This window comes from Histomonas meleagridis, assembly GCF_020186115.1.
Source record: "Histomonas meleagridis strain 2922-C6/04-10x chromosome Unknown contig_44, whole genome shotgun sequence".
NCBI lineage: Eukaryota > Parabasalia > Tritrichomonadida > Dientamoebidae > Histomonas > Histomonas meleagridis.
Genome location: NW_027150887.1, coordinates 194,713 through 338,891, shown reverse-complemented (window position 1 = coordinate 338,891; position 144,179 = coordinate 194,713). Strand labels below are relative to the sequence as shown.

The window sequence follows — 144,179 nt, the reverse complement described above, 5'->3', positions numbered from 1 at the left end:
GATTTTTAACGAATTTAGTTTTTTCATTATAGTAAACCATTGAAATTCATTTTTTTTTTTGTGCATAATCAGCAGCAGGATTATTTTCAACTATTTCCCCATTTTGTTGCTCAATAATCTAATAAAAATATGCAATAGGATTCCGATATCGTTCATCGGTTAGGATATGTGGTTTTCATCCACGGGAGCGGGGTTCGACTCCCCGTATCGGAATGATTTTTTTATTAGTCATTAAAATGCAATTTTTTTCTCCGAGATTCACATTGTAAACGAATCTACCAAATCATTATTTTATAAATTATCTACGTGAAGGTGAAGTTTGGTCACAAAAACCATTATTACCTAATGTATTTCAAGACATGATAGATACATTAGGTAATGGTCAAGACATCCCCCCGATTATACTAATATTATAGAATTCGAGGAGTCAGATGAAGATAACGCATGGATACCTTATTGGATCCATTTAGAGGGGTTTGGTATAGAAAGAGCACAGAATGTAACATAAAATGGGGCACAATTCTTCCTTATTTAGTTTCAGAAAATATTCCGCATGTAATTAAACAATATTTACAAAGATTACAGATCTTCGATTCACTATTAAATAGTGAAAATAAGCAAAGGGAAGAATTGAATGACTGTTGCTTCATTTATGCTTTGAAACAGTCAGGTATCCCAGAAAAAGTGCTCGATAAAATCCGTTGTAGGATTTTAGTCAAATATCGAGTTGCTTCTAAACTTGATTTAGTTTGTAAAGATAATTCAATTTATGCTCAAATTCACAAAGTTTATAAATCCATCGATGAAGATGGTAAAATTAGAATTAAATATATTGTTTATCAAAAAAAGAGTCAAAAATTTAATTATGTTGGGTGTAAACGAGAGAATGTCCTTTACAAAATTCATTTATATTTATTCGAAGAACATTATTTTATCAAAGATATTACACCTTTTACTATCAATTTTATTCAGAATTCCGATCAACCGAATTTAATTACATTAAGAGAAAAAAAAATTGTGATTCTTTACAATTAATTTTATTATTATTCAGAAAAAATCAACCTTATTTATGTATAGTCCAAAAATATGATGCCAGTGATGAACAAATATTCAAACACCCTGATTGTGGATTTAAATTATTGAATTACTCACCAAATAACTCAACTTGTTATTTCCATAAATTAGCTTATGATTCTAAATTTATTGATAAATTTGGAATAATAAAATCCACAATTAAGGGCACAAAAGTATTATCAATGGACGTTCAATTCAATAAAAAATTAATTTTCTTCAGAGACACATTAATACCGAAAATTGAGAAATCCGTTAACAACAAAACTTTTTAAAGATAAAACATATGCATCACATGCATTTCGAAATAAAGTAAAATAATAAGTCACTGTGTTTCTGCTCACTCCTACTTCTTATGCAGTATCTTTACATGAATATTTATATACCCAACAATATAATAAATGAAAAATTTTTGAAAGTGGTATTTTTGCTGAATATAAAATATATTCATATAAAATACTTTTTGATTTATGACATTATGGGCATATCCATTTATATCCAAACCTATTTAAAGAATCTCTGTGAATCTGCATATCGAATTCACAATTTTCACATGTCATTTGATTGTAAATAACCCCATTCTGTAATGCAAATTGAATTGCAGCGTTCTCATTAGTAAAAAGCCAAAAATAAGCAATAGTATTATCGATAAATTGATATGAAGATTGTTGATATTGATTGTAATTACATAATAACATATAAATATTAAACGCACAATATGTAAAATATTGAATCATATTGCATATAAATGAAAAATAATAGTATATACATGAAAGGAATATTTATTTATTAGTTCGAGTTAGTAGTAAGTAATGATTTTAATTAATATAATTAGGAATCTGAGCTTGAGAGTGAGTTTTCTTCTCAGTCTGAGTCTGAGGAACCTCCTAGACCCAAAAACTGGAAGTATGAGTTCCCATGATTATTTTGATGAGGGTAACGATGATTCTTCTAGTCAAGCATTATCGCAAGAGATGAAAGGGTACTATGAAGTTGAATCAATAGTGAACATCAAGGAGGAGAAAGACTCAGAAGGAGTCAACATTGCACTTTGGTGTGTTTGTTGGAAGAGGGTGAAGGGTCAACCAACATACTTGAACGATTGGGAACCAACAAAACACCTTAGTCATTGTAAGAACGCGGTAGACTTCTTTATAGCTATGCTTAAAGATGGCAGATCCGAGGAGTTTTCTCCACCTTCTTCCCGTTTGACTCCTGCACTGAGAGCCGCTGAAGCCGGTAACTTGTTTACTGTGCGACAGTTCCTGAGGTACTTCCATACCAATATGTCGGCTCTTCTGGGTATGAGACGAAAGTATCTGGACATTCAGTGGAAAGAAGACGAATTGGTGTACTTCCTTAAGGGAATTGATACAACTCCGCGTACTAAACGTGCTGAACAGCATACCCTAAGGGAAGTCATCAAAAGGCGCTCGAAGAATCTAAGCCACGATTCTCGAGAAAATGTTTACTCGAGAATGGATGAACTAAGGTTCGAATATCCAGTGGCACATAGATTCATCACCCAGCTCTACTCTCGCGAGCGTCAAATAGAAAGGTTTCCTGCAGTTGGCTCTAAGCCACTACATGATAGTGTTCATCCGAATAAGGATGACACTGAAGAAGAGGATAAATATCCTCCAAAGAAGCAGTACTTAGAGGACATCCATCTTGATACTGAGGAAATCTTTCTAAATGACCCTGTCTTAAAGCCGCCTGCCATAATGGCACCACGTCCTCTAGAGGACAACGAAAATGATGTCCCAAAAACCAGATTTCCCGATGAGATTGTGTTTGCCCAAATGCATCTACAAAAGGGAGTGTGCTAACTGTACCTTTTTTGTACCCACTTTTTGGCGGTTATTGTCACAATTCTCCACTTTTTGAATGCGATGTTATGACAACCTCCGAAAAAACAAAATTTTTATAATTCCGAAAAACCCAAAAATTTAAAGTTAATTATAAATTTATTATTTTTATATCAAACTGTAATAAATTATGCAAGGAAAGACATAAATGCACTAGTAATTTCATATAATTCCTAATTTTGACGAAATTATTGAGCATTCGAAATTTTATTTCTTTTTTTGAAATTTATACATATGGCTAAATTCACCATCTATTAAAACATATGAACTTTGAATCATATTAAAAAAAATTGATTCTATGTTTACAAATATAATAATAACTTATTCTTAATTTTTTCCATGTTTCGACTTTTTGTATGATGTAAAATATTTCAAATAAGTATTTTGACTTCAAAAGTGGCATCTTTGTGATTTCAATTGAAAAACGTTTACATGAAAATAGTTGACCAAGTATGCATTCAAACACAAATATTTGTCAAAATATGTAGATTGTATTATTTATATTGAAAGTGATATGGACATTGATTCATATTATTTTCACAACAAATTGTTTTTTTTTTTTTTTTTTTAATTATATATTAAAGGCATTATTTAATGAAGTTGATTATGAGACTGTGGAATGCATACGCACTTTTATATGCGCTTTTATTAATTTAATTAAATTAAATATTTAAATCTCAATTAGATTGCATACAAAATTTAGTGGATGATTATTAAAACATTATATGCTAATTTATGCATTTATTCATCATTAATTATTCTATTCATTCATTATTATTTATCATAATGTATTTTAAATATTTATCATTCATCATTTTTTTCTTTAACATTATATTTATCATTATTTATTATTGATCATTTATTGTTATATTTATTTTTGAATAACTATATGCATTACATTAATGAATAACAATATGCATTAAATTATACATTACATTAATGAATAACAATATGCATTAAATTAATGAATAACATTATACATTAAATAATTAATTTCACATCTAATCTAGATATTTTGTCATTTTTATTGATTATTCATTAGTGTAATGTATATTGTTATTTATATTGTTATTCATTAGTGTAATGCATATAGTTATAAATTAATATAATGTATAATGTATTTTATAATGTGATTCATTAATGTAATGTATAATGTAATGTATATTGTTATTCATATTGTTATTCATTTATGTAATGAATAATGTTATTCATTAATGTAATGTATAATTTTATTCATATTGTTATTCATTAATGTAATGCATATTGTTATTCATATTGTTCATATTGTTATTCATTAATGTAATGTATAATTTTATTCATAAATAAATATAACAATAAATGGTCAATAATAAATAATGATAAATTTAATGTTTAATAATAGGAAAATAATTTAAATTTGGTTTTATTTTACCTAAATCTAAATAATCAACATGATAAGGAATATTTAAACTATTAAATAAATATTTATTTTTAGCTAATAATTTAAAACCTGTATTACTCATAGAATCTTCGTATAGATTATATTCTATATTTTTACGTGCATGTTTAAAATTATTAAAATAATGAAATAGATATAACAAATTCATTTAATCTAAACTAATGGATTTGATATAATCTTCAATATTAACTCCTTTTTCAGCTAATTTTTTGAATTAAAGATCTTGTATTTCTTCAATTTGTTTTGGTTTTTTATTATTATTAAATTCATTATTAGCCTGTGTTTTAATTATTTCATTTATTTGTTCTTTTATATTTGTATCTCCAGTTAGAATAGAATATAATATTCAAATATTGGATTCAAACCTACATAATTTTTTACTTATTCTATTTTATATCTTTTTATCATTGAAATAAATTCATCTTTAAAATTTTTATAATCAAATTTCTTATTTTTTTTAACTAATGTTTGTATTCTGTATTTAATGACTAAATCTATAAAAAATTGATACCATTCTATTAAGGTTTTATTACCAATTTTATCCTTTGCTATTCTATATTTTTCATTTATTATTTAAATAAAATTACTAATTGTTAGTTCATTATTTATTTCTTTTGTCAACAATGTAAAATTTTGGTTGAATAATGCTATAGTATTAGCTTAAATTAATATTAAGGTGTATGTATACAGTTTTTTAACCCGCCTACAGGTCTATATTTGTCTCATTTAATATTTTTTTAACAAAAATCGCAGAAGTTCAATCGTACTTAAAATTGTTTTTAAAAATTTGAAGTGGTTGGATTGTTTGTTATTAACATATGTCTGAAATAATAATCAAATAATCAAAAATCCACTTTTTTTCTAATTGTGATGAACGTTTTTTACAATAAAATTTTATCAATCAAGGATGTGATTTTTATAATTTTTATCAATAAATAAAGTCATCATTTCCTTATCAGAACAATTTATTATTTAAGAAGATATTTCCATTTTAATTTGCAAAAAATACATGGATAATTTTTTGTCTTTCAAAGGTAAGGCTGAACTGGTAAAAATTTTCCATTAACTACCAATTTTCAACCGTTTATTTTTTTGAAAAGTGGCGGTATTTATGGCATTTTTTAATTTAAATGGAAAGGATTAAAGTTGTTTTAATCGGCAATACATCTGTTGGGAAATCAGTACTTGCAAATCGCTTTGAAACTGGTAATTATGAAATTTTAGGAACTGGGACGGATCATTTGGTAAAACAAATTAATATCAACGGAAAAGTAATTAGTATGGATATTTGGACTGTTTCAGGGTGTGAAGATTATAGATCCTTGTATCCATTTTATTATCGCGATGCTCATGCAATTATTATTGTTTTTGCTGTTGGAAATTACTTGCCAAATATTATATTTTCTCGTGATTCATTCGACTCTATTGAGGTATTGTATAAACAAATCAAGGAAAACAATAAGGAAGCTTTGATTATATTATGTGGGAATATGATTGATCTTCCAAATCGCGAAATTTCATTTGGTGAAGCAGTTCAAAAATCTCGGACACTTCCAGGCATTGCTGAATATTTTGAGACAAGTTCAGTGACAGGTCAAGGGATTGAAGAAATGTTTAATTTTATAGCAGAGAATGTTCTTGCAAGAAATCAACATAAAAAATGATAAAAGTGAAGAAGAAAAGGAAAGGAAATATTTCTTTTTATAATTTATGTAAATTTTTTTAAAATAAAATATGATAAAAATGGAAATACACAAAGATATTTCACTTTGTTAATGAAATATTTTTTTTTATGATTGTCCAAAATTCCAAACAATGATTACATAATCCTTTATTAAATTTTATATACATAATTAGTTAATTCACACTTAAACCTAAAATATTCTTTAGGCTAATAACAGAAGCCTGCTTTTTAAACTTTGCTGAATAACAAGCTAAAATTCCATCACAAAGTTTTGTAACTTGGTCAAATTCTGCATCGAATAATAACTCAAATTTAATTGACGCGTTTTTCGGCCATTCTTTTTTCTTTGTTAAAAATGCAATGCATTGTTTCACATTCCATTTCTTTTCAACTTCTGTTTTTGGGCTTGGAAAGATTGATGAATCGGTGTTAAAGAAATATGGATCTATTGAAGTAAGAAGTTTAGGAAGTGTTGTGCCATTATTTATTTTGTTTATAGGTAAATAAATACGTTCTCCTTTAACATTATAATTTCGTTCAATTGGATTTTGATTTGAATTTATGAAAAGCATTGATAAAAGTTGTTGATACGAAAAAATATCACCGCTTGCAAGAAGAGGAACAATCGAAATGTAACTATCATCAATAAGCTCCTTAGATATTAACTTTTGTATTATGGTTTGGATGTTCTCATTTGCTTGTTGCTGATTCGTGGCAAATGGAAGAAAAAGATCTTCTTTGGTGAGAACATGATATAAAATACGAAGAAATTCGCCATTTTTAAATTGATTTTTAAGTGATTTTGGTGGCTTCTCTGGAAGTTCTGGTAAATCTAATGAAACTAAAATTTGGGAAATTAATGGCCTTGTTAAAATAATAGCATTGCGATTAGATGGATGATTTGGAACAACTTTCTTGATTTTGCTTAGAGAATATTCATAAATGTCATTTAAAATTGCCCAAACAAGTTCTGGTGGAGGTGCATTTTCACATGAATTTTTCAAATAATTAATGGTTTGATCTTTTATACATTTGTTTGATATTAATAATTTTAAAGAATCAGATAAATCCAATTCTTTTTTTCCAGTATCGATATGTAGGATTTTTGGAAAATATGGAGAGGCTTCCAAAAACCATGATGTAATTGATTCTGTTGTAATTTTTGGTATTTCTGGTGAAGAATTTTGAATCCATTCCAAAATACATTTTTCTTTTGCCTTTGAGATTCCATAATATAAATTCATATTTTCACCATCAAATAAATCATCTTCATGTTGAGTGTAATTACTGTTTGAAAAGTTTGTGTTCTCGTATTTTGAAACGTAAAAAGATGTTCTCGTTTTATTTAGTTCTTTTCACCATTTTTTTGAGAGCAAAACGATCATATGCATGTAAATTATTGAATGTAAAACATTTTTAGAAACCAAAAATTCATTATAATACATCCATATCTATTTTTATTAAAAACAAAACCACTGTTATTCTAATCGCAACATTTGAAAGATTTCAATTCTTGTGTTACAATGTATCCAAGTGATTGATGAGTCAGATTTCCTTCTTGAAGAAGCCCCAAGGATTCCCACATTAGGTCCTTGATTGCAGTTATATGCCTTTCTAAATTACAACTTGCAAATTTTTTGTCGCATTTATCATTCTCAATTTTTCCAATTATTTTGTGGAATGGAAGTTTTGCTAAAAGCCTCCAAGCGTAATAAATTGCAGAATATTTTCGTGTGGATCGCATTTTAAAAGGACCTTCATAAATTGCAGAAACAAGGGGATCATCTGAAATGTATGAGGGATATCTGGTATGATAAACATAAGAACATGATACTAGCTCTGCCAAATAATGTACTGGTTTTTTTAACGGCAAAAATGATAGGGGTGCACCAATATGTCCAGACATGTCAGCAGTCATGTGTAAAATGAATCCAAGTATAAACCAATACTCTGATGATTCATGTTCATATGATTGAATTATTCTTACTAAATTTGTAATATCATGTGATTCAGCTTTTGGAAGTCCATCAACATAAATTGCTCCTTTTATAAAATACTCTTTTTGTTTAGGGGTTACGTTTGGAAGATATTGAGTAAGGAATTCTTCAGCAACAACCTGATGGAATATTGGGCCCCATGAGCTTGAACAGCTTAGAAGAGCCCAAAAAATCATTGTATTGAATGTGGGGATTTAAATTCAATTTCCATGGCCGATACTTTATCGTCATTATGCAGAAAGTAAACGTACAGAAATCAAAAACCTTCGAGACAAAACTTAAGCTTAAGTTATTTTCAACTTGAAATGAGAAAGAATTTATAGATTTGAATTGTTAAATTAAAAAGATGATAAAATTCTATGAGCTTTTAGAGAAAAAAAAACAATCGAAATTTAATCACTAAAAAATAGTTAGTTGTATGGTTTAAGTTGCTCTAAAAAAAAACGTGTTAGATTGGTTTTACAATATTTATAACACATTGTAGCCATTCAGGAAAGAACAAGCCATGTGTTTCTTTATTTGGTCACATTAGTCGTCACTTTTTAAGGGTGTACCAAATCGTCCTAAATGTCTTATTCACCATCTTCACCATCTCCTTATATTTATGGTTGTCAGTATGTCAAAAAAATTCTCATAACTGAGTTTAGTAGTTTAAACCCAACATTATTATCTGAACAAATTATTTCAGTTATTCAAAATACAGATAACGATGTTTTTTGTTATACATTAAGTACACTATTTGAAATGATTGAAGGAAATCAGGGAACTCAAAAAACGCAAACCATAAATCAATGTTTAAAAATAATTATTCACAAATTTCAAGATCATCCACAATTCAAACAACTGATGATTAATTTTTTCGACAGATTTTCTGTTTATCCAAGTAACATCATTTCTCAACTAATAGATGAAACAGCATTTACATTTTCGGTTTATGGTTGTTTTTCAATGCATTCTGAAGCAGCGATCACATTTTTTGAAGATACTATTTTACCAAAATATCTTGAAAACCAAAATTTCTTCTTAAGTGATGATTTAATATTTAATACTTGTAACATTTCAAAAAAGTTTTCACTCACACAAATAAACAAAGAAGCCTTAGCTTCACGTTCATTTCTTCCATATCTCTCTATTTATGCACCACGTGCTTCAATTCAAACAGAAACATTTACACCGCCCCAAATAAACGTTCCCCTCCATATCATCATGAAAGAAATTGATGTAATTTCATTAAAATCAGCCAATAAAATCCGACAGTTATTTGATTTTTATCCTGATTTTAATGAAAAGTATGCGGCAGTTTTTGTATTATCGCTCTCCTCACCAGATAATGACATTAAACAATATTTAAACAAACTTGAAACTCATCAACGAAACAATTTATTTTCGATGTATAAAGATATTTTATTAGAGAAGAAAGTCAATTTCACTAAATTAGTTGAATGTTTTGATGTTCCTGAATTTGGTGAATTACCAATTGATTCCATACATTTGATATTCCAATGTTTATGTAATTTCTTTGATCGTCAATTAATACCATCAGAAGTATTTACACGTAAATGGCAAAATGAGAAACTTCAATTTTCATTTTTATCAGCGTTTACACAAATTAACATTTCTAATTTAGATTTTTCGAAAGGTACAAATCTTATTAATGTTCATCAATTTGAACTTCAATCGAATATCTTTTCACAGATTAATAATTGTTGGTTATCATATGATTTTTCGGAACGAATTATCACTTTAATGCGGAATGACATTAAATTATTAAAAACATATTTAGAATTATTAGAAACTAAATATCCATCGCTATTATTATTTTTATTAAGTCAACCAAACATTGAAAAAACGGAAGAAATTAAATCAATTTCAATAAATCCATTTCTAAAAGTATTACAAGGCTCACAAAACATTATCAATATATTATGGAAAAGTTCGCAAACATTTATAGAAACTTTAATATTAATTTTATATGAACGTAATCAATCGAAACTTGAATTAATATTTAATACATTTAATGATAAGTTATCATCTTTATTAATTTCGAAAAACACAAACTTTGCTACAGATTTAGCATTTATAGCAGATTATAAAAACAAATATAAAATTAAAGATTTCATTATTAATTATACAAATAAATATTCGATTTCTTCATTAATTAAAATTATGGATTTCATCAAAAATCGAATTAATGAAACTATACCTTCTGAACCAATATTACAAACATCTGTTTTAAATTCGATGTTTGAATATTTATCACAAAACTTTGATAATTATCCAACAGAAGTAAAGATTTTTATACAAAGAACTTATAAAACTTGTGAAACTATTCGAACAGACATAAAACAATTTAAATTCGAATTAACAATATCAAATGAGAAAATTCTTGAAATGAAAAATGAGTCATCAATAATGTTCATGAAATTATTTTCGGAAGAAATATCAATAAAAGAATTTTCAAACATAATGCAAAAATATCGAACTTCTGATCCATATTTATTTTCATGTATGATACATTATTTATTAGAAGAGTTTAATTTCATTGATAAACATACCAATAATAATAATATCCAAAAGTTATCACGTTTAATAAGTATATTAATCATAAATCAAATTTTTTCTACAAAACAAATTACAAAAATATTTAATTACATAAAATATTCAATTAATAATTCAACTAATTCACAAGTTATTTTATTTGTAACAAATATTATTCAAGAATTGTTATCGAAACTTCATCAATATCCACATTTTGTTATAGATTTAATACATGAAACTAAATTACGTCAAATTGATATTAAATTATATGATAAAATCCAACGGATATATCAAATGTTAAATAAATCAATCAAAACAAATAAAGCAAATGTTATTAAACTTAATCCATTATTAAAACGATTTCAATCATTAAATACGCCACCAACGAAAATCTTAAATTCGATTCAAGAACTTAAAAATGATTTTACACAATTAACAAATATATTAAATACATTTCCGACATATCATGATTATATTTCATATTATATCATTACATTAATACAAGATTCACCACAAACATTAAAATATATAATTCGTCCATTATTAACATCTGGTCATTTCTTAAATATAATATTTCAAGCATGTTCATATCAAGTATATCAATATATTCAATCAACGGAATTCGATAAATTTGAAGGAAGTTTCTTACATCGAAGATTATTAATATTAGGACAAATTATAGGTAATATAACATTAGCTATTAATTGTCCAATATTATCCAAATTTTTAGACTTGAAACAAATTCTTTTGCATGGATTTCTTCAAGGTAAATTATATGGAATTGTACCATTTATATGTACAATCTTTAATTTAAGTTCTTCTTATTTCTTACCACCAAATCCATATACATCTTCAATATTACATATATTAGCAATGATATATAAAACAGATGGAATTAAAATGTTAATTAAAAATCATATCTCAAGTTTATTCGATCGAATGCATGTAACTATAAATGATTTTTCATCAACACCATTAATATATCCTGATAAAATAATTAATAACTTCGATTATATTTTACCATATTTCACATTACAAAGTTTCGTATCTAATAATGATATTGATCGAATAATTAATTTCGATGAAAACTTTTTAGGTCAATTTATTAATCAACATATACTTATACCAGAATTAAACAATAAAGAAGCGAAAGAAAAACTAAAATCGATATTAATACAAAAAGTCATAAATTTAATACGTTCGGAAGGTACCAAGTTATCAAACATTGCATCATCTACAGCTACTACATTAATCTTAAAAGATTTTATGTTATATCCTGACACAGATATTCCATCGATCATTGACATGGCGCAAACTTTAACTAATCAATTGTCATCAGGTTTAACTATATTTACTTCTCCAATCGAAATCACACGACAATTCATTAGCTCATTAAAATCGGATATAACGGAAGTAATAAATCAAAAAGTAATCGAACAATCAATCGAATTAAATTACGCATGGATAGAACAATTCTTAAGAGATGTAGTTAAGTTACGTTCATGGAGAAGTGTCCAAAAATCAATCGAACAACCTGATGAATCACGTCAAAAGATGAATATACATCCGACAATTGTAAATCATTATAATTATACATTAAAACAAGAGTTCTATTATCAAATGTTACAAATATATTCCGATATGAATGGCATCGCATTGACTGTTCAACCTTATCCGAAAACTGATCCAAATAAAGATAAACAAATTAATGTCGATCAAGAATTCGAACATTATATTCAACAATTTTTCATGTTATTTACGAATGATAAAATTGATTTACCAAATGAATCATTAATTGAATCATTTTTGGGTCAAATGCCGGAAATTTCAATGAAAAATATTACTTATGATCGGTTCTTAAGTATATTAAAAGTGATTTATAAAACTTTTACAAAAGGTTTAACTTTAACGTTCGAAGAAATCATTTGTAAACTTTTGTGTAAAGTTGTCAAATCGGTGCCAAATTCTTATGTTATAAAATCACAAAATTATACAATTTCTTGGATTAAAAACGTTATTAGATCAACTTACGTCATTAACAAATTGTTGGTTTTAGGTTTAATTAATGTTAATAAACTTGATCTATTATTCTCGGAATTATTAGATGCTGATCCTTTTAATCCGAAAAATGTATATTTCATTACAAATGCAATTAGAATTTTATTGGATAAAAATGATAAAGTTCAGCCAAATAATCTAATTGCAACACTTGCAGGTTTAAATTCTTGTAAACAAAGATTTTTAAAGGAATATATATATCCAAATCAAATACAACAAATGAATCAAATCTATGAGGCCTTTAAAGAATTATCCGACTTATATAACTTTATGGAAACAGCTTCAAACCAATTATTAACATCAACCAAATTACAAAATGTTTCAACTTTCGAGCCGATCGAAAGCATTGAAAATTTGAGTGAGATTGAAAGCTGTTTACAAAACTGGAAGAATTCAATGCAAACCGACGATTTGTTAACCTCGACGATCAGCTGCATTCAAAAAGGCAAAAATTTCTATGTTTATTTATTTTACACTCAAACCGAAAAATTGATATATCAATTCATTGAATATTTGAATCAAACCGAAAAACTTTCAACGTCGATTAAAGACATTATTGAGTCAATACTTTTTATCATTAAAGGGAATTCTAATGTTATTAATTATGATATGCGTAAGTATTACTTTATTCTTCGCTTAATATTCACATTTATTTCAAGTGATTATGAATTATTACAAATCTATACAAATGCACTTCATCAACTTCGACCATTAAACGTACCAAGTTTCACATATTCATGGATAGAACTTATCACTGATAAACATTATGTGTATTCTATGTTATATCAATATCAGAATTGGGTTTCATATACGATATTATTCATAGATTATTTCATTATATTAACGAAAGTTGATCATATTTCATCGAACGAAATATTCCAACAATGTTATAAATCATTTCTACGCTTTCTTTTGATACTTTCACATGATTTTCGAGATTATTTATATTCTTCATCACAAATATTATTATCAGTTATTCCATATCAATTTATCCAATTACGAAACATAATTTTAAGTATTTCATCAACGACAAATGATGTACAATATATTAATTCTTTTGAAGATATAACAGAATTCATTCCACAAGATTTCATTAATAACGTTAATAACATATTAAATGTTATACCATTTAATAAAAACGAATTAAAAATTGTTATCAACAAAATGGAAAAATCGTCCGATAATTATATTAAACAATATTTCGTTAATAAAATTACGAACGAAATTCCATCACTAAAACAAAGTAATTCCGTTGAAGAAACGCGAACATTTTTAATATTAACTTCGTTGTTCGAAATGGCTTCAACGGAATTAATATCGATTATCATCAACATGTTAATGGATAAGTTGAGAAATGATTGTAGAGAAACAAACGCATTCATTAGATTAATGTTGGCGTTGTTTAAAAACGATTTCGTTGTGAAAAGTAAAATAGGAATATGTGAAATAATTGCAAAAGTTTTGTGCGAAAGAGTTTCCACGCCGCCGCCGCACCCATTCGGCGTTGTGACTCTTGTGAAACAAATGATAACGGATAGTGATAGACAGAATAGCATTTGGGCATTGCCATTCTCGAAGAATAGCGATGTGGTAAATAACTTTATAAGCGCACTAAGGGCTGTGTTTGTAAATAAGAAATGACAAATAAAAAATAAATAAATTATATATTCGCATAAAAATGTTGTTTTATTATAATTATATTTTGTTATACATTATAATTTAAAAAAATTTGAAATATTGTTTTTGTTAGTTGCATAAAATATTTTATTGTAATATTTAATTATTCTTTTTTTGTTATTAATTTTCATATATTTTGAGATCACAATTTATGAATAATATTAAAGCTTACATATTAATTTTTGATGAATTTTTTTTTTGTATGAATGAATGTTATTATCATTCTGAATGAAAGAAAATGAAATTAATGTTTATACATATTTTATACATATTCATCCTATGGTGAGAATTTTGCTTTATTATTAATCAATAAAAATCTAAAGTTCTATTTTTATACAATCCAGTATAAAAAATAATGTAGAACAAAACTACTGTAATTCATATTTATATCATATTTTATTAGAGAGTTTTTGTAATTTCTATATTGTGCCAACTTTCTGCAACGATATATATCATAATCGTAAAAACAGTTTTTCAGTCGTTCAATTTTTAACTGTCAAAAAATGGCGCCATTTTCAAAAAACGAACACTTTCCATCAGCGGCCTTAAGTAATTTGATGGGAAAAAATATGTTTATTTCAAACAACATAAAGTAAAAAACTATTAGAAAAATATTTATTTATATAAACATAATTTAAAAAGAGAAACATGAGATATTTATGTTTTTGTTATCAATTCGTTACAATAATACAGAGGTATAAAAGGGTAAAAATACCCCTTATGATATAATTTTTTGAAAAAGTGGAAACAGTTAACATTCTCATTTCATGTCTGCAAAATACGACACAGCACTCGAATCTCGTGTGAAAGCATGGATAGAAGGCAACCTTGGACGCACATTGGAAGGTGCAACATTCCGTGACCAAATTGTTGATGGTGTCGCATTATGTGAATTGGCCAATAAATTTTTGCCAAAGAAGATACCAAAAATCCACAGGTCAAAGATAATGATGTTCCAACGTGAGAACTATGGCTCATTCCAAAAGGCTTGCATATCACTTGGAGTTCAAACTAATGAAACATGCACATTTGAAGATGTTTACAATAACACCAACATGGGACAAGTGTTAATTTGTCTTATTTCTTTAGCTCGTAAGGTTCAATTCGAGCCCGGTTATACTGGTCCAATTCTTGAAGATGCTCGTCCAGTTGCACAAGCAGTCAAGCAAGAATTTACAGCAGAACAGCTTGCAAGGACAGCTTGCGCACCAACAGCCGCACAAGCAGCACTTGATGAAATCGGAAAGACTATGGATGAAAACCGCTACGTTGAACATGGAATTATTGCAAATCCGGATGAGCATATCTTCCATGGCACTAAAGAGTAAAGACTAATTCAGTTAAATTCTCTTTTTTTTGGGTGAATTGGAACTCGAAGCGGTTAAAAATTTTATCATTTGAAATTAACACAAAAAGTAAAAACTTTTTCACTGCTTAAATTATGCTTTTGTACGGCGCTTCCAGAAAGTTTAAACGGTAAAAACCGTAATTTTATCACAAAATATAAAATGAGAAATTTGCTTTTTTACGCCAATAGTTCATCCTTGGGTTTCGTTTTCAATGTACTTCCTGAGGTATTCTTTTTCTTTATTAGTTTCTTCTTGAAGTGATCGAAGTTCAAGAATTAAAGATTCTTTATTTTCCTTTAAATCAGTGTTTTTGACTTTGATCTCATCAAGTTGTCTTTTCAAGTTTGGGTCTTCAGATTCATGATTTTTTTTCGTTTGTTGATATTTAGAACTTAATCCAAGGATTTGCATTGTACAATAAGATGCAAGCCAATTCCCTGTTATAGTTGATAAATTTATGTTAATGTTTTCATGGTCAACATTTTTCATAATTGCTTCTAACATTGTTGAATTTGCTTGTCTTAATTCATCAAGTTCTATTTGTAATCTTCTTATATCTTTCATAATATTTGCATTTTCTACTCCCAACACTTTCATTTGTGCCTTTTCAAGATCGGAAATCATTTTCTAGTTTCAACATCAAAAAATTGATGCTTTTTTCATATCACAAGTCTTAGCAGATGGAAATTGACTAAGTCTGTTCAAACGAAAGTTGGTCAGCAGAAAATTTGAGAGGTCTGTTCGCACAAATAAGCAAAAAAAAACATAAAAAATAATGGGAGAAGAAAACATATCGAAACGTTTAATTTCTCTTGTTGAAGAACTTAACGGAAATAATGTGCATCAAACAATATGTAGTTTCTATGATCTTCATACACAATTTAATTCAGAAATAATTAATGCATTTGTTGAACATTTTGATCAAACATATCCACTTAAAGAAGACCTTGGAAAACTCAGTCCTCAACAATATTTAGCATTGTCTTTACCACTAATTATGTATCAATTTGATAATAATCTCCTAGCAGAAAATCGTGAATTAATTCCTAAAGTCATTCAAATCATGGAAGCTCACGAAATGTTACGACAATATGATCGACTTTATTCTAAAATATATTTCTTTTATTCAATAACTTCAGAAAACCCACTCGAACTCCTTCTTTCAGCATACCGTCGATCATGCGATTCACATTTACATCAAACGCAATCCACAATAGTTAATTGTTTACTTAAATATTACATATCAACTGGAGGATATAGTCTTGCATTATCATTTCTTAAGCATTGTAGTTTTCCAAACGATGCCTCGCCATCCCAACTTGGCCGATATCATTATTTTGTTGGCCATCTTAAAGCAGTTGCACTTGAATATGCTGAATCGCAACATCATCTTCAACTTTCATTACGAAGGTTACCACAAAATCGGTACTCAGATCCATTTCGTTCATTAGTGGTCAGACATTTAGTTGTTGTCATGATGTTACAAGGCCAAGTTCCCACACGGTCAATGTTATTAGATCATCCGATATATTTAGACTTAGCACGTTCTATCTTAAAGGGCGATGTCATATCCTTCCAAGAAGTTGTTAAGAATCCGCAGTTTGAAATTGATGGCCTTGAACCATTAGTTCAAAGATTACGCAGTTCGGTAATCCTAGCAGGATTAACAATGATATCACATTGTTACTCAAGAATTACATTCAGCGACATTGCGGATATGTTACACATCGGTAGCGCTGAGGACGCGTGCGGATTTTGCGCGAAAGCCGCCGCTGACGGTATAATTGATGCGGTTATTGACTTAAAAAGTGGCTGTTTGATTTCAATGAATTCAAAGGACGATATAAACGTCGGCTTTAGCGATAGAATTAATAAGGATATACAGGACTGCTTCAGTATTAGAGAGGACGCACAAAGAATTATGCACGAGGAAGTAGTACAGGAATAAAATGGTTTGTCAAATTAACTTGAAAATGTTTTGTTGACTGTGAAAATATTTTTCGGATTTTATTTGTACGCAAGTAAAGTAAATAATAAGTAAATAAAGTTATTATTTGTACGCAAGTAAATTCATAAGCGTACAAATAATAACTTTACTTTACTTATCATTTGTACGCAAGGAAAGGAAATTCATAAATAATAATTTGTTTTAAATTTTCTTATTTTGTTATTGAAGAAATATTTTGAAATTAAATGTAAGTTTCAATATTTGAATTTTTAAGATGTTTTTATCTATGTAGAATATGTATTTTTTATATGAAAATAAGATTATTAAAGAACTAAATAAAAATTGCATTTTTAAAGGATACTATATAAGATAAAATGATTATGATAAGATTATGGAAATTATGTTCATTATAAAAGTAAATTATTTTGGAAAAGTATAATTGAGAATGAAAATATTTGGTTTCTATTTTATTAATTACTAGTATATTTTTAATAATAATATAAATGTCTGATATTGGTTTGAAGGAAGAGCCTTACGCTATTTTATATTCATGGGGTTTTTCATTGGCTTTTGCCAATCGTAAGTTAAAGTATCCATTTTTTGCAAATCTCCTATGAATAATTTATTTCAAATATAAAAATTCATTTTATAATTATTACGTGCATAAAACAATATAAATATTAATAAAAAACATTAAATGAAATTTTTATATTCGATGATAATATCATTCAAAAGCAATACCTGACATTGAATTACAGACTTTAAACTAATTGAATTTTTTAAAATTCTCGAATGAAGTATTGGATTTTATCTCTAACGCAGATCATAACAGTAACATAATTTTACAAAAGCATACTAACAATTAAAAATAAAGAAACGTAAAAATCAAATCAATATAATTGTTAAATACTTTCTACTTTACCTGTTAAGACTTTTGAGTGTTTATATTCTCCCTTAAAAAGTTTATGCTTTTGAACCAATAGAAAATTTTATTTCACTTTGCTTAACTTCATTTTTTTTGATTTCAATGAAAAAAAGAGTTCGTGCAAAATTTCTTCCACATGAAGATTGTCAATTAAAAGCACTTGTAGCTGAATATGGGGAAGATCAATGGAGAAAAGTTGCATCACGCATGCCTAATAGAAATGTTCGGCAATGCAGAGAAAGATGGAAGCATTACATATGTAGTGACTCAGCAAAAGCACCATGGAATCCCCAAGAAGATGAAATACTTCATCAAATGGTAAATGAACTTGGTTTCAAATGGACAAAAATTGCTAAATGTTTACCTGGAAGAACAGATATTCAAGTTAAAGCAAGATGGTTCAAAGTATTCCAAGGAGATGGAAACTCAACATCTTCAACATTTAAACCAATAAGAGGAATTTATGGCGAAGAAAATAGGAAGAAAAACATAAATGCTGGTGAAAACTTTAATGAAGTAACATTATCCGAATCTGTTGAATCCGATATTTCACGTTTTTGCGATCAAATTGATTTCCAATTTGGTGAGTTTAAAAACACAAGTGGTTTTGATTTCTTCCACATCTAAAAATGAATAAATTCCTCATCAAGCTTGATTTTGTTTTATGTTTTACGAAATAACGAGATAAATAATAAAAAGATAAATCAAAGATTAAAATGTAAATATCTAAGTAAAATAAAATTACTTCCAAAAAAAAAAAATTGATAGATATCTATTGTAAATATTTCAAATTTAAACAAACTTACAATGAAACAGAAGCTCGGGCTTCTATAAAACATTATGTTTGATAAATAAGCTCTTTGTATGTAATGTTAAAGTATAAACAACTATCTTCAGAAATTCAGATAAGCATCATAAATAGAATACAAAAATTGTTATTTTAATATAACAGATATGTTATTTATAGAATCATCTATAAAAAAATATTTTTTGCAGCTTATATTTTTTTAATATGAGAACCAGACATAGTTTTGCAAAAAATAAAAAACACATGTTATATCTAATTTATAATATCAATTCATATATTTTAAAAGAAAGTATTTGATTCTAATTAAATGATACTTCATTTATTTGTTGAAAAAGCTGACGTGCGATCCGATTACTATTCGAACAGAAGAAATGATGTTGATTGTTATATATATATGATTTACATTTTCTTTTGATATTTTAATAAATATTGGTTTAATTATTACCATAAGGTAACATTTATTAAAGAGGATTTCTTATTAATATTTAAAATAAAAATCAAAATTATTTTGTGACAAAAATATTGCATTTCTTAGAAAAAATTATATAATCCATCATATGATGATGAATCTTCATCAGAAATTTTTTCATATTTCATTTTGTTCTTTGACCTTTTAATTTTCTTTCCTTTCTTTGTTTTTCTTCTATTTTTAGTTTTATTAACATTTTTATTTTTTCGACTATGACTGATAAAATTGTCACTTTTCGTATGATCGTCACTTTTTGGGCTGGCGTTGAATTCAATGTGTTGGCTTTCTTCAGTTGTTTGAGATGAATCAGATGAACAACAACAATTATAAAAACAAGAAAAAAAGATGGTTACAGTTGGTGATACATAGAATATAATAGCATATAATCTCAATTGATAACGATTACATTGTTCGCAATTAGATTTGATCATTTGAACAAGAAATTCACCAATAACGCTTTCATTAGCTTCTTTGTCAGAGAGGCCCAATTGATCAAAAAACCATTGATTGGCTTTTGGCTTTTTGTAATAATTTTTGATGACTTCCATCGCGTTCTTGTAATAACTGTCATGCTTAGATGGGGAAACATATGAAAATCCAATACAAAGAAAAACAAAAGAGATGATGAATAAAAAAAATGCAATTGCCATCAAATCAGGTATCATTGCTATGAAACACCTTTCACATATGGATTGGGGTTTGTAATAAACGATAATAACCCAAATTGCAACTACATTAATTAAAAAAATCAAACTGGAGATTGTCCAAATTAAAAAAATTGCATCTTCACGTTCCTCTGAGCCGATCATAGTAAGAAACATATCATCTACTTTTTTGATGAAACAAATATTCGAAATTAAGATAAGTATGGCACTGATATAAAAAAAAAATAATCCAATGCTTGCTGCTACAATAAAACATTTGCATTCGCTATTGCTATCTGAGTTATCTGGGTGATCATCCAACAGCTCTGTTTCAAGGTCTGACATCCTTAAAACACCCAAATTTTGGGACACCCCATTTAAGCTCTCAATTATCGTTCAATAAATCATAGAATAAATAATTTATTTAAAAGAAATCTATAAAGCATTAGAAACAGTACTTATTTCCAATTGATTCTAATTATGTCTCCTTCACTAAACTCAGTACCACATGCCGGACAAACAAATAATCTCTCATCATAAATCTTATCAATACAACTGTTGCAAAACGAATGACCACACCGAGATATCACAAACTTTCGACATTTCTCGCATTCGTTGCATATAATTTCTGGCGTTTTGCGTTTTTTCCTTAATGATTTGGCAACCATTTTAATTCGATCAGTTTCTGCTCTACATTGGTATATTTGTTCTAAAATTTCACTGTTTATTTGTTCCTTTTCTTCTATTTTTTTCTTCATCGATTCGGATAATAATTCGAAATAATTTAATGACGAATGATAAACTGTGCTAAGTAACGTAAGGTCCTTATAATTAAGGGCTCCAAATTGTTTAGAAAAGATTGATGATGCTGTTTCAATGGTTTGTATTGAGTTAATACATTCAATGGATACATCTGTAATTTGGCGAAATGCATTAATCATGTCTCTAAAATGATTAATTGCATTTTGCTGTGATCGTGATGTGTTCATATTTGCGTTTTGGATAGGAGAAGCTATGAGTCTTTGATTAAGTTCATTAAGTTTTTCTTGACATATTGCAATGTCACTTTTAATTGAATCTCGAATTTGTATCGTCTCTGTCAAAACCGCCTGTTTTTCGGTTAGATTTGAGTTTTGAAGTTGCAATGAAAGATCGCTAAGCCTTTTCGAATAGTCACGTGGCGTGAACTTAAAAGGGTCAAAGTGCGTTGAAAGTATTTTAACAAATTTATTGTGTCTAATGAATAAATCAAAGCTGACAAGTGCATCAAGATATTGAAGCATTCCTTCTCTGTTGTTGGTAAAGTCAACTTGGATAAGTTGTATTAACGTGCTTCTGTCTGATGAAATTTGTTCGCATAATTTTGATATATTTTGAAAATCATTATGAATATGATTGGAAAGATAGGCGGTATGCTTAAGAAGTTCATTTTGAAGTCGAACATGTTTTTGGAATTCTGGAAATTGCTGGATGATCTTTGGTGATGGTGAACTATTTTGGATTTCGAATAATTCAATTTGACTTTGTAAAGTGGCTTTTGAAAAAACAAGATGCCGTTGTATATCTATTATGTTACAAAGAGCTTGAGAATATGCAATAACATGGTGTGGAAAAGATGACGGAAATATATTAAGAGACATTAAATCTGCTGGCTCTAAGTTCGTGTCATCAGAAAGTTGAGAAAGCATTTTTGAGTATTTATTTTTTATGGCTTTTTGTAATGTTTCTGCTGTTGGATTAAATGGAATCTCAGGTAATTTTGTACATAATGCTTTATAACATTTGGAAACATCAATGAATTTGTAAAATAACGTGCGAATTTCCCTGATTTGAGATGTAACATAATCATCATTAATTAATAAAGTCATTGTTTTCCCCAATATCTCAGAGAGTTTGGCTTCTACCTCAGTAAGCTCTTGATTTTCTTTTGGATTTAACTTGATGCTGGGCGAAATTTTATCGAAAATCGATAACAATGTTGGAAACCATTTTTTTGATTGATCTGTTAATGCCATAATTTCATCACTTTCTTTGCAAAGGCTGTTGTTGAATGATTCCAGTTTGCTTAAATAGCTCTCATTTTTGGAATCATCCATTTTGAGATTGGAAGGAAACCTGCATGACATGTCACGTGAAAAACATATCTCCATAATCGGCTATTCCGGTTTTCCCAAAAGTATGGGAAAATAATTATAGAATATTCAAGATGGATTTTAGTCAACATCGATTTGTTTTTTCGACTCTTCTTCCTCATCCTAAAATTGTCTTCAAATGCAGTAATACTACAAATGCAAGTCTACCTCCAGTAGTCAAAGAACAACCAAAAATTATCCCAAAGCCAACATCCCAATTTAATCAATTTCAAATAAACATAGATATACCAAGAGGTGTACTTACTCTTCAATACTGTGAAATGCTGTTAAAAGAACTAATTAAAAACAAGGATTTAAGTTCTTTTAAAAAAAGTGTTAATCCAAATGACGCTAGCAATTACTATAATGTGATTAAAAATCCAATGGATTTTGAAACACTCCTTGAGCAACTTTTAAATGGAACCATTGTCTCCATTAATCATTTCAAGGATAATTTAGATTTGATATGGGAAAATTGCAGACATTATAATGGCCCCAATGATCCTTTAACTCGCATTGCTAATGAAGCTAAAAATGCTATTGACAGAATCTGGAAAGAATGTACTTTGCCAAGGAAATCTGATGTTGTCAATGATTTAAGAGAACTTGATACTTATTTAAACAATATCCAAAATGATTTCATAAAGGTGGTTAACCCAAATATAATACGTAATAGGCCTATAATTCCAGCACCTAAAATTACAAATCCAACAAAAGAACAAACAAATAAAAAGCCAAAAGAAACGCCGCCCACATATGTCCAACTTAAAGAGATGGCAGTTAAAATTGCAAATACACCACCTAGTAAGTGTAAAGAGGCATGGAATATATTAATTCCATTTTTGAAAGACAAGGAATTAACTGTAAACATGCCTTTTTCATTAAAAGATCTTCCTAAAGAAGCACAAATAGAACTTAAGAAGGTCTTAATAGCTTGTTAGATGTAATAAATGTTTTCTATCGTACTTTTGATGTAAAGCATCTGACTAATGTAAACTCAGTGAGTTTTTGTTAAGTTTATTGAAATCATGTTTGTAAAGTTTACAGAAATAAAAAACCGACAATTTTATAACTTTACATTTACTGTAACGAGCGATAAATTGACTGAAAAATGTCATAACAGGTCGAATAAATGCAAAAAAAAGGCTACTACGCTTATTTCGACGAAAAAAAGCAAAAGTATTATTACTTAGACGCAACACTAGGAACAACAACGTGGAATTATCCTGTAAATGGAATTGTTCTTGATCCAAAAACTCGAAAAAGATTTCCAAATCCAAACGAAAATTTTCCTGACCAAATAGAAAGTAAAGCTAGACTCGACCGAACATCTTCGTTTGAAAGAAAGCAAAGCGGTTTATCATTTAGACAAGATCCATCTAGCAAAAGAGAACCATTAGTCACATTCGAACAACATCAAAGAAAGAACTCTGTAATGAGACTTCCTACTAACAACCTTATTATTCATGTTGATCCAGCTGTTCAAAGTTTTGTTCCACCGACCACAAAGAAACGATCCCAAACATTTAGTCCTAAACAGAAAAATTTATTCACAGCACGTGATACAGATGAACCTCGCTACTTACCTAAATCTATATCAGATGGAATTCATCAATTTATATTTAGAGATTTTGCACAAAAATATTTTGCTAAACAAAAAGAACGAAGAGTATTTCGGCGCACCACAGTTTCTATTGAATCCTTAATCTCATTTCAATCAAAACCATTATCAGCTCCACTCCTTGAAAGCTTACCAAAACCCTACAAAAACGATGCCATCAAATGCTTTAACTATATTCTTAGTTTTACTGGCGCTAACAACAAACCCAATCCAAATGCTGCAGACGAATTAGTCCAACTTTTATATACAAAAGAACCTTTAATTGACGAAGTTTACTTTCAAATGATGAAGCAGTTGCAGCAAAATCCAAAATATGATTGTTTAGTGCTTACATATAAATTATTCTTAATTATCGCAACAATATTTCCATCAACTTTGAATAGCGAAACTTGGATAAAATCGTTTTTACTGCAAAAGATAAACGATTTCGATCCAACAATTTCTGAAATTGCACAATTTATTTTCATTCGTTTCCATGGAAGATGTTGTGTAGGCAAACCTCTTGTTGGAATGCTTCTACCTCAGATCCTCGCTGTTCCAGAGCAAATGAATAGTTGCAATAAGGTATTTGATGTATCATTATATGAAATAATGTGGGACCAAAGAAAGAAGTATCCAAAATTACCAATACCATTGGTGTTATACCAAATGGTTGATCTTCTTATAAAGAAAGGTTGTGATAATCATCTTGGTATATTTAGAATATCTGGAAACGCAAAAAGAATTGACACTCTCGTTGAGATAATAAATAATGGGGGCTCAATCCCAGAGAACGAGAGGATGGATGACCTTGCTTCGCTCATGAAGCAGTGGGTAAGGAATCTGTCGGATCCTATCGTTCCATTTTCAATGTTCGATAAGTTGGCGACCGTTAATAACGACGGTTATATGGATTTTGCGAATTCGTTGCCTGAATGTCATCGAGCAACATTAGCGTATATAATTGGTTTTCTTCAATGGCTATCACAATTTGAAGAGAACACAAAGATGACTTCTGCAAATTTGGCAATTGTATTTGCACCAAGTATTACGCAAACAAAAGATTTGCTAATGTATGGCGGAAAGTTAAAGGAAATTGGACAAAACTTCTTGACTTATTTGATGAATAATTGGGATGTATCGAATATATACCCACTTAAAAAACAATTGTACGATCTACAGTAAAATAATATAAAATGATATTTTTACTAAACTTTAATATTATATTAAACAAACAAATGAGTTATCATTGTGTGGAATTCTAAATGAAATCTTTTAATTTTCATACTTAACAAGAAAGAATTGATATTAATGCTGAAGATATTTATTTGTTTTATTTGATATTTATTTTAATAATTTGATATTTAAAAATAATATTTGGAAATTATTTATTTTATTTAATACAGTATTTATGATTGCATCTGAAAGAGGTCATACAGAAATAGTTAAATTACTATTTGAACAAGAAGGAATTGATATTAATGATAAAGATATTTATTTGTTTTATTTGATATTTATTTTAATAATTTAGAATTTCAAAATAATATTTGGAAATTATTTAAAACATTTGAAACAGCACTTATGATTGCATGTTTATATGGTAACACAGAAATAGTTAAATTACTTCTTAAACAAAAAGGAATTAATGTTAATACTAAAGATATTTATACGTTTAGTGATGTAGAAAATGAAAGTGAAGAAGATGATTTCAAAGAAGAAAAATTCATAAATCAAATGTATTTATAAATATTATTTAATAAGAACATATAATATTAAATACTCTTTAAATTTATTAATTAGATACAAATTCCATTTTGGAATAACATTATTGCAATATCAAAAACAATGAACTTCAAAAGTTGTTTATATGAAAATTAATTTTTTTTTTTTTTTTGATATTCCATTTAAATTAAATAATTGCTTCATTTGTTTTCGTCTTTTTCTGCTCAATAAATGTTTTAAATTCATAGAAAATATAATATATAAAACAAGTTCTTTACTCTATTTCATACAATTGTCTAATGTATTCGTTCGCATTCAGATATTCCATTTCGTGATATTCTTCCGCTTGAATTCCATCTGATTTGAAAACGGTATCAAACCATTGATTGGTTTGATTTGAATCTGATATATCGAAAAGTGGCCCAATGACACTGCCCAAGTATTGTTGCGCACTGGAAAGCATCGGATCCTCTTCTGGAGGTTTTGGTTGGATATTCTGCATATTCTGTCTTTGGACAAATTTCAAATGATTTAAATTGATTTCGGCTCCGCACATTGGGCATGTACAGGCACCACTATTGAAGAATTCCAATATGATATTCTTGACCAAGAACAAGCAATTTTTGCATTTTTCAGTTTTAGCAAATAAAGTATGTTCATTAAATTTTGTTCCTTGCTTGGACTTTGGTGTAATTTCGCGGATTATCAATGATATCTGTTTCTTTTCTACGAGTTGAATCACAAACCATGTCAAATAGTTGATTGCATTAATTGAAGGTTGAAAGTTCATTCGAATATTTGTATTTTTGCTTAAATCTGTTATAAGAACAAAATATTTTTCATTTGATCCGAAATTAGTAGAAAAGATTTCCTTTCCGTTTAAAATTATGGAATTGACTGGGGTCTGTTTGTTTATATATGGACAAATGAAACTTCCAATGCACATCAGATTTGGGTTGTAGAAAGGAGGATGATAATCAATACCACCAACACTAAATGGAACTAAGTGGTATGAAATGCTTCCTGCAAGCACTTTTAAGCTATTAAATAATATGGGAACACTTGGTTCTCTCAGTTTTTTAATTTCACTGGGCTTGGAATGAGCAAACAGGTAAAAAAGCTTTTGAATTTGGGGAGGTGGAGTGCTAGGAAGAATCGTGGTGATAAAATATTTTTCTTTTTCAATTCGTGTTGGAGCAGTACAGCCAATAATTTGAAACAAAAAATCCGCAGTTTCATCATTTAAAGTGCTCAACAATTGAATAGCTTGAGCTTCATGATTTACTGGTGGATTTTGTGGAAAATCAATAATATTTGGTTGAGGCGGAGGTTGTGGAATATTAGGTGAAACAGTTGGAGTTTTTGGCATAGTATGATTATATCCCCTCTTTTTCCCTGTTGCTTGTTGTGAATACATTTGTAAAATTTGGTTTTGTTGGGATTTTGGTATTTTAGCAGTTCTTGTTCTTTGGTTTTGCACATACTTCATTTGCATAGGATGTTGTGGAGGAATCATTTGCTGTGGAAATTGAAGTGGATATCCTTGATTAATTGGATATGTTTGATTGTACATCATTTGTCTGTTTTGCATAAATCCAGGTTGCTGGCCTTGAGGGATTTGATATTGGTACGGAGGATCTGGAGGAATTTGCTTTTGCATCTAAAATTTTAGCTCCAAATTTATTCATAACCGTTTATTGAAATGTGATGTGACGTGAATACAAACAGACCCGTTCAAATCTGATATAAGTTAAGTTTCGAAAATATCAAATTTCAGATATCTGATTTTTTTAATGTATTTTAATTTTAAACAGAATTACATTTTATGTTTTCAATATATTTTTATCCCATTCACACTAAAAAATATTTTTGTCAATTTCATCCAAAAACTCAGCATTTATTTAAAAGGCCATTATCGATCATTTTCACTGCCTCATCTATTAAATCCAGCTTAGACAAATCAATTTGTTCATCCGTTACGAATTCTTGTTCCAAATTTGGAGAATTACATTCACCGCAAATTGGGCAAAACATTTCATTATTACTACCTCTACCCACACAACCTTCTCTAGTATGAAACATATGACCGCACATGAATCCAACATAAGGTGGACCAGTGATATCATTTTTACATCTGTCACATTTCATTGGCTTGAACTCGATATCTATTTCTTCAAGACGTTCTATTTCATTATCAACTTCTTCCAGTTCCTTTAATAATATTTTGTTCTTTGTCTCATTTACTTCTAGTTCACCCACCAGCTGTGTAAACATCCCAAAAAGTTCACTCCGAACAACATCAATGGAAATTAACGGATTCTTCGTTAACGTTTCAACGATAGCCGCAAGCGGCATCGCTTTTGATGCGTTTTCGATGAGCTTTTTAAGGAAGGGTTGCGGCGGGGAAGATTTCCATCCGGCTTCGCTTACGACAAACTTAAAGATTTCAAGCCAGTCTTCATTGTTGAGATCGGGGTTAGTCTCGCAGAATTTGAAGAGTTGGTTTGTTGAGCTTTCGCTGATTAGTAAATTGACCAAATCATGTGGACGATTAAGTTGTGTAAGAAGTTTAACGAGGCCAGTAGTAAAGTGATTTTGACAGCAAAGGCTAAGAACAAGATCAGGATCATATTTCAATTTTTGGAAATTATCTATCAAATCTAGAACTTCTTGACTGGAGTTATTAGTGTCATTGGATATAAGAAGAGCAATAAGGTTGTTTGCAAAACTAGGTGTAGACTTTTGATGAATTACAGATTGAAGGAAATTTATGCAACTTAACGGATGCGAGGCAAAAAGCTTTAAAAATTGTTTATCTGAGGAAAGTGGGGTTTGCGAGGAAAGCCATGAGATTTTGGCAATGTTTTCGATCTTTTTGACCACAGATGATGAAGACAATAATAATATTGGTCCAAATTTCATTAAAAGATCACGACTTTCCGCAGAAGGAAGACGAAGAGCAATTTGGTTGGCAGCTTCCTCATAGTCTTGTTTGAATGAGATTAAAAGGAAAATGTAAAATGAATTACGATTAAGAACTTGAGCAATGTGAAGAGCTTCGGCTTCCATTTCGTTGTCAATGAGCGTTTGAATGGCAGCATCAGCATTAAAGTTATTGAGGAAATTTTCATAATCTGTATCAAATTCATTTGAAGATGTTTCAGATGGGGAAGAACCTGACTGTTCTTTAGCCGCAATTTTTTCTTTTTTGATTTGTTGTTCATGAGCTGTTTCAATGTATTGAAGGAAATCATTAAGCATTTCTTTTGCATCAAGATGTCTAAATAAGTTGAAAAGTAGTTGCGTATGCTGCGCGTTGGCGCAACCTCGTTTATGTAATTCGATTAAATAATTGGTTAAATGAATTGACAAATGGGGTGCGATGAATTTGCATAAAACAATTGATGGTTCGACAAACCCAATTACCTTGATGTAATCATCAATTGATTGTTTGTATTCTTTCTTACTATAGTGAACATCTGCAGAATTCATCAAATTTTGTACCTTAGTTTCTAAATATTCTGCATCAATATGATTTTTAATACATTCTTTTCTTGCTTCAATTAGCCTATTGTCTTTAATTAAATTTTGAATGTATTCTGGGATTTTTAAAGCATTCATGTGAATGCGAATTGATTTTTCATATCAAATGTCTTTCGCATTGAATTATTTGAACGATCATTTGATTCTAAAAAAGTTGTTTAACTGATTATTATAATCAATTTTTAGCTTAGTAAAATATATGATGAAAAAGAATAATTATTTAAAGGATAATTTTGCATAAGAACTTGAGAATTATAAAAAAGATATTAAGGTAAATTACAGATTTATTATGTATGTATCATTTTATACAAAACATTAGCTCCCATGAAAACATTTTCATTTTCACTTTCTGAGGCTAGCCTTTCAATAGCCTCACTAACATCAAATGTATAATAGTTTTGGAACAGCACTGCCAAAACATTCAAAGTAAACAATAAGAGTTGATCATCATCACTTTCGATGCATGTGGAGACTGCCAATTCTACGATTGGCTTTGAATTCATTGGAAGAATCTTGTATTCCATTGCAGCGCGCGTGATTTGAAGCATAGCAACATTAACTTTAAATGAATCCATAGGCATTACACCTTCTTGGAATATTCCCAATTCTATGAAATTACGACAACATTCAATGGAATGGTCGCAAATTGAGACCATGCTTTCCAATATAGCATTCAAGGCAACATTTGATCCCCTTGCAAATCGAATTTTTTGAAGGAGAATTTGGGGAACGTTAAGAGATGATACAGCATTTAACGGCTGCTCGTTTTCAAAAATGGGTTTCAGAATTTTACAAATATATTTGATAGTTTTATATGATTCTGTCCGTTTAAATTTATCCAACAATATTGGAAGACTTTCAGCAACATGCAAATATAATTGAGGAAAAATTAACACAATTTTGTTAAGGAGCTTCAATGATTTATCTATTGAGCCATCATTTTCATAGTTAATCAAGAATTTAATCAAGAATTTAATCAATGAAATGATTATCCTTTCATCCTGAGGTAACAATTCAATAAGATTGTATAAATTACTAAATATCATTGTGCAAACAATTGGCGTTCCTGAGCACTTCTGCGAATCTAGACAAACAAACAATTTTTGCTGGTAAATGGGAAGAGCAAAAACTTCAATATTTTGTGGTGTTGGATTTGACCTAATCTGTTTCAAAAGTACATCAAATATTTCAGTAATTAAAAGTATAGAACGTAATTCCAATTCTGGAGATAAACATTGAACAATTTTTTGGAATAAAATAAGTTCAGATTCTGAAAAAACAAATGGAATGCAATCATCAATGCAATAAAAGACAACATCCAAGAGAGAGAATAAAAATTGTTCATTAGAAAAAGCTAATGAGAACGAATCATTTGCAGCTTGAAGAAGAATTCTAGCACTATTCTCTGGTAGTGGGTCTGACAAAGAATTGATTGAAATTCTAACAGAATCCCATGAATTTGCTGATGGAGATATAATAACAGATTGTAAAATTTTTTCAAGAAGCAAATAATCGATAGGATTTTGAGATTCCATAATTACATTTCCCTCTTTTTTTGGTTGTGAATTTTCAATAAGTTCAAGCAATGTTGAAGGAAGGGAACTTTTCTTGAAATCCATTGCTTTCTTATTAACGGCCACGAAATGGGCCGATACAAAAGTATTCAATTTCTTGTTGCCAATTAAAAAAACGTTATTTCCTGATGGAAAACACATAGAAAATATTTTCTATTATATTCTCATCAAATCAAACGAAAAACAAATATCAAATATATTTTCATATTTTTTATTTTCTTTTTTGTTCATTCGCCACAAATTTTCGATGAAAACACATTAACATTAACTATTACTAATGCAAGTGAATTTACACAACAATACAAAAGCAAAACATATCATCATTTCAGATGGATAACTACAATTCCAAGTAAAGCTTTTAGTGAATGGAAATCATTGCTGACTGTTATAATTAATAATTCAGTAACTTCTATTGGAGGAAATGCATTTGATTCATGTATTTTACTGAAAAATATTTTATTTGGGGATGGGATTAAAGATATTGGGACATGTGCATTTGTGGATTGCATTGTATAAACAAATTTAACAATTAAATGTCCCCTTACAACAATTGGACATGGTGTATTTATGAAGTGTATAAAATTGAAAGCTGTTTTTTGATGAGGGCGTTCAAACAATTGGACCTTCAATGTTTAGAAATTGTTTTGAACTTCAAAACGTTACAATTTCAAGCACAGTTTCAACAATATCATCAACTTCTTTTATTGTCTGTTTCGAACTTAAATTTATAAATGTTTCCAAGGAAAATACCAATTATGCTGATTCTGATGGAATTTTATATGATAAAAATATTACAAAACGAATATGTTATCCAAGTGCACACGTATTCAAAACATTTAAAATACCAGATTCAGTCATTTCAATTTGGGAATATGCGTTTGATACATGTTATGTTTCCTGGAAAATGTTTTATTTGGAAAAAACATAACAACTATCGAATCATATGCATTTCAAGAATGCACGTTATTCAAAAATATAACACTTAATTGTCCTCTTATAAAAATTGGGTCGTATGTATTTTCTGGTTGTTCTAATATTCAAACTGTCCTTTTCGATGAAAGTGTCCAAACAATTGGATCTTTTATGTTTTACTATTGTTTTTCCTTAAAAATGTTACAATTTCAAGTACAGTTTCATCAATATCAACAAATCCATTTTGTCGTTGAGAAAAACTTCGATATATAAAGGTTTCCAAAAAAAATCTCAATTATTCTGATTATGATGACATTTTGTTTGATAAGAAAATTACAAATCTCATTAGTTATCCGGTCGGAAATACAAATACAACATTAAAAAATCCAGATTCAGTCAATTCGATTGGAGAAAATGCATTTGAATTGTGCATTAATCTATCATCAATAACATTTGGAAAAAGTATAAATGTTATAAAGAGTTCTGCATTCCATGGGTGTATGTTTACAAGTTTAATAATACCAAATTCTGTTACAGATATTCAATCAAAATCTTTTTCTTCTTTTAAGAAATTAGAAATTATTATCATTGGAGAAAATATGAAAAATATTGAAGATTAAGCATTTGATGATTGCACTTCACTAAAATGTATTTATTTTTATGGGAAAACTTCTCCAACTTTTGGAGTTAATTGTTTTCGTGGTGTTTTAGCAAAATCTGTTATGGTATACAAAACTTATCAAAACACTTTTGGAGATTTAAATATAACCAAAGAAACAATTACTGGATGCAATCCAATGCCAACACAAATTTTCACATCAACTGAAACAAATACATTTTCTTTATCACATTCATTTGTTACTTCATATGTTTTGTCATATACACAATCATTAAGCATTTGCACTTCATATACAAATTCATTTATTTTGACAGAAATTAATTCAACATTTATTTATATCCCAATATCAATTATATCTTATGATTATACTGCTACAATTTATTCTAATTATTTCACATCTTATACCGATTTTTATAAAAATCGCATTTTACATTGGCGTTGGAGTTGCTGCTGGTGTAGTTGCCATCGTTTCATTAATCACTATGTCATTAATTTGTATTAAAAAAAAAAAAAGTGAAGAAGAATCAAATTTTAAAGGAGTTGAAACAAATAGCCAAATGAATATTTAAAGAATAGTCATGAAGAAAATTTATTTAAAAAACAATATATAATAATTTTGTTGTTCTAACATATCATAATATTTTTTTTTTTGAATAAAACATCAAAATTATTTTATTAAACTTTTAGTTCTTTGTTTTCGTTTTCTTTTACTTTTAATTCTTCAATTTCGAAGATTTTCAATTTCTTGTTCTTTTGAATTTCTTGTTCAAACCTACCGAGCCCCCCGGCACCTCCCCCCAACCCTTCATCAAGTGCTTTGGTTTCTTCTTCCAATTCTAATATTTTAATCGAATGTTCTTTATCACGATCCTTTTCTTGGGTCAACTTTTGTAATTCTTTTATTTCTGCTTCTGTTTGCTCGACTTGATCCTTGACTTTTGAAGTTTCTTCTTCTATTGCAGATAATTTGTAGTTTTCAGTTTTAAGATCTCCAATTTCTTAAGCTTGTGTTTGATTTCGTTGTCTAATTCATTTAATTCGTTTTGCGTTTGTATTAATTTTTCTTTGAAGTTTTCGTTTGCTTCTTCTATTTCAGATAATTTGTCGTACTTCAATTAAGTTTCTTGTAAAAAGATAAATAATATGATCTATAAAGATTCATAATAAGTTGCTTATTATATATCAAAGAAACTTCCCTAATACTATCTTTCTAATGAGATAACAAAAACTCATCAAAAAATTTAGCTCAATGAATCACAGATGTTTGAAAGAGAGAGATAAAATGAAACATGAAACAATATGATTATATTAATAGCCTAAATGTTATGGATAAAATGATTAAATTTCTATATTAATAAATTAGTTGTGCTGATCAACCATGTAAACGGTGGCCATTTCTATCAGCATCTTTTCAATTCCAAATGTTTTCTGTTATTTCACTAGCATCGTCAAAAGTGGTAAATGTAAATTTCAGAATTCATCACCGGCATTTCCTCGATACCACTTTTTGAGAAGTTTTGCCACTTTTGATGGTATCTACTTTTTTAATCGGGCAACTTTTTGATTTATTTGGTCGTATATTCACGAATTGTATACTTTATTTATGGTTTTATATTTTGATAAAGTATACAATTTGATCAACGTCCCATCAAAAATGCCACACCAAAGTGGCATATTTTGTGTGAAAATCCACACGAACCGAAAATAGTAAACAAAATAGTAAACGGAATAAGGCGGCAAATGAAAAAAATTGTTTTTTTTTTTTTTTATTTATTTACTTTTTTTTTGTTTTTTTTTAAATACACGAAAGGATGTGTTTAAAAAATGCTAGGTAATGGCGTACATGGAATTTCCGTTGGAGGAGTTGTAATAATTGTATTCATCTTAATTTCGTTTATAGAATCCGAATTAATTGGTTTTCTTTTTTTAAAAATTCTTTTTTTCGCCTCATTTTTGAACATTCTAAGATCGAGAAGCCTTGACATTTCTCTTTTTGTTACTTTTTGATTTTCTATCAGTTCGAGGAGATCTTGATCTTTTGATAACTCCAACCATTCATTGATTTGACTACTAATTTTTGAATTTTCTGGAATTCCAAATATTTTATCTCCGTCAGATATTTGATAAAATCCAAATTGATGATTCGGATTCATTATTTGTCCGTTACACATAAAAGTCATATTTCCTAGAGTAGGGAAAAACCTATTGAGATCCCTTATATATGCATTAGCAGATACAAAAAATCTAAGAATAACAGTTTGAGGTATACAGACAAATATATGTGCCTTTTGTTCCTTTGAATTATTTTCTTGTTGATATATTTGCGCTGACTGGGAGCTTTTGGTGCCCAACATATGAAATAAAGGACAAGAATTATTCGTGTTTGAAACTGGCAAAGATTTTTTATTATTTAATTTTCAAAGCAAATGGTATTTTTTTATTAACGGACGAATGGGCTTTTTCCAGCAAATGAATTTTCAGAATGAACCGAAATCTCATTGAAGCCAAAAACTGGAATTCAATATGCTTGTAATTCATATAAAAAGTGACAATCATTCTTTTTTAAAAAAATTTTCAATTTCGAATGAGTATGTTGACCGGAATTTTTTTTTATCAATATTCAAATTTTAGGTTAATGCATTTAAGTGCGTCGGAGTCTTATGGAATAATCATTTTAAAAGTTTTCTTCTTCACATATAAAATTTTCTGGGCTATACTAAAACATTTTTATTTATCCAAAAAGTTTTGATAGAACTTTAACATTTAATAATGAATTGCTTTTCTTCTTTGTGTTTTTTAACAGTTCGCCTTTGTCTTTATCATTAAACTTCAGCAGTATTCACCACTAACTAAACTTCATGAAGAGAAGTATTTGTTGGTCAGGATGTACGTCCAAATGCAAAGTGTTTTTTTTTTTTTATTTTTGCATATATAGGGGATATTCATGTCGAAATCTTTGTCACATTTAATGTGATAATTATATGAAGAACAAGAATTAAAAAAACAAGTGTTTCTAATTAGGATTTTGTTGATGGAAATTAATAAAATATAGATATTATATAGATTCATTTAACTTCCCATGGGAAGTTCATGAAATATTTTGACATCAATAACTTTTTAAGTTGCTTTTAATCATACTTCTCTGAAATTCAGTTTAATTAATTAAATTTGCTTGCAAGATCTCAACGACCGTTATAATCGAATCGAGTGATAATTGTTTTGAATATTCTGCCACAAAGTATTTAAAAAGTTTATCGATATTTTGTCGATTATAACTTATTGAATCGAATTTGATCTCCCGGAAAGTGTAGGAACTTTTTGCAAAAAGTTATAATTGTCAAAATATTTTAAACTTTTTCGTAAAGCATATATTATATCAGGGATAAATTTTTAATGTAGTAAAGATCTTTCCTTCTTTGTAAAATATATTTGTTCAATAAAAATGGGAAACATATTTTAATCAATGATTTGAAATCGTAAATCAAAATGTAAACACAACTTTTCAAATGAATACGTGGGCACCTATTGTTTAATCTTAAGATTAATCTTTTAAAACCTATTAGATTTTAAATGATGATTTCTCATCAAATGAATTTTTTGGTTTTTACTGTATTTTCGTGGAGCTTGAAATTTTATCATGATAAATGATGCATTGCATGTGTTTCTTGAAGTTTAAGCGAGCTCTGTTCGTGAGGTTGTAATTTATCAACAGCCAAATATGTTCAGAAAACCTGCTACAGTTGCGTAGGTTAATTTAAGCTAATTAGCTTGTTTCAATTTTGAATGGTAATATTCTGAGTTTTCTCAGAATCTCACACAAAATTATTTCGTTCAAATTTTCCCAGTTTAGAATGCTTTTTTTGCTTTCTTGCTTTTGTTATTCGATGGTTCCGCCTTTATTCCAACAGCTTCAAAGCAGAACCGATGATGAAGTATGTTCAATGATGGAAAATCAATATATTGCACATTCTAGTTGGGCATGGATTGCTCCGTCCAATGCTGGTTCATGTGATGTTGGCACGATGAACCCAGAAGCTGTTGATGATACAGAACGTAGGCTTAACTTTTATCGCAACTTTGTTGGTCTTCGATCCCTTACATTTGAACGCGATACGATTCAACTTAAAGCACAAAAGGCTGCAATGATAATGTCCGTCAATAACCAATTTGGCCATCAAATCTCATGTACCACATGTTGTGACGAAGAACCAATTGAATATCTTGCTCAATCTAATATCCATATGGGTAGTATTGTTCCACAAACGGCCATTGATTTTTTCATCCGCGAATCTGAGTACAACAATTATGATGTTGGTCATCGTGCTGGCATATTCCGTGCTCGATATATTCAAAGTGCACTTGGCTTTTACGATAAGTATACTGTTCAATATGTCACTGGGGCTGCTACTAATAATTCGTATTCCGAACCTTATATTGCATATCCACCACCTGGTCCAGTTCCATTACGTCTTCTTTCCTCACGTTTTTCATTACACACCAGCAATTATGATAGCAAACTAGACACTGCTACTGCATCTGTTACATGTGATGGTGCGGCTCTATCATCCTCTATTTGTTATCAGAGTTCATATCTAATTGTAATCCAAATCAGCGACATCACGAAAATCAAAGAAGGCAGTACCGTCAAAGTCACTGTCACCTCTCCCACCGAAACCATTGAATGGGAGTTCCATATGATTGATTGTTTCCCCAATTATGTATGTGCATCTGCAGATTCTGATCCAGACCAATACTGTCCTGCTGAATATGGTAAAATACATACAACTGCCAATCTTAATAATGTATATAATCAAGTTACAGGAGACACAGTTAACATTGGTCTCGTTAGAATGAATAGTAACACACAGATTGCACAAATTGCTCCATCATCACTTAGAACAAAGAATCATGTAATCAAATCCGAAGATGAATCTATTTTATACTTCTATAATGGAGCAGAAGAACCAGTCGGCGATTCAACAACAACAACAAAATTCATCAACATTTACCTTGGCTTTATGGGCACTGCAACAGTTAACTTATATAATGTTGAAATGAGTGGTGTAACATATAGAGAACGACGAGATGGAAATCTTCATGTCGCTAATCAACTTACGACAGATGTCCAATCATTACGCGGGTTACAAACACGAGTTACTGGTAAATCGATAAAATTACAAGATGAAAGTATCAATGAAATCGAAATTGTTGATGATGGAATCATTGTTGGTGATGCGAAAATATTAAATTCGAATTTCGAACAAAAAGAAATTCATATTGACGGAACAAATATTCAAATTAAAGTATCAACAGAAAATATACCACAAATCGATATAACAAGTGATAATTCAATAAATGTGATATGTACGTCACAGAATGGAAATGAATGCAAAGAAATAAATGGAATCGATAACATAAAAGTTAATGGTGTTCAATATTCGCAAATTACTCCGCAAACAAATTCTAACACACAAGTGCCTCACACAGCAACAACACAGCCAACAGAAGGCGGAAGAACGAATCAGCCAACAGTGACAGTGACTGCGACTGAGAATCCAACTGGTGGAGAGCAAACAGGAGGTGGCGATGACGCTGGCGAAGGAGATGGAAGTAACAACGGAGGAATGATCGCAGGAATAGTAATTGCAATAGTTGTGGTGGCAGCAGTAGTTGTAGCGGTGGTGATATTACATAAGAAGGGAATAATATTCGCGAAGAAAGAGTCTTCTTCGGATTTATAAAGTAAAAATTACGTTCAAATTTTGCCATGAATTGAATTATAATTTGTTTTGTAATTACAAAAGTTTGAAGAATTTAACGTCTTCAATGAAATAAAAAATATTTTTGTTAAGTACTGACGAAAGAATTTGCTTACTATGATAAGCAAAGATGTGCTATGCATTAGTTATAAGTAATTATGGGCAAAAACTAGACAAAGTAAAAATGAAAATGTGATGAAAATATTTTGAAAAGACAACTCTAAAGGTGGATGAATAAAACGCTCTAAGTTGGTAAATTTTATATGTTTTTCTAATAATTATCTTTTGTAATTCTCAACCATACCCTAAAAGTTCATCATAATTCTGTATCATCAGTAATCATTCTGTTGGGTTTTTTCAGGGATTTTTTTTTGGAATTATACATTTAACAGTAAAATATATTATGAGAAGATATAAAAGAAAAATAAAGACATTTGATATTCGTAGAGATTCCCTTTACAGCACACTTAAACAATCTGTTATCATAACACATATTATGTACCAAAAATTATATTTCACTAAATTCTGTAAAGAAAGCCGCAAATATGCAAATGAATTTGATGACCATCAAAACGAATGAAAACTTCAAAATATTTAAATCAATGTGATGACCTTTATTCATCAAAATCTACTTAAAGGCCTCCACGAAGACGAAGAACTAAGTGAAGGGTGGAATCCTTTTGGATGGAATAATCTTGGAGTGTGTTTCCATCTTCAAGTTGCTTACCAGCAAAGATAAGACGTTGTTGATCTGGTGGGATACCTTCCTTGTCTTGAATCTTGGACTTGACATCCTCGATACGGTCGGTTGGTTCAACTTCAAGGGTGATGTGCTTGCCAGTAAGGGTCTTGACGAAGATTTGCATACCACCACGAAGACGAAGAACTAAGTGAAGGGTGGAATCCTTTTGGATGGAATAATCTTGGAGTGTGTTTCCATCTTCAAGTTGCTTACCAGCAAAGATAAGACGTTGTTGATCTGGTGGGATACCTTCCTTGTCTTGGATCTTGGACTTGACATCCTCAATACGATCAGTTGGTTCAACTTCAAGGGTGATGTGCTTGCCAGTGAGGGTCTTGACGAAGATTTGCATACCACCACGAAGACGAAGAACTAAGTGAAGGGTGGAATCCTTTTGGATGGAATAATCTTGGAGTGTGTTTCCATCTTCAAGTTGCTTACCAGCAAAGATAAGACGTTGTTGATCTGGTGGGATACCTTCCTTGTCTTGGATCTTGGACTTGACATCCTCGATACGGTCGGTTGGCTCAACTTCAAGGGTGATGTGCTTGCCAGTGAGGGTCTTGACGAAGATTTGCATCTACTAAAGTGAAGTATGTCAACCATAAATTTTTATTCAAAAAGTATTTACTTTACAACCTGTGAAATAATCAGCTTTTGTTTGAATATTTTATTTTTGGCGGGTTTTATATCATTTAGCCAAACGGTTTGATCGGAAATTTGAGAACCAAAATCTCCCTATCGGCTATGACCGCGGCAGTTTTTGCTTTGGGTTTTTGTATGAAAAATAATCGTTTCATAAACAAGGGGTTAATTCCTGTCCAAAACTTTTGCTAAAAATAAAAACATTAATGGTCGTTTATGCTGTAATAGCAGATGCTGTTTGGGCATTGTATTTCCAGTTTGGTGCAATGATGCGCCTTGACTTGTAATAACGTGCAAGACGATGAATGCGACTTTCAATGAGGATAAGGCGGTACTTGCCATCAATATCATGGCTGGACCTTTCAAGATGCTTACGAACATTGACTGCTTTCTTGATTAAATAGTATAATTCTTCTGGAAGAGCTGGTGCTAAGCCGTTGGCTTTAAGAATACGAAGAACCTTATTACCTGTAACTGCACGAACTTGACCAACACCGTGGCTATCACGAAGTTTTTCACCAATTTGTGATGGTCTGATTCCTTTCTTTGCATAGTCACAAATAAGTTGGACAACATTTTCTCCTGAAAGTTGGAGCCAATGTGGAGCTGTTCTGCGGTAAGGAATTGTTGAACCTGAAATACCTTTTCCTGGGGAATGAAGACGTCCCATTTTTCCAAAGGCTGACCATAACCGTTAAAGCGGCACTTTTCGATATAAACAATTTTTGAATCATTTTCTAAAAAAGGTTTAATGAGACCAAGAGAAAAATTTATGGAAATCCAATCAGAAATCAATTTAAAATATTACGCAAATAAAAAAGATTAAAAAAACAAGCGATGAATATAGCTTATATTTCATAGTAAAATTAAAAATCAAAATAATGTTTACAGAAAAAAAGATATTTGTATTTGTTATATTTATATATTTTCATGTGCATATGATTTTTAAATATATAAAAAATTATTAGAAAAAATGTAAGTAAATGTTTACTATTGAGAGGTCAATCTTGTTGTAGAGAAATTGTTTTAATCATTTTAAAAACATATTCATATTTTTTTTAAATTACTTTATTTACAAAGATCCTTTTTGAAATTAAGGAAGGAAAACGTTTTGCATGCGTAATTTCTATTATCAACATCATTGATAATTAACATAGTGAATTTTATTTTATGTATGTTATAATACTTCATGAAGTAGGATACTTATTTAATAAATTATTATAGTTTGAGATTTTTGAATATCAGTACAAGCAGTTTTTGATATAATTTTGTTTGCAAGTAAAAGAATAATATCAATTTGGTTCATTTTAGATTCCTTCACAAGTGTTGTTTTATTTAATTATATAATTTCCACTATTAGATGTATTTCGATAGATAAAAATAATTTTTAAACATGAAAAATAAAGATCTTTAGTATTAATATTATTCTCTTTTGTTCAAATGCTAATATTAATGATGTGTTAAATGAATGCCGAATATTCTTTTCAAACATTAAATGATGAAATTAATGCCATATGGAACAAATAAACACCTATAGCATTGATATCAATTCCTTTTTGTTTATGAAATACTTTATTAAAATCAGCATGCCCTTCTTGTGGTGCCCAATATTCAGTTTTGATTTTTTTTAATGAAAATAGAATGTTACATAAATATTAAAACGCCAAACGCTTGAGGAAATTTTATATTTTAAATTAACTTGATGAATCTTATTATCGCCTTTTTTCACTTAAGCTTAAAAAAATTTTTTATAAAATACAGTTTTTAAAGAAAATTTTTTGATTTCATAAAGTTTATTCAGCATTTAATAGAAAAAGAAAATGATCAGAAATACAATAAAAACAATAAAAAGCGGATCAAGAATCGTTCTGCTTATCTTGCGTGGTTCATTTTTCCATTTGTTTATTACTTCTGATACATTTTTTTCGTTTTCATCTGCATTTCCTTCATTATTGATTACAATGGTTGACATTGAACATTTAAAATCGATCGGAATTTGTGTCTTAATTCTTTGAGATGCTTCCTCAGCACTTACCTTCATATCTTCCATAACCCTTTGAAGTTGCTTTTCATAAGATGAATTGACAGTAATTAAGTCTGAATAAAAACATGTAGAATAATACTCAAAGAAGTGAGTCATGGAGATAATTACGGTTTTCTTACGAAGGATCCATAGCGTAAAAAGTTTTATAAGAAGTTTTCTTTGAAGATATGGAAAAAGAATATCGAAATATTGTTTTCTTTTGTTCGGATCGGAAAAAAGAGCTTTGCTTAGTTCACACTGATCAACAGTTCCACTGGGATTTAAAATTTTGCAACCACAAAGTTTTAATACATTTTGTGATGGAATAGAAATAACATCGCTAACAAGATCTAACGCAATAGCATCAACATCTAAAACTGGGATTCGATGCTTTTCAAATGTTTTTAAGATTTCTGGTATTCCTGTTCCTATGTTTCCTGTTAAAAAGACAACACGCATTTACCACTTTTACAATTTGAATCAAAAATAATCGTCTTGGAAGGCGATAGCATCAACAAAGTATAAAAATTTTCTTTTTATAAAGAAATGAACAATAAAAAATAGGATTTGTGACCTAATATCAATATACTCAGAAAAATTATTGATTTAAATTAAAATAATTTTTCCAATATGATTAAATTTCTAAAAGATGTGAAAAAAAAAAGATTCATATGATATGATACTTTTTATGAAAGATAATATGATTCCGGCCGCACATTACCAAGTTGTTATTTTCCTTTAGATATTTTATTTTCTTGTTCGAATTCGAAGTACATTTTAGAACTTTTCATTTCTTTATAGTATGAATAACTATATAATGAATAAAAAATGGCAATTAAATATTCGCCAAATGTCGAAATTGTTACGTTAATTCTTGGGTCAAAGAGATGTTCGCTTAAAGAAACTACAAGCAATGAAAGAAATTGGCCAATGATGAAAAATAATCTCAGCTTATTTTTCAAATTTGGACTATCTTTTTTGGTGATGACATACCCAATAAGTTGGAGAATGTTTATTATGAAAAATGCTAAAAATGTCGATATATAATGACAAATTGGTATTTCATTACATGGAAACACAGGAACTAAAATGTAAAAAATCCACGCTAAAGTGATGAGCATGTACATTGTTTTTCTTAACTTTTCAGAAATATGATATACACTTGAAAGATAAAAAATAAAAAACATGAAAAATGCAAACACAACAGTTGCAACAGCGGAAAAGGATAGAAACATGATTATTTTGTTTGGAACTTCAGTGCCTGTTTCTGAAACTGTTGGAAGATATCCAGAAAATCTTCCTTGAGTAATGTAAAAGATTAATAAAAAAACATCGATCATAGGTGGGAAAAATGTGTTTATGAATGCAAGTGAATGGAATCCATAATTAACTTTTATGCTTGCACTCATTCTTAAATTAAACGTCTAGCATCAACTTTTTGAATGAATTAAACGGTTTCATATGAACTCTAGCGGTTGTGATCGTATTTTATTGAAAAAACACGGATTTTTTATTGAATAGTTTACATCGAAATTTAAATAAAGAAGAATAACTCACCGGAAAAAGTTTTTATTCTGAAAAATGTCGATGTATATTGTTAAAAGTGACATATTTTGAAAAAAGTCCTTTTACTGGAATAAAGTTCTTGCAATAAAGATGAGCCAGCCGGCGGATCTCTGAATGGTGTTTCAATGGTTTAGCACAAAAAAGTGATCCATCTTTTTTTTTACAAAAAATAAAGTACTGAATTTATACTCAAAATATTTTAGTAGGTATTTGGACTAGAAGTTTGAGCCTATTGTTCATTGATGCAATGAGGTTGTTGATTATTTTGATGTCTAGATTGGTCCAAACATCAAAATTTAAATAAATTTTATCTTTTTTTGTTTATGGACTCATTTCCTCTACTTTTTGTTTTGATATGCTTCAGAGATTCTCAATCAGATTTAAATCCTGTGAGTTTGCTGGCCAGTCTGTAAGAACTTTTCAAAAATCTTTTAAATAATCTAATGTTATTTTTGCTGTGTGGATGGATGTCCCATTCTGCATAAAATACCATTGATTTTTTTCCATTGAAAATAATTCACATCTTCAATGGAACAAGACATATTTGCATTCACCCTGCAAGCTAGACAATCTAGAATTCAACAAGCTGCGATTGTACTGAAATCCTCAAGCGATGATGAAAATGAAGAGTTGCCAAAAAAAGTTATTTCTTATCAAAAGGTTTTCAAAGAACAAGGTGAAGAGGTTATCGAAGCCCTCACAAATTTTAATGTTGAACAATCTAAATTATTTCTATAAAAAACAGCCAAACAGTGCTATGCACCAAGGAGAGAATAAGAACCAACAATCTCCAACAAAGAGAGTTTATTCATTCTGCTGACATATATGAATTCATATGGCAAATATAAAGTAATGAGTGCATTAATAGGATCAAGTTTAACAATGCTACATAACATAGTTTTCGAAACTCTTCAGAAAATATTCCAAGCATTTATCTCCAAATTTTTGAATTTCGCAACGAATGCATCAAAAAAAATTGATGAATATTCAAGAGCAATCGACCCATTAGATGCTTCATTGATCCCCATCCACAGGTATAATGATTTCAAAACATCAAAATTGTTTTATTCCAAAAAACACAAGATGCATGGAATCAAGCTTCAAGCTCTTGTGAATCCTGATAAGCAATGTATTAGTGTAAACGTTGCTCTTTGTGGAAAAACACATGATTTGACTGTTTTGAGGCAAAGTGGTTTGATTAACCAGTTAGCATATTTGATGAATCGTAATGATAGTGCTTTGATTCTTTATCAACATCAGATCATGTGTGACAAAGGTTACACTAGGATTCACATAAAATTGCCGAATACTCTTGTTCAAACATAAAAGCCAAAAGGAATAATATCGCTCAGGCACAAATATAGGGTAAACAAAAATGTTTTATTTTAAATATAACCCTTTTATTCTTTTGATAACAATAATTAATATAGAACTATTATAAAAGATTGTAAGAATAATGATATGATTTTTGATATCATAAATATTTCATATATTGAGTAAATGTCAATAATAAATTGTCATATTGCTATTTTTAAACATATTTCATTTTTATGGATATCGAACAATGAGCAGCAATATTTTTTTGAAAAGAAAAGGTTATAAACTCAGCCAAATTAAACAAGAGTTCGATGATGTTTATCACCAAGATGCACTCAATATTAATACCATTAAATATTGGGTGCATCAATTTGAATTAAAGAGATCTGAAATGAAAAAAAAAAGTTCGAAAAGAAGCCGAGCTCCTCGAAATATTAAATGTCTACATAAGAAAAAAATTCATATAATCATTACTGTGAATGAATCATGGGTTTTTTATCGTATGATCACAAGCATAAGTGGTCACTATCAAGAGAAAATTTTATGGAAATTATAGATAGAAAAATTGGCACGATAAAATATATGGTAATAATCTTTCGGAATATTAATTAATTCTCTATAATTGATTTAATAAAAGATGAAAAATTTAACTCGGGGTATTAGTAATATGATCAAACAATTAAGATAATTAATTAATTAGGATAAATTGTATCCCTACAAGGAAAAAATAAAATTAACCCCTATATGTTTAACATATCGATAATGCATCTCCCCATACTTCAAATGCCTCAATTAAATTTTCCATCGATAATGATTTTAAAATAGCTCCGCATCCATCATATTCACCAGATCTTGCTCCTTTAGGTTACTTTATTTTTGGTTTTTTTAAAAATCAATTAGAAGGAGAAAAATTTGATGATTTTCAACAATTGCACGATACAATAACTGAAATTATGGATGAAGGATACGTTAGCCAAAGTTTTTGACGAATGGATTGAAAGATGCCAAAGGGTCATAAGGAACAAAGGTAACAACTATCATAAATAAACCTAAAAAAAATAATTAAAATCTTTTATTTCGATTCTATTATATTTATAATAAATCAATTCCGTCCCCCTATATTATTATTTCTAACTGCTATATGAAGTGCTGTTTCAAATTATTAAAACATATTTCAAATTATTAAAACATATATAAAATTATTCAAATGAATATTTTTTGCATTAACATCAATTCCTTCTTTATCTAAAAGTAATTTTACTATTTCTATATTATTATTTCTAACTGCTATATGAAGATATCATTTTGATGAAACATAATTGCTGTTCATAAGCTTTATCAAATGATGAATGATTTTGTTCACATAAATAAATGATTTCAAGATTTCCACCTGCAACTGCATATTTACCTGTATTAATAAATGAACATCTTTCATAAAGTGATGGTTCAATTGTTTGATTAGAATCAAAATTTGTTTGTGATGACATTTCTTGAAGTTTTTCTATTTCATCATTTCGAATTATTTTCGCAATTTCTTTCGGATTTACTCCTTCTTTAATCATTTTCTTATGAAGCTCCCAATCATTCTTTGAAAGCTCTTCATTATGATCAAATAAGTATTTTTCTATTGAATTATTCCTTGTGCCATATGGTTTTGATTTTCTTTTTCTGTTTTATGATGAGCAAAATATTCCAATTTAATATTTTTGGTGATATTTTTTTCGATCAAATTTTGTTCAATTAGTTTCTCGATTTAAGAAGTTTAAAAAATCATTTAAATAATTAACATAATTCTTATTTAATATAAATTAGCCTCAAATACAATTAAAAGCTTTTAATGAGATATTTTCGATTTTAGCATGGATGTTTTCGTTTGAAAAATTTTGATTACAGAAAATCTTGATCTCAAAAAATTGTGTAAACAACTGTAATAGCAGCATATCGTTCTCTTTCATGCAATTTTCATTTTTTTGAACCATTATTTCAATTTTGACCTTAGGGCATTTCAATTCCTGATTATTTTTTTGGGTAAAAAAAATTATGGGAAAGAAAGAAAAATCCTCTATTGTTTACAAAGTCGTAATGATTGGAGATGCTGGTGTCGGGAAAACAATCAATAAAATTTGTGATGGTGAATTTCAAGAAAATCATATCCCAACAATAGGTTCCCAATATGTAACAATTACATGAGAAGTTGAAGGACAAAAAATTATATTGGAACTTTGGGATACAGGTCAAGAAATGTATCGTGGACTTGTTGGTTTTTATGCAAGAGATTCAAAAGGAGCATTTTTGGTTTGTGATGTATCAGAACAAAATTCTTTTAAATCACTTCCAAGGTGGATCGACTTCTTAAAAGATTCTGCACCAGAAGCAAAAATATTACTTTTTACAAATAAGATTGATTTGGAAAAAGAAAGAGTGATCACAACCGAACAAATAGAACAATTTGCTCAAAGTTATGATATTGAATGGATGGAAGGAACGCAAATACAGGGCAAAACATCAAAGAACTTTTTTCCATTATGTGCTCACTTCTTTATACATCATTTGGAAAATATGGTAATGAACAAATCATTTCTATTACACCAGAGCATGAGAAAATCAAACGAAAAAAAAGTAATTGTTAGAATAAAGTTTTTTTGCGTATTTTACTTCCATTTTTCCAATTAATATTATTCTCCTTGTAAGATTTATTACTAGTAAATATGATTTTTTTTTCATTTTTTGTTAAAATTTTTTCATAATTATTTGTGCTACTTGAATTGTTAATTGAATAAAATGCGAAATCTAGATAGTTCAAAAAGGTATTACAAAAATCAAAAAATTTTAAGTCATTTAAGATTGATTGCATTGGAAAAAAACATTTAAAGAAATATGTTTTATTGAATGATTTATGATCGTTTAACACAAAATTCAGGCGCCCTATAGAAACCGTTAAGATCCAATTGGCTTCAATGAACAAAGAAATTTTTGATGTTGTTCAAGGAATTGTCAAACAATTAGAAATTCAAGCCGAGCTAACTGATGAAAGGCGGTCTCTTTTTGAACAGTTTCTTGAAATATTTCCAACGTATCCACCAATCTGGATTCAATATATCAAAGAAGAACGACAATGTACAGATGACGAAGCCAACACTCGCGTAATGAGGCTTTACTATCGTTCTCTTCCTAACACCCCTGATGTTAACTTATTTATGGATTATATTGATTTTGTTCAATCCACTAGTTATGATCGTCTTCAAATTTGCCAAGCTTACGAGTATGCTCTTAGTAAAGTTGGTCGTGATATGAATGCAATTCGTCTTTATTCTGATTATGCCAATTTAGCCGAAAATTCACCTGGCGTTCCTATTGATAGACTTCGTCGTGTCTATCAACGTGCTCTTCTAGTTCCCATGGAAGGGCTTCAAGAATTTTTTAAGAATTATCGAGATTTTGAAAATCGCAAATCCACAAATTTAGCTGCCACACTTTTACCCGATCAAGAGCGACATTTCAAAGCCACAGCCACTGTTTATCATACCAAGAAACGATATCATAAACAACTTCAACATATGTTATGTACTATGGATGAAGGAGGCTTTTGTTTATTACATCAATGGCGTTTATTTATTGAGTATGAAAAAACCAATCCATTAAATGCCAATCCAGATGTCCATCGTGAATATGTTGAATATGCATACAACAGTGCCTTAACCACATTACGTTATGTTCCATTATTATGGCTTGAATATGGTCAGGCCCTTATTGAATTTGGTGATATTAACGCTGCGATCGAAGTATACCACAAAGCCATCAACACATTGCCTGACAATTTGATGCTGAACTTTACATTTGCTGAATTACTCGAATCAAATAAACGGTCGCCGGAGGCATATGAAACATATCGAAACTTAATATTAAGATCTGAGAATAATATTTCTCATTTGACTTTAGCGACGATACAATTTTTAAAGTTTTTACAAAGAACTGGTGGTCCTGTGGCTATGCGACAAGAATTTGTTGCTTGTATCGAAGCTAATAAATGTACATATCATTTGTACTTAGCTATAGCTGCAATGGAAAATGCTGTTAATGTTGATAGGGACGCAGCACTGCAAATATTAATGTTCGGATTCGAAAGTCATGGAAATGAATTTGAGTTCGTAGAAAATATGATAAAATTATTAATTAAAATGGACGCAGATGATGAAATAATGGAAATAATGAGGAGGACAAAAGATAATAAAGATTTCCCACCGGATAAAGTGATGGAATTGTATAAATTGTTGTTCGAACACTTTCTATACAAGCGAGAGAAAGAAGATTTGTTGGAAGAAGTCGAAAAGGAATTGTTAAAGGATCCGAAAGAAACGCCAAATAGAATGAATTTAAGGAAATACTTCCTTCCATTAGATTATAAAGATGAATAAAGATTTTGTAATTTAAATAATTCACATTTTATGTATTGTACAAAAATTGAAATATTTTTACTTGTTCCAAAATAAGTCGTTTCTTTTATAAATAAATACATAGATCACAGTAATAATATGTTTTTTACTAAACATTGGTTAATTAATGCATGATTTAATAATAAATACTGTTTACTCAAGAAATGATATAACTTGTCCAAAGCTTCGTTTATTTTCTGTACATATTTGAGCCTTTTCGATAGCATCATCAAAAATTAGATTACAACTCATACATCATCATTAACCGAATTCGATACTGCTATTACTACTTTGTTTTACCCAGTTAGAACATTGATTCTCTGATAATAATTTAGTTTTTTGCGTGAAATAAATTTCCCATCATTGTTTTTTATTATAATTCCTTCTTTATCAAGGTGATATCTTTCGATAGAACTATCATTGTGATATATTATGCAGTTTTTTATGATCTGTGACTTTGGTTTACCTGTAAGCATTTGTATAAAATGAAGCAAGTTTTATTGAGTATTCAAAATTCAAATGGGACGAGATACATTTCTGAATTTTGCTTGTAGAAATCCAATACGCACAATATTTGATAGAAATTGAAAATCCTATCGTCTTTTTATACCCGATTCGGGACCGTTAATGAAAATTGTGCAGGCAACTTTATCGTTAGGGAAAAATTGTATGAGGCCTCATAAAAAAACCGCCTTATCAATATTGAGAGGATTATATTCAATCGACTTTGACCATGGTCAATTAAGGCGTTTGAATGCCCCCAATGACATGCTATGTGAAAATCGCCCATTCAATAAGTGGACAATCAAAAAGTAGAATGTAAAATCGTAATATATTCAAAAAGCTGTCGATCCTTATCGTCAAGAACAAAAATTGTTTAAAAAACATCATGGCGTTCGAAAGTCAGATGGTGGCTATGTCTGAAACTAATTTTTTATCCATTTTCACTAGATTTTAGGTTTAAAGCATTTTTTTTTAAATTTCATCAATAACTTAATGGTAATAATATTTCTTCTGTTTGTAAATTTGAGTTTTGAAAAATATAATTATTTCATTTCTCAAATTTTTCATGATAAACATTATTGAGAGTGAATGGGAAACAATGAAAGATAATGTTTTTGTCCTAAACGAAGAAATTATTTTTTTCAATCAAGTATAATTTTTAAAATTTTATTAAATAAAAAGGCAAATAATATTCGTTTCATTTCTTCAGTTATCAAAAAATAAAATGAATGATATATAAGCGAATGTTGTTTCCTGCAACATTTTGGAGTTGCAGGAATAAAACAAAAAGTGACAAACAAAAAAAACCGTCGGATATGAGACAGCTTTGCCAAATGTAATAATGGATTTTGGAGAAGAATTTAATTTAATCACAGAGTGCTGTTCATATGTCACGAATGGCAACAATACTGGGCTTAATTCAATCATGGAGAAAATGGATTCTTTTTTACAAAATCCTTTATCAATTCAAGTTTTATTAAAGTATATTAATATACAAGAAACTGATACAACATGTAAAAAATTTGCTTTTTCTATCTTACATAAATGTTTTTCTAAATTTTGGGGAAATTTTACTCCTGAAATCCAAATCCAAATTTTTCTTCAATTATTAAATTTATTTACCAATGAAAACATCAAAGGAAACCAAATGCAGATATTAGAAATTCTTCAAACAATGATGCGACCAGAATTTGACCAAGTTATAATTTCATTTATTCAAAATATTTCTACTCTCCCACATATTTTAATGTTATTATCTCTTATAACAACAGACGTCAATCCCAATTTTATTTCCACCTTTTTAGAATTAATAGATCGTGGTATTAATTCTCTTGATATTCATGATCAATTTTCATCTCTTTATTTAATATCACATTCCAATGTTTTTTCGACCGAAATATGTCCATACATATGGTCCAAATTCATTGAATTACTTGATTCGTATATTCAAGATTCGACATTATTTTCCCAATACATAAGTTTAATTACATATTCGATCAATGAACATATATTTAAAGGTGATATACCATCACTTTTAGAGAAATGTTTAAATTATTTTAATGTAACTCCGCCATTAAACATTTCGTTATTAACACAAATTCATCGAATCATTGAAAGTATTTGTTGTAACTTTAATGAGTCTGTTATTAAAAGTAATTATTTAATGCCGATCTTAAACATCAATGTCTTTTTATCTAAACAATTATATAATCCGAATGATTCCTTAGATATTTCTGGCGCGCGAATCTTCGAAATGACATTTAAAAGTTTATGTATAACGAAAGAATCATTTGAAACGATTTTTAATTTTTGTTGGACAAATGAAAACTCAGATGAGAACAAACAATTTATGTTAATTCGATTAATGAGTTTAACATTCCGTAATTATCAAATGTTTTATTCTTGTAACTTTAGTAACATAACGAACATATTAAAAAATAGTATTTCATCGAATTCATTTTTGTTAGTAAATACTTCTGCTAAAACGTCGGAAGAATTACTAAAATATTTTGTGTTAGAAAATGAAGAATTTTGTTTATATTTCATTCCATTTATCATTAATTCATGTGAAAGATTTCTTTCGGCTGATTTGTTATTAATATTTTCGACATTTTTAAATTATCTTTTACAAACAGATGATATCTTTGATAAGATTTATGAGTTTTTACTTAATTTTATTGTAAATGATAATTATCCAATTGATTTAAAGAATTCTTCATTCCAATGTTTAACATCATTAATAAATAAATCGAAGTATAATATATATAATTATTATAATGATGTTTTACAATTAATAAAAATGATTTTGTCGAATGAAAATAATGAGTTAAAAACTTCCGCTATTAATTGTTTAATAGTATTAATTGAGAATCCTGCATTTGAATCATATATAGAAGAATTTTATCCATTTTTCCAACAAAACATATTTAACAATGATTTAAATTTATCATTTTCTTGTTTAAATGTTTTGTTAACAATAATAAAACATCATCCGAATTATATAAAAATGATAATAAATCAACAAATATTAAACTTTTTAATACAACAATCATCAGTTGAACATTTACAAAACATTAATTCCCAAGTAATTCATAAAGGCACAACATTAATCATATTAATCTCATCATTATCATTACAAATATTATCCATTATCTTAAAAAATAATCCGGAGTTCTTACCACAATTAGGGAAAATTGTTTTAGACGCAATAAACATTAATAAAAACTCCATTTTTAATGAATGTCGTTATTCATGTGCTATTGCTATAGGTAATATGGCACAAACCATCTCTAAAGCATGGGAATTTAAACATTCGGACAAACAAGGAAATTTAGTCCAACGTTATTCGCATACATTATTAACTATTTTATCTAATAATAGTGACATCATTACTAAACGTGAATCATTAAAAGCAGCTTCATTAATAGTTGCTTGGATGGGCTATGATTTTTTCGGTCCGATTTTATCGAAATTTATTGAATTCATTAATAAATTTTTATTAAATGAGAAAATTAAATTCCATTTATTGGATATTCAAGAAGAAGAAATATTCGAAGTGATTTTGGATTTCATTGATAACATTTGTATTTCGGCGGGTAATCAATCGCCAATAATACTTTCAAGTTTAATCAAAATATTTCAAGAATATTTCTCATTACAAAACATTTTATATCGTTCTTATGCTATCCGCTTCTTCGGTTCAATAGTTTCTTGTTCAACATCTACATTAAACCAAAACATTCAAGAAAACACTATAAAAGTCGCATTAAATATGGCGAAGAATTTCGAAGATTATTCCGCTTTCTTAACTTTACAGAAAATTGCATTAGCAAATTTAAATTTAATTCAACCTTATGCAAATGGTTTATATGTTTTGTTACTTGAAAAATTAAATTTATGTTTAACTTTTAATAAAACTAAAAGAAAAATGTTGTTGAAGGATAATTGTGTAACAACTTTTGTGATATTATACTTAAATTTATTTAACGATTTACAAATCGACGAATTTATCGAAGTTTTGTTTAATAATTTACCATTGGAAGTCGACTTTAAATATATAAATTACGTTGTGGAATTCATGATGAAAATATTTAAAGATTCCGAAGGTAAATATAATTTGTTGTTTTTGAAAGTTCTTGCGTTGTTATTCGCTAACCCTTATATTGTTATTGATCAAATGAAAATGAGTCAAAGCAATTATCAATGTTTGTGTGATATGTTAATGCAATTAATTAATACTGTGGAAAATGCAAAAGAATTATGTTATGAGTTTTTAGGAAATGATATGAATAAAATTAAATATTTGGAAGACGCTTTAAGTGATTATGAATAAACTGTTTTTTATTTTGTTTTCTTCCTAAATTTTAAATACAATTTTTTTTTGTCGATAATTCAATAGTTTAAACTGCCTCATTGAAAAACTGGCCAGTTTTGGGTGATCGTAAAGAACGTTAGTAGACTTTATAACGTACCAAAGCAAATGGCTTCTATAAAAATATTAAAAAAGATCCATGATAGCAATGAAAAGAAGTCTTTGGTAAAGGAACTTATCGCATTACGTCCAATATCACCTGCTGTTACACGAGTTACACATCCACTTGAAACTATTTATGATGATACAAATGCAACACCAGCTATGATTAATCAATTTGCTCCATATATGTCAAGAAAGATATCAATAAAGCGAAAAGCTCAAATTGAAAAGATAAAAAGCAAAAGTAAACCACCTCAAGAAACATTTGGTCTTACAAGTTGCGTTGATGTAAAATCTCATTTACAACAAACTAGTGATTCACCACATTTAAGTACAAGGAGATCTTCATCTATAGATACTACACGTACAGATAAATCATTACAATATGAATCACTTCAATCACATCTTATAATGGAAGAAGCATTTGATAAAATTGCATCAAATTCATCAACAATAGCACTTCATCGTCTTATCGAATCCACATTACAAGTATATTTCTTAGCCGAAAAAGTACTTTATTATCATGATGTTTCATCTGTTAAAGTACTTTATTGTCCAACTACAACATCATATTTTCCACATGGTACAGGACTTGTAGGTTATTCTCAATATTCCAGGAAAACAATGATTCTCAAACATGCGGGTGATCATATTTCATTCAATTTGTCCACCGATGGAACGGTTTGCTCCATCACTTCACCTGTTTTAATATTTCCACTATTTGACAGTTCTAATCATGTTAAAGGAGTCGTACAAGTTATTAGAGAAGCAGATTCGAATCATTTTTTCACACCTGATGATGAAAAATTTGTTGAATATTTTCAATCCAAATGTCAAATGTATTCGCGATGGTTCTTTCAACCAGTATTAGATAGTAGTATTACCTCAGGTTTAGTACAAACGTGTCGACTTCGTCAATATATTGAAACAGTCCGTGATAAACTTACACATTTATTTTGTTGTCGTGGTGTTGAAATCTATAAATATGATAAATCATGTGAATTAATACAATTATTTACACCCGATTCAGATACGCCAATAGTAGTACCACCAAATAAAGCAGGGATTCCAGGTTTTGCATTACGTCAACAAGTAATGGTTTCATGTATATCTGCTCGAGTTCATTCTGCATATAATCAAAAGACAGATGGAAATGGAGATTTATCCGTCTTAATTATACCAGTTCGTGATCCAGATTCACAAATTATATATGCGATAGCATTACGAGGGAAACGAATTCCACAATTCTTCACAGATTATGATGAGAAAATCTTAGCTAAAATAGCTCCATATATTATATCATCATTAAACTCAGCAACAATAGTTGAGAAGAATCATAAAGCTTTAAAGGATTCAATTCATCAACAAAAGAAATTACGATCACTTTTAGGAGTAGCAGAAACATTATCTGGACAATTACGAATGGATGTATTAATACCAAACATTATGCAACGTGCATGTGAACTTGTTAAAGCTGATCGATGTTCATTATTTATGGTGAATGAAACACATGATAAACTTGTGACAAGTTTCCAAGGAGGATTATCTAATTCTATTGAGGTACCAATTAATGCAGGTATTGTTGGTTATACCGCAACAACAGGGAAAATATTAAATATTCATGACGCTTATGAAGACCCACGATTTAATAAGGCAACTGATTTAGCAACTGGTTATCGAACATTAACATTATTATGTGTCCCAATCTTTGATGATAAACATGAAATTAGAGGCGTTACTGAAATGATTAATAAAAATGATGGAGTTTTCACTGAAGAAGATGAAAAACTCATACAAATATTTAATGTATTTTGTGGTATCTCAATTGAAAACGCAAGATTATATCGTGCTTCAATTGATTTATCATTACAATTACGGTCATTTTTCGATATTTCTTATTCGTTATCACATCCACAGACGGTAAAGAAAATGATGGAAGAAATACTTAAAAATATTCGTAAAGTTATTGGCGCAGTAATTGTAATATTATATAAAGTTTCAAATGATAATAATTTTGTTTCTTATGCTTATGATGAAGATATTGAAGCAAAGTTAAAACGTGTACAAAAGAAAGAAGAAACAACTGAAGATTCACTCGGAGTAAAACGTGCTATTATAACCCAATTAATGCAAGGGAAATCAAATGATGATACTGAAGATCAAAAAGAAAAAGAAAGAAGAAATAATTTGGTGGATAAAACTATACAAAACAAAACAAGTATCATCGAAAATGATAATCAAAATCCGGAAAAATCTTTAATTGTTGTTCCGATTATAACAAATGATCGAAATGTTTTAGGTGCTGTTTTAATGCAATGGAAAAAGACATTACAAAAGTTTACATATGATGATCAAAAATTACTTGAATCATATTCTGTGTTTTTATCTTTATCACTTGAAAGATATAAATTAAAGAATATTACTCAACTTGGTACACTTGAAGTAGAATTACAAAATTGGATTAAACAAGATGAACGAAATAAGAATATAATTCCCGAAAAATTAAAACTAAATGAAGAAGAACAAAAGTTTTATTATAATTTAAGTTTCGATATTAGTTCATTCCAAGGAATTTCTTCATTTAAGTTAATATTTAATTTATTCGAAACTTTCGACTTATTAAATAATTTTAACATTAAATCAGAAAAATTATTCTCATTTTTGTATCAAATTAAAGAAAGTTATAATGATACTTCGAAATATCATAATTGGAAAAACATAATTTTAATGACAAGGTTTTTAGCTTATTTGATTTATATGGGAAATTTGGATAAAATATTCTCAAAACTTGAAATTTTTATACTTTTCGTAACTTGTTTATGTAATAACACAAGTTACGAAGGTGACGTTTCTAAAATATTCAACAAAAAAGCAGAAATCCCTTTAACGATTTTATATAAGAATCATTCAGTTATAAAAACTCATCATTGTTCGAAATTAATTTCGATTTTAACTAAAGATGAAAATAATATTTTCGAAAAAATTCCTGAAAATCAATTGGAGAACGTTTGGCAAATTTTCGTCGATTTGATTCTGTCAACCGATATGTCAAATCACTTTGAAATTTTGAATAGCTTCTCAAAAGTTGGCCAAAAGTGGAGCGAATCCGAAAACGGTCGAATTTTGATGTTGAAGTTGTTGATGAAAACCGCCGACTTATCGATAACCGTCGGCGAATTTGATGAACTACAAAAATGTTCCGAATTTATTTGTGATGAATTCTTTAATAACGGAGACTTATCACAAGCTAAAGGAATGATATATGAAAGAGGTTATAATGACAGAGAACATTTAGATAGACAAAGATCTAAAATCGGATTTTATAAATCTGTCTGTTTACCAATGTTTGAGACTGTATCAAGTGTTATTACTTCTTTAAGTAATCTCGTCGATAAGTTAAAAGCAAATATTACGAAGTTTGAAGAAATTCAAGCTGAAGAAGATAAAAGAATGAGAGAAGAAAGAAAGAGAAAAGAAATCGAAGAAAGAAGAAAGAGAGAAGAAGAAAAAAGAAGAAGAAAAGAGGAAGAAAGGAAGAAGAAAAAAGAAGAAGAGGATGAAGCAGATTGAATGTGTGAATAATAAATATTATTAGTTCAAAAATAATTTTTTTTATTTAATTTTTAACAAAATCCTATAAACATTTCATATCATTTCAAAAATTTATTCAAATATATATATATAAATATTTATTACCATTTTATACTTAAAAAATTGTATCAAAGTGATATCTTTATTTTAGACTTATTAAACAATGTATTTACATTTGTTCAAGAATTTTGAAATCTTCCGTAAATGGATCTTATTAATTATTAGATGATGATATTATTGTTGTAATTGTATTTGTAGTTCAATGTTCACTTTCTTCCGATCGCAGCAAATTTTCGTCAATTTCTTCTTTATTTTTCATATTATGGGTTAATATTACAATTGTATTGCTAATGTGATAGTGATTTTATTTATAACTAAAACAGAAAAGATATGAGAATAATTGTTGTTTTGTTATTTATTTATCTTTTGAATTAAGTACGTGAAGAAATTCGAATAATCATAAGATGTCGAAACTAAAACAAAATTTCAAAATAATTTTGTGTATATTTAGTCAATATTTATACAAACCCTGAAATAAACACCACACATTTTTGCTTATGTTTACAAAAAAATTCTTGGAAAAACATTGCTATCTTGCGACAATTCATTTTTCAAGATAGATTTATCTCCTTTTCGCCACTTTTTGAATTTATTGAAAATTGTGAATATTTGAAATTGAGAAAAACGTTTTTCACCCACACGGTTCAACCTAGCGATGGAAATGAACACTTTATCTCCTGATGGGGGTGATCCAACAGAAATATTAGACGAACTTATAGATCAAGAAATGAAAAATTCTAAAGATGTATACTTATCTTGTTTGATATTTTTTTTTATCATATAAGATTTCTCAACAAATTTTGAAGTTTATTTACAATATATAGAGAACTTCTTGTTGCTTCTGATAAAGGTGATATTGAAGCTGTTCAATTACTTCTTGAAAATATTGGAGTTATTGATGTAAATGTCAGAGATATTTAAATGTTAATCTTAAAATATTATTTAAAAATTTAAAATTTCAAAATAATATTTGGAAATTATATAAAATATTTAATACACCACTTATATTAGCAACTCAAAATGGTCATATTGATATTGTTAAATTGCTTCTTAACCAAAAAGGCATCGATATCAATGCTAAAAATATTTGTTTGTTGTGTTTAAATTTTGATTTAATAATTTTATATTTCGAAATAACATTTGGGAATTATTTAAAATATTTATATCAGCGCTTTTGACAGCATCCACAGGTGGCAAAGTAGAATTTGTTAAATTACTTCTTGAACAAGAAGGAATTGATATTAATGTTAAAGATAATATTTATTTTAATAATTTAGTATTTTAAAATAATATTTGGAAATTATTTAATATATTTGATACACCACTTATGATGGCATCTGGGTTTGGTCACACAGAAATTGTGAAATTGCTTCTTGAACAAGAAGGAATTGATGTTAATACTAAAAATATTTAATAGCTTTGTTTAATGTTTATTTTGATTATTTTTAATTTCGATAAAATATTTGGAATTTCTTATAAAATTATGATACGGCAATCGAAAAAGCTTCTAGACTGCATCAAGCAGATGTGATCAAATTATTACTTGAAAAAGGTGCAACCAAAAGTACTTGCTTCATAAACTAATAGTTCACTATTTTTATTTTTCTTATAAAAAATGGTTTTTTATTATAACGAGCATTCGTTAAGATTTTCATTTTCAGGTTATATAATTTATAAAACAACGATTCCAATTTATGCTGAAAATAAATATCTAAAATAAACCAGATCTCCACTTTATATAATTTTTTACATCAATTTTTTAAAAAAATGGGAGAAAAAAATGAAGAATTTGAATGAATTTTTTTTTTTCATGGTGGGTTTCAGGTTCTAAAACAATATAAAATTCATGAATAACTAGAAAAAATAATATTTTTTAGATCAATAGCTTCTTGATCTAAATGATGAAAATATTTATTTATACAATTTGTTATTTAAAATAATTTGAAATTTCAAAATAATATTTAGAATTTATTTAAAACATTTGAAACAGGAAATATAATTGCAACTGGAAATGGTTTAACAGAAATAGTTAAATTCCTTCTTGGACAAGAAGGAACTGATATTAATGCTAAAGATTTTTGTTTGTTTTATTTGATGTTTATTTTAATAATTTTGGATTTCAAAATAATATTTGGAAGTTACATAAATTATTTAAAACAGCATTTATGATTTTTATTTTAATATTTTTTTATTTTATAATAAAATCTGAAAAATATAAAAATTATTATGTTCAGCAACCATGTATGCATCCTTCAAAGGTCATACAGAAATCGAACAATTACTTCATGCATATGAAGAAAAATAGGAATTTATATCAAAATTAATTTCTATACACTCATTTTATAAAAATAATAAATTATTTACATATTTTTTAGATATAATTCACATTATTTTATGGATTTTTTCTATTATTTCATTTGCTGGATTGAAATTGAACACATAATGGTATAACAAAAAAATAATTTAAGAACATTTTAATTTATACAAACATTTTTTAGTCCGATTCTTCAATAACATCATCATTAACAATTTTATCCACTTTATAATCACCATTTTCATTTACAAATGCGCTTTCGCACTTTTCGGGTAAAGTATTGATTATCTGTTGCACAAAGTCATCAATTTGCAGTTCGTCTAATGTGCACTCCTTACCGCAAATTGGGCACTTCCATTGACCATAGCTTCTTGCATAACGTAGAAATGTCATTAAATCGAAACACAGAAGATGTGAACAGTTAATGCTGCGACATGGATCAGTAATTTTCCAAAGACCAATTGGACAATTTAAAGAGAGAACAAAAGTATTAGATACAACAGCATCTTCGTTCTCTGATTTATAAATTTTGAAAAGTTCTTTCCAATGATCTAAATCTGTATGTGGATGAGTTAGAACTTTTTTAGCTAGATCAAGGTCAGTTGGAGCGCAGAAAAGACGAATAACAATTATGAACTTCTGAGATACATTAGAATCAGCATAAACTTGAATTTGATTTGATGAAAAGGAGAAAGATGATGACAAATTAAGCCAATATCCTTGAGATTCTGGATTAATGTTAAACTCTGGTCTATCATAACGTACCCCATTTAATGTGATCGAAAAGTGAAGAGGCCACAAATATGAATCTTTTGTTATACAAAAAGCAACGGGAACAATGTACTTATTGGATTGCATAATCCTTCTTACTGACTGGCTTACATTAAATGTTCCAGAATATTGATCTGAATCATTCCACATTTGTAATGGACCAAAAATAAGCTCTTCACTAATATGAGGTTTTATATAAAAACATGATAATTTTTCAGGATCAAAGAGTTCTTTTTCCTGTTCCGTTAATGAATCAAAATCTATTAATTCCGAACGATGGGATAGTCCTGAAAAATGTTGCAGAATTGAAAAGGGACCTGAAAAATTACCACCTTTCGAAGAAACTATTATTGGTTCATCATCATCTTGCATCTTGAAGGGGCAAGTTGACACTTTTATCAATAGATATTTCATATCACATTTCATTGGTTAAAAACTAAACACAGTTATTCAAATAATTGAGGGACGTGGCCGTACTCATTTCTTGAATGTCTCGCATTCACCAAGAAAACTTAAGATCCGCCATTGCTGAAATCCTTGACTATTCTAACAACAAGAAGAAGAGGAAGTTCACTGAAACCATTGAACTTCAAATTCGTCTTAAAGGTTATAATATTGCTAAGGATAAGCGTTTTATTGGTAGCATCAAGCTTCCGAACGTAATCCGCCCAGGCCTTCGCATTGGTATTATGGGTGATAAGATTCATTGTGAGCAAGCAGCTGCTATCAATGTTCCATATTATGATCTTCAAACACTTACTAACTTTAATAAGGATAAGAAGACAATCAAATATTGGGCTAAGAAGCATCACCTATTCCTTGCATCTGATACAATCATCAAAAATCTCAATAAGACACTCGGTCCAGCATTCAACAAGACAGGTAAATTCCCAGCACCAATTCGTTCATCGGACAAAGTTGCAGACGCTGTTGATGAAGCCCGTAAGACAGTCAAGTTCAGGCTCAAGAAATCAATTGCATTTGGTGTAGCTGTTGCTAACGTTGCAATGAAACCAGAACAAGTATACCAAAATGTTATGCTTGCTACAAACTATGTAGTTTCTCTTCTTAAGAAACAATGGCAATCAATTGGTGCCATCACACTCCATTCAACAATGGGCAAACCACATCGTGTTTACTAAATGCATTAGCATCCATCACATAAAGCACTTCATTTTATATGAAGGAGATGCGTTTTGTTTTTGTTTGTATCAATCGTTTATTTCATGTATCTTGTGCTTTTGCTGAAGTTTTTGGCTATATTAAACTTCCGAGAGGGTGAATAACTCGTTTTCATTCAAAGTTTTACCATAAACAATTAAAATTAATAAACGAGTTATTTATCTTTGCACATACATTCAATTTATTTATCTCGCTCCTGATTCTCAAGTTTAAAAAAGTGACACTAGCTTGACCAGTTGTTTTGTGATATGATTTAAATAGTTTACTAAAAAAGACAACGACCCCCCCCCCTCATGAACATCAAAGAACTTGTATTTATTGGTGAATTCGAAATCTTATCAGGAAATATCATAGCAACTGATCCATGTTTTAGTCTTAAAGATATTTTGAAGCAGGAGTTTTTTAGTGGAAATTATATGATACAAAATGCTAAAAAAGGTAAATGGTTAGCATATGTAGTCTATAAACCATACAGTGGATGGGGCACTATCTGTCATCAACTTTGTGCAATTCATTCTTCAGTTAAAGATGAAATGGCTTCTTTGAAATGGACTCTAAAACATGGTCTTGACGTTGAAAGTGGGCAAGCAGGCATATTTGACATCCAATACTATGAAAAAAATGAAATTGCTGCCAAGATTGAAGAGCCATTATGCCCTGATCGGCCATGGTATTCAGTGTGTTGTGATCTCACTTTGAACACGCCTTACGGAGCTGGTGTACTCCTAGGAGGATGCGTTTCATCATCTGGAATGGGAGATGGCGGATATAACTGTTATGTTTCAACTGAAAAGGGTGAAATTCAAGGTGTAGACATTGTTTTCATTTCAGAAGAAGAAGATGATGATGAGTAAAACGTTATTGTAATTTCGATTTATATTTTTTGCACCGTAATATACTTTCATATTTATTATTAATCACTCCACATTTAAATCGACAATATTTCGTATTATGTATTTTTGATGATATTAAAATTTATTTTGTTTTATATTCACTAAATTCATATTAATATATATATCAATGATATTATTTATAAACAATTTTAATGCATTAAAATATATGTATACATATATTTACTAACATAATTCATCAATTAATTCGTCAATAGCTTTGGATATGGTATGGGAACGCGAAGACATATGATAGAGAACATTCGGCGCAACATATCCATTTCCTATTTCGATTTTACTTTCTTTTCTTTTCTCGTCATCCAACTTGTGCATGTATTCACCTGTTTTCTCCGCAGTGTCAACGAGCTGAATCAAGTTACTTATTCGCTGATAGAGAGTACAGAAGCGCATTTTGATGGCTTCAGAGCGTTTTTTGGTTTCCGATAATCGCATCTTGTAATCAGAAACATTGGATTTAAGCGCTTGTTTCCGAATTAAAAGACGCCGATTACGCTCGGTAACAAAAGAGGCAGCTCTGCTGAGGCTGTCAATGAGCTTTTCTTTGACTTCGTTGATTTCATTAATTTCATCAAGTTCACTATGAACACTATAATCTGTGTCACTTTCGCTTTCACTAAGGTCACTGTATTGATTTGTTTCGATTTCGTTTGTTTCTTGGTAGAAAAAAAGTGAACTTTGGGAATCATCAATTTGTTGAAAGGTTTCATTTTCAATTGGAATGTTAAAATATAAACTGCGTGTAGACAAAATAAGTCGGATAGTTCTAGTGGATTCATTGATTTCAAATGATTCTATCTGATCTAACTCATTTTCTTCAAGATAATTTAAAAAAGAATAAGTTAATTTTTTCTTCTTCCCGAAAACTGAAACAATTACGAATGAGAATGAAGTGGATAATGCAATCAAAAACTTTTCTTCATAGAAAAAATATGCTTGAATAAATTGAAGATCTGGGCATAATATATCATCATATAATGTTTTCGAAGTAAGTGTGATAATGTGAAGCTGTTCATTAATGATTAAATAAAGAAAATAACCAGAAAGAGAACTTCCAACATTTGATGGAGCAATAGTTAAGGTTTCATAAAATGGAAAAAAATATTTATTCCCATTCATGTAAGTGATCCAAATACCTGTTGGCGTTACTTTATGCGTTATTCCTGCTGAGTTTTTACAAGAAATTGACCATTGCTCCATTTTGAGCAGAAATAATTTTATTGAAAAAATATGACAATCATAATTATTCTGAATGTTTTCTTAACCTGCAAGACAAAATTATAAGAATTCTTTATAAAAAAAATACTCATATTATTTATACTTCCATTAATACACAAAAAGAATGTTGTCTCTCTAAATATTTAGTTATATTTTTGGAACAACTTACAATCATAATAACAAAAAATTCTATTACCAATTAAAAATCAAAGAAATCATCACCTTGAAATGAATAGTAATCTGGCAATTCGCTTTTGAAGCCAAAATTAAAATCCGTTATATTATTTGCATCAAATTTGAAAATTTCATCCTTTTCGATTACACTTGGTTCTCCTTCATTTGCTTCGACAGCAAATTTAAGTTTTTCCCTTTTTCTTCTTGTCACTATATTTGTCCAATGATTTTTCACGTTTGCATCTGATCTTGAGTCAAAAAAGCCAGCTATCATTGCCCACCTTGGCCCATATTTATTGTATTTGTCTTCAAGCAAAGCTTCTTCTTCTGGTGTCCATGGGCCATTTTTAGCGTTATCTGATAAATAGTTTTTATATCTTTCTCTGCATTGTCTAGATGATCTATTAACCATTCTTTGGGCAACCTCTTTCCAATTTTTTGTACCCAATTCTTGAACAAGTTCTTTGAGTTTTTTATCTTCTTCTTTTGTAAATTTATGACGAAGCCCAAGGGATCTAGAATTTCTAGGCGGTGCTTTTGGTATAATTGGTAAGACATAAACATTTGGTTTCGACATCGAATGTGGTTATATGGAAGAGCTATTACAAGAACGATTCGGGTGCCTTCAATTTTGAATAGGATATTGTGCAAAAACGATATCATTCACTATTGATTTTTTGAAAGAAGACCTTTGAATTCTGGCTCTAAAAAACGATTACGCTTGTTAATCATTCAATTTTTTATGGCGAATCTTCAAAATCCATATTTATCTGATATTTTTTTCTTACTATTCGGATTAAGTAATCGCTAGCATCCTTTTGGACTTCATTTATGCATAGAATTAATGATAACACAATTGTGATAATAATTTTGAAAAAATTTAAACCATAATATTAAATGAAAAATATCATTCATTTTAAGTAATTTTTAAAATCATTTAATACCTAAGAAGAAAAAAGTCATTTAATTTCATCCATGAACAAAAAGGAACAAACATAAATTGTGTAAAGTTTTTAAAACGGAAATTGAATACATTATGAAAACTGCTAATATATCGTTTGTCTTCGGTCACTTTTTACTCCAGCACTTCGTAGCTATGAGAGCTGTAGAAGGCCATCCTCCACCAGATCCATCGGCTCCAAAATGTCCATATCCATGGATAAAAGAATATGCTATTCAATGTTTAGACGAAGGACTTGTCAAAGGCAATATCCAAGAATTTTATGATAAATGGTCCGAAAATTCTAAGAAATGCATGAACTTTGTAAGCTTTGGCCGCCTCATTGCTCAATTACAAAAGATAAATGGAAAGTTTACTCGTGTTGGCCGTGCATCAGAACCTGAAGAACGTGAAGGAGCACCAGGATTTTGGATTCTCCGCGTTGAAATGTTTGTTGATGACATTGAGTTTTGTGTAACTATTTCATTCAATGACAAAAAGAATATTGGTGATTTCCAATTTTGCCGAAGTTGTATATATCACACTCCAAGTTATATCAAGGAACAGCTTATTGAGCGTGTAACTCTTTTTGATTCTCCAAAAGTACTTCTTTCAAAACCTATTAATACATCAAGTTTCCCATGCGCTCTTTTTGTCCATACAATGATAGATAAAGACATTGACATCCGAATGGGATATACATTTCCAGGTAGAGATCTCGAGATGCTTCCATGCGCTAAAGTTGGACTTATTCGTGGAGAATATTCACCAGAAATGAAGCAATGCCCAGTTCCAATGATTCCATTTGCATCAAAACTTATGGAACAAGCAACAATGCGTGATGATATAAGTAATATTTTCTTCATCTTTCATTCATATTCAGCATTATTCATAGGTGACATAGTTCGTAAATTCCCTGGAGTAATATCAGGAGCAATATTGGTTAACCCTGCTTGGGATGCTCCTGAAGAGTTAGGACTGAAATCTTTGACTGATGATAGAATTCCTACAGATATACCATTACTTATAATTGGTTCAGGATTTGATCAATTCGTTGAACCAGACCAATTTAAGAAATGGAAGAAATGGGCCGATAAGCATCACTGCGAATCAATATATTATGATACGTGCGATAATTTCTTAATGCAATGTAACCATATGCCAAGCCCAGAAGAATACTCTATATTCGAAAAACACATGAGTGATGTTCCATTGAGAAAGATAACACAATGGATTAAGGAAAAATCGAAGTAAAAAACCAAATTTAACAATTTTAATTGGGGTGCCTCGTATTAGGGTGCCCCACTTTAGGGTGTCTTTTTAACGTCGAAAACCGACAGTTATTTTTTGGAATGTCAACTAAGAATCAAGAACTTATATTCCAGCTAAGATTCCAAGAAAAGATGCTTTCTAAGCAAGCTGATAAGGAAGATAAGAATGCTATGAAAGAAAGAAGAATTGCTAAGAGACATTTGGCAAAAGGTGAACGTAATTTTGCACAATATCATGCAACAAATAGTGCAAGATCTGCTCAACATTCCCTTTTCCTTCGTGAAAACGCAGCTCGTGTTTCACAAATGATTGCTGACTTAAAGATGGCTGAAGTTCAAGCTAAGATGGCCAAGTCTCTAAACGCAGCTTGCAAAGAAATGGAGAAGTCACTTAAGAATATGAACTTAGAACAAATCGCCAAAATATCTATGAAATATGATCAACTTCGTGGAAAGACACAAGAAGTTTCTCAACTCCTTAAACCAGAAGATGCTGTTGAAGCTGATGGAATGAACCTTCTTGATGAACTTGAGAATGAAATTGTTGTTGAACAAACAACAGGTGATATTGTCATTCCAGGACTTGACCAAGGAGAACAAGAAACGGTTGGCCCAGAGCACGTTGCACAAGCAATGTAATTTGGAATTACTAAATAGCAATTACATTCAATTTGAATTAGAAAATCGTTATAGCCACAAAAAAATACGCACATTTACTAAAACAAAAAACTAAAAATTCTTCTTTCAGAGGCTTCAACATTATTGTAATTGGTATCATAGACGGTCGTTAAAACATATATTGAATTTATGGGAAACCGATGGAATCGTTTTTTGGAGAAAAAGTTGGAACTGACGGTTTTGGTCTTTTTGGCTCGAACAAAACGGTTTTGGTCTTTCCTTTCTTACAATGTCACCAGGAGTTGGTATGAAAACAGGCGGCCGTGGTTCATGGCGTCGCAAGACAAAGAAGACACAAAAGAACGGCAACCAAAATGGCCTTAAAGTTTGGTTAGCAGCTCAACGTCTTGGCTGCCGTGAATTTGGCGAATTAGATTCTGCATCAATCATTCTCCAAGGCAGTGAAGAAGCTCTTTCCTTCCAAAAGCCAGAACTTGCCTTTAACATGCATGCGAACACATATGCAATCATGGGCAAAGTTGAAAAGAAGCCAATTGTTGAAGTTTTAACCGATCTTATTTCTGGCATGGATCTTTCTAACATCAGGAGACCAAATGAAGAAAACAACAACGACCTTGGCGATGTCCCAGAAGATGTTGATTTCTCAAAAGCTGAAGAAGAGAAGCCAGCTGAAGAAAAACCAGCCACTGAAGAAAAGCCAGCAACTGAGTAAACGCAATTATCACATTTGTACATTTTACTCTTCATGTTTCCTTGCTAAAGGAGTTACGCATTGAGCGGTTGGAGCGCAAAGCAAAAGCGTATCGTTGGGGTGCCCCACGTTTCCTTTATCCCACATATAGGAATAAGCTATTGCGAGGATAGTGCCATTATTATTATAACAGAGTGATGAAATGGAATTCTGATATGGCGTATGAAGTTCTGTTAACTTGCGCTTGTTTTCAAGATCCCAAAAACAGATACTTCCTTTGGAATCCCCACTTGTTAATATGCCAGTAACAGGATGAAATGAAAGAGAATTCACTGGATAAAGAATAAACTTTTCTTCTTCGTCATCATGGCGATGGCAACTGAATGAAAACCTTTGAGCTTGATGCTTTAAATCACCAAAATATTCAATGGCAATTCGTCCATCAATAGAGCCAATAGCCCATTTAGGTTCGCTCTGACACATTTCAAATGCACGAATTTGTTTTCCAATTGAAGAAATACGTTTTTCAATTTGATCAGGATTATTAGGATCAATTATAAATACTGTATTTCTGTGACCATAAGCAACAATATTACCTTCTTTAGATATTCCAGAAAACATAATCTTTTCTTTAAAATTAAAATTGACGACTTGATCTGGTTGATTTAAATCCCACATTTTTACTGTTTGATCCCATGATGATGAGACCAAAATTCCTTTTTCATCCCAGTAAGATAGAGATGATATTCCTGATTCGTGTGCTTTGAGACTGGAATTATTTGAAAAAAAGATTGTACCATCAGTTGATCCTGCAACTGAAAGATCTTGTCTTACCCAAGCTCCGCATAAAAGTGGTGATTTAAAATCCATTTCATAGACAGATTCGCAAGTATCAGTATTATAATAATGAATCTTTCCAGCCCATGTTGTACTTTGTAAAATGTTGTTGCAAAAGTGGACTGTAGATATCCCTTCGTCTTCTGCAACTTGGATTTCTTTGAAATTCATTCTAATTTATGTTTTACCAACCTGTCACTTTTGTGGGAACAAAATGAGTTATACAAATCGTCCGAGGAATTTTCAGCAAAGAAAAAGCAAACCAAAGGCCAAAAAGAAAAGTCCATTTGACCCACCGAGCCCACCAAAATATACTGCGAATGATGAATTTGATGATATTTCACAAGATATTGAAAAAAGAGATAATAATAGATATTTACCAAATAGCGATAGGGATTACAGGGAGTGGGACCCCAGAGACGATCGAGACCGAATTCATGATTTTAGGAAAAGACATGATATGGATTATCATTATTTAGATTCAAAAGATTATCACGGTCGAAATGATAGAGATTATCCTCCTCGAGGACACCGTTTTGATCGTGTGGATCCATATCTACCTCCAAGAAATATGGATAGAAGAAGTTATCATTCGAGAGAACCATTTGACCCTCACCACTATGACTACGAAGATTACGATTATCCGCCACCTCGCAGATTGCCTTCACGAAATAGTTATGAAGATTTTCGACGAGGACATGATGACTACAGAAATGATTATGATATGTATCACAAAGATCATAGAGATGATTATTATGGTCGACCACCTCCTTATGGTTATCGAGAATTTGATGACAGATATCCACCAGAAAATTTCACCGGTCCAATTGATGAAGCATCCAAGCCAATTTTACTTGATCTTTCGGATGAACTGATTTCACCAATTCCATTTGAACCACCTAAAATCAACCCACTCTTAGCACACGAAAAGAATGAAGGCGACCGCATAATATTCATTAAATCGCAAAGTTATATGCTCGATCATATTGTTAAAAGCCGACTTCGTCTTTCAGGCAAGGTCGAAAGGTTTGCAAAACTTTCATATAACGAAGTTTTTGCTGAAATGTCTACATATACAATGACAATACATGCCTATAAAATGTTTAAAATCTTCAGAACTTTTAACCCAAAGTTTGAAGCATATACAATTGAGATATTAAGTGAAGAACAAATTCGTCAAAAAACACAAAAACGTGAACAAGAAGAAAAGGTGATATTTAAGCCTGAGAAATGCCTTGTTGTTCATGGGATTGAATTGCCAGAAGAAAAGATAAAGAAATACTTGCAGTCATTCTCGATTTCCAAATATGAAATCATTCCAGAGGAAAAAGTGCTCGTAACGTACCACAGAAACTTGGCGTCCGTTAACGACTTCATGGACGCTTTTCTTAACGGAAAAAGCGGTTTGCCGCCGCTGACCGTTAAGGAGGAGATCAACAAAGACAAATTAAAGTCTGATGTACTTCGGATTATCAAAGATAAACTTTTAGAAGCATGCGTTAATGATTGCACAGAATGCTTAATCCCTGATCTATATGTTTACGCTTTAAGAAGAGAAAGAATGAACATTATTCGAAGTAGAAGACCTTATGGAGATTCCAATCGACTTTTAAACTTTTATTCGCCTGATTTAGCAATTGGCTTTTATGTTTCTCCAAAATTACAATCAGCTGTTATTCTTCGAGATAAAGTTAAAACAGAAACACGAAAAAGAAAAACAGAGATGATAAAAACTGATAATGCTGGTTATCAACGCAAAGTAGTTAACCAAATGCGTGAAGAAATCGCCACATCTTTTGAAAAACTTAAACAACCTGAAATTCTAAACAATTCTTCTAGGCTTACACCCATCCATAAAATTGATGAAGGTGAAAAGCGTAACTATCTTCGAGCATATGCAATCTCTCGATTACATCCAATCATTGTTGCACGTGATAGTGGGTTAAACATACGGCAAAGCCAATTCCCAACAAATGTCAAACCACAATCACGTCGTCGTCTGACTTCATCGGTTCCACGGCCAATTCACGTCCAGAGCATCATTGGGAAACGTTTATATTTTGAGAAGTCTACAATTCAGGGGTGGGGCCTATTTAGTCTTGAACCAATTAACACTGATTCTTTGATTTGTGAATATACTGGCGAACTTGTACGATCAGCAGTAGCAGATATGCGTGAGCAAAGATATGATAAGGCAGGTTTGCAAATGTATTTGTTTCGGATTGAAGAATATATAATCGATGCAACAATGTGTGGTGGATTAGCGCGATTTTTAAATCATAGTTGTAACCCTAATTGTAGATCTAATATTGTGACTTATGGTAAAACAAAAACAATTTCGTTTTACGCAATAAGAAATATAAAAGCGCATGAAGAAATTACTTTTAATTATCAAATGGAACCGGAAAAAGATGAATCAAAGTGGGAAAGGTGCTTCTGTAATGCTAAGCAATGTACTGGCTACTTAAATAGACCAACAAATACAAAACAACATGCTTTTAGAGCCGATGATGTGTTTTAAATAAATATTTGAATATTATTGATGCCTTGTTTCGATTCTATTCTCATTCTAACTAATAATGAATTTTGTTGCCTTATGGGAATCTTCAAATTATTATACATAACTACACACATTCAAATTTATTCAAGCACCTGAAAATATTGTGGAAAAAACATATCATCCCATGAAAATGTCTCTTATAGATTCCAAAAAGAAAATCATGAATTTATAAAATTATTATTTTTATTATATACATTTATTATTCCTATTGCCTTAAGAAGAACTATTTTAGAAAATCTCTAGGTTTCGTTGTATAAAATATCTGGTTGGATGAACGCCTTTCAGAAGATTCGCATGGACGATTCAAAAAGTGATCTGACAAAATAGAATGAATGGTTTACATCATTTTTTTCAGTTTTTTGACGATGATTCCGCGCCAAATTAAATCGGTTATGATCGGTTTATCGTTTTTTATTCAAAATTTGTGATCACGGATCAAAATAAACTATGCAATAATTTAAACAAACCGCTGATAAAAGATAAAAAATATTTGCTCAACAGCAATATTCTTCAAATTTTATGTAACATTATATGAACCAACAAATATATGGGAAATTTATTGATATAGTTATTCAAATTAAATATTTTAAAAATGCAAAAAATGTATTTTCATAAATCAGAGTAATATGGCTGTTTATTTCAAAAAGTACATTCAACGCGAAACGATACACCTAACGGGAAATCCTCTGAAATTGGCCAGCTGCTTTTCAATATAACGCCTTGAGGAAATAAATGGTTCATCAAGCTCTTTCCTATTTAAAAAACATACTCTCGGACAAGTTTGTTGCATCAACATTCATATTAAATAACTTGTCTGATTTTTTAAACCAATTATTAAATTATTTATCAACAAAAAATAAACCAAAAGATGCAAACGCAAAGCCATCTAAAAATAGTATTGGCAAACAGATAATATCTGCGCTCAAGAAAATAGTTCCATTATTATCTCAACAATTAATTGCTCCTGATATTCCACAATATGATTCACTTTTTTCTTATCTATTACATTCACAAACTGGTGAAGAAGTTCGTTCCCCAGCATTCCAACTCTTCCTTAATTTTATACAATACATTGATGAAGCAGATATCAAAAAGTTAAATCATTCCTTCCAATATATGATTCCATTTACAGTATTTGCACGCGATGATCTTGAAAAGCATGATCTTGAAATGTCTATTTTTGGTGGTTCAAATCCAATATATGGGGAAGGTCCAAAAACCAAAAAAAAAGAAGCACTTAATCAGCTAAAAATTTTTTATGATTTTGTTTGCGACAATTGGGCAACACGTCAAACATTTTGTACCAAAATTTTGTTTGAATACATCTTTTCCATTGTATATAAACCATGGGCAACAGAAGCAGGCTACTTATGTAAACCATATGGTTTTCGTCCATCATCTCCATTAGAAATTCATGAAGAAACTATTGAATTTCTAAAGACATTTATTGGTAAAGGTAATGATCCCAAACCATTACTTTCCACAATTGAACAAACCAAGTTACTTTTTGGTATATTTAGAGATTCAATTACGCATAGTGATGTTCATATTCTTCTTCAAACACTTGAAATAATGAGTGTATTAGCAAAATCTCCTATTTCGACCCAAATCATTTCTTTCTCATTAGACACGTTTTATGAGCTCCAAAACATTGATTTGGAGATCATTAAAACCCTCCCAGAAAATAAAATTGTCCAATTAATTCCACAAATTGAACAGTTCCTAATAAACGTTCTCTCATCGTTGAAGGAACTTCCCGAAAAAAAAGTTTATTTATCCACACTTACGTTACTCTTTGGTAAGGCACGTTCCATACCAATTCTTACGGTACCTGTTATCCAAGCCATTATGCGGAAAATGTTAAGTGATCGTGAAAAATCAGATGAAATTTGGGATAATATATGTGATGAAGTACGTAATTCCCCATTTGCTGCAGCAACGTTATGTCGTTTTTCCCAATATTTAGCTACCATTGCATCATTAATCTTATTTGATGTTCAAAAGGATGAAACAGTCAAAGTCTGTCAATCTCGTTTAGACCGAGCTAAGAGAGTGAAATTAGCCAACAAATATGACTTTATTTGCCAGAATATCGAGATGATATTTAATAGTCCTCAAGAATTTGTCCAAACGCAACTCAAACAAAGCTGCGACTTTTTGAGTCAGTACGATGACAAGTTAAGGAAATATCCATTTTCACCATTAGAATCCCCACCACATGATGATCAAAGTTTATTAGACTTAATTATGTTATATTTAGTCAGTTTTGATCGATATCCTGATTATCAAGAAGAAGATCAACAATTAAATTTGTTTTCAGTCATTTATTCATTTTATCATACATTAATATTATTACAAAACTTTCCGCCAGGTGTTATCTTTGATCGTCGAGCATTATTCTTTAATTCAGCCGCACATTTATTTACTGCTTCATTTTCATGTGCATATTTCTCATTACGTTATAAAGCATTTACATTATTATCAGAGACAATTAATAGTTTAGCAATGCGTGATTATGTTAATGAGACAATATTAACGCATTGGTATTTAGTGTTATATTTATTTTTAATGAGTTCTGATTCGGAAGCAATATCATTTGCATTTCAACAAGCATTTTTAACTATACGAATTGGATTTGTAGGATCAACAATGTTAATTCCAATCATGTTAACAGTATTAGAGAAAGAATATGTATTAATTGATGATAATGTAATTGGATTTTTATCATCGGCGCCATTATTTAATTCGGATGTAATCCAATTACCACAACAATTTTTAGATAATTTATTTGCACGTATTGAAATGTCACAAAATGATTATAACTTTAAGCCGAATGATACTATTAATTGTACTAACTTAAAAGAAAGATCAATTAAATGTATCTTCTCGATTAGTGATCATGTATTAGTATTACCTTCAATTAGTACAACGATTGTTGATGAATTAATGCATGAGAAACCTTCGAAAGATATATTAACAAAGTTATTAAAAGTTTATGTGAATTTATTACCTGAAAAGAAAATAGAAACATTACATTCATTAATGGGATTATTACCATACTTTAATTTGTTAATGAAAAATGCAGAAGAACCATTAAAGGAATTAATACATTTAATGGCTAATGACGCATTTGAGATATTAAAAGAAAACGAAGAATATATTTTCCATTTCATTAATACTTTAACTTCAATTTTCATTTATTCTTTTAATATCATTAAAGATAATGAAGATATTAAAAGATATATCATATTATTGGATGATTTAGCTAAAAGAAGAAATGTAAGTGAATCATTCCCAAAGAATTTGTCTTTGTTGGCTAAGGATTCTTTACAATTGTTAACTATTTACTTCGGTGGTTATCCATTCCCAAATTCTCCTTTATTTCCATCAAATATGAACCCGTTTATACCAATTGAAAACGCTACTTTTTATACTCCGCAGGACTATTCAATTTTGAAAGCAGAGCCCGATAACGGTAATTGTGTGGTTACAACGATCAATAATTCTGGGCAATACGTTTGGAAATTTGAACCGTTAGAAGAAATTATTTTGGATTCGACAGAGACCGTTAATGGGGTTAACGTTGAAATTACAGATGAACCACCCCGAGATGACCCTGACTTCCAGGTTGAATTCCAAAAAGTTATTGACTCTGTTGTAGATGCTTTTGAAGCCGAAGATAAGGCTCAGTATCCTCTCGAAATAATAGACGATAGTGATATAGAACCTCAACTTAATTTGATTCAAGATAATTATCAAAATTATATTTCGCCAGTTAATGAAAATACTTTACGTATTAGACCTAACACTAAGTCACCTAATAGTGCTGCTTCTGCTTTGGTATCCATAGGTAAACTTAACATTTCTCGACCAGATACAATTCGTCGACTTCGACCAGGTAATAACTTCTCATTGCATTTGCAATCCATTTCTACGCATAGCCATCGTTATAAGACGAAGATAGCAGTCGTATATGTTGGTTATGACAAAGAAGATGAAGGCCAAATATTATCAACAACGATTGATGAAACCTCTCCACATTTCAGGGAATTCCTTAATGGCCTTGGGTGGCCCATCAATCTTTCTAAGCATTGTGGTTATAATGGCCAACTTGATATTCGCAATAATCGAAATGGCCAAACCTCAGTTTATTATTCCGACTTTAGTCATGAAGCAATGTTTCATGTTGCGCCATTATTACCCACTGACCAATACGATTCGCAACAAGTGTTTAAGAAGCGACATATTGGAAATGATAACATCCACATTATATATTGCGACTCATCACATTCATATGATACATCGACAATATCGTCGCCATTCGGCATGATCAAGTTCATCATATATCCGCTTCCGACGGGTCTCTTCCACGTCGATGTGTACAAGCAAGAAGAATTGAGCATCGATTGGTTCGGACCATTGCATTGCAGCGCAATTGTGTCCAAAAAAGCGTTGCCATCTCTGGTGAGAACATCCGCAATCAAGGCGATGGTCAACTACTGGAATGTGCACGAGAAACTGTTCCACCCAATTCTCGAAATGTCCGAAATGATGGAAAATATAATAAATAATTTCGCAGATGTAAACGAAAATCCAATAATTCCATTCGAAGAGGCAATGGACCTGAAGTAAAAAGTGAATGAAAGTGAATATGTTTTAAAATATGAAATATATTTCGTTGTTGTGATGTTTTCACATGTAAACATTCAAGTGCACAATGAAAGTAAAATTTTGTATTTCGTTGTTGTGATGTTTTCACATGTAAACATTCAAGTGCACAATGAAAGTAAGATTTTGTATTTCGTTGTTGTGATGTTTTCACATGTAAACATTCAAGTGCACAATGAAAGTAAAATTTTGTATTTCGTTGTTGTGATGTTTTCACATGTAAACATTCAAGTGCACAATGAAAGTAAAATTTTGTATTTCGTTGTTGTGATGTTTTCACATGTAAACATTCAAGTGCACAATGAAAGTAAAATTTTGTATTTCGTTGTTGTGATATTTTCACATATTGAAATCAAGACTCTAAAATAGAATTTTCCTTTGTACTTCTTTCACTAAGTAAATTTATTATTCCTGTGTAATTTTTTTGTTGTGGAATTTGAATTGATGTAAAATATTCTTAAAATAAACTCCAAATTATTAAACCATTTTACCAATTTGGTAATACCGAAAAATAAATCATAAATAAAATTATTCAAAAGAATAGTTTTTGCATTAACATCAATTCCTTTTTGATCTAAAATATATTTCACAATTTCTACTTGATAACACAAGAAGATAACAAATTATTCCAATTTTATTATCATTTTGATTAAATAATAAAAATTTATTTCACACCAAATGCTCAACAATACCTTTGAAAGTTAAAAAATGCAAATAAAGCATATCAATGCATGTTTAGAAGCACTTGCGGTGGACAATTCCTGGACCAGCTTCGTTGTATTCGTCACGTGTGATAACCATTTGTGGGAATGTGGCGAGGGAAGCAAGGATGGAGCCACCGATCCAAACTGCGTACTTACGTTCTGGAGGAGCGACGACTTTGATCTTCATTGTTGGTGGTGCGAGGCGGACCATTTCCTTCTCCATACGTTCTGGGAGACCTTCGAACATTGTGGTACCACCAGAAAGAACAATGTTAGCGTAGAGATCCTTACGTACATCGATATCGCATGCCATGATGGAGTTGAAGAGGGTTTGGTCGATACCTTCGAATTCGAAGCCGTTGAAGTGTGGTTTGAAAAGAAGTTCTGGGCACCTGAAGCGCTCGTTGGCGATGGTGATGACGTTACCATCTGGAAGTGTGTATGAGATGTCGCATTCGGATGTTGTGGCGGCCTTGTTCATTTCTTCATCGAAATCAAGAGCAACATATGCGTGCTTCTCCTTGATATCACGTACAATTTCCTTTTCGGCGGATGTTGTGAAGGTGTAACCACGTTCGTTGAGGATCTTTTGGAGGTAGGCTGTGAGATCACGACCGGCGAGGTTGATACGCATGATGGCGTGTGGAAGGGAGTAACCTTCGTAGATTGGAACTGTGTGGGAAACACCATCACCTGCATCGAAAACAATACCGGTTGTACGACCTGATGAGTAAAGGGAAAGAACGGCTTGGATACCAACATAGAATGCTGGAACGTTGAATGTTTCGAATTGGAGTTGGATCATCTTTTCACGGTTGGCCTTTGGGTTCATTGGGGCTTCTGTAAGAAGAACTGGGTGTTCAGCTGGATCAACACGTAATTCGTTGTAGAATGTGTGGTGCCAGATCTTTTCCATATCGTCCCAGTTGGTAACGATACCGTGTTCAATTGGGTACTTGAGGATGAGGATACCTGCCTTAGCGCATGCTTCATCACCAACATATGTATCCTTGTTTTGACCACCAGCGATTGTTTGGACATACTTTGGACGACCAACAATGGATGGGAAAACTGAGCGTGGTGCTTCATCACCAGCGAAACCAGCCTTGCACATACCGGAACCATTATCGATAACTAATGTTTGAACTTCGTCTTCAGCCATTAGATATAATGTGAAGTGTTGGTTAAGGTGATGTGAAAGTTCTGAATTTTGCGGACAATTGTCACCTGTTATGTGGGAGTTTATGGCGGTTAATTTACAAAATGCTTTCAAAATATTTCCTAAAAAGTGAAATTTGGCACTTTTTGTTTATCCTCTAAATCAACAATTTCTTTTTTAAGCTATTACAACGTTACCATATACTAATAATTTTAAATGGAAGTAAAAAATCAACTTTTTTTTCTTTCTTAATGCATGTACATACATATATGTAAGACAAAAAGTGGTTGCAGAAAAGTAATTCAGTTTTTGAATATAAATCCGATGATTTTTCATTCATTTGATACTATCATTGGGAAATTTTCTTCTACTTCATTACTGTTTAACATATGATGAAAAATATATTATAATTTTTTGTTTTTGCCCTATTTCACTGAAACCACCTGAAAATATAAAATAAACATAGAGTCATCAATAATTTCATATATTTTTCATATGTGCATATCGATTTCACAATACTAAGGGTATAAAATGAAATATTTAAGATATTCCGAATGTTATATTGAGTGTTCTGTAATATAACGAAATAATTTGGATGAGTTTGTTTTTACAATTGTGAATGATAAAATTAGACATAGACAATAAACATAAAATGATTAAAATTCTAAAAGATAATAAGAAATGTAGAATATTTTAAATGTATGGGATAACTTTAAAACATTCATTAATAAAAATTATTTTTGAGACTTTTAAAATACATACACCACAAATACATTCATTAATTTCAAGAATTTATAAATGAAAAAAAAATATTTTAAAATAAATTTATTTACAATTTTTTTTTTATATTTCAGTTACATTTCCAATTTTAGGAATTTCCATTTCCATTTCATTTTTCGCTTTTTCTTCCGCAATTTCATCATTCCATATATCTATTTTTATATTTTCGATTTCATTATCATTATCGAATACAATTAAACTATTTTCATTATCAATTTCCTTTAAATTCAAATCATTATTATTAAGCTTTTGACATATATTACACCAATTCGACGAAGCGCATTTCTTGTGAAACACATGGCCACAACCAAAAGCAATTACTTCATTATTATTTAGGAATGATTTGCCACAATTTGCGCATTTTATTCCATCATATTCTATACCAATACATAACTCATTCATTATTTTCATTTGTTTTTTCGCATTTTCATTTTTCTCAATAATCGATAACTCAATAAAAAACTCGTTTTTCTCTTTAATCGACTTAAATAAATATAAAACTATTTCTTTTGATATATTCATTGGTATGAAACCGAATATTTCGACTACTTTTTCTAATATCAAATTCGAATCGTTAATGTTTTGTATCATCACATCCAAGAAAACCAATAAATTATTAATAATATCACGAAGATTCTCATTATTCTTTAAATTCGCATAAATTGGTAATTGGAACACTTCCAAAAAAGGGATCCATTCATTAATATTTTTACTTTTCGCCAAATAATTACAAATTTGTTTCACAATCGAATTATTATTTTTATTATTATCATTTAACATTAATGAATTCTTTAATATATTCGATGCAAATTTTATACCACGCTCAAAATCATGTATTAAATCACATAAATATAATGTTGCGTCAACGATATAATTATCTTGACATATATTAATTATATCATTCAATGGAATTTTCTTTATTAACTTAAGTGTAGAATATACATTATTCGGATGATATTTACATAACAATTTAATATAAACAACAATTTCATTTGACGTTGCTATCTCATAATATTCTTGACGTTGAAACATTCGCTTTAAGAAATACCAACACAAATCCAAATTCATTTGTAATATTTCAAATATTTCATGTATTAATGTAATATCGCTCATATTCCATACCTCATCACAAAATTGTTCCACATTAATTAACAATAAAATTTCACATTTCGATTTTAATATTTCACGCATTGACTTTTGATTATTTACTATCCGATATAAATAATCATGAAAATCAATGATTTTATGTGAAACTAAAAATATTATAAACTCATCAATGTTATGCATTAATGCAATGATTTCAAATTCCGATTCAACAAAATTAAGTTTTCGTGATAACTTTAAATATTTCGGTAAATCGGTAAATTGTAAAGTTGTTATTAACATTTTTAATAATTCATTACGTAATTGTAAATTATTTTGTTCTTCATTATTATAAAATATATAAGATTCTAAATTAGGTATTAATGAATTCGAAATATAAATCGAATTTTCGATTATTATTGGAACAATTTCATTCCATATAATTGAGTCCTTATTAAGACTTAGAATGATATTATTTAATAAGTTATTTATTGGTTTCCTTAAATTTGTTAATATTTCAATTGATTTTTGGAATATATAATTTGAGTTTTGTTCATTATATAATATGAAATTAGTTAAATCAAAATTAGTTAAATATTGTATACATTCTTCTTCGTGTGTTTCTTTATGAAATGATTCAAGTATTATCGTGTGAATTGTTGAAAAGTCATTTAAATAATGTGAAATTACTAACATTAAATATGAATCATTTCGATATTTGTATACATAATCTTGAATTACTTTAAATAATTCATGCTCAAGTAAATTGGGTAATATATCTTGAAGCCATCCATGATTAATTTCAATTTCATGAAAAAACTTTTCAAGTTCATTCGGCGTTTCATAAAAATTATTTATTATTTCATTAATAAATTCACTATTTAATTCCCATTGATGTTTTGGTGATTGTAAAAATGTTTGTAATATTATTTTCGTCTTAGATTTATTAACAAATTTAAGCTCAGTAATAAACTCAATAAAATCAAATTTTTCAATAATTTCATATAAAAATTTTGGTTCAAAAGATTTCGATTCAATGTAATCATTTAAAAGTTGTTCGAAATTACTGACTTCTTCTTTGCTTTTAAGTTGAGAAAAGGCGGTCTCCCATTGATCATTCTTAACTAAATTTTGGATAAGTTGTTCAGTAGATGCTAATTCAACTGATTGAATGCATCCATCGCCTACGATCAAAATCTTCTCAAAATCACAAATAACCGTTCCAGAAGGTATTGAAATTTGAATACTTCCCGATGGGCTCGAAAGTTGGCAAAATGAATTCGAAAAACCAAGAATAGTATCTTGATTAGTCAATGAAATGACTCTGGGGGTTTGGGGAAAGTTGAAGTTATGTAGAATCGTACCATCAAGTGTTCGAATAGTGACATCATGTCCATGACTATATGCAATATGATCACCAAAACAACTAAAACAGATTGCTCCGGTTTCATCACTCCATTTTAAGGTAAAGCTTGAAGACTTGATGTCATAAGCCATAACATTATTGGATGTAGAAACAAAAATAATGGAATTATAAACAACTAATGAAGTAATTGGAACTTGAAAATCGTGAACAATAGAAAAATGAAGAGAATTCCGAAAGAATGTTTTGGAAACAGAGGCACGATAAAGTGCTCCAAAAGGAGTTGAAAATAAGATTGAAAATGAATTTGGAATAAATGTTATTTTTGTAACAGTTTCTGAAGTGCGAGTTGATGCATATTCTGTTCCTGTAGATATAGACCAAATAACTACTTCTCCACCATCTGAATCACTATGTCCTGTAACAATGTATTTACAATTGCGACTAATTGATGAACATGTTACAAATGAGTCTTCACGTTCTTGTTTTCTTTGAAGTATTTTCGATGTTTTCTTTTCAACATCAAAAATCATTAATTCTGCTGAAGAATTAACAAATGCAACAATAGGATATGTGAATGATATTGACATGGACCTTAACGAGTCATTTGATAAATCAGCTATTTTATTTATGTTTATGTAGTTTGCTGACTCAGACTCCATCCATATGGGTTTAGTTTAAAGAAAATTCAATATCTATCGGTCAGATATTTCAAATGTTTGTTCTAAGTTATTCAAAACTGAATTTTTTCAGACAAAACGTTATTCAAAATGCTTTCTTTTATGTTTTTGGGGGATGTTCTCAGTGAATGTTCTGAATAAAGGCCATGTTATTACTGCATTTATAGATCTTCATGAAGTGCCTTGTCAAGCCGGGTATTATAATCACAAAATCGGATCGACATCATTTTCAGCATGCAAAAAATACCCATCAGATGAAGTCAGCAAAAGTCAGGGATCAGGTGCATGTTTAACATGTCCATGTAGTACAAATCCAAATGATGAACAAACCGCGTGTGTTTATGACTGAAATAAAAAGTTTAATCATGAAAGTAAAAAATAGTTACTTGAATGTTAAGTACAAAATAATCAATTTTTGGTGTTACACCACAACATACATTCAAAAAGCACGAGTTTGACATTTATTTTCCAAAATTTTGGAATGGTTTTGCAAAAATTTTAAAATAAATGATAAACTTTAATTTTACTATAATTATATTTTAATTTATAATACTAATGTAATTTGTACAACTTTGTGGTATTAATGAAATATTTATAACAATTGTTGAACACGTAGAATACATGTTGAACTTTTCAGCTAATGTTAACACTCCATATTACTTAGAAGTCGTGCAACCGAGTTCATTATTGTCCCAAACAAATCTTTATTGAAAGAATGAACAACCAAAGCTTTACATGCTGCTCCTAATGTATATTATTAACAAAAGTTAAGAATATTACATTTGAACATCTTCTAGAAGTAACTTAAGAAGCAATCATCCATATGAATATCCAAATCTTCTCCGACAATAAATGTTTCATCTGATGTGTCGAGCAATTCAAATATACAGGCATCAATATCAAATAATAAAACATTAAATGTGTAACCACTAAGATCAGAGGTTAAAACATTACATTTAGAATAGGATTTATCAATACCATTAACAAGATTTTCATTGTTATTGTTTAAAAAACACCAAAAATATTTTTTTTTTATATTATTTTAAATTTCATTTGTCAAATGAATTTATCTTCTTTAAAATCATTTGCAAATGGATCTTCTTCAATATTTGAAATAGACAAACCTGTTATAAATGTATTCGTTGTTTCTTTTTCACTTTCTGAACTTTCATTTTCATTAATTTCTTCTTTTTTGTTCCGCATACAAATTAAAAATATAATAATTATAACTATTATAATAATAAATATAACAACAACACAAACAGAAACAATAATTGTTATTATATATTATCTTCTGTTTGAAATTCATTTATATTAATATATGTAAAGAAATTCGAATAATAATTGTAATATGTCGAATAAATAATAATTGTGTAATTATAGTAAATAAATTCTGTTTCAATATAAGTAATTATTGAATTATTTATATATAATGAAAATGATTTCGTTTGTATTTCATGAATAGTTAATGAATATGAAACTGATAATGTGTTTGTATATAAATATGTAAAAGATAAAGTTATTTCACTTCCAACTATTTCAGAAAATGTATTTGATTGCGAAAAGGAATTACTTTGTGTGAATGTGTTCGACTTAGTGTATATGTTGCTATGTGAAAATATGTTTGTTTGGGTGTATGTATTTGACTGTGAATATGTTCGCGTTGGCCAGGAATATTGTTCGCATTCTCCGTATGGTGTTCCTTTGTATACACTAAGCGCTCCGAATGATGATCCGTTATATAAATCTGATGTCATTACACTTCGTGTTTGTACATTACTAAAAGCATCTGAACCGAAATTTGGCGATTTATTACCCAGAAAATAAATACATTTTAAACTACTGCAGTTTGAAAATGCATAGATTCCAATTGTTATTACACTTTCGCCAATGATAACTGTTTCCAATTGTGTACATAAATAAAATGCAGAAGTTCCAATTGACATAACTGAATTTGGAATTTTAATATTTGTTAATGACGAACAAGAATAAAATGCAGAATCTGAAATTATTATTACACTTTCGCCAATGATAACTGTTTCCAATTGTGAACATTCATAAAATGCAGAAGCACCAATTGACATAACTGAATTTGGAATTGTAATATTTGTTAATGACTTACATCCATAAAATGCATAATCATTAATTGATGTAACTGAATCTGGAATTGTAAACGATGAAATAGAAATTGCTCTTGGACAACAAATAACTGTTTCAAAATATTTGTCATAAAGAATTCCATTATCATCACTTGAATAATACCTGCTTTGTTTTGATACTATAATCATTTGAAGATTTACACATTCTCTAAAAGCGCCAGATTCAATTGAAGTAACTTGATCACCAATTTCTATTGTTTTTAATGAATTCCATCCAGAAAAATCATCAGATTTAATTTCTTCAACACCACTCTCAATTATAATAATTTCTGCTTCATCTTTATATTTATCTTTTTCTGTATATTCTGCTGAAGAAGATATTGAAAGTGTTCTAGTTCCTGAATTATATATTTCAAATGTTTGAACAAAAAAGAAAACAAATAAAAAAAGAAAAATTTTATGTTCAAACTTTTCTTGATTTCGAATATTTTGAAAAATTGTTTTTATTAAATGAATAAAAACAAATAACAAAATAATATTCGAAATATTTGAAAACCTTTTAACGATTTCATAAATTAAAGAAAAACATTTCATAGAAATATTCGAATTAAATTGTTTTGAAGTTTTAATGAATGAAAATGTTGAATTAAAATAGAATAAAATTTTTTTAGCCTTAAAAAAAGAAAAATATTCCATTGGTGATGAACAACTTGAAAAACTTTCAAAAATTTTGTTGTTAGCTTGTGTTAAACCATCAAAAAAATAATGTTTTTGAAAAAGTAAAGAATTACTTGTTTCATGAAAAACAGGAAGGTACAACATGTCTACATTAGTGCTAGGATAAGATTCGGCTCTAAATTTCAGTTCTTGAAAAAATATTTTATTTTTAAATTTTGAATCTTCTGTCACAAAGATAAGACATTGTGGAATGTGTGCAAACGGAAAAGGAACAAATGATAACCAAACATACAAGCAAAAACTCGCGCAACCCAAAACTAACCTCCGAAATATTTTGAACGTTAAGCCCACAAAGTGCGCACGTTAATAAGTCAATCGGATTCATTGTTGAATTATTTATGCGTTTATTGAATAAAAAAGATAACTAATTATGGTTACACCTAAAATTTATGGTAATATAGTCAAGCAAAATAAGAAACACTACAAAAATGATATCATAAGGTCACATCAATATAAAAACGTTATTTGAACAATTATTTCCACTTATAAATACAAAAATAAGAATTATTGAATCGTTTAGCAAAGGTTCTTGATTGTCTCAACAATCTTATCAGCATCAGCGAACTTGATAAGGTGTGAGAAGAAGAATGTCTTTTCGTAGAATGATTCGCCAAGGTTCTTAACATATGTTTGCATTGCGCCGAGGACCTTCTTGTATGCAGCCCAATCCTTGATTGGTGTGTAAGCTGTGAAGTCTTCATCTGCATCTGCAACGAATTTGTTCTTAAGAACATCGATGATTTGGTCAACACGCTTTTCGGCAGCGAGTTCAGCGGCAACTAATTCTTCGTTGTGTGAAAGTTCTGCTTGGCCAAGGATTGCACGTGTGTTCTTAACTTTGATGATTGGACCGCTGAGTCTTGAAACCTTGCGTTGCTTGTTAGCCTTACCAACGAAGTCGGAAATCTTTAAGGACTTTAATGTCTTATCACCGAATTCGCAAACGTTGGATTGCTTGACACCATCAACGCAGTATGTGTACATTTCGGCGAGTGTGCCATCTGGGTATTGTTCCATGAATTGATCCTTGATGAGGGAGTATTCTGATGTAAGGCATGTTCCGAGTGTTGAATCATAGAGAGCACCCCAAGATGATTCGTGATCGTTGGAAGCTGTCATTGTGTACATGTTTGGAATGTTTTCTAAGTGGTTAGCAACTGAACCAGCATAGCAGGCTGTGATTGCGAAGAAGAGATACTTGAACATCTTCTTTTCGGCCATTTGTTCGAAGGTCTTTTGGAGATCGTCAGCATATATGTAAGCACCGCAGCCATCTGGAACACCGAGGATACCGCTACCACCATGATCATCGAAGAAAACAAATACGTTATCGTTTTCTGTTGATGCAAGAGCTGGACCGTTTGTTGTGTCACCGAGTAAAACGTTGTAGAAGTTTTTAGCAGTGACTGTGTTACCAGTGTACTTGATGTTTTCAGCACCTGGATAAACATTTGGATCGTGGGAGAGTGTACGGAAGATTTGACCTTGGTATGGGTTTCTTGAAGCTGTAGCAATATCATCATAGTTCATAAGGATGATCTTATTCTTGTCAAAGCCATTTTCGATAAGAATGTGGTATTGATAGAATGAATCTGCTGTGTGGCGGTAGTTTGACCATGAGCGGGATCCTGTGTAGATAACAGCCCACTTATCGCATAATGCAGCACCTAAAAGAAGGGAAAGCATTTTGTGAGGTGACTGCGATATTTATAAATAATTCAATTTTCAGAACTGCGGTTGAAATTTATATGAAAATTCAATTCAGCCGGCTGCGTTCAAAAAAAATGTTGTTTACAGTTGGGGTGTCCCGGTTTGACGGTTTATGTGAATTCTTAAACGATGTTTAAGCTTAAATTTCTCCAAAAAGTTCACTGCTGTCTAAAAGTTTAAATTTACAAGTAATTTTCGATTTTTTCAAAAAATGTAAAACATGTCCACTAGCATAATTGTAAACTATTACATAATTATTGTTCAATCCTTCAAGTTATGGAATTGGGGGAGCAGATCTTCTTTAATTAAATTTTAAAATTTATTAGATGACATGCAATTGCAACTATTTTATATTATACAGGAAAGGACAAAATCCAATGTTCAGCAAATAATATTACAACAAAATAACAAAAAAGTTAGGTACAAAGTAAAATTCTTTTCAATTTTTTGTATTGCTTGTGAGTTCTGCTTTATCTCAAGTTTATCAAGCGAATTGATTTGATTCATTTATGATAGTTTCGCTTTTGAAAAGACTTACATCATGCACAAATTTAAACCAAAAGCGACTAAATTCAAAAAAAGTGAAAACTCCAAAAAATCATTCTATCTTAAACCAAATATGTTGACATCTATTCATATGCAATTAATTGAAATATTATGGCACAATATAATAATTCCAATTTTTTTAAAAAATCTAAAAGAAGGAAAGTCTGTTGACACTATCTTGATAAAATGAACAAAATCCAATTATTAAAAGGAACCATATCATTATATCGTCTTTTAGAGATCCTTCGTGAAGTTGAAGATCCGCAAAACACGATGCCAAGGATAAAGACAGTTGAAAAAGTCCATACGTATTTGCATCGTCATGTCAATTGATTCTATATCTCTTCAGATTCGCACAAGAGCCACAACGCCAACGATCAGAAAAAGTTCGTAAATTTGTTTGTGATTTATTTATGGATGGGAAGGAAAGTACAGCATGAAGAAGAGCAAGAAAAGAAGACTGAGTAAATAAATCATAAGATGTGATAAGCATTGTTTAAGTATAAAAATTGGATGCCTTTGGAATGAAAAAGAGATTTTATTTTTATAAAACATCGTCTTAGTAATGCGTGTTGTATCATTTTTTTTGTTTATTAAAGTAAACTTAATAGAAACATCGTTTTTATTAGATTGACAGTGAAAATATGTTTGCTCGATAATAAGAAAATTTATTAGGTCAAAAAAACATAGAAAATTTGAAAGATTAAATTTGAATTTGTATTTCAACTATATATATATATATATATATGATATTGGATATAAAGAGAAAAATTTATTTTCAGAATGAATGTTGATACAATAAAGTGGAATTTCTTTTTCTGAAATCTACTTTTTCGAAGAATTCACTTATGCACTTTTGGACTATAATTTCACCACATTATCAACTTTAGTTATAAAAAAAACTATTTGACATTTTGGAGAAAAATTTCATTTTTTCAAAACTCTTTGACCTCTAGTTTATAATCAAATATCTATGGTATTAAAATCAATATCATTTTGTTCAAGAAGTAAATTAACTAATACCGTATAACCTTTTTCAGATGCTAACATAATTGCTGTATTAAATAATTTAAATAATTACCAAATATCAACCTAAAATATCAAATTATCAAAATTAATTTCAAATAAAACAAATAAATATTTTTAGCATTAATATCAATTCCTTTTTGTTCAAGAAGTAATTTAACTATTTCTGTATGACCATAAAGAGATGCTTTCATAAGTGCCGTTTCAAATATTTTAAATAATTTCCAAATATTATTTTGAAATATTAAATTATTGAAACAAATTTCAAAGGAAATGAATCAACATTTTGAGTATTAATATCAATTCCTTCTTGTTCAAGAAGTAATTTAACTATTTCTATTCGGTTAAACCATGCTGCTAAATATAATGCTGTTTGAAATATTTTGAATCAATTCCGAATCGTGAAGATGCTTCAATAAGTGCTGTTCTAGATAATTTAAATAATTTCCAAATATTATTTAGAAAAATTAAATTACTAAAATAAACTTTAAATAAAACAAAGAAATATTATCTTTATCATTAATGTCAATTCCTTCTTGTGCAAGAAGTAATTTAACTATTTCTACAAAACCTTTTTTGGATGCAATCATAAGTGCTGTCCGAAGTAATTAAAATAATTTCCAAATATTAATATGAAATTTCAAATAACATATACATCTATCAAATATAATTAAAAAATATCTTTGATTACATTCCTCAATTTTTTTTTTTATTTCTTTAATAAAATCCATAATGACATCAGAGTCACGTATGAATTGAATATTGAAAAAGTTAATTGAGTTAAATTCTCTTTGTTTAAGCATGAAATTGTTCGCATAATCATACGAAGTGTTTCCATTATGTTATTTTTTCTTTGGTCACTTGTGTCTTTGTGGAGGAAGTTTTGAAGAAATTTTCAGAATATTCAGAATATTTGATTGTTTCACGAAAAGTTGTTGTGTCTTTTTCTCTCAAACAACTTGAAAATTATTTCTAATTTAGCGAAAATATGTTTATGCATAAAGCAAATAAATATCTTCAGCATTAACACCAATTCCTTTTTGTTTAATAAGTAATATAATAATTTCTATATGACCTTTTTCAGATGCATGAATAAGTGCTGTATCATATATTCGTAATAATTATCAAATATTATTTTGACTAATAAAAATATAAGTTAAATATATTCATGAATTCCCAAAAAAATAAAAACATCTTTTTCTATAAAATCACATTTCATCAGCATTTATTCATTTTTAAAAAAGACCCAAAAATAATTACATTAGAAAGTCAAAATTGTGGAAATTTTACAAATTAGTCAGGTTGATTAACGTTATAAATTAATTTGATTTTTGCCAGAATTGTTCCGATATTTCTCAACGTTTTTTCTGTAAGTTTCACGTACGTTAAGAAAGGCACCCCAAAATTTGTTTTAAACTCATTTTCCAACCGATTTTTGATGAAAGAAGCACTACAATTTAAATTCATAGTCATTGGTGCAAGTGGAGGTGGGAAGACTTCTATCCTAAAAGTGCTTACTGAAGGCAAGTTTGCACCAGGAACACAAAGTACAATTGGAATTGATTATTATACATATAACACAACAATAGAAAACCAACCAATAAAAATGATGCTTTGGGATACAGCAGGACAAGAACGTTTTTATACCATTGTAAAATCATATTATCGTGCAGCAGTTGGTTGTGTTTTAGTTTATGATATCACAAATAGATCTTCATTTGAACAATTGCCTAAGTGGCTTAAAGACGCTACAGTTGAAGCTGATCCACATTGTTCTTTTATTCTTGTTGGTAATAAAGTTGATCTATCTTCAAAAAGAACAGTTTCATCACAAGAAGCAGAAGAATTTGCTCGTACGCATAACCTTATGTATATGGAAACATCTGCACTTGAAAACACACAAATTTCGGAACTTTTCCTGAAATTAGGAACAGATACTCTACACAAATATATCCAAGGCGAAATCACAGCAATGTCAATGCCAAAAGAAACTGTCAAAGAAAACCAAGAGGAAGATTCAGGTAAATGCTGTTAAGATTATTGGTAAATAACTTTTCTTTTGATTATTTTCACAAAACTTACAGAGTAAAGTTCTCAATCTTATCATTTCCTAATGACAAAAAATTATGAAGCGAAAGTTGTATTTATTGGAATGTCTGGGGTAGGAAAAACAAGTATTATTTCACGTATTGGCTCAGGCGTTTTTGATCCCAACCAACTCCCAACAATTGGTGCATCATTTACTGCAAAAACAATACAAAAAGAACAAGGCAATGTAACACTAAGAATTTGGGATACAGCAGGACAGGAAAGGTTTAGGTCATTGGCTCCAATGTATTACCAGGGATCTCAAGCTTGCTTAATTGTTTTTGCCTTAAATTCAAAGGATTCATTTAATGATGCTCAGGTTTGGTATGATGAAATGGAAAGAAGTATCGGTGAAAAAACGCTTCTTTATTTGATAGGAAATAAAGCTGATCTAACAAGTGAAAGAACTGTAACAATAGAAGAAGCTAACAATAAAGCAGATAGCATGGGCGCTGTATATTTCGAAGTTTCTGCTCAAACAGGTCAAAATATTGAAGATCTTGTTGAAGATATTGCATTTCAGCTTTTGAGTAAGGATATCTCTCTTGATACCAATAATCTCAACCCTGTTCTTAAAGATGAAGATGATGAGGATCAGAAAAAATGTGGCTGTTAAAAAATTCACACATTTTCGTTATTTTGCAACAAATTAATCCAATTCTGATTTAAATAAAGTAAAAGGCACAAGTGTAAATAATGGTAATAGCAATAATATGTTTTCTTTTTTTAAAAAAAGTAAGATCATATCGTTTTTTTGAAGAAAATAGAGTTCAACTTTGACTGAGAAAAATATGATATCATAGCAAAGCTTGAATTGCAAATTAATCAAATTTCCTTCCTGTTGAATAAAAAGCTTCAAAATTATTTAACAATGCAAATCATCCTGAACTAAGTTAAAAGCAAAGAAAACGAATCTCTAAAGAAAGAGCATTTTTTAGCAATTGGCAAACACTCCAAAACAAATGATTGATCAACCATAAAACAAATAATTCATTTGAAGTATCTTGAGTTCATTTTTCCATTGAATTTAACACCATTTTTTCCATTATTTCCTTGGCGAGTTTGTATAGTTGAAAGCATATAAGAGTTTTTTTTGCCTTGTAAATAGACGATACATAAATATTCACATCACCGCTCATTCTGATGGCAGAAAAAAATTAACGGCATTTAAACTTTTTGTAATATATTTAATTAAGACCGATCAAAGCGAGCCCGTTTTTTTCAGACAAATTGGTTTCTTTAGAAAATGATTTATTTTGCATTAAAAAAGTTCAACTTTTTGTGTTATTTATACTGTCATTTTCGAACAATTTTTTTATTGAATTTGGTGAAGCGACAATTATGTAAACTTTTTCTTTTACGTACTGAAAATATTCCAAAATAAACATGAATATTGTCCACAATTCCTCTTGGAATAAATTTTATTTTATTATTGACATATAAAATGTCCTTTATTCAACGATATTATTATTTGTCAGAAAGTGGCTTTTGCTATCGGCTTTACCGGATTTCTTTGTTCTTTATCTTATCAATTTTTTTTCTATTCATAAAAACCGCTCACAATGAAAAGCGTTGTCAAAAACCTTCAATCGTAACAATGTCCAAAGACAACAGAGGCTTATTGCCACGTACATGGGAAGAAACCCAGATATCTGTATTTACAAAGTGGGTAAATGTTAATCTTAAACAAAGAAATAATCACATCGACAACTTATTCGAATTTTCAGATGGTGTCAAGTTAATCGATCTTTTAGAAATTGTTTCTCACAAAGAAGTCAAATCCAGATATCACCACAAGCCAACAATGCGTGTTCAAATGATTGAAAACTGTAATCTGGCCGTTAATTTTATTCAAGCTGAAATGGGAATTAAACTTGTTGGTATTGGTGGTTCTGACATTGTAGATAAGAATTTAAAGCTTACATTAGGTTTATTATGGTCTGTTATTTCCAAATGTCATTTAGATTCAATTATGGAAGGTCATAGAGATAAAGGACAAAGTTCACGTGATGCCCTTCTGAAGTGGTGTCAAGAATCAACTCAAGGATATCCAAATGTTGAAATTGCCAATTTTACAAATTCATGGAAATCAGGTCTTGGACTTTGTGCTCTTGTCAACAAATATGTTCCTGAAGTTCTTGATTTCAATTCTCTTGATCCTGACAACCAAGCCGAAAATGTCAGCATAGCACTTGATGCTCTTAAAGATCTTGGAATACCAGTTTTCTTAGAACCTAGTGATCTTGTAGGAGTTGAAGAGCCTGATGAAAAGTCCATCATTACACAAGTTGCCGAACTTTTCCGATTTATAACAGATGAATCCTTGATGGAAGCAGCACGACTTCGTCTCTTCCGTACACAAGCTATGAACGATGCCATTGCCAAGATGGTCAAAGAAAGCGAACCACTTAAAGATGTTCATGAGATCTTAGATACAATGGAAAAGCGACTTCATCCATTTTTAGCAGACAACGAAAAGTTTTGTTCACTTTGCGAACAATTATTTACTGCCTTATGCTCATTATATAATTTACTTAAGACTAGTCCATCTAAAGAAGAGTTTCTTGCAGCCAAAGAAACGAATGAAAAGACGAAACAAGAAATGATGGAATTACATGCGCAATTTAACAAGTTAAATTCATTATTATCAGTTAAGAATGATGAAATTGAACAAATGAAACAATACAGTTCGAAACAACTTGAAGAGAAAGAAGCCGAACTTAATGAGAAACGAAGTCAACTTGAAGAAAAGGAAACAGAACTTAAAGAAGTCAGTAATGAACTTAAAGAAAGACAAAGTGAACTTCAAGAGAAACAAAATGAACTTAAAGAGAAACAACATGAAATTGAAGATAAACAAAATGAAATCGAAGAAACTCAAACTAAACTTGAATCAAAGAAGAACAAACTTAAGAAGATAAAAGAAGATCATGAAGAGTTACAAAAGAAACATAAAGACAAAGTCAAAAAACTTAAGAATGATATTAAAGAAAAAGAAGAAGAAACAGAAAAAACACAAAACAAACTTAAGGAGACAAAAGAAAAATTACAACAACAAATTGATGAATTAAAGAAAGAAAATTCTAAATATGAAACAGAAGTACAAATGAAAGATTCTACAATCGAAGGACTTAAACAACAAATATCATTCGGACAATCAGAAGAAAGTGCAAAAGAAGCAGAACTTGAAAAGTTACAAAAACAAATTGGAGAAAAAGTCACTGAAATCATTGAACTAAAACAAAACAATCAACAAAAAGAAGATCAAATTGATACAATGAAAGAAGAATTCGAAGCATTAAAAGAAGAATTAGAAAAGATGAAAGAAGAATTAGATAACAAAGATAAGCAATCGAAAGAAGATAAAAAGAAACAAAAAGAAGAAGTTGAAAAATTAAATGAACAAATTAATCAACAACTTGAACAACTTAAACAACAAAAACAATTAATTCAAGACAAAAAGATGAAATATAAGACGTATAAAAGTGAAAAAGAAAATGAAATTGAACAATTAAATAAACAAAACGAAGAATTAAACAAACAAATTAATGACCTAAAGGATGAAACGAAAGAATTAAGGAAACAAAACGAAGATAACAATAAACAAAATGAAGAATTAAAGAAACTAATTGAAGAATTAAAGAAAGAAAATGAAGAAAACTTAAAGAAATTAGAAAAAGAAAATCAAGAAAAAATTAAATCAATGAAAAAGAAATTAAAGTCTTCGTATAACATAATCGAAGGTCTTAAAGCTGAATATGGTCATGGAACACTTAAAAATATGTCGAATGCTTTAACTCATTATCAAATGGCTGCTGATGTAGGTAATCCTGAAGGTTATTTCTCGGTAGCAAGGCTATATGAAAAAGGTCAAGGTACCACTCAAAACTATCATATCGCTGCTCAGAATTATGAATTAGCAGTTGAAAATAATCATTACGCAGCTATGAATAACTTAGCAGCAATGCATATAGCAGGACGCGGGGTGCCCAAGAACGCGGTTAAGGCGGCAAACTTATTCAAAACGGCCGCTGATAACGGTTGCGCAGCGGCCCAATCAAACTTCGCGATATTACTAGAACAAGGAAGAGGCGTTGCTAAGGATTCTGTCGAGGCAAACAAGTACTTAGAAATGGCAGCGGAACAAGGACATCCGAAAGCAATGAACAATTTGGCATATAAGATCGAATGTGGATTAGATATCAAGAAAGACTTACAAAAGGCTATTAAATTATATGCAAAGGCTGGTAAAAATGGTAACGTGTATGCAATTGCAAATACAGGTATCCATAAGAAGAATCCGAAAGATGCTGTATTATATTTCGAAAAGGCTGCTTCTTTGGGTAACCCAGTAGCAATGAATAACTATGGTATAGCTTTGGTAGAAGGTAATGCTACAGAACAAGACCTTGTTAGAGGTAGTGGATTAATCAAACAAGCTGCCGAAAAAGGTTGCAATGAAGCCTTAACTAACTATGCAACATTACTTGATAATGGAATAGGTGTACAACAAAACAAGAGAGGAGCATTGAAGCTATACAAAGCTGCCGCTGATCAAGGATCTGCTGTCGCCATGAACAACTTAGCAGTAGCACTCGTTAAGGGAAGAGACGTCAAACAGAACTTACAACAAGCAGTCAGATATATGAGAAATGCTGTAAACGAAGGAAAATTACCTTTGGCAAACTATAACTATGGAGTGATGCTAAACTTTGGAATCGGCGTGGAAACGAATACACAAGATTCGCAAAAGTATATGAAGAATGCTATCGAAGGAGGCATTGAAGCTGCTGCACGATTTATGCAAAAGGCACATAGACACTCATTTTGATTCAGTAAAAAACAAAAAAAATTGATTTTTTTTCATTGAAACAAAGTAAAACATGTGAAGCTGTGAGCGAACTGTATGAATTAAATATCTGAATTTGAAAATTTTCATAATGTTATTATTGCATGACTTACGAATCATAAAGCTTATTGCAATTCTTATAATGGAGATTTATGATAAAGCAAAAGATATTTTGAATACATTGAAAAAATATTTTGTTAAAGTTTAGGAATAAAAAGAATGCACAATCTCTGTGAATAACTAAAACCGTGATTTACATTATCATATTAATTTAAAAAAAAACTCATTTTCATATTGTACTATATAGTATTCTTATGCTATTCACTTTTCCATATTGTGAGAAAGTATAAAGTATTCAAATCTTGGTTTCAATGTGAAAACGATTGGAAAGTTATATTAAACAAAGTTTCTCAATTAGAAATCTAAGGTCGTTTCGGGTTTATTAGAATTGGAATGACTTCAACGAGACTAATTGTTAAAGGAATTCCAAAATATATCAATAATGAAGGTTTGAGAAAAAAATTTGAATCTTTCGGTGAAATAACAGATTGTAAAATTAGAACTGATAATCGTGGAAAATCACGTGGGTTTGCTTTTATTGGATTTAAAGATCCTAAGAATGCTGAAGATGCAAAGAATTATATGAATCAAACATATATTGATACATCAAAAATTACAGTAGAATTTGCTAAACCAATCGGTGATCTATCTTTAGAAGAATGTTACGCAAGACGAAGTCACAAACAAACAGATGAAGGTGATAATACACAAAAAGAAGAAATAAAACAACCATCTTATGCAAATGATCCAGAATATTTAGAATTCATTGCAACCAAAAGAGCAAACATGTCTTGGAATGAAGGAGTAACAGAAGTACTTCAAAGAGCTAAGAAACTCGAAGAAGAAAAAGAAAAAGAAAAAAATACAGAAGAAGAAGACAATGAAAATAATGAAAAAGAACAACCAATCACAAATAGGATACATGTTATAAACCTTCCGTACGATACAAACGAGGATGAAGTTGAAGAATTCTTTTCAAAATATGGTCAAGTAACTGATGTTGTCATACCAATCGACAGACAAGTTAACCGAGGCAGAGGTTATGGATTTGTTACTTTTGCATCAACAGATTCCGTTATTTCTGCGCTTCAAGATTCAATTATTTTTCAAGGTCGACATCTTAAGCTTGAACCAGCTGAGCCAGCCAAAGACGACAAAGCAGACCATCTTCCAGATGATGATGAAACATTTCAAGAAAGAAAAAAGCGTCTTCTTAAAGTTGAGAAACCACAATCTTGGAATGCCTTATTTCTTAATAAGGATACTGTAGCTGAAGCTGCTTCTCATATGTTAGGCTTCACTAAAGCAGAGTTATTAAATCCAGAATCTGATGACATTGCATCAAGACTTACATTGGCAGAAGCACAGCTCGTCAAAGAAACCAAGCAACTTTTTGAGGCCTCTGGTATCGACTTATCACTTTTTGATAATTCGGGTGCCCCAACTCGAAGAAGTAAAACTCTTATCATTGTCAAAAACTTAAAATACCAAACAACAGAAGAAGAAATCCGAAATTTGTTTGCATCATATGGCTCTTTGACTCGATTTATATTTCCACCAACTCATGCAACAGCACTTGTAGAATATGCTCGACCAGAAGATGCGAAAAAAGCATTTCAAGCACTAAGTTTCCGAAAAATCCATGACCAACCAATGTACTTACAATGGGCACCAGCGCCTGGTAATGAGCCAGTTGTTGATGATGGTAATAAAGAATATAAACATAAGAAAAAAGAAACACTAAAACAGTTAAAGACAACCACATTGATTATGAAAAATGTTCCATTTAAAGCTACAAAAAGAGAATTATATGATATTGTAAATACATATGCAAGAGTAAAAGCTATTAGAATGCCAAAGAAAGCAGATGGCTCTGGTCACAGAGGTTTTGTTTTCTTAGATTTTAATACTAGACAAGAAGCTACGGCTGCTTTAGAGAATTTAGGAGATGTGCATTTGTACGATAGACATCTTGTTGTGCAACCTGCAGATACTGGAAGAAATGTTGAGTCAATACAACAAAATAATAAGTGAATAAAATTTATAAATGTGATAATTGAAAATTTGCTTTATGCATATCAACATGATATATTTATTGTTGTCAGGTTTGGATTTGATTTTTACTGTATTCAAGAAGTATTTGTACTATATCATTATATCCTCTTTCATATGCATTAATGGCTGCTGTTCTAAATGTTTTGTATAATTTCCTAATAATGTTTTCAAACAGAAAATTATTTAGATAAATAAAATATATTATATTGAGATATCTTTAGAATTAACATCAATTCCATCTTGTTCAAGAAGTAATTTAACAATTTCTGTATTCCCAAAAAAAGATGCAATCATAAGTGGTGTTTCAAATAATTTAAATTATTTCCAAACATTATCATGAAATATCAAACAAAACAAATAAATTTTTTTGACATTAATATCGATCCCTTTTTGTGCAAGAAGTAATTTAACGATTTCTATATTACCTTTTTGAGATGCACTAATTAGTGCGTTTCGAAATAATTTGTATTATTTCCAAATATTGTTTTGAAATATATAATTATTAAAATAAATTCTATAAAAAACAAATAAATATCTTGAGCATTAACATCAATTCCTTCTTTTTCTAGAAGTAATTTAACGATTTCTGTATGACCATTTTCAGATGCCAAAATAAGTGCAGTTTCAAATATTTTATTTAACCTCCAAATTTTATTTTGAACCATCACATTAATATAATGAATATCAAATAAAAAAAAATCAAAAGTTTCACTATTAATATCAATTTCTTTTTGTTCAAGAAGTAATTTAACAATTTCTATGGAACCATTATGTGATGCACAGATAAGTGCTGTCCAAAATAAATTATATAATTTCCAAATGATTTATTAAAATATAAATAATTTAAATAAAAAAATATCTTTCGTATTAATATCAATATCTTTTTCATCTAGAAGGATATTAATTATATCAGTATAACCATCTAAAGATGCATTCAAAAATGCTTTTTGAAAAGGCTTTAATAAATTCCAAATATTAAAAAATATCAATAAATTATTTTAATAAATTTTGAAAATATTTGTAAAATTCCATTGCAATCAATATATTTATTATCATTAAGGAAATGAAAAAGTTCTTTATTACCAGAAAATGATTTGATTTCCATTAAATTTATTTTACTTGGATTTTTTTCGAGAAAATATTGTAAAAGAAATATATTACCTTCTTTAATTGATGCGATTTTAAGTGATTTATAAAATGTCATTCCTTCTTTTTCCAAATATGAAAGAATTTCATAATTATGATATAAAATACATATATTTCCTAAATCTTCCAAATCATTAATTTGTGATTTAACAATTTCGTTTTCATAAAGGTAATAAAAAATATCATTTCGATGAAAAATAATTGCTGTTTCATATGCTTTATAAAAAAATGAATTATTCTGTTCACATAAATAAATGATTTCAAGATTTCCACCTGCAACTGCATATTTACCTGTGTTTGTTACATTTGCATCATTCATAAGTAAATATTTAAAGCATTTAATTGCAGAAAAAAATGCTGCATAATCAATTAATGAAACATTTTCTTTGTTAATAAAAGAACATCTTTCATAAAGCGATGGTTCAATTGTTTGATTAAAATCGAAATTTGTTTCCGATGATATTTCTTGAAGTTTTTCGATTTCATCATTTCGAATTATTTTTGCGATTTTATTTGGATTAACTCCTTCGTTAATTAATTGTTTATGTAATTCCCAATTGTTTGTTGAAAGTCTTTCATAATTATCTTTTAATTGTTTCATAAAAAATCGTTTATAATTACATTGTTTAATTTCTTCTTCTGGAATATAACACGCAAAATATGGTTTCATTTTATTTCGAATAAGTTTCGTATCAAGAAAATTATTCTTAACCATATTAAAAAGAAAGAAGTATGATTCATAAGAGTCAACATGAAGAACAAAATTAGCAAAAACTTCAAATATTTTGGAGTTCATTTTATTTGTTTTTTCATAAGTTTCAATTTCCTTCATTAAACAAAAATATATATCAACATCATTTATTTTTATAATATATACTGAATATATCATTTGACTAACAATTAAATTAATAGAGTATGGAAGATTACTATCAAATTCATCAATAATCAAGCGAGCAGATTGTGAAATATTTTTCTCATTCAAGGAGAAAATAACATGATAAATAAATTGAAGCTTATCCTTTAAGTTTGTGATAGGCTTTTCTTCCATAAACAAATAAAAAAATATTTAAAATTTCTCTTAAGTAAAGTATTATAAAAGTGGTTCGCACGCCAAACGGCCTCATTTAAACGGTCTATTGGATTTTGGTTGAGTGGAATTTGAAAACAAAACCGCAAGGTCAGATGAAACAAATCAACCAAAACGGAATGGAAAGAGAAAAGCTGTTCTCAGAACTATCTAAATATTGCAATAAAATTGAAGACAATAATCTTGATCCACAAAATGTGTGGACATCAATATTTACAATAGCACAAAATGATACTGTCCATCTTCCTGTTCTAAATTCTCTTATCCAACAATTCATACTTAATAGCAATTACAAAGTAGATGAAACACCAATAATAAAGGAATCATTATTGCAATTATTCGATCCAGAATTTGATTTCCAAAAAAGATTAAGTTTATTGGTTCCAATTGTAAATATTCTCCAATTTTTGCCAAATCCTACAGTCAAACCAATTTTTGATGCAATTTCCAATCTGATTAAAATCCAACTAAATAACACATCAGATGTTCCAGAAAATATTTTAAATATTGTTGAAACAATTGACACATCATCTCTCAATCCTCAGGTGTTGGAAATTCTTGAAAATTCTTTATTAGAAAATCAGTCAGAATCATTTTTATTGACTTATGCACCCATTTTATCTGACCTAATTGATGATAACGAAGACCTCCTTACAGAGCTTGTCCAAACCATCCACAAATTTATTCAAGGTGACACAAATCAACAAATTTCATCATTAGTCACTCTCCGTTATATTGCACCACAGATATCCGGAAACAAGCGCGTCATTCCAAGTGATATGTTCACTCTTCTCTCATCTCATTTTCTCGATCAAAACGAAGTAATATGTTTTCGTGCACATAAAGCAATGCGAAGACTGATCGAATGCGGAGTTTTCGACGACAAACAAGAAGTTGCATTTGTAATCGGACAGTTTCCAAAGTATCCTGAGTCAAAATATCCACTTTTCTTCAAGCTTCTTCAGAGATTCTTAGATGATTACCAAAATCCAAAAATTAATGTTGTTCAAGCAATTTACAATTTTATCGAGTCCTCGTTCGATGGAAACTCTGATTTCATCAAGGGAAGGTGTCTTGAGTTATTATCCCAAATTGCGGCAATCAACAAAATTTATGTTGAAGACATCTATGAAGAAGCATTTGGTATTGCCCTTGAGTTACTTAAGACGGAAAAGCGTTGTTATACTGAAATCACCAACTTTTTCCTTGCTGTATCAAAACTATTTCCTGAGACAACTCTTAATCAGATCATTGCCAACTTACCAACACTAACAGATTCACTTGAAGATGAAGAAACTGGTACAACAAAACAAAGAATGGAAAGAGCAGAATCAATAGCAACAATTATCCAAAGTGGTTCCTGGCCAGAAATGACGTCAAAAGTTACATCATTTGCCCTTAAAACGCTTGACACGATTGTTGGCAATGAACTATTTTATGTTTGTTCTGTTATCATTGCATTAATTGACCAACTTAACGGTCAAACAGCGACCGTTATTTTTGAGAAGCTTGAAAAACTTGCTCGCAAAGCGACCGTTAGTCCCAAGTTGAACGTTATTCTCCACACAATGAAAAAGTTAATGAAGAAATTTAACATTGATTCAACAGAATTTGTTAATTCTATTATGAAAGGAGACATTAATTATTTAGGAAACTTTCCATTATATACATGCCAAGATGACAAAACCATGATTTTTTATTTTATTGCAGCTTATATTCGTCAATATCCACTTCAATCAGATGAAATATGTCGACAACTTATCGATATTATCCCTCAAATTCGATGTGAAATGACGCCAGTTGTTCTTGAGCCCATTGAAGCTGGTATCCATTGTGGGGTTATTACATTCGACTCTATGACGAAACTTTACAAATATATAATGGAAATTCTTACATCATTTGATGTAACTGAAAATGTTGAAGAAATTTGTTCATGTATCGAAATATTATCACAGATTGGGAAATCCAATCCAGGAATCTTTGATATACCGAAAGTATTTTCCATATTAAAACAACTTATATTATCCACTGATGAAGAAGAACTTGATAATTCACAAATAATATCGAAAATCATTCGATTAATTCTCGAATTATATACAATTAAAGTTATTAACATTGATATTGATGAAAAACTTTTCGACTTAGTTTTGAAAATTTTACCACTTTCGCCTGAAATCGAAGGAATGGACGACATCTTGGAGCTACTTGTTGTGGCTTTAGATGACGTACGATTCAAGAAATTCGTTGCACAGATTTTGATTTTATTTGCCGAAATGTTAATGATGAAGAAGGCGGATTTGGATGAATATGAACTTGACGCTGCACTGATCGCAAAGATGAAAGGAGCACTAAAAAAGGCCGTAAGAGAAGATAAGACATTGGAGAGACAAATAACAAAATCATTTAGAAATCAAAGACAGAAAATGAATCGTTTTAACGCAATTTTAAAGTGATTTTGAGGTAACATAAAATTGTTTTAATGAAGTTTCTATTTAAATAAACTAAAAATATTATAATTTTATTGTTTATTTTTATATAAATTCTTTGAGGCGCTTTAATTATTATTTGGTACTTGAGTGAATTATTTGGAACAGTTTATATTATAATAACTTTTTAAAATTAAATGCGATTTCTTGTATCTCGAAAATATCACCTCCAAGATAATATATGAATTAAATACTTTTCATATTTAATAATTAAATCATAATCAAAGTGTTTGAAAATAATATTATGAGATATTTTTTTAAATGAAAATAGATTTTTTTTTAGTTAATATGATTTTGGGTTCAAAACGGGGCGGTTGTTTGGTGAAATACTGCATTCAAAATTCAATACATTATCTGTTAATTGTGTTGATGCGAACTTTTTGAGAGTTTTTCCTTCAAAAGTTTTCCTTGATCACAAGCAAAATCAATTTAAAATTGGGAATTTTCTTCCGATCATTTTTTTTCTGTGTTTCAACAATATAAACGAGGGAATTTTTTGACACTTTTCAATAAAAACATTACGTTTCAGCTTTGCAAACAGCTTCCGATTGCAGAAACAATAAAACATGTTTCAACGAAAGTTATACCAATGAATTGACGAAAAGGCGGCGCGGTTGAATTTCTCTGTATCGTTTTTGACTGATTTATTAGCAAGTTTCCCAACTTTTCTCGCAAATGTGTTCTTTCTTCTTGATTTTACCCATGCATTTCTTTTGCTTATTACAAATCTCTCCAAAAAATTCAGGTTCAAAGATTTTTAGTAATCAATTATCCATATCTCAAACCTTCAAACACTTCCCTTACCTTCCTTTAGAATCCAAAGGGTTTAAATATTTAACACACTCAGTCCATAACAAAGAGAGTGTATCCATTAAAGTCACAAATTTTATTATGCAAACAGCTAATGAATCAAATACATTTAATATCATCACAGAAGAATATCAGCATCATTCCCATTTATTAGAGTTACCTATATCATATATTAAACATTATTTCAAATTCTTTTATTTGGTGTTTAATCATTTTCCATTAAAAGCTTATTTACCAACTTCAATGAATAATGGCTTCATGAAGAAAATGTTCAAATTCAATGAAACTGCTCAAGTTCTAATGTATAACTTTTTTATTTTGGGATATTTTTTATTTCATGTGGTCAAATTTTTAATTAATAAAATGAAAACAAATGAAAAGAAAAAACAGAAAAATGTTTTAATTTTTATTATGTTTTTCACAAATTCTTATGAAATATTTCATAAAGATAATTCAACACTTTCAATCACAAATTCAAATGATTTTATTGATGTTGAACAATATCAAAATATCACGAAATATATAATTATCAGTGAAAATATTTATTCAATTCCAAGTGATGCATTTTCAGGATGGCCTTCAGTTGTTTCAGTTAATTTTGGTAACTCAGTCACAAATATTGGAGGTTCAGTGTTTTATTTATGTTCTAAATTAGAAACGATTATAATTGGAGAAAATGTTACAGAGATTGGAGGTTCATCATTTTCATTGTGTTCATCAATCAAAAACATTACAATTCCAAATTCAGTTACAACAATTGGGAGTTATGCATTTGCATTATGTTCGAATTTAACATTATTAATACTTGGATATGGAATAAGAAATATTGGAGGTTCAGCATTTGGGAATTGTTATCAACTTCGATGTATATATTATTATGGAGATTCAGAACCAGAAATTCGTGAAAATGCATTTTATAATGTTTCAACAAGTGTTATCACATATTCAACATATAAAGGAAGTAAATTTGGAAATTTAGATGTTGCCAAAGACAACACAGAAGGAACATGCGAACCACTTCCAACACATTCATTTAGTCAATCGAATACATTTACTGCATCACTTCAAAGTGATATTTCATTATCATTTTCATACACAATAACAATTACATTATCAATTACACATTCGTTAACTATTTATGAAACAAAAACGAAAACATTTTCATTATATATAAATAATTCAACATTTTCATATATTGAAACAGAATTTATTTATTACAATTACACGATTGTTATTTATTCGACTTATTATAATTATTATTCCAATTTCTTTACAATGTTTCATACTTCCAATGAAAATTCACCAAATGGAATTACGACAAATGTTTTGATTGGAATTATTTGCGGATCATTTGCATTTGTTTTGATCATTGTTGGAATTGTTATATTTTTAGTGAAAAGTAATAATAAGAAAGAAAAATCGAAATCAAATTTACAATTTAAGGACACGACAACGTCAAGTACAAAGCAAATCGAAGAAGTAAATAGTTTAGTTGAAGATATTGTGAAAGAAGATGAAGACAATTGGCTATGAATAAAATGTGTAATCATGAACATTTTTAATTTAATTCTTATACAAAAATTAAGTGTTGTCATATAAAATAAAATGAAATCATATTAACAATAATATCATTTTGACTTTAAAATGTTTTGAATTATTTTATTTAAATATGAAATTTTGAATTTTATGATGTTTAAATAGTATCACTGACTTTAAATATAATAAGGTAAATATTGTTGCACAACGATCAATAATTTTGAATTATGATTGTCAATACATTAAATGTTAGCTTTTGAATGAATTGGGATGAACTTTACTTGAATTCATTATTCTCAAAATCAAAAAATATCTTTTAAATTAAAGATACAATGTAATTGATTTCGGACATAAAGAACTCCTTATATTTTGTTTATTTTATATAAAATCATAAATATTCAAACAAGAAATAGCTGAATTGCCAATGTTTTAAAAAAGTGCTAATTTTATGATGATGGAAACATCTTTGATAAATGAACGGCACACCAAATTAAAGCATAAATTCCGTTCTATAACATATATTCATTATGTTATTTAAAAGTGAATTTATAATGTTATAAAGCTGTTTCTTTGATTGTCGTCTTAAAAAATCGATAGAAATATTTCAAAATTGGTTTGAAAAACGACAATAAAACAACAGGTTTTTAAAAGTTTAACCGTGAGATTTTAAACTTTTGTGAAAGCCGATGTATAATTGGCGAAGGTCCATATATATATTACAAGCTGAAACATGAGAACCTTTCTTTTATTCAGCATTTTGATCATGATGAAACGTTTTATAACCGATACAAAGCTTATTACACCTTATATCATTCAAAAAGAAATATTACAAATACAAAACCACGAAAACATGAAAAGTATGACTTACGAATGTGATGGGGATGTATCAATTAATGAAATTATGAACAAAAAATTTCAAAGATTTAACAATAATTATAAAGTTTTGATAAACAAATTATTTTTGAATTTGATACCATATAATGAATATACAATAGTTGTACATCAGGATTTTAATAACAAACATAAAATTCCAAGAGCATATTTTTCAAACATTTTGGAAAAATACTTTGAAATTGATATATTTGTCAAAAATGGTATGTTTGATAAATCATACAATAAATTTTATGAAGATGTATATCCTATAAAACGTGAATTTTCACATTTTTTGATGGTGCGAAACGACAACGAAGAAGGACCAAACATTTTGAATGTTTTACTTCACTTAACCATCATTTTTTCAATGATATTTTCGGTTATTCATATCAAATTTTATCAGAAAAACACAATTTCAGTTCAGAAAATATTAACGACCAAATATGTATTGAAAGTAAAAGAAAAGAAAAAAATTGAAAAAATTTTCATTTCAATTTTTATTATATTTTTCACAAATTCTTATGAAATATTTCATAAAGATAATTCAACACTTTCAATCACAAATTCAAATGATTTTATTGATGTTGAACAATATCAAAATATCACGAAATATATAATTATCAGTGAAAATATTTATTCAATTCCAAGTGATGCATTTTCAGGATGGCCTTCAGTTGTTTCAGTTAATTTTGGTAACTCAGTCACAAATATTGGAGGTTCAGTGTTTTATTTATGTTCTAAATTAGAAACGATTATAATTGGAGAAAATGTTACAGAGATTGGAGGTTCATCATTTTCATTGTGTTCATCAATCAAAAACATTACAATTCCAAATTCAGTTACAACAATTGGGAGTTATGCATTTGCATTATGTTCGAATTTAACATTATTAATACTTGGATATGGAATAAGAAATATTGGAGGTTCAGCATTTGGGAATTGTTATCAACTTCGATGTATATATTATTATGGAGATTCAGAACCAGAAATTCGTGAAAATGCATTTTATAATGTTTCAACAAGTGTTATCACATATTCAACATATAAAGGAAGTAAATTTGGAAATTTAGATGTTGCCAAAGACAACACAGAAGGAACATGCGAACCACTTCCAACACATTCATTTAGTCAATCGAATACATTTACAAAATCAAATACATATACACACTCAGATTCAATTTCATTCTCAGAATTATATTCATTTAGTCAATCGAATACATATTCTAATTCGAATACATTTACTGCATCACTTCAAAGTGATATTTCATTATCATTTTCATACACAATAACAATTACATTATCAATTACACATTCATTAACTATTTATGAAACACAAACGAAAACATTTTCATTATATATAAACAATTCGACATTTTCATATATTGAAACAGAATTTATTTATTACAATTACACGATTGTTATTTATTCGACTTATTATAATTATTATTCCAATTTCTTTACAGTGTTTTACACTAATGTTAATGATAATCAAAATAATGATAATAAAACAACGATTATCATCATTTCAGTTTGTGTAATTGTCATAGTAATAGTTATTATCATATTCTTAATTATATTTTTGAAACATATTCGAAATAAAAAAGAAGAAATTTATGAAAATGATAAATCAGAAGAAAATGAAAACGAAACGACGAATACATTTACTACAGGAATAAGTAACATAAATATTGAAGAAGATCCATTTGCCGAAGATTTTCAAGAAGAAAAATTTATTGAACAAATATAATTATCAATAAATATACAATTTTTATGAATATTTGATTAACACGCCCTGTAATGATAATTTTATATACTATTTGAAGATGGATCAAGTTTTTGCTTGTTTCTCGGCCTTCTTGAAAGTATTGATTGCTTTATCAAACGGTTAATATAATAATAACTGTTATTATGATCATAATCAGTTGAAAATGTTTCCCATATTGTATACTTTATTGATCGTTGTATTACCTTTCGATGAAGTATATAATTCGATTGTCATCCCCTCTGTATTATACGTATTATGGTCAGCTTGAAGAATAACGAACGGGTTGATTGCTTATCGTCTTTTTATAACGAATTTGCGTTTTTGTGTTGAAATTGATCATTTTGGATTTAGAGGATAATAAAAAAAAACGCTAAGATGTGGGGGTGCGAATCCAGCCAGCATGGGGCAAGGAACGGATTGAATGGTTGTAAAATAACATATTGAAGGGCATAGTCCGTTGTCATATCAAGAGTTTTTTGGGAGGTGCGAATTTATTCCAGGATGGTGAGTACCTTATGTGCATTTCAGGCCGGAGACCTTTTCTGCCAAACCCTTCTGTTATTTTGGCACATGGAAGGCGGCTCCTCCTACGATGATAAAATTTGAGCCGGATTCCCACCCCCACATTGTTCAATTTTTTGAATAACAATATATTGTTAATGTCATTGATAATTCATGCGGCTTCTTCAAGACTTGGTTTGGAAACAGTTCCACTAAGCTTAGGAATCCTCCTTTTGCATTTAGTATCAATTTGAAGTTCCCTTTCACTCGTGTTTCGATTTTTCTGATGAAGAATTCGAATGGAATTTCGAACTCAACAAACTTTGTCAGCATTTTCTTCTCTGCTGTTGTGAATATGGTACTTATTATGATGTTTTGCCTTGCGGGTGGTTTATCTGTTGGGGAAAATTCAATTCGAAAAGGAACTTCATCCTTACCCACTTTTTCAATGGTAAACGACGACACTTTTGTTATCGTTGGGGGCACCTCAATTTGACACATTACATCATTCACTTCAAACTTTGATTGGAAAATTATTTCAACAAATCGTGGCGAAGCTTTAGAGACATTGACAAAGATCTGAAAGAAGTCTGTTGATGGTATTTTTGATATTCTTTCATTTATTTTTATGATTTGTTCTTTCACTTGTTGTTCAGTAATTTTAGGTATTTTAGGCAATGGAAGGATTTGTTGGTAATGGGTTCCAACATAACCTACGACCACTGTGCCATCCTCTGTAAGTAATGCAAGAAATCCAGGATTTGGTTCAATAGTTATTATATTTAACCAATTGCGGCTTTGGTTAAATTTAGTTGCCAAACTTTTTGGAAATTGATATAAATACAAAGTGTATTTTCTTTACCTGATATCAATAAATTATTACAATTTTTGCCTTTTTCGTACTGCGAAGTATACGAAAGTACTGAGATCGCACACATGTTAAGTGAAACAATCGATTTCAGATTTCCATTTTCATTCAAAACATATAACGTTCGCTCGCCAACAACTGCAATTTCGTAGCTGGCTGCGGTGACGTATTTCGTTTTGAGCTGCCAAAAGTGTATTGAAACAATTTGTTCGCCGATTTAATTATTTAAATAATTCCAATCTTCAATCGATTTATTGTCTGAACTACTGCTAAGTAAAATGTTCTTCCGATAGCCATAGACTTTATAATCGGGTGAACCAAAGATAAAAAGTTCTAACGGAGGAATGTATGTGAATGGCATTGGGCAACAGAAAAAAATATGGAATTTTATATGCGGTGGTGCCAAGTGAATTAGCAATTGTAAGAAAGCCATCAAGTGATTGAATAATGATACATTGTGGTTTCGATGGTCCATCTAATGTTGTTGAAATAAAATTATATTAAGAATGCGAAAGAGAATATGATTGTGATTCATTAAGAACAATTGTGTTCTCTTTTGATTCGATTTCATAAAGGATTAAAAGATTTGGATGAAGAACTGCAAGTGTACTTTTATCACTGAAAATAAAATTCCCATATGAAATTTGAAGAATAGGATAATTAAGAATGATTTCTGTAAATGGTGCTTGATCACTTGCTTTTGATGGAAAATAAAATCGAATAATTCCTGAAAGACTACCAACTGAAATACACGTTTGATGATCAAACAAAAAAGAACAAAATGCATCTGGACTGAATTCCTCATTAGAAATATGAGAAGATTCCCATATTTCTTTGAGTCTAAACATTTGTTATATTTTTAACGTTCTTTGCATCGTGCAAAAAATAAAAACTATAACTTTTACTTAAAACGTTTTAAACCACTTTTCTTATCTGAACCAATTTACAACAATTCATAATTACTTAAATAATATATTTGATATTTATAATTTTAATTTCAGCAAAAATTCAAGAAAACATATTTATTAAATGATATCTAATTTACTTAAAAAATATTGGGGATTATGATTGAACAATATATTTAAACTAGAATTTTTATACAATATTATTCGATTTAGTTGCTTCTGTTCGTTTCCTGTTTATGAAAAAAATAACTAAACACACAATTCCTATAAGAATAATTCCCGCTACAACAGATACAATGATCAATATATTTTTCGAGGCGCTGCTTTTATTGGATATTGTTGGTTCATCATCTGTATAATATTCTGGTTCTTCTGAAAAGTTTAGAGGAATGACAGATACGTCACTATGTACTTCCGGAGGATCCCTATATTTTATTGGTCCATAGAATTCGTCAATTTCTTCTAGTTCAATGAAAGTTATTTCTTTTAGGTCATTTGAATTCTTTTTATCATAACAATCAGGGCTAAAATTCTTTCTGTTACAATACTTTATATATGGCTCATTTTTTACCTTAAAGAGTGTTGCAGGAGGAAATATTAATATATTATCATCATTTGTAGGTTTTTTTCTTAAAATATCTTCAACTGATTTTATATTTTTTTTATTTGCATATATTTTTATAATAATATTAGCATTTCCTATATATCCAGAATTTACACAAACCTGAGTAAATGTTCTTGTTGAAACATACTCGCCAACTTTAAATTGTTCAGGTTTGAGGTTACTACCATCCTTATACGATGGTGACCAAGCGAACTCTTCTAATTTATCGAATGCTCTTTTGAGAGAGTCAAAGAAACAGTCGAATTTACTTGTATATCCAGTGTTGAGTTCAAGATCTACTTTTTGTGAAAGGTCTGGTAAATACATGTAATATGCAAGTGATTTTGCTTCATTTACTGTTAAAGGGTTATATCGGTGTTGTGACATTTCTATAATTCGCTCATCATTGTAGAATCCACCTGATGAATCAAATAGAGCATCAATTTCATTTAACTTTGTTTGTGGAACAACTTTTAATATTTCTTCAATGAGACATTTTTGAACATCTTCGTCATTCCCATGTTTTATTGCTGTTAAACTATACACCTTGTTTCGATCAGTAGTACCATCTGGATAAAACCCTTTTATTTCGCTATTTTGAATCTTAAATCCGAAAATACAAATGAAGAATAACATTTATAAATTAAAAGTTTATGGTCAAGGATACCTTTTCGCGCTAAATATAATAACGAAAAACCAAATTTTATATATATCAATTATTCAATTATTACAGCTGTTTGCTTTTTGTTGTTGTAAGTCGAAATGTTACTGAAATTAACGGTCAATAAACGGTCATAATTTTTCAAAACTTTATCAATTCATAAAGTCGAATACGTCAAAATATTTTGAGGTGGCTGTAATTATTTTTAACGTCCTCTATCGTGTTTAAATCAAGTAAAGTATTTAATTACATTGGTTACTTTACGAGAAAGTGACGTTGAAACAAACTGAGTGGGGAGATAAAAATTCCAAAATTAACAAATGAACAAAAATAATAACAAATGACCCGGAGTGCTGGTATATTTGATAGGTATGGAGCGACTTCGAGAAAAATTTTAAAGAGAATTCATTCCAAAATAAAAGTGACAAATCCATATATATACAAATAGATAAAGTTGCTAAATATCAAGAACAATTATTGGTTGAATATATAATTTTTAAATTTTTAGGGCAGAAGAAGAATTATGATCATTTTAAAAAGGCAGTTACATAAATATAAGAAGAATAGAGTTTTTAGATTATTAGAGTCAAAAGAAGATAATCAGATTTAGTGTGCAGATAAAATGCTTGACCAATTTTCGTTTGACTATTAATTTATAATACATCCATTAGAAATGGTTTTAAAATATCTTTCGACTTATATCTGAGTTATTGATCATTAAATTCGTCAGGTGCCCCAGCATTCGGGGCGGGTCGACGATAGAAATACGATAGAGCTTTTTGAACAAATTCAAAAAACTCTATCGTATTTTCATCATTAAAGTGATATCAATGTAAAAGAATTGAATAGTCGATTTACTACAGCTGTTTGCTGTTGTGTACGGAAATTCTCAAAAATCATTCAATTTCTGAGTAAACCATTCAAAAAGTGAATAATGAGAGATAAATGATCGTCATCAAAGCGATAGAAAAGTGACTGGGTTAATTTTGGTTTTTCTCGTACACCAGCTGTACGGAAATTCTCAAAAATCATTCAATTTTTAAGTAAACTATTGAATGTAAATTTCGAATGCAAGGAAGGAAAAAGATCGAAATTTGCCCTTTTCGGCTAGAAGCTACCGTCAAGGCAATCCAGCAAAGGAGAACAACAATCGACGAAGCGAGCAATCATGCCAGAGTTATCATAAATAGGGGAAAACATCTTCCTCGAATAGTGGTAACGAAAAGAGTGAGTCCAGGGACCGTTAGAAGGGCGATCGGCGATAACGGTCTTGATCAACGTATTACCAGAGGGAGACAAAAAGGAGATTTACGCCAAGAGCTCAAAGATAAAATCATGGAAATACAAAGAATATACAAAACTGGCGTTAACAAGACATTCTATTAAATAATTTCCGAATCAGAAAGTGTTCCTATGTGACAAGAAATTACACACCATATGATATACGACGTAATGAAGGAGAACAACGCCTTATCGTACACGCGACCGTTAAAGCCCGAAGAACCCTATCATTGCCGATATGAAGCATCAAATTTAAATTTAATTTGTCATACTGATCTCCATAATTATAACGGAGAATATTTAATATCTTTTATGAATGATTATTCTCGTTACGTCGTATATTGTGACGCAATCTCGAACAAATTCTCAGCAACTACAAAAAAGTGCCTCGAATTAGCAATTCAATACTGTGGCAACCGTCCATTTTCTGTGTGAACCGATAATGGTAGAGAATTCAAAAAAGATTTTAAGAAATTCCTCGAAAAAAATGGAATTAAACAAGTTTTATCAGAAGTCAAAATGGGAAATGTGGAAGATTTTGAGGTACAGCATAAAATGCAGAAATATTGAAGAACTCAGAAATTGGATACATGTTAACAACAACACAGCTCATTGTGGACTGCCCCAAAAAACCATCAATGATAGGAAGACGTACGAAACACCTCATCAAAGATATTTCTATGGCGTTAAATGGAATCCTACAATATCTTCGACATGGATAGGCGATGGAGTCGTCGTGCCATTTATTACATATGGAGCAAATTGAGTAAAACACTCAACAACAATTTTTTTAGTAATTGCGAGCGCCGGAGGCGCGGACGGTTGTGATCGTTTCCATCTGAAAAAGCCAGGCTTTTTCAGATGGAAACGATCACAACCGCAGTGTAAGTATGCGGGAAATCGAATAGTTTACTCGAGAAATGAATGATTTTTGAGAATTTCCGTACAGCTGGTGTACGAAAAATTTTAAGCATGGTTTGAATGTTTAATTGTCCAAACAAACTATTCGAATATTTCACAACGTGGATGAAAATCTGTTCAATTCGCACTTTATAAATGATTTACTCAGAAATTGAATGACTTTTGAGAATTTCCGTACAGGACACTACAGCTGTTTGCTTTTTGTTTGGCCATACAAAAGTAAATATCCAAAAAGTGACACATCTACAAAATTATTCATCTGCATAACAAAAATATTCTCATGTTTTGGAAAAGTAAATGTCTGTAATTGAGAAGTTTACAAATGCTGTACAAAATAAATGTTCATTCAATCAAAAAAATTATCTTACACCACTAAAGTAATTGGCAAAAAAGTGACGCTTGTGAAATAGAGTGTGTCGTCTTACAGAAGTAAATATCCAAAAATTGAATAAAAATAAATTTGACACAACACTATATTTGAATTATTTGTGCCCTAATTATTTTTTTGCCCTATAGTGGTACAGGTGTGATGAGCACCAAATTAAATATACTTATTCTCTCGGGTACATTTCCAGAGCACACGGTGCTCATAAACAAATAGCACCCTCTTTGAAAAAGTATCAGTACTGATATAAACGTATTTATGTAAAGCTAACAAAATAACAAAATTATCATATAAAATAAAAACAATACAAATAAAATTAAGCAAAACAAATTTATTCAATCGGAGGGAGTTCACCTTTTCGAATAGCTTCTAACCATGCTTCTTTAGCTTTGAATTTTTTATAATTATGCCCAGTTTGATTACATATTGAAAAATGCTTTAATCCAAAGATTGAGCCACCTTCTTGAACAAATTTAAGTACTTCACCTCTTCTGGGGCATCTTTTTGTATTATGCGGCTTTGAACAGATGAGACATTGACGCGGATTAACTTTTTTCGTATTTCTATGAATTTCACCTCTTCCGGCTCTAATTTCTATTTCATCAGTAGCAATCTGTTCTATTGATTCATTATTTAGTTCTTTTTCTAGAGAATCTAAAGAAGCCATAGCTTTTTCGAATTTATCCTGACTTCTACTTGCCAATTCATATAATGGTGTTCCCTTTGCCCGAAGTAAAACAAATCTTTCTTGAGAACTTAACTGTGTGATTCTATAAGTAATTTCTTCAAATAATTTTGAACCTTCATGATGATAAATAAAGTTTTGCTGATTTAGTACCCATCTGTTTGCTATTTTAATATTATATATTACGCTTAAATTATTCATTTCTAGAACATTAATTATATGTGAACATGGGATACCAACTTGTAATTGTTTATTGCAATTACAGATTAGATCATGGACCTTAAATATCTCAGAATATTTTTCTCCATTTTTTAATGTGTATTCTTCATTAAATATATAATCATCACAAAGATACAAACTATGCTTCAACAGAACATACACATAGTTATAACGATTTAAATAATAAACCTGAAACATTTCCACCTTCAGAACATACTTATAGTAATAATGATTTGACGGATAAACCTGAAAAATTTCCACCCTCAGAACATACACATACTGAGTATGCTTCAAAAGATCATAATCATGATACAAAATATGCTGAAACAAATCATACACATAGTTATAATGATTTAACAGATATTCCTACAGTATCAAATCCAGAAAATATCACATGTTCAACAATTAATGGTTTTGCTTTAAATTCGGGACCTTCAGATTCAAATTTAGATATTAGTGTCCCTTCAATTGCAGTTATTAAAAACGATGGTGTTTTAGAAACATATCCTAACATAGATATGCATGCTAGTGATGGATATAAAAATAATTATAGTTGGAGAATACAATGTATTGATAATGATATAGTATTTAAACGAAAACTAGGAAATGGCTTTCATTACTCCTCATCTGTTGATGCCTTAGGTTGTAATAAAATAGGTTGCAATGAACTTATGTACTCTGTAAAAACTAATGGCATTGATAATACAGGAAATATATAATCCAATAGAGGTCAATTCACTAGTTTAGAGTTCACTAAATCAACATTATTTCACAGTATAATTGAAGAATCAGGTAATACATATCAATTATTATGGAGAATTTATGGATGTACACCTACTGCAAATGTAAAATATAGAGAATTATATTTGGAATCAGTAACACAAAAGAAACAAAATGATGGTACTTTTTCTGATATATTTAGTACAATATATCATATCGCAACTACATTTAATACATTTGATAGAACTGGAGGTCTTGCACAAGTAAATACAACTATTATTCATAATGCTCCTGTTACAGAAGATTTAACACAAATTCAAATTGGTTCACCAGTATTTTTAACAGGTAATGTTTATGCTATAACCAATGAAGGTAAATATGTCACAAATACTTCATCAACTGATTGTATTCCATCAGTTAAAACTACTGGTACTTATAAAGAATACTTAGGCATTTGTGTAGCTAAACATGAAACTGGTTATAAAGCTTCAATAGGTGAACTTATTATAAGAGAAGTATAAATTTCACAAGAGATTATTGATTTCGCTTCACATGGTAATTTTTATTTTAGAGTGAATGATACTGCAGATTATGAAATTGGTGATGTAGTATTATTTGATGGTAATAAATTATCAGATGATTTAGTAATAACTACTAAAATATTAAATTCAATAGTTGATGAAGTAACAAATAAAATAGATGAACATTTATTAAGTATATTTAGAGAATAAAAATATTTTATTTCATTCTTATTTTTTAAAATGGAAGAACGTGAACCAAAAAAAGAGCCTTACATTAATAAATCATCAATAGATGAAGTACGACGATTAGCTCTACTTAATGATGAAGGACCTGAAATAAAGCCTTCTATTTACGAATTTTTAATGCAAAATTTAAGAGTAATTTTTCGTATTCTGAAATTTGATTTATCATTAAATAATTTTTCAAAACTAATGGATGAAACAACAAAATCTCTTAGAAATGGGGTTTCAATATCACCAACATATATAATTCAACATAAGACTATGTTAGAATATTATCAAATCATTATAGATAGATTTATTCTAATTTTTTCTAAGAAAACCCCAAATTAATACAAAACTAGATTTTAATGAATCTAAAAAATTAATTAATGATATTATTAAAGGATATAATATGAATTATATCGATGGACATATAGGTCTATATACATCAAATGAATATTATAACTATTATATATCTATTATTCTACAATATACATTTGTAAGAAAATTACTTCATAAAATATTTGCAAAAGACGTAGAAAATGATATACAAAATGGGAAACCTAAAACTATGCGAGAATTTAATAATTCCTTGATTACAGGATTAACTAACTTGAATATACAACAAAATATTTCATTAGATTATGCTCATTCATTATATTCTTCATATTATTTTCATTATTTTAGACAAGTAACTCTAAATGAATTTTACAATATTTATGATAATAAACAAAATATTAATACAGGTTTTAAAACTTTAAATAAAAATAGATATTTATTTAAAAAATTAAATATACCTTATAGTATTGATTATACAAATATAGGTAAAATAAAACCGAATATAAATTATTTTCCATCCAAATTAAATGAAAAACATCAATCAAAATATATTGGAGGTAATGGAGAATATCAAATGAATTTATTTTATTACACATAGTGACGAATTTGAATATGATTATTGTTATTTATTAGCTGTAGAAGTACAAACTAGATATTTATTTGGTACTTCTACTAATATTAAAATAAACGATAAACATAGTAAAAAATCAATCGAAAGTGTAGCTAAAGCTTTATTTGTACTTTATGGTACAGGTTTATTAAATCCTAAAATTATTCATTGTGATTCAGAAACAACATTTTTATCAAAACCTTTACAATATATTTCAAATCATTTAATTGGTACTAAAATAATTCCTGTTGAAAGAATAATAATTAAAAATAAATCTTATCCTATACATTCATCTTTAGCTATGATTAATAGAATTTGTAGAACTATTAGAGATATGGCTGATAATATTAGAGTGTATTCAACCTCATGATATGAATAAAATTATACATAATTATAATTATAATTATCATAAAACATTATCTAAATTAAATCATAAAAAAATATCACCATATGAAGCTAAAATGAAACAAAAATCATTTGGTTTATCTTTACATAAATTAAATTATGAAATTATGAAACAAAGAGGATTTTATTTACCTCCTGGTACAACAGTAACAGTGAATAACACAGATCAATTAAAAAAAAGATCAAAAATATTACCAGATATTTAGATAGTGTATAATTTCGAATAAGGTAAAATTGATATACATTATAAAATAGGTATAAAAATGTCAGTACCAAGATATTTATTAAATCCAGTTCCGGATGCAATTAATATATCTTCAAAAGAATAAGATCAGATGATGTTTTATTAATAAATATATACTTTTTCTAATTAAATATTAAATTCGTCCATTAATGTGTTATATTCTTTATTATATTGAAAACTAAAGTTATTACAGAGACCGTTAGTCGCACAATTTTGTGTAATGCCTATTCAACTAATTCCAGATGAACTTCATTTTTAGAACTTCTTTAATGCTGTTGGTGCTATTGACACCACCTTCATAATTATCAACAAGCCTGAGTCAAAAGAAGACCAAAAACGTAATTGGTCCTTCAAACATGGCATATGTGGAGTGAAAATACAAGCTCTCGTTCGTCCTAACGGTCTCTGTACACTTTTTTCTGTCGGGATCCCGGGTTCGATTCATGATTTGAAAGCATTCAAGGATAGCATGTGGCTTGAGAGGTTTTTGTCTGTGCACATGACAATGCAAAACGGAACACAAATTGTACGTCATTTTCAAGGACTTTTCGATAAAGGGTATACTGGTTTAAACTCACAGGGGTACCCGGAGGCTATCGTCACTATCAAAAAGCAAATAGAGATATTACACAAGAAGAAATAGCTACCAATACACGGATCGAAAAAGATCGTGTAATAGTGGAAAACTATTTTGGTAGACTAAAATCGAATTTTGGAGTCTTGGGACAACAGTATAGAGGTGATCGATCTAAATTGTTTCCATCAATTATGTAAATATGTATAGCTCTTAATAATTCTTATATTTCAGAGCATCCACTTAGAGTGGCACATCAACAAAATCAAGTTTTAATAAACCAAAATTAATCAGAGAAAAATATATTTTTGATGCATTTTTTGTATAGTTTATGTGAAATTCCACTCAAAATTTTGAGTATTTGTTTTACAAGTAAATCACTCATAAAGTTAGTTTTTTCGAAAAAAAATTTTTTGCGAAACTCAACGGTTTTTCGAAATGTAACGGTTCTTCGATGTATACCGAGTTTTTTCGAAAAACCCCACCTATTTCGAAAAATCATCACTTTTTTCGAAAAAAAATTCTTTTTTTCGAAAATCCTCTATTGAAATCGAACGGATGACATTAGATTTGGGCTCGATGCATTCATACCAGAATTTAGTCATTTTCTTCAGTTATTTAGTCAAATTTTAGATATTTCATTGCATTCACAAATGATTCGAAATATTATTCTAAGATTTTTTATTAATTTCTGCTGGAGTATTGATTTTGATGATGTTCCAGATGAATTATATGAAATTATAAATTTATATACCGAATGTAAATTTTATCTGAGTAAGCTCGATAGAGGATATATTAAATCTGTAGAGATTATGCTTGGAAGTGATTTAGTTTCATCACAGGATAAAAAAGGACAATGATTACCAACAGATCCATCCAGAATAAAATAGAAAAATGAAAAACATTGTATTGAATTTTAAAACATCAATAAATAAAAAATTGTATTTACATATGAGTGTTATCCATGGTGGAATTAGTTTGCTAAATAATGTTATATAACAAAAATGTTTGCTTTGGGATTACTTCTTCATTCAAATACACTTTCACAAATTATCGTTTTTATATACTTTACACAACGTAAATGGCCAAGTAAAATGCACCTTGAATGTTTATTTAAGAATGATCAGGGCAATAAATATGTCCAAAGAAAACAAAGACAAATTTTATTAAAAGAAAGCCACGGTGATACATTAGATGAGTTAGAGATATGGTTTTTATCTCAAAAAGATCAATTGATGGAAATCGAAGGATATTGACACAAAATATTTAATGAAAATTGCAAGGTTTGTGGACAATATTTCGCTAATCATCGATTATTATATAAACATGGTAAAAAATGCTTGGAAAATAAACAATATTCTAAAACAAATCATAACATAAATGAATACATTGCTGTCAACAAAAGCTAGCATGATGAAAATCAGGATGATTCAAATGAAATAATATCACTAAGTTGTCTTACTAACGGACAAATAGCTCTTGTTAAATCCAATGTGTCGACTTAATATGCCTATAACTACTCTCGGGGAAATAATGGCACGATCTTCTAGTTGCAATCGATGCAAAAAAGAATACACCATGCCCATCTAAAATAAGAGGCCTTATTGTGGCTTATGCGTCGGAAATTAGGAAACGAATTAATAATGAATTATTAGAAAAACATGTCTCAATTATTGTAGATGATGGTACTTTGGATAAGAGAACACTATGTAATATCGTTATTTTTTTCAGAAGAAAGTTATATTTTGGAGGACTATTACAACATATTAGTTCAAGTGATCATGAATCAAATAATGTTGAAAGTCTCGATAAAAATTCAAACAAAAAAATAATCGATAAAGATAAACACGTGAAATTTGATATGTATAAGCATTATATACTTAAATTTTATCAAAAACTACTTTTTTTGTTCAAAAATTTAATTGTTCAATAAAATCTGTTGAAAATATTATTATTTTTAGTAATGTTTACTATTACGAAATTTTTGCTGAAAACTCTTGCTTGTCCACGGTCTTCTATGGACATTTGAGTTCTTTAAAAAGTAGAGGGCAGCAAGGCAAAAGGGCACGATAAATTTGATGAAAACATCGTGTCTGTAATTTTTCATATTTTTAAGAGAGGCACAACTATAAAATCCAACATAATGATAATATATGCTATTTTGCTATATATGCTATATATAAATTCTACTCTAATAATACCTATATATAAGGAACGTAGACGGACAATATATATTATAATTATCATTTATTTTAGGATATAATATCTATCAACAATACATATTTCAACAATATATTTCTAACGATAAATATTATTATTAATTATGTCCGACCATGTCCTGTATAAAAGGGTATAATTAGAGAAAAATTTTATAAGCAAAATAGGCATTATAGCAATCATATGTTAGATATAATCGGTATAAATAATGTCTGTCCACGTACTATATGATAAGGTATGATTTACGGAAAACATGATATAAAACACATACCTCTGTTAGTTTATATAAACTCATAAAATTTTGCTTTTGTGCCCTCTCTAAAAAATATGAAAATCATTGACACGATGTATTAATGTAAATTTATAATTGTTGCCTTTTTGCCTGTTGCCCCTCCAAAAAATTAGAACTCAAATGTACTAGGACGACCGTGGACATCGTGGACATGCAGGACATACTATGGGTCTATTTTACAATCATCACACATTGAATACTCGTTCAAAAAGTGATATAACTGGTCAAACAGACTCCACAAAATCATTTTAGTAAATCATACAAAAAGTCATTTTTTGGGCTGGGCCCTTAACGAAGTAAACCATTGATCTCACTCTGTACGATGCGCAGGTTTTGATCATCATATATTGAAAAAGCTACGCTTTTTCAATATATGATGATCAAAACCGCTTGTGCCGATGGCGCTCGCAATACATTAAAAAAAATCATAATATAAGAGGAATAATTTATACTAAAAAGTGACATTATTTAATGCTTACATCAAACAAAAATGGTATGCCTACTATTAAGCACTTATTACAAATGATCCCCACTCATTCTGCTGCAATCGATTATTTAATCTTCAAAGGCGTTTTACCTGAAACAATGGAATGCAAAAAATGTAATAAAATTTCATACCTCAGCAACAATCAATTCCGTTGTCGAGATTGTAATAAACAAACACACACACACAGCACAACTCCACTTCGTTTCATTGTGCACTTCGCTCCGCTCGGTGTGTGTTCTCAGCTCACTCGCGTTCGCTTCGAAGAATAAAGTTTACTTCCAAATAACAACAATTTCAAAAAGATAATTTGTTAGAAATGTAGCCGCTACAAGTTATATACTCGCTACGCGTAATATTCAATAGTAGCAGTAAAAACCTCTAAAATACCTATACTTTTGAGATGTTACTTGTGTAGCTTATGTTACCTCTAAAAATATCAATATGATAAAAGTAATAATAATGATATATATGAGTTTTGTTAAAGTAACAGGTAACGTAACGCTACAGGCTACACTTTAATAATAATAAATTTTTTCAAAATGAATTTTTTATTTATATAAAATATGAAATATAATGGTAATGGCAAACAACTAAGGTTGATTATGATTATGAAATTAACATTAATTATTCATATCAGATAAGAGATAAACATACTAAAAGAATTATTAAAGAAAGTTATAATAGATGTGAAATATTCTGTGAAAAGTATTTCTAATCTTTAATATATCACATAAGTTACAAGTTACAGAAGCTACAGGTTACAAAAATAATCTCAAAATAATTTATTAATAAATGTATCTTCAAAAAAGCATATGTTTATAAAATTTTAACATTATTTTTATTTGTAGCAAAAGATATGACAACCGTTACAAACCAAAAGTTAACAGTTGATGACGTTAAAAATATTACAATTGATATAAATGATAAATTTAATTTAATGGATATTCGTAAAAAATGTCCATATGATTTAAATAAATTAGATGTATTAGTTGATATTAAAAAATGCTTTGTAGTATGCGATTCAACGCCAGAAGTCTTTATGTTTAAAGATTATGACGGCTTAAATAATTGTGTTAAAGTTAGTTATACTAATGAGAAAATTGCTATGAGTAAGTTAAAAAAGATTATTGTCGGCAATAGAATTGAAGGCAAAAAAACAAAATCAATAATAAATGCTTGGGATTTATACTTAGAAAATACATTATTATTTACTGTTAAAGCATTAAAATTTTATAGTGAAGACCCAGAAATATATATATTAAAGCCAAAAAAATAACTATTACCTTGTCTAATGTTGAAAAATAAACTTTAACAATATAATGATTTCTTTATATTATCAGGAATTTCTTCTTCTTCCTCATTATAAATATCAATATTATATATTTTTATAAATGTATTTATTACAGAATTGATTACATAAATTGTTGATATAATACATATATATAGTTCAAATATCATTATTTTTATAAAAATAAAATACAATGTTTAATGAAATAATTGATTATATAATTTCATCATATGACAGTAATAATTATAACAGAATTAATGTTAATTAACCATTACCTTATACAAGATTTGCTAAAATGATAATTACATCATTAACAACTCATTGTAATATAGTAGTCATTGAAAAAGGTGATTATATAATAATCAATAATACAAAATATACTTATAACACACAGTATACTGATGTAAATTATACAAGTTTTGCGAGTTTATTAACAGATTTAATTATAAAAAATAATGTTATTGTTGAAAGTGATTCTACAAGCAGATTAATATTTAGTAGTGCTAAAGATTTTACTGTAAATGATATGAGTTATAATATAAAACAATTAACAGGTTTATACAACACAAATTTACCTTTAACATTTACATATTTGAATGAAGATACTAATAAATATGAAATATTCTGTGATTCTGTAGGGAATTATTTATCAACACCTGTATTATATATAGTAAGTAATTTAGGAAAAAGTTCTTATAGAAACCTAAATGAAAGCATTAATATATCAAAAATAATACTCAGAATTGATAATTCTTTTAGTAATAATTATCCTGTTATTGTTAATAATGCTGATTTTGAAGTATTAATAAATTCTAGTGATTTGTCACATTTAGAATTAAAATTAGTTGACGCTAATATGCAAGAAGTTCATTTATTATCACCTATGTATATAACAATATCTATAAGACCAATACCTGATGAAGACATTGATGAAGATATTAAAAACAGTAATTTACTTATAACAACATCTGATGAAAATATAGTCATACAAAAATAAATATTTAATAATATATTTTTATAATATATATTTTTAACGTAATCCGTTAATAACTTGTTCTACAGATGCATTAGTAATTTCAATTTGTGACCTTCCTTCTGGTTTTACAGAACGTATTTTTAATATAGCATCTTCAAAATATATACCTACAGGTGATGCATTTGCACTTGTAGCTAAATAATCAGTTGTATTTACACGTTTTCCATGAAGTTCTATTTGTATAGTACCTGTTGTTGAAATACCGCTCTGAAAATCTTCACCTTCAGCGAAAGGTAATCCTATAAAGAAATTACTATTATCTTTACCGTGCCAAATTCTTGTTGTAGTTTTTACTCCAGAAGCATTATAAGTATTTTTATAATAATATGGCTGTACAGAAGTTTTTAAATCTTCATTAATACTGCTTAATAAACTTCCGTTTAAATTAACACTGTCAAGTAACATATTAATATTTTTAGCGTCATCTACAGTTGTGTAGTCTTCTCGCGGATACATTTTACCGTCAATATTAAATCTGTAACTAATATGTGGATTTAAGAAACATGTTCTAGAATATTGATTTACGCGAAATACTGTAAATAATGTATCACAATGTCTAATTCCGATTGTAGCAGCTGTATCTATTGATGATTTATCACCTATAAATTCTTGTGTAAAATCTCTTACTTGACATATATGTATCGGAAATAATAACGGTACTTGTATATATTTAGCAGCTAATGCGTTAAATACATCCATTTTTAATAAATATTCTGCTAATTTAATTTTTATGTCTTTAGTTGTTTGTGTATTACATATAAATTGTTGTTGTTGTTCAGTATATGTATATGATCCAGATGAATTAGTTTCTTTGATATTATTATATACAGTTTCATTTATATTACGAAATCCTAAGTCTACGGCACCGCTATTAATAATATCTCGAATATCAGAAATTTTAGCTTTTTTAGTATCATCTAATAATATATTATCATAATTAGGTATAGGTGTAATAACTAAATTTTGATAAGAAGGCATTAATTCTATAGATAATTTACCCGCCCAATTAGGATAATATCTCATATTAAATAATAATAAGAAGTATGATAAAGGTATACGTAAAGGTATTTCAACAGTAATTTCCTTGGCATCGTTTATTGCTGATAAATCAACATAAACACCCGGTACCATTGGATCATGATTTCTAGTTTTATCAATTGTTGCAAAACAATCATTACCGGACTTAGCCTCATCAGATAAACTGTTATAAAACATAAACCATTCATATCTAGCATTATGAATATCTTGTATTTTATCAGTATTACTATAAATTCTGTATTGATCAATAGCATCACATGAACACTTATAACCAATATAATATTCTTTAAATAATAAATTTGTTTTGATCAGGAACTGTTATTTTAACAGTTTGTTTTAAAGTAATATATGAATTGTCTAAACTAATAATTTTAAATCTATCAGTAGCTATATCTACATAAGTAGTATCACCTTCTTGAATATCACCTACATTGCCGTAAGAAGTTGCTGTAGTGTATTCATAATTTCCAGGTATAATTTCTGATAATTTTAAACAATCATCTACTGCGTTATACCAATCTTCTAAATTTCCTGACATAGCGTCTATAACATTAGGTTGTTGATTTTGAGGAGCGTACATTTTAATAATCAAAAAAACATATATATATGTTGATAAATAATACATGTTTATTATATATTAATGTAAACGTTTTTCTTCTTCATTAGATTTTTTCAAAAAGTCATAATATTTATTAATCATATCAGTAATAGCAGTAATACTGCCCTCATTTCCTTGAGAATTATATAATTGATTAAATATATCTCTGTACAAATGGTTTTGCATTAAAAAGTTATTAAACATAACTTCATTACTGTTTATTATTTGTAATAATTGTTTATATAATTCAATACGTTGTTGATTATCATTATTGATTTTATTTAAAATGTCTTGTGTTTTGTCCATTACAACAGCAGCTATCTGTTCATTAGATTTATCACTTGAAGCTATACTGTTATTTATATCATTTATAATATATGCTTTTTCAATCTCTTCTTTATGTTTTCTAATTTTTTCGAGATCATCATTTTGCTTATTAATTTTATGAGTCCTAATCATGAGATCAGTTGTATTTTTAACTTGTTTTTTATGTTCATCAGAATCTAAGTATTTTAACATCTCTTCTTGATATAATTTATTTTCATATGACTTACGTAAATCATTCTTATATTTGATTTGTTTTTCCAATTCATTTTTTTGAATATTATTTTTAACGTTTGTTGTTATTAATTTATGTATATTATTAGTTCTTGCAGCCATATTTGTGTCAGATATTTCATTGAAATTTTGTAGTTTATATGCGTCATGTGAACCTTTAACATATTCTTTTTGTGCATTTTCTTCTAAATCTATTAATGTGTCATATGTTATTTTATTGATTCTTTCATTGTTTTGTTGTTGTTTATATTTATTAATATCTGTAAACAAATTATTTATATGAGATATATGTCTGTTAAATATATTATCATACTCTTCTTGTGATAAGTTAGTAGATGCTATTAATTTTTGTTTTTCTAGGTCTTTTTTCAAATCATTTTCATATTTTAATATATCATTTTCATAACGAGCACGTTCTAATTGCAGCTGATGAATTTTAGCTATTTCATTAGCCTTAGTATAGTCATCTGATGTTAATACTTTTTGTAATACTTCATTTTCATCATTAATTTTTTTGAGTTCATTTTGTAAAGAACTATTCTTACGATAATACTCATTTTTTTCAAGTTCAAATTGTTTATCTTGTAATAATGATTTAGCCTCAGCTAATTGTGCTTGTATAGTAGCATTTTTATTTTTTAAATCATCAATATCGTTGTTATGTTGTGTTTTCTTAAGCTCATATAATATATTAGAATATCTTTCATTTTCGATTTCACGTTGTTTATTTAATTTACGTTGTTCATCAAGTTGTTTTTCAACATATTCTCTGCGGGAACGTTCATCTTCATATAATTGCTGCTGACGTTTAGTTTCTGATAATATATCCTGTTTTTGCTTATCTAATAATTTTTTACGTGCTAATTCAGTTTCTTTTTCATTTTTTATATCATTAATTTGTTGTTGTCTGATATCATTATTATTTCTCATATTATGTACAGCATCTAAATTAATATTAGGAGGCGTTTGTGATATAGATATCGGCATAGGAGATAAATTATTCATTATTTTTGATCTGGCTGAGTTGTTATTAGAATTATTAATATTATTTGATGATCTATTAATATTATTTGATGATTTTTTAGTATGTTTTACTAATTTTTTACGTAATGTTTTTCTCGGTTTTTTGGACTTATTACCTAATCTTTTGAGGTATTTTTTGGGCATAATATTTATATAAAAATAAACATAACAATTATACATTTATTAATGAGATACTAACTTTCTCCAACCTTTTTGTTTAATAACATATTTATTGTTATTATTGTTATTATATTGATTATTATATAATTCATTAGTTTCGTTGTTGTTTTCATTGAGATCATTAGTTTCGTTAATATTATCATTTTCGTTAATATTATCATTTTCGTCAATATTATCATAAATGTCGTACTTCATTTTTTTATATTTGTGACTTATTCTTTTTTGTTTATTCTTTAATTTATCGATACGTGAATTCAATTTGATTATATGTTCAATCAAAAATTGATTGTCTGATAAATTAGTTATTGATTTCTTTTTTAATGATTTATTGTCAGATTTATTGTCAGATTTATTGTCAGTAATAATATCTTTTGGTGTGTTATTAACATCTTTTTTTAATATTATTCTTGTATTACCGTTCTTATAAAATATAACGTCATAATATTTGTTGTCAATGTTATTTTTAGCATTATTAATTATAATGTTTTTTTTCTTAGAAGTTAAGTTTTTAATAGGTTTTTTATCAACAATTATGTTGTTAATATTATTATTAACGGCGTTATTGTTATCAATACTGTCAGAAGTATTATCAACGCCATTTATGGCAACCAGCTGTGAGCTGGCAGGTGTTTCTAAAACTAACTCAGTCTCAGTCATTTATGTAAAAATAAAACATACATTATTTATTTTTATAACAATCTTGCATTATGCATATTTAGTTGATTATTTGTTGAATATTAGTTTTTGTTTGATTTAATTTATTGTATATATTCTTACCGGCAGTTATATAAGGTTGTACTTGATCACTAACATGTTGAACTCTGTTAATAATTCTATCAGATATTTGTTTGCCTCTGTCAACAGCACCTTTAATTTTATCTTTAGTTTTACTATCGGGAATCATATCCACAATTTGATCAATTTTATCAGTTATTTGCTGTTTTTTATCTCTAATATTTTGTATAGTTCCAGGTATTTTACTAATGATTTTACCTCCTTTATTTATTATAGGTGATAATTTACCCCAAATTTGCTTACCTTTATCAATAATATTTTTAAATAATCTACCGCCTCCTTGAACTAATTTTCTAATTCCTCCAAATATATTACCTAATCCCATTTTATTATCAAAAAATAACTGTTATATGTAATAAATAATATGCAAACATCAATAAATGATACTGTAGATAAGACTCATTTTAAAACATATAATCATGTAAAGAAACATGTCAAAAATAAACATTTTAATGTTAAAAGTAAAAAAATTAAAGGTGTTATAAAGAAACGTTTAAAGAATAAATTTATTAAAAGAAAGGATATTAAGCCATATATGATAAAAATATTTAGTAATAGACCAAATACTTGGTTTCATGATCTGTATGATAACGGAAAACATAATCCTAGATATTGGCATATATTTATAGGTACTAATAACAGATACGTCGTAGTATATCCTTTAAATACGACTAAATCTGCTAAAGACATTAATTATATATTAAAACAATTTATTAATAAATATCATCCTGTAAAATTAACATCTGATGAAGAGTCCGGTTTGTTAGATAAAAATAATGTAAAATTATTAACAGATAATAATGTCAGTATGCATATTATTACAGATAAAAATCACAGTAGTTTAGGTATTATTGACAGATTTATTAGAACATTACGTGATATGAATACTCCTAATGAGAAATCTAAACATCAGTCTCATGATGATAAATATACTTATATAAGTCCAAAAAGAATGAATAAATTTATAAATACTTATAATAACAGTTATCATTCTGCTATATATTGTACTCCTAATGAAATGTTTAATAATAAAGACTTAGAAAAGAAGTATATATTTAAGTGTTTAAAATTAGCTGATAAACAACAAAAAATTAAAGATTTAATTATTCCTGTAGGTTTATATGTAAGATATATATTACCTAGAAATGACGGTATTCATAAAAAACGTAATCAAATTAGCAGAGAAATGTATAAAATTGATGACCGCAAAGGACATATGTATACACTAATAGCTAAAGACGGGACTGTTATAACCAAACCCAGATATCAATTAATTATTGTAGATAATTATCATCATGAACCTAAGTTTGCAAATACAATACCTAATAAACGGAACGGTGAAATTATTAAAATACTTAATTATGATAAGAATAAAAATAAATATACTGTATTATTTAAAGTACCGGGAGATAAACCTTATAAAGATATCATTCCAATAAGTTATTTACGCGGAAATACTCCTCAAATAATGAGTAATATTGAAAAGCAATACTTTAAAAATATATAACTTCAGAATATAGGAAGTGAATGTTTTCACCTACTTATTTTAAACAAATTATTCTAATGTAACTGCATTTCGATAATTATATATAAATACTAATTGTATAATAAATTTACAATATCTTGGATATATAAATTTTTTATTACTGTCTGAAAATGTTATATTAAAAGTATTACCGTCTGTCGGAGGATTAAATAATACAGTCGGTTTATCATAAAAATCATTATTTAGACCGATAAATCTGCGTTTATTATCACTAAATGAAGCATTAAACTCAATGTATTCTCTGTCCCATACGTTATAGAATTGTTTTGATTCAGTATTAAGGAACAATTTATTAAAATTTTCATTTTTGGAGCCATTTTTATCAGATGTATCTTGATTCAAAAACTTTAAAAAATTTGTTAGATTTTCATTTGAATCTAATTTTACATCTTGAAACGAAAAACTGCAATAATCTTTAGAATTTCCGCCTGTATATTTACAAAAGAACGTTAATGTATTATTTTCATCAAGATCAAATAATAATATATAATTTGTCGCCTGTGTATTAAACTTATTACACATTTCTGTTAATATTTCACGTAATGTATTATTTGATTGAACATATAAAGTAACATTTTTTGTTACACCGTTTGGCGCGGATGTAGATCCAACTGCATGAATTTTTAACATAATAGTATGACATGTAGGCGTTATTTTTAAACGTCTTAAACTGATAACTTTATTTTGACTTGGACACACAATCCAACGTTGTGGAAATCTGAAGGTATAACCTTTACCTTTATCTAATTTATCAATATTTTGTTCATTTTCTTGTACATCAAAATTTGTATATATTTCTTCAACAGGTAATTGTGATACACTAGTGCTCATTTGACGTTCATTTTTATACATTATTTAATTATAATAAAATATGTTAAATAATAGGATTGACAGAATTGAAAACGTTGTAAAATCATTATTAAATAAAAACAGTGTTGTATATTCTAATCACAGTAAAACAGCAGATACTATTTCAAACGGAATTTGTTCATTAACAATTAACAGTTTAGATAAATCATTTATATTTACTTATGGAAGAAATCGTATAATAATTAATCCTTTAGATAACAGTATTAAAAACATTACTTTAATAAATGATATTTTAGTAAGTGATATTATTACAGGGTCTAATATTATGAATAATGCTTATTTAAAACAAATGTTTAGTGATATTGATAAAGTATTGACTTTATACAAAGAATTTGTTAAAATTAATGAAGATAATAATAACGTCAGTATAAGTAATCTTTTAATAGATACTATTAACGGCTATTCTACAGAAGATTTCGCTTTAAAAGATCATACTCATGATGACAGATATTCTTTAAAAGATCATACTCATGATGACAGATATTCTTTAATAGATCATACTCATAATATATTTAATAATGATATTACTGTTAACGGTAAAATTAATAATCATTATATTCTAAACAGTGCAGGAGGAGGATCTAATTCAACAATAACAATTCCTTGTATAGCTACTATTAAAAATGACGGCGTTATGGAAGTAGGAGAATACATTGATTTTCATTACAGAGATGATTATAATAAAGATAATACTTGGCGGATTAGAGCTATAACTGATACATTAAGTTTTCAAGCAAATAGCGGTAAAACGATTATTTTTAATAATAACGGCGATATTCAATGTAATTCTATAAATAATACATCTGTTGACAGTTTTTCTTTAATAACACATAATCATGATGATAAATATGCTTTAATAGATCATGTTCACAGTTAATATATCAACTTACGATAATACAACTGATGAAGGAACTGTCGAAAACAATTTATTAATTAATTTTCCAAACGGCAATAGTATTATGTTAGAAGATTCTGGACATACTTATGGAATAGTAAATGTTGACGGAGTATTAACATCAGAATACTATTTAACAAAACAAATGATTATAGATGATGATGAAATACAAGAATTATTAACAGGAGCTCCCGGTGAAGACGGAGAAGGATATAAGAAGAACTGGCTAGAATACTTATTAGATGCCTTTTCTTTTGCTATGTCATTAGCTGAATTTGCTGAACTGGCAAGTAAAGTATATAACAGTATTAAAAACAGTTCTTGGGCTATGTCGTTAATTAGCAGATTAAAAAATGTATTTACAGGAGCCAGGGGTTATATACCTATACCTACAGTAAGATCCGTTGTATTTGATGAATATGATATATCAACTGATGAAAATTTAGATGATTTAGAAGGTCCTGACGATACTGATATCGATAATAACTTTAATGAATATAACTATTTAATAAATCTGTTTCCTGAAATGAATACTATATTTAAGAACTTAAAATATTATTATAAAGATGTTTCTAAAGGACAAAGAACTAATGAATTAGGTATGTTATTAGTAGACTGTCAGATATATAAACGTTTTATAAATCATACTCATGATAATTACTTAATAAGCTCTGATTTAAATAATTATACTGGTATTACTTATCATAAGGATTAATTAGAAACAATTATTAATGAAGAAGAGGAGGAAGAGGATATTTATGAAATATATACTAATATAAATCAAAATTTGAAAATAAGTGGTGATATAGAATGTAATAATATTAACGGCATTGATTTAGATGAATTATCTGTTATTAGTAATGATATATTTAACATAAATAACAAGCTAACAGGAATTAGTTATAATAAGGATTATATAGAAACTACTGAGGAAGAAGATATCTATGAAATATATACTGATATAAATCAAGATTTAAAAGTTAACGGCAACATAACTGTTGACAGTGCTATTTGTACCGGTAATATAGAAGTTAATTCTGTTAACAATATACCTGTTGATAATTTTTCATTAATAAATCATACTCATGATCAGTATTTAACTAATGATAATTTAACTGATATAAATAAGGCTTTAACAGGAATTTCTTATAATGAATACGGCGTTTGGACAAAGGTTGAACAAGATTTATTAGTAGATAATGATATTTCCTGCAGAATATTAACATCAAAACGTAATATCAATATTGATTGCAGCAAATATCCAGATGATACAAATATTTATAAAGGATTATTCATTTATAGATCTAATGCAGTGACAGGTAATTCTATCAGAATGGAAATAGGTGTATTACCATATGGCGATGATTGTAGTGTAATAGAACATTACGTAGGTTCTGATGATAATATTGATACTTGGGTAAGATTTAAAACTTGTGACGGTAACTATGTAAGTATATATAAAAACGGTAATATTAGTTGTAATTCTGTTAACGGAATTGATACTAATAATATTTCTTTAACAACACATAATCATGACGATAAATATTCTTTGATAAATCATACTCATAGTTATCATGATATTACTGATAAACCAACAACTTTTCCGCCAAGTTCTCATAATCATGATGATAAATATGTTTTAATAGATCATAATCATGACGATAAATATTCTTTAAAAAATCATACTCACAACACAATTGATAATAATTTAACCGTAAACGGAAGCATTAGTTGTACTTATATTAATGATATTGACACTGATAACATTTCTTTAAAAAATCATACTCACAACACTATAAATAACGATTTAAAAATATATGGTAATTTAGAAGTAAATTATATTAATAATATACCTGTTGATAACTTCTCTTTAACAAGTCATAATCATGATGATAAATATTCTTTAATAAATCATACTCATAATACTATAAATAACGACTTAACTGTTAACGGTAAAATTAATAATTATTATTTGAATAACGGTTCTTCAGCAGGAAATTATTTAAACACATTGCCTTGTATAGCTACTATTATATCAGACGGTGTTATGGAAGTAGGTTGTTATATAGATTTTCATGATAATAATGAATTTAACAGTGATTACTCTTGGAGAATAACATCTGCTGATTCATTAGAGTTTAAAAGAAAAGGTTCTGGATCAATTACTTTTAACAGTAACGGTAATATAAATTGTAATACTGTTAACGGAATTAACTTAAATAATTTAGCATTAACGAGTCATACTCATGAACCAAATGATATAGTTCCTTATCAAAATGCTGTATTAAGAACAGGTAGATTTTTAGATTTTGTATATCATGATCAATCAACAGAAGCACCAGGAACATATACTTGGAGAATAACTTCTTATCAAAATGAATTAGGATTTTGGCATTATTCTAATGATACTTATATAAAAGCAATTATTAGCAGTTCAGGAGGAGGTCAAATTAATAAAACAATTATACATAACAGTCCTATTTCTGAAAATGAAAATATCGATAATTTTATTGTCGGAAAACCAGTATTTATAACAGGTGATGTTTATAAATTAGTTAATGAAAATGATGTTAATAAGTATATATCTACTACAGATTCTACTAACTGTATACCTTCTGTTAAAAGTACAGGTTCTTAAAAAGAGTTTATAGGAATATGTGTTGATAAACATATTGCTAACAGTGTTTTTCAAATAGATGATACTATTAAACAAGATATAAGTATTAATCAAAATACTATAGATTATGCTACTCACGGAGACTATTATTTTAAAGTTAATGATAGCAGTTAATATAATATTGGGGACATAGTTTTATATGTCGGCAGTATTTTAGATGATGATACTGTATTAACAACAAAAATAAACAGTATGATTATAGGAAAAATAACTTCAATAATTGATAATTTTACAGTAGCCGTTTTTAAAGGATAATATATTGGTATGTGCGTATTAGCGCAAACCTCTTTTTCATATTATTTTTGTAAAAATATATGTATTAAAAGTATGTTATCAAAAGTACGATGATTTAAGCTATTTTTATAGTGTTTTTGTTCATTGCCGGATCCTGCACAGATGCACAGATGAAATGGTCACTTTTGAACCAAATGGTCATTTTGAGACTTTTTTTGGGTTCTAAAACTTTCACGATGATTTAATCAATTTTTATATTGAGGACTTAGTAATATATAAATATGTTATAATTGCTAAAAGCAATATTTTAAAAAAGTCTAAAAAATTAGGTTTAATACCGTATGATATACATGATAATATTAATATAAAAATAAAAGAACCGTTAACAAATATGTCTAAAGGACGTTTCATACTAATGTTTGATCCAAACAAAAATGAAATAACTGTATGTTCTGGTGAAGAAAAATATTAATTATAACATATATTAATAACTTTAGATTAAATTATATTGCTTTTTAAAAGCAGAATAATAAACTTTTACTTGCTTATTATTAATATCTCTGCAATAAACGAATGCATATTTATTTTTGTTATTATTTATTTTTAGTTTTCTGTAATTGATTCCGTTATAGAAATAGAATGTATCTTCTTTCTCGTCATAATAATAATTTTCAAAAGAATACTTTCCATATACATCAACTAAAATACAGTCGTCATCAATATCATCAACATATTCATATCCTTTATGTAATGATCTATTTTTATTATTATCACTACTAGAAGTCCATCGCAAGTTAATAATATTATTATTTAATTTATTATGATCAATATGATCTATCACAGTTTTAATTTCTGGATCATCATTCGGAATGAATTGTAATGCAATTATTCTGTGTTTAAGATATTGCTTTCCGTTTAATTTGCAAACAATATAACCGTTCACTAATTCTTTAATAATCCTTTTATTTGATTTTCTTCTAATTTGATAAGGATATTGATTATAAATTTCATAATCAGAATCAACAACACAAGATAACCACTTACCTTCAGCACTCATGATATATAGTAGAATAAAAAAAAATTAAAAAATTTTATAAACGATGTTTTTTTTAAAAACAATACTTATAAAAATAATACTTATAAAAACAATACTTTGACATATTATTTTTGAACAGTTTATAATTACGATAACTTTAGATTAAATTATATTGCTTTTTATAGTTCAGTATTCATTAACTCTTCTAATTGTTTATGTGCAATATACAAATCATCATTAATTTCTTCTGTGCAGGACTCAACTAATTTATCATGATAAGCTTTATATTCATTATAATATTCATCCTTTAAACAATATACTTTTTCTACTTTACCGTTTATACGTTTATTTTTAGCAGGACCTGTATATTTTTTAATATTAGCTATAAATGTTTTAGATGAACAACTATTAAATCTATTTTGATCTACAAATTCACAATATAATTTAAATAAATTAGGTCCTGTGATATTATTAATTTTATCATAATTATCTCTAACAAATATTTCATATGATGACATAGATGCCTCTTTAATATTGTCTTTAGCTTCAGTATTAGGTATGTTTCTGAGATTTACTTTAGTTGTATTCATCATCATAAAGAATGTAAATAAGTTTTCATAGAACTCAGGAGTAAATGTATTATATAAATTGCTGAAGTAATCAAAGTCTTGTTTATGTTTATTTGAAGCTGTAATTACTAAATATCTTCTGTCATCATTATCAATTTTAATTGGAATATCGTTATTTGAGACCATAAAGAAATTAGCCACATTTTCAACTGTTCTTATAGGTGCATTTTTTTGATTAATATTAATAGTATCATCAGTAATAATTGATTTTAATGCATCAGAGTTTAAAAACTTATTAGTATCTATATTTTGTAATTCATTTAATACTAATAATTTCTTATTTTCTAATGTAGCATTAAACTTACCGACAATATTTTCAATATTGGTAACATTTTTATTAGCATATCTGGCCATTAATACAAATAATATCAGTGAAAAATGTATTTTTTTCCAACTCCTTGATTACCGAGTATAACAATAGCTATACCTGTTTTAAAATTGGGTTTTTGTAATATTGATGCTATCCATATTAATATATATTTATAAATTTCTCGGTTATTATCACATATTACTTCTAATACATGATCTAAAAACGGTTGTATAATTTCTTGTTTAACTTCATCTAAATTATTATAATCATAATCTCTAAAATAACTGAATATTTCTGGGTCTTCACTATAAAATTTTAATGCTTTAACAGTAAATAATAATGTATTTTCTAAGTATAAATCCCAAGCATTTATTATTGATTTTGTTTTTTTGCCTTCAATTCTATTGCCGACAATAATCTTTTTTAACTTACTCATAGCAATTTTCTCATTAGTATAACTAACTTTAACACAATTATTTAAGCCGTCATAATCTTTAAACATAAAGACTTCTGGCGTTGAATCGCATACTACAAAGCATTTTTTTAATATCAACTAATACATCTAATTTATTTAAATCATATGGACATTTTTTACGAATATCCATTAAATTAAATTTATCATTTATATCAATTGTAATATTTTTAACGTCATCAACTGTTAACTTTTGGTTTGTAACGGTTGTCATATCTTTTGCTACAAATAAAAATAATGTTAAAATTTTATAAACATATGCTTTTTTGAAGATACATTTATTAATAAATTATTTTGAGATTATTTTTGTAACCTGTAGCTTCTGTAACTTGTAACTTATGTGATATATTAAAGATTAGAAATACTTTTCACAGAATATTTCACATCTATTATAACTTTCTTTAATAATTCTTTTAGTATGTTTATCTCTTATCTGATATGAATAATTAATGTTAATTTCATAATCATAATCAACCTTAGTTGTTTGCCATTACCATTATATTTCATATTTTATATAAATAAAAAATTCATTTTGAAAAAATTTATTATTATTAAAGTGTAGCCTGTAGCGTTACGTTACCTGTTACTTTAACAAAACTCATATATATCATTATTATTACTTTTATCATATTGATATTTTTAGAGGTAACATAAGCTACACAAGTAACATCTCAAAAGTATAGGTATTTTAGAGGTTTTTACTGCTACTATTGAATATTACGCGTAGCGAGTATATAACTTGTAGCGGCTACATTTCTAACAAATTATCTTTTTGAAATTGTTGTTATTTGGAAGTAAACTTTATTCTTCGAAGCGAACGCGAGTGAGCTGAGAACACACACCGAGCGGAGCGAAGTGCACAATGAAACGAAGTGGAGTTGTGCTGTGTGTGTGTGTAACAATAATCAATCACAATTGGGACAATATTTGAAAAATGTTTAATACCTTTTGACATGGTTTTATTGATTGCTTATTATTGGCTTTTGAAAACCCCAACAACATCAATCGTCTCAAGAACAGGATTATCTTCAACAACGATTTGCAAATATATACAAAAATTCGAAAAAATTGTTTCGTGCATGGTTCAAAATCAAGAAGAAAAAATCGGTGGTGAAGGGATTATAGTAGAATTAGATGGATCTGAATTTGGTAAAAGAAAATATAATATAGGGCACAGAGTAGAAGGTGTCTGGGTTGTTGGTAATGTAGAAAGAACAAAAGAACGCAAAATATTTGCATTAAGTGTCACGTCTAGATATAAAGATATACTAAAAAAGATAATATCAGATCATGTTATGCCTGGTTCGATTATTTATACCGATGCATGGAAAGCTTATGTCCCTGCAATCGAAGAGTTAAACACATACCGAAATACAAATTTTGAACATGAAATCGTGAATCATAAAAAAAAATTCAAAAGAAAAGATGGAGTACACACAAATACAATAGAAGGAAATTGGTATGGTTTTAAATGTAATCTTACAAGTCAACATATGAAACCAGAACTGATTGACCGTAAGTTACTTGCTTGCATATGGCGAAGGCAAAATAAGAAGCAACTCTGGGAAGCTTTCATTCTTGCCCTCATCGAAATCAAATTTGATTAAAAAAATTGATTTTATTATTATTATTATTATTATTATTATTATTATTATTATTATTATTATTATTATTATTATTATTATTATTATTATTATTATTATTATTATTATTATTATTATTATTATTATTATTATTATTATTATTATTATTATTATTATTATTATTATTATTATTATTATTATTATTATTATTATTATTATTATTATTATTATTATTATTATTATTATTATTATTATTATTATTATTATTATTATTATTATTATTATTATTATTATTATTATTATTATTATTATTATTATTATTATTATTATTATTATTATTATTATTATTATTATTATTATTATTATTATTATTATTATTATTATTATTATTATTATTATTATTATTATTATTATTATTATTATTATTATTATTATTATTATTATTATTATTATTATTATTATTATATTATTATTATTATTATTATTATTATTATTATTATTATTATTATTATTATTATTATTATTATTATTATTATTATTATTATTATTATTATTATTATTATTATTATTATTATTATTATTATTATTATTATTATTATTATTATTATTATTTTTATTATTATTATTATTATTATTATTATTATTATTATTATTATTATTATTATTATTATTATTATTATTATTATTATTATTATTATTATTATTATTATTATTATTATTATTATTATTATTATTATTATTATTATTATTATTATTATTATTATTATTATTATTATTATTATTATTATTATTATTATTATTATTATTATTATTATTATTATTATTATTATTATTATTATTATTATTATTATTATTATTATTATTATTATTATTATTATTATTATTATTATTATTATTATTATTATTATTATTATTATTATTATTATTATTATTATTATTATTATTATTATTATTATTATTATTATTATTATTATTATTATTATTATTATTATTATTATTATTATTATTATTATTATTATTATTATTATTATTATTATTATTATTATTATTATTATTATTATTATTATTATTATTATTATTATTATTATTATTATTATTATTATTATTATTATTATTATTATTATTATTATTATTTATTTGGAGTTTATCTGAAATTATCGAATATGAAACAAATGATTTCATCAAATTGACATTATCATTTGAATTTCTTTTAAATACAAAAAATTAAAACAAAAGTAACATTTATTATTGTTCAGAAAGAAATGAGTTGAGATCATTTGGAAACAAAAACTGCGCATACGACAATTGTATCACAACCGTTTCAGACTGATCTGGAATTTCACATTCGACAAGAATTTTTCCATCCTTGTTAATGACTCTTATAATCCGCCTGATCACAAATGAATCCAAAAGAGCTGTCGCCTTATCAGCAGCAATCATCGTGTTGTTTTTGGTGATTTCTGATTTCGATGATACTTCAAATTCATGAGTTGTCTTTTGTAGTCTGGCTTCTGACCAATTATACCACTTTTTGAATGAGTATTCAATGTGTGACGGTTGTAAAACCGATCCCATACCATAGTTTTCATCATTTTTATCCTATTTCTACAATATTCATTTATCATATATAAGGTTATTACATAACCCGGCATAATTTGATGCTTTATCATTCATTTCATGTTAGGATATATATTTAAAAAATATTAACTTTAATATTTTACTGAGTGAACGCAGTGAGTGAGGCTTGAGCCGAAGGCGATATATAGGGTGGTCAAAAAGTTCGTTCGTCTAATTTTTTTCAGTCAATCCATAAATTTTTTATCTCAAAGTTGTTTATTAATGAATGTATTCTCCATGTGTCTCGATTACTGCAAAGAGCCTATTCATCCATTCATTGTATGCATATTTAAATATTGATTTTGGTATTGAAGTTAATATTTCTTGGACTTTGTCAAAAAGCTCATTCTCGTTGCTGAATTCCATTCCCTCTAATAATTTCTTAAGGTAGCCGAATAGAAAGAAGTCAGAAGGAGCTATATTTGGTGAATAAGGGGGATGATCAAGTCTTTTAATTTTTAATTCTCTTAATTTTTCTGGTACATTGTGCGGTTTTGCGTTGTCCATGTGTAGGTATGTCCCTTTTGTCTGAATTTTTTTGTTCAAATCTTCGAGCACACAATTGGAAAAAAACTTTTTGTTGAACTTACTGCCTTGAGGAAGCATGGTGATTGATTTTATTCCATTGATTCCCCATATTACTGATATCATCGCTTTCTTTGACCCAATCGTTTGCCTTGGTTTTGTTGGTATTTGTGCACCGGCTTCAATCCACATCGAATCTCTTCCATTTTTAAAGTAGATCCATGTCTCATCTTGAGTGAATATTTTTGCAAGCTTCCTTTCCGATGCATTTGTAAGGTATTCCAGTAAGATGCTGGCAATTTCAACTCTTTTTGCTTTCATTTGTTCGGTAAGAGCAGATGGCACCCATTTAAAATTGACCTTTTTCATTGATAAATGCTTGATCAAAACCTTTTTGACAGTATTTTTGTTTGCCCCAATGTCTTTAGCAATTTTGCGAGTGCTTGCGTATGGATTGTGCAACAAATAATTTTAAATAATAGGTATTAAATCTAGTTTTTGGGGTCTACCACTTCTTGGAAGATCGTTTAACGTATTTCTTCCTTCTTTGAATTCTTTTGTTCTCTTCTGAACTGTTCTGAGAGTTATCGCTTTAGGACCATATGTGTCGATTACTTCTTGATGTATGCTTTTGTTGTCATTGCCTTTTAGCCATAAATAATGAATTATGGCACGAATTTCTACCATACTGTTTAGCATTTGATTCTTAACGTACATTTTTAACGTACAATAAAATTTTCTAAAGCGCATAATTTTATATACATTGAATAAAACAAAAAACATTCAAATAAAAAAATATTCTATACACTTTATATAATCCATATTTATGTTATTACATTCGATCACATAAGTATGTATAAAGAAAAGAGCTGGCGAACGAACTTTTTGACCACCCTATAACACACACCTCACGAAGTGAGTGGGGAGTGAAACGAAGTGGAATCTCCCCTGTGTGTGTGTACATGGGATAGTCTTGATATGAATCAAAATAATAATCTTGTAAGAGATTTTGAACGAAGAAATGATTTAGTAATATATGATGTAAATGGCACTATCAGTCAATAAATAAAACTCTATATGATCAAATAAATTAATAAAACTTTGGTTTTTATTCTTAAAAATATGTAAATTATTCATTCTCATCAATATTAAACTTGATCTGCCGAGAAATAGTGAAAGTTTTATAGAACTTATGTGATGTTATTTGTTATTATATCAGGTATGATTTATAATATTTGAATATATTCATTTTTGTGATATACTTGTTACAGCAGCAATCGAAAAACAAAATTTGTAATTACTTCTTTCACATAATGAAGAATATAGAGCAGCGAGGTTTTTTGATTTTATATGAAATTTAAACCAAAAACAAGATTGGGGATTGGAAAATTGGTTTATACGCTAATTTTAAAGAAAAATATGTTCCATTGGAGTATGGTATATAATTCGTTATTAAATACTTTCTATAATTAATCAAAAATATGTTTATGCATATACAAAAATTTCATGCGCTGGTTCAATAAATACTGAATTTTAATCTAATTTAAATTTTTCGTGTAACTTCGGAACAAAGCTTTGATCCCCAGTCGATAATTGAATCAAATCGATCGTTTTCGATAGAAAACTTAAAAATAAACTTATGAAAACATTATTCGAAAACAAATGGAGAGCTCCAAAAGAGAACAATTTAAAAAATATCTAGAAGCAAGAAATGTAATAGAAGTTTTTAACAGAGCAATGCATGACCTTAATGACCTTGAAGAACTTCCAGAAGATCCACTTGCGTTTGTTCGAGAAAATATGGGTGCTCCACCATGTGAGAATGTAGACAAATTAATAAGGGAAAATCAAGATCTAACAGCAAAGCTAATTTGTCTACGTCAAGAAATTGCAATACTTGAAGGTAAATAAAAATTATTTCGGAATATTTGAAAACTTTTCTTAAAAAAATTAAGGTCAGTTCACTGACATAAAGATTATATACTTAAAACATATCCAAAAAGCTCTTTATTATGGAAAAAAGACACCAAAATATGTTCGCCAAAAATCGTACTTAATTGAGTGGCCGATACGTTTTGTAAACCTTTACAAAAATCGCTTTCAGGTATAAAAATTTTGGTGAAAAGTTATGCCTGATCTGACGATCCCTTGGGAAGTCGTCATATTTATTTCTGTTTTCCTTATTGTTGCCTTTTATTTACTGTTTTTTCAGCAATATTTAACAGCCTTAATTTTTCGATTATTTTTAAAATTGTTCTCACCAAAAACATTATCAATCAAATTCAAACGAATTGCTTTTTCCGTGTTTTCCGGAAGGCTTTCATTTGCAGATATTGAAATTGTTACACAAGATATGGCAGTAAAAATTAGCAAAATTACTGGACGTCTATATTATTGGAGAAAAGTTCCTAGTTTTCAAACAACAGAGGAAAATTCAAACACTCGTTTTTCAGTTAAAGTATATGGTTTAAATTTAATTATTTATAATCGAACATGGACAACTAATTTAGTTGAAGAAATAGTAAAAAAATTCGAAAACGGACAAACAACAAAAGAAATAGGCGATTACATAAAATCATTATATCCTGCTTCTGAACCACATGAATTATCAGTTTTTTTAAGAATGATTTTACCATTAAAATTCAAAATTTATGCAAGCCAAATTGTTTTTGGTAACCCAAAGCTTCCATCATTTTTAATTTTAAGAGCAGAATCTATTCTTGGGAAGTACACAATAATTCCACGAGAATCAATTCATCATTGTCTAAAATATAGTCTCTCTTTTGATATAAATACAGTATCATTTAAGTCAGTACCACAAGTTATCACTGAAACAGAATGGTATATGAAATCAATGCGAAATATTTATGAACGTTCTCATACAAAAATCCCAATTATCAAAACAGAAAACATAGAAGTCGAAATAATTTCGGATATTTGTGGTATGTATCTTCAATCCGAAGATATTTCGGCGCCATCACAAGTCACTCATCAACCCGAGATGATAATTAACGTGAATTTCGCTCAAAAAGTTGAAATTGAATACGGACCGTTTACCGATAAACTAAGAAGAGCATTTATGGAATTTTATTCACCTTTTTTATATAATGACCTAATAATTTATGATGATGTACGTTCAAGGATTAAAATGTGGACCTTTCAAATTCAATTTCCAGAAGGAGGGATTATTAAAATACCGTTTGTAACCGAAGAAAATAGAAATGAAAGCACAACAATTACATTTGGGAAAGATGGACAAATGATAATATTATCACCACAATATTGTTCATCACAAAATGAAAATAAAATGGATATATCATGTCAATTTACTGATGTTACCATTGAAGTATCATTACCAAATACACCGCCATTAATAATATCCAAAGAATTAACATTAAACATATCAATGTTTTATCCAGAACAATGGAATGGTGTAACACAAATGGCTATATCTGCTGAATTTAATGATAATGATATAGTTTTAGTACCATATCATATTGACTTTTTTTCACAATTTGGTACAGATTGGGCGTCATATTATCCATTTCAAATCATCAAAGATACAATATTTAACTTCTTTCCATATTCATATTTTGTCTCTATTTTATTTAATAATGTACGATTTCGATTATTTTCGATAATGAATCCACCATATGAATGTATTACACATCCAGAAGATCATCCACATTTAATAATCGAAAGTGATGATTTCCGATTTAAATTATCATCACCATTAATAATCTTTGAAGAAGCAAATAAAGCAGTAACATATTCATGCGAATTTACTAAAACTAAAGTCTCATTTTATAAACCTCGAAATCATATACATCAAATTCGAAGAGGAGAACAAATTTATGATTATTTAACAATGGCAGTATTTCAATTATCAGGAGCTTATAGATGGTCATCAATAAATCCTAATGGTGATGCACAAATACCAATAACAATAAAAATATCAAAAGTTGGTGGGAAAGTTACAATAAATTCAATTTTATCATTAGTTAATACATTAGCGAATTATTTATCTAGAGATAGATTACATCCGATTCAATATAATGATAAAATTCCACCAGCAACATTAGAATATATTAATGCTTCATCAATAATAGTATTAGTAGATAATGGTACTGTGAAAGTACCTATAGATTTATATGAAACAGAAGATTATGTTACACTTAACTTTATGAATATGTTAGTATCTATGGAAAGTTATTATCCATTTTGGCATTTCTTCTTTGATATTGGTTGTGCTACTGTTCGAGTTCCAAGGACAGATTATCCTTATGATAAATTTTATAATGAACGATATCATGACCCAGAAGGACCGCAAGAAGGACTTTTACATGTTGAATCGATATCAATATCAATGAAAACTATAAGTGATTTATTAGAAGGTAAATATTCTGATATCTATACTAAAATTAGTGTTGAAATAGGACAAATTGATGGACATGTATTATTACCACAATTATTTTCATCATTAGATTTAGCATTTAATATAATTCATGATTTCTTTAGTGATGATTCTTATCCATTACCTAAATTTGATCCTGATAATATATATAATATATCTATTTATAGAGTTACAGTAGGTGGAATTAATTTATTATTAGATATGGGATCATTAGGTTTAGTTGCGGCTGTTTTACCTGGTGGTGTAATAGTTTATGGTGATTCTTATATAGATTTTAATACACATTTTTCTATTTTTGTTTCATTACCTTCTATTGATGCACATATATTAAGAATTGATCCTGAAACTAATAATATTCGATCTATATTTAGAGCTTCTACTTATTTATCAATAATTAGAGATACACATTGTGGTAATAATATTAATGATATTAATGAACAATATTTATATTTACAAAAACATGGATTTAAAAAATATTTATTCCCTTTTATATTTAAAAATAAGTCACAACTTGGTAAAGAATTTTTCCAATTACCTGAAATGTTACGTAAAGAAACTTATTATTCTTATTTAGGTGAACAATATAACCTTTATCAAGCAATGTTTTCTAATCCTAAAGAAAATGGTGATTATACATTACCTGTATTTTGTATTGATTATCCAAGTAAGAAAAGTTTCATTAATATGGAAGATGGTATTAATTGGCTTCATCATTTCGAATATTATCGAGCTTATAATCATTTATCTCCTACTATTACAAGGAAAGTATCAAAAAGTAATAAATTATTCTTTAATAAACCATTTTGTTCAAAGCCTCATCAAATATTTAATATTGATGGAGTCGATTTTTATGCTAATGAAGTAGGAATCAGATTAATATTACCAAATGAAATTAAAGTACAATTAAATCCTTTAGCTATACCAATATTTACTGTTTTATTAACAATGAATGATTTACCTCCTAATTCCCATGTTTTAGTTAGTTTAGTACGTTCGATGGTTAGTGATGAATATGAATTATATCATTATATTCAAAATCAAATTTCAGTAATTATACCTAAAATTACTATTCGTATTATCGATCCGAAATTTGAATTTGTTGTAACAATCGAAAAAATTAAATTATTTAGAGATCATTCAATAATTGATCAAAATATTTCATTAAATTTAAATATACATAAAATTTTAA

The 144,179-nt window shown here is 28.7% G+C and overlaps 34 protein-coding genes across 34 annotated transcripts; 21 read left to right on the top strand and 13 right to left on the bottom strand.

Moving 5' to 3' along the window:
* Window positions 1-1,979: 1,979 nt before the first annotated feature.
* Window positions 1,980-2,900, top strand: GO595_006416 (uncharacterized protein; the record flags this gene model as incomplete). Its single annotated transcript, XM_067919767.1, has 1 exon — window positions 1,980-2,900. The coding sequence occupies one exon, from the start codon at window positions 1,980-1,982 to the stop codon at window positions 2,898-2,900; it is 921 nt and encodes a 306-aa protein (XP_067773294.1).
* Window positions 2,901-15,098: 12,198 nt separating this feature from the next.
* On the top strand, window positions 15,099-15,659 carry GO595_006415 (Muscle-specific protein 20; the record flags this gene model as incomplete). Its single annotated transcript, XM_067919766.1, has 1 exon — window positions 15,099-15,659. The coding sequence occupies one exon, from the start codon at window positions 15,099-15,101 to the stop codon at window positions 15,657-15,659; it is 561 nt and encodes a 186-aa protein (XP_067773293.1).
* Window positions 15,660-15,869: 210 nt separating this feature from the next.
* GO595_006414 (uncharacterized protein) lies at window positions 15,870-16,304 on the bottom strand (the record flags this gene model as incomplete). The annotated part of the gene is made up of 1 exon (XM_067919765.1): window positions 15,870-16,304. One exon carries the CDS (start codon window positions 16,302-16,304, stop codon window positions 15,870-15,872), a length of 435 nt encoding a protein of 144 aa, XP_067773292.1.
* A 151-nt stretch (window positions 16,305-16,455) lies between these two features.
* On the top strand, window positions 16,456-17,628 carry GO595_006413 (26S proteasome regulatory subunit S3; the record flags this gene model as incomplete). The annotated part of the gene is made up of 1 exon (XM_067919764.1): window positions 16,456-17,628. One exon carries the CDS (start codon window positions 16,456-16,458, stop codon window positions 17,626-17,628), a length of 1,173 nt encoding a protein of 390 aa, XP_067773291.1.
* Window positions 17,629-18,655: 1,027 nt separating this feature from the next.
* GO595_006412 (Myb-like DNA-binding domain containing protein) lies at window positions 18,656-19,180 on the top strand (the record flags this gene model as incomplete). The annotated part of the gene is made up of 1 exon (XM_067919762.1): window positions 18,656-19,180. One exon carries the CDS (start codon window positions 18,656-18,658, stop codon window positions 19,178-19,180), a length of 525 nt encoding a protein of 174 aa, XP_067773290.1.
* Window positions 19,181-20,932: 1,752 nt separating this feature from the next.
* On the bottom strand, window positions 20,933-22,114 carry GO595_006411 (E3 ubiquitin-protein ligase BRE1-like 1; the record flags this gene model as incomplete). The annotated part of the gene is made up of 1 exon (XM_067919761.1): window positions 20,933-22,114. The coding sequence occupies one exon, from the start codon at window positions 22,112-22,114 to the stop codon at window positions 20,933-20,935; it is 1,182 nt and encodes a 393-aa protein (XP_067773289.1).
* Window positions 22,115-22,989: 875 nt separating this feature from the next.
* Window positions 22,990-23,547, top strand: GO595_006410 (Bromodomain containing protein; the record flags this gene model as incomplete). Its single annotated transcript, XM_067919760.1, has 1 exon — window positions 22,990-23,547. The coding sequence occupies one exon, from the start codon at window positions 22,990-22,992 to the stop codon at window positions 23,545-23,547; it is 558 nt and encodes a 185-aa protein (XP_067773288.1).
* A 191-nt stretch (window positions 23,548-23,738) lies between these two features.
* On the top strand, window positions 23,739-25,391 carry GO595_006409 (RhoGAP domain containing protein; the record flags this gene model as incomplete). The annotated part of the gene is made up of 1 exon (XM_067919759.1): window positions 23,739-25,391. The coding sequence occupies one exon, from the start codon at window positions 23,739-23,741 to the stop codon at window positions 25,389-25,391; it is 1,653 nt and encodes a 550-aa protein (XP_067773287.1).
* An 811-nt stretch (window positions 25,392-26,202) lies between these two features.
* Window positions 26,203-27,588, bottom strand: GO595_006408 (uncharacterized protein; the record flags this gene model as incomplete). The annotated part of the gene is made up of 1 exon (XM_067919758.1): window positions 26,203-27,588. The coding sequence occupies one exon, from the start codon at window positions 27,586-27,588 to the stop codon at window positions 26,203-26,205; it is 1,386 nt and encodes a 461-aa protein (XP_067773286.1).
* A 230-nt stretch (window positions 27,589-27,818) lies between these two features.
* Window positions 27,819-29,549, bottom strand: GO595_006407 (vacuolar protein sorting-associated-like protein; the record flags this gene model as incomplete). The annotated part of the gene is made up of 1 exon (XM_067919757.1): window positions 27,819-29,549. One exon carries the CDS (start codon window positions 29,547-29,549, stop codon window positions 27,819-27,821), a length of 1,731 nt encoding a protein of 576 aa, XP_067773285.1.
* Window positions 29,550-29,758: 209 nt separating this feature from the next.
* On the bottom strand, window positions 29,759-30,127 carry GO595_006406 (uncharacterized protein; the record flags this gene model as incomplete). The annotated part of the gene is made up of 1 exon (XM_067919756.1): window positions 29,759-30,127. The coding sequence occupies one exon, from the start codon at window positions 30,125-30,127 to the stop codon at window positions 29,759-29,761; it is 369 nt and encodes a 122-aa protein (XP_067773284.1).
* Window positions 30,128-36,427: 6,300 nt separating this feature from the next.
* GO595_006405 (CAP domain-containing protein) lies at window positions 36,428-38,317 on the top strand (the record flags this gene model as incomplete). The annotated part of the gene is made up of 1 exon (XM_067919755.1): window positions 36,428-38,317. The coding sequence occupies one exon, from the start codon at window positions 36,428-36,430 to the stop codon at window positions 38,315-38,317; it is 1,890 nt and encodes a 629-aa protein (XP_067773283.1).
* Window positions 38,318-38,967: 650 nt separating this feature from the next.
* Window positions 38,968-39,657, bottom strand: GO595_006404 (ubiquitin C; the record flags this gene model as incomplete). Its single annotated transcript, XM_067919754.1, has 1 exon — window positions 38,968-39,657. The coding sequence occupies one exon, from the start codon at window positions 39,655-39,657 to the stop codon at window positions 38,968-38,970; it is 690 nt and encodes a 229-aa protein (XP_067773282.1).
* A 279-nt stretch (window positions 39,658-39,936) lies between these two features.
* GO595_006403 (40S ribosomal protein S13) lies at window positions 39,937-40,392 on the bottom strand (the record flags this gene model as incomplete). Its single annotated transcript, XM_067919753.1, has 1 exon — window positions 39,937-40,392. The coding sequence occupies one exon, from the start codon at window positions 40,390-40,392 to the stop codon at window positions 39,937-39,939; it is 456 nt and encodes a 151-aa protein (XP_067773281.1).
* A 7,193-nt stretch (window positions 40,393-47,585) lies between these two features.
* On the top strand, window positions 47,586-49,043 carry GO595_006402 (cleavage stimulation factor subunit 77; the record flags this gene model as incomplete). The annotated part of the gene is made up of 1 exon (XM_067919751.1): window positions 47,586-49,043. One exon carries the CDS (start codon window positions 47,586-47,588, stop codon window positions 49,041-49,043), a length of 1,458 nt encoding a protein of 485 aa, XP_067773280.1.
* A 4,501-nt stretch (window positions 49,044-53,544) lies between these two features.
* On the top strand, window positions 53,545-57,108 carry GO595_006401 (3'5'-cyclic nucleotide phosphodiesterase family protein; the record flags this gene model as incomplete). Its single annotated transcript, XM_067919750.1, has 2 exons — window positions 53,545-55,916; window positions 56,823-57,108. 2 exons carry the CDS (start codon window positions 53,545-53,547, stop codon window positions 57,106-57,108), a joined length of 2,658 nt encoding a protein of 885 aa, XP_067773279.1.
* A 2,575-nt stretch (window positions 57,109-59,683) lies between these two features.
* Window positions 59,684-60,646, bottom strand: GO595_006400 (E3 SUMO-protein ligase pli1; the record flags this gene model as incomplete). The annotated part of the gene is made up of 1 exon (XM_067919749.1): window positions 59,684-60,646. The coding sequence occupies one exon, from the start codon at window positions 60,644-60,646 to the stop codon at window positions 59,684-59,686; it is 963 nt and encodes a 320-aa protein (XP_067773278.1).
* Window positions 60,647-60,762: 116 nt separating this feature from the next.
* On the top strand, window positions 60,763-61,416 carry GO595_006399 (ribosomal protein RPL10A; the record flags this gene model as incomplete). The annotated part of the gene is made up of 1 exon (XM_067919748.1): window positions 60,763-61,416. The coding sequence occupies one exon, from the start codon at window positions 60,763-60,765 to the stop codon at window positions 61,414-61,416; it is 654 nt and encodes a 217-aa protein (XP_067773277.1).
* Window positions 61,417-61,749: 333 nt separating this feature from the next.
* Window positions 61,750-62,310, top strand: GO595_006398 (DUF4241 domain-containing protein; the record flags this gene model as incomplete). Its single annotated transcript, XM_067919747.1, has 1 exon — window positions 61,750-62,310. The coding sequence occupies one exon, from the start codon at window positions 61,750-61,752 to the stop codon at window positions 62,308-62,310; it is 561 nt and encodes a 186-aa protein (XP_067773276.1).
* A 222-nt stretch (window positions 62,311-62,532) lies between these two features.
* Window positions 62,533-63,564, bottom strand: GO595_006397 (uncharacterized protein; the record flags this gene model as incomplete). Its single annotated transcript, XM_067919746.1, has 1 exon — window positions 62,533-63,564. One exon carries the CDS (start codon window positions 63,562-63,564, stop codon window positions 62,533-62,535), a length of 1,032 nt encoding a protein of 343 aa, XP_067773275.1.
* A 1,288-nt stretch (window positions 63,565-64,852) lies between these two features.
* On the top strand, window positions 64,853-65,950 carry GO595_006396 (uncharacterized protein; the record flags this gene model as incomplete). Its single annotated transcript, XM_067919745.1, has 1 exon — window positions 64,853-65,950. One exon carries the CDS (start codon window positions 64,853-64,855, stop codon window positions 65,948-65,950), a length of 1,098 nt encoding a protein of 365 aa, XP_067773274.1.
* Window positions 65,951-66,048: 98 nt separating this feature from the next.
* Window positions 66,049-66,606, top strand: GO595_006395 (SNF7 family protein; the record flags this gene model as incomplete). The annotated part of the gene is made up of 1 exon (XM_067919744.1): window positions 66,049-66,606. One exon carries the CDS (start codon window positions 66,049-66,051, stop codon window positions 66,604-66,606), a length of 558 nt encoding a protein of 185 aa, XP_067773273.1.
* A 268-nt stretch (window positions 66,607-66,874) lies between these two features.
* Window positions 66,875-67,318, top strand: GO595_006394 (putative basic transcription factor 3b; the record flags this gene model as incomplete). Its single annotated transcript, XM_067919743.1, has 1 exon — window positions 66,875-67,318. One exon carries the CDS (start codon window positions 66,875-66,877, stop codon window positions 67,316-67,318), a length of 444 nt encoding a protein of 147 aa, XP_067773272.1.
* Window positions 67,319-67,342: 24 nt separating this feature from the next.
* On the bottom strand, window positions 67,343-68,305 carry GO595_006393 (WD40 repeat-containing protein; the record flags this gene model as incomplete). Its single annotated transcript, XM_067919742.1, has 1 exon — window positions 67,343-68,305. The coding sequence occupies one exon, from the start codon at window positions 68,303-68,305 to the stop codon at window positions 67,343-67,345; it is 963 nt and encodes a 320-aa protein (XP_067773271.1).
* Window positions 68,306-68,705: 400 nt separating this feature from the next.
* GO595_006392 (SET domain containing protein) lies at window positions 68,706-70,655 on the top strand (the record flags this gene model as incomplete). The annotated part of the gene is made up of 1 exon (XM_067919739.1): window positions 68,706-70,655. One exon carries the CDS (start codon window positions 68,706-68,708, stop codon window positions 70,653-70,655), a length of 1,950 nt encoding a protein of 649 aa, XP_067773270.1.
* Window positions 70,656-71,810: 1,155 nt separating this feature from the next.
* GO595_006391 (Rap/ran-GAP family protein) lies at window positions 71,811-75,326 on the top strand (the record flags this gene model as incomplete). The annotated part of the gene is made up of 1 exon (XM_067919738.1): window positions 71,811-75,326. The coding sequence occupies one exon, from the start codon at window positions 71,811-71,813 to the stop codon at window positions 75,324-75,326; it is 3,516 nt and encodes a 1,171-aa protein (XP_067773269.1).
* Window positions 75,327-76,097: 771 nt separating this feature from the next.
* GO595_006390 (actin) lies at window positions 76,098-77,228 on the bottom strand (the record flags this gene model as incomplete). The annotated part of the gene is made up of 1 exon (XM_067919737.1): window positions 76,098-77,228. One exon carries the CDS (start codon window positions 77,226-77,228, stop codon window positions 76,098-76,100), a length of 1,131 nt encoding a protein of 376 aa, XP_067773268.1.
* Window positions 77,229-84,484: 7,256 nt separating this feature from the next.
* GO595_006389 (Clan CD, family C13, asparaginyl endopeptidase-like cysteine peptidase) lies at window positions 84,485-85,654 on the bottom strand (the record flags this gene model as incomplete). Its single annotated transcript, XM_067919736.1, has 1 exon — window positions 84,485-85,654. The coding sequence occupies one exon, from the start codon at window positions 85,652-85,654 to the stop codon at window positions 84,485-84,487; it is 1,170 nt and encodes a 389-aa protein (XP_067773267.1).
* A 3,034-nt stretch (window positions 85,655-88,688) lies between these two features.
* Window positions 88,689-89,285, top strand: GO595_006388 (Ras family protein; the record flags this gene model as incomplete). The annotated part of the gene is made up of 1 exon (XM_067919735.1): window positions 88,689-89,285. One exon carries the CDS (start codon window positions 88,689-88,691, stop codon window positions 89,283-89,285), a length of 597 nt encoding a protein of 198 aa, XP_067773266.1.
* Window positions 89,286-89,363: 78 nt separating this feature from the next.
* Window positions 89,364-89,954, top strand: GO595_006387 (small GTP-binding protein; the record flags this gene model as incomplete). Its single annotated transcript, XM_067919734.1, has 1 exon — window positions 89,364-89,954. The coding sequence occupies one exon, from the start codon at window positions 89,364-89,366 to the stop codon at window positions 89,952-89,954; it is 591 nt and encodes a 196-aa protein (XP_067773265.1).
* Window positions 89,955-90,935: 981 nt separating this feature from the next.
* On the top strand, window positions 90,936-94,169 carry GO595_006386 (putative alpha-actinin; the record flags this gene model as incomplete). Its single annotated transcript, XM_067919733.1, has 1 exon — window positions 90,936-94,169. The coding sequence occupies one exon, from the start codon at window positions 90,936-90,938 to the stop codon at window positions 94,167-94,169; it is 3,234 nt and encodes a 1,077-aa protein (XP_067773264.1).
* A 471-nt stretch (window positions 94,170-94,640) lies between these two features.
* On the top strand, window positions 94,641-96,281 carry GO595_006385 (RNA recognition motif domain containing protein; the record flags this gene model as incomplete). Its single annotated transcript, XM_067919732.1, has 1 exon — window positions 94,641-96,281. One exon carries the CDS (start codon window positions 94,641-94,643, stop codon window positions 96,279-96,281), a length of 1,641 nt encoding a protein of 546 aa, XP_067773263.1.
* A 2,349-nt stretch (window positions 96,282-98,630) lies between these two features.
* On the top strand, window positions 98,631-100,988 carry GO595_006384 (uncharacterized protein; the record flags this gene model as incomplete). The annotated part of the gene is made up of 1 exon (XM_067919731.1): window positions 98,631-100,988. One exon carries the CDS (start codon window positions 98,631-98,633, stop codon window positions 100,986-100,988), a length of 2,358 nt encoding a protein of 785 aa, XP_067773262.1.
* A 37,282-nt stretch (window positions 100,989-138,270) lies between these two features.
* Window positions 138,271-138,945, bottom strand: GO595_006383 (histone-lysine N-methyltransferase SETMAR-like protein; the record flags this gene model as incomplete). Its single annotated transcript, XM_067919730.1, has 1 exon — window positions 138,271-138,945. One exon carries the CDS (start codon window positions 138,943-138,945, stop codon window positions 138,271-138,273), a length of 675 nt encoding a protein of 224 aa, XP_067773261.1.
* Window positions 138,946-144,179: the final 5,234 nt, after the last annotated feature.